Consider the following 138,514-nt stretch of genomic DNA (forward strand, 5'->3'; position numbering starts at 1 on the left):
TATTCGGAAATCTGTACATGCTAGGTAAAGGTTTGAAATAAGAACTGATTCCCGGACGGACACCAATTCTCAAGACTTAATTAGGTCCTGCGAAAAGGGAATGTGAATTTTAAGGCGAAGGGCATATCTTCAGCAACTTAATCAAACAGATATAGTACTACTTCTTTCCGAGTAAAGGGCTACAATCATTACTGATTCCCGTACACTAATTCTCAAAAATTAATCGGTGCCCCCCTAAAAGATAGAGGAGGTTTTTACTTTTTAGGTGTACATTCAGCAACATAATCACACAGATATAATCAAATATTTACTCAAGAGCAGCATCAAATACATATAGTTCCACTGAGACTGCTGTATACCAACAAGAATTGAAACAGAAATCCGCGCCGAGTCGGGATTGAAGAAGCCCTTCTTCATGGGCAAGAGGCAAGAGCGAGAGCCAAATCTCTAACTTTGAAAGCGTGGGCTGCTGCATCATGGGAAGGGGCCATTTCCTTTCAACGTAGTTTCAACTAACTATTGTCAGCCCTTTTAATTGCTGCATATTTCCTCTCCACCTTCCTTCCCATCTCTGATTTTCTGAGAGTCTCGAGTTATGTGTTGTTTGTTCCCTTTCCCCAGTACGCAATATGGGGTACCAGGACTAAGAATCCACAAAATGGGGTCGTTGAAGATTTTGCTGGCTGATTATTTTAAACTGGTAATTCGTGAATTAAACCATCTGCTTGCCTTGTGATGCTTGGTAGGGTTTGTTGTAAAACAAGTAAGAATTTTTAAACTAATAGGTGCAATACATGCTACAAGTGCAAAAAAGTGAATTAAAAAAAATTATGTATATTATACATTCATATCTTTTAATCTTAAAAAGAAAAGCCTTTCTGATCGCATGTGCTTCCTCCACAGTTGAGTTGGCTCACCATTTCTGCATTCACTTCCTGCCTGTGCTTCTATTAAATTCCCATCTTCCTTCCTAACAACAACAATCCCTCATTCTATTCTCCTCTTCTGCATGTTCAAAGCTGCATTAGTATTCAGCATAATTCCCCTTATCTCCTTCTTCGTCACCCATTTATCTCCTTCTTTGTCATAATTCCCCTTACTTTCCTCATTGATTCTTCCTTCTTAGTTGCTTCATTGTATTCCAACCACTCTTGCATTGCTTTATTTATAGTCATTCCTGGACAGTTCTCCTCTTACCTGAATTGAATCTGGTTTCCGGATTTCCAAACTTACCACAGGATATTTATTGTTAGATTAATATGATCCATACCTTCGGTCATTTCCTTTCCTTCAATGAGACTGTTTCACCAATGCGAGAAGTTATGCCTATATTTATTTAATTACACACCAATTTTTTTTTATCTCAAGTCAACTACCCTTTTATTTTTATTTCATTCTTTTACTTAATTTCAATAAAAAAAATTGCTTAATTAATTGTTGTAATTTTGTTTTGAAGGCTTGTGCAAGAAAAAAAAATAAGAGAAAGAAAAAGCAGAAAATGGAAATTCAAAGAAAAAAGCAGAAAACTATAGGATATACGTGTTAACTCAACTTCTTGATATGGGTTGCGGCTACCTGGTTGGTTTTGACTCAATTTCTTGACATTGATTACGATTCCATCGCTCTAGGGACCGATTTCTCTACCTTCCTATAGGCTGTAGGAGGACACAAATGACATAGTGGGGACTAAAGTATTTGCATAAAGTGTTCCTGAAAGAAAAAAAAAATTGTTCCTCTCATAAAACAAGAGTTTTGTTCACCATAATTTCTACAACACCGAGAACGAATACTATGAAATATAATATCAAACATATTTTACAAAGCTTTCAAAAAATGACGGTGCAAATTTTGGTTTAATATACAAATTTAGTAAACTTACGCACAAAAATCGTACATTAATAATACGAATATATTTAAAATTATGGAACTAAAATTTTTTAACTATTGCTAAGTTTTGCTAAACATTTTATTCTTTTGTTAATATTGCTTTAGGTACATTGGTCTTGCATAGTCTCCAAAAAAGATTTCTCATTCAACTTTTGTATAGCTCTATAGAAATTTTGTACAATAACTTAATAGTTTGGAGACTTTCATTCATTCCTATGTTTTAGAGGAGATAAATTAGACATACATTAACATGAATTTAACAGGATAGTTAGTAAAATCTCATATTACATGCGTTGTAAGTAGATTAAAAAAATATTCATAATACACATTCATATATTTATCAAACACTCACAATAATTTTTTTGGTATTATACTCCATTTAGGCTATGTTGTAAGAAATGTAAGCATTTTTACACTAAGAGCTTTAGTACTTGTTATAAGTGCAAAATTTGAATTTCAGATTTGAATAATTATCATACTTACATATCCATTTTAATGTTAAAATGAAATCTTTATAATCATGATTAGGCCTCATCTCTTTTGATTGGAATAAAAAAACAAGGAGGACCATGAGTGCTTGGAAAGTGTCGTTGAAGAAGAAGGCAAATATGTTCTGAAGTCCAGAGTCGCCCCCAATCTAGGCCCAAACTGCATGAGGCCTGGCTTTCTGAAGTCCAGAGTCACCACAATTTAGTCCATTGTAGACTAGTACCTATTTACGAATCTCGGCATGATTAAGAATTTGAAGACAAGATGTCTGGAACTTCATACCCAACACATTCGAAACATCTTTCCAGGTGAGTCTTGCAAGACCCAAACCAATTGTTTACAAATCTAACTAATGTCTTAGCTCTTAGAATAACAAACAATTACTTTGCCATTTAACTTTAGTAATGGACAGGTCATTTTAGCATATCTTGCAACATATCTTGTAATGACAAATAACAAAATTTTCAGTTTTTTCTTTCACTTTAGAATCCAAGGAAAATACTTATATGTAATTTCCATCAAAAAGCTTTTCAAAATAGTGAAGATGAAATAGTTGGCCTTAATGTGCAGAAGAATTGGTGGTAGAAGACCTTGAGAATTCTTGGCCTTAAGGAAACTTTCCTCCGGACGTTCCTCGCCTTTGGTTTTTCATCATTGAGAGAACAGTGAGGTAATCCATGATGAGCTGATAAACAAAAGAACTCCGGACGTAAATCAATTGGGCTTGTAATTCTTTGTGCATTTTTTAATTAAAATAAGATGGATATTATCTAAAAATGCACTTACCTAGGGATGGCAATGGGGGCGGGTGCCCGCGGGGGGCTAATGGGGAGGGGGTGGGGGCGGGGGCGGGGGGAATTTTTTTCCCTCCCGCTTAGAAACCGGCGGGGGGCGGGGGGCGGGGGAGTGTACCCCCGACCCGCCACCCGCTTTAAAAAATAAATATATATGTATATAATTATATATAATATATAATTTAATTAGTTACAAACTTATGATAATGATATTATTAGTTATATGTATTATATAATGTCTATTAGTATATATAATATAATATATATTATTAATTATACTAATAATTATATATGTGTACTAATACAAATTATTAATTGATTATACTAAATTTACTAATACATTTATACTAAATCCCTAATTACACTTAATACAATAACATTTTTTTCTTAAAAAAAGCACAAACACAATAATGAATTAGTGATTGTATTTGTGCCAAAAGTGAAAATTTGATTACTTTAGTTATATTTATTTCATCATGTTGGATTGTATTCAAATAATTTTTATTTGATTGTTTTTATAAGTTTCAATTGTAAAATTACAATGAATAATAATTTGATGATGTGTTGATATTTTAGTACTTGATTATTTGCTAAAATTTAACCATAATAAAATTATATAACAAATTTTTATTAGCTCCACGGGGGCATCCGCGAGGAAAATCCCTCCGCCCACCCCAACCTTCGCCTCATCACTTCCCTCAGCAAGGCAAATGTCAAATTGTCATCTTTAGACCAATAAATACATTGTTCTGTCTGAATTAAGTGGCCCCTGTCTGAAGATATTTTACTATTTTTTTTTTATTTTCCTTTGGGGAGGGGGTTGGGGACTTTTGGTCGTCTTGATTATGTAGCAATATTTTGTGTTTCAACTATATTCTTACTTCATCCTCCTGCATGATGTCCAGAGAACAAGTAGTTAATAGAGTGGTGCTATTTATTTACGACATGGGTTCAGAAAAGTGTTAAAGCTGACATTGGTAGTATAGAAATACCTACAATAACTTAACCGACCCTTAGTCTAGAAGAGCGAAGTTGCTTAATTTAATTATACGATAATTGGCTTGTTACCATAATAGAAACTTGCACAAGTGAAGTGAGCTTGATTTCATTCCTCCTCCAAATTTGGACTTGCTAAATAAGAGAAGAAAGGCATTCAGATTTAGAAAGTGTCAATAATGTTAAAAACAAGCCAAAAAGAGCCATTTCTTTACAAACCCCCAAATCTTTTCCACCAGACACAGATAACCAAAATTATACTCTCTCTCAAGTAAGCATTTGTATAGAGCCCAGGCGAACAGACTGATGCTGGCATCCTTTTACCAAGTTAGAATAATCTACAGCTGATGTCGCCATCATCATCGGAATTCCAGCATTATTCAGTGGCCTATTATTTGCAGTTTGCTCCAGGGATTGCACTTGCTTTTTTAAAAACTTAAGGTAATGAGCCGCCTCGTCCAACATAGAAGCCGTGTCCATTTTAGTCCCTCCTGGAACAAGTCTCTGCAGAATTCTGATCTTCTCACTAATCCGTTCCCTCCGGTGCCTAGCTGCCACACTTTGAGGGTCCTTGGACATCTTCACATTCTTTCTTCTCGGTGGCTTTACCGATTCAGGGTCAATGTGAATCGGCTGCATCATTGCTATGCGGAAAATCATTTCTCTCATCGCATCCATGGAGCTTCTTTTCTGCAATGGATTCGACAATGATGATCCATTTGCAGGTGTAAATTCTGGAACTGCTACAGAAGCAATGCTGCCTGAATCTCGAACAGGGTTGCCCGCGAGTGAGATGGACGATGTTGAAGCAACAATATATGGATTTAGAAATATTGGATCAGTACTTGCGGCACTTTTACTAGATGATCCGAGTTCCGGTGGCTCGGAAATACCATACAGATAATTAGTAGTCGCAGAAGATTGGTAGAACTTGCCAAGGTGCATCCCCGTTGTTGGTGATCCTAATTGATTTTGTGAAGCTGATTTGAGGAGCTCTATCTTCATGCCTGTTGCGATCCTCAAGCTCGAGAGGGGGAGAGAAATGTTTGCTTTGGGTTTGGAATCAGGGAAGGAGGCAGGAGGATGGGAAAGCTACATATATAGCCTCGTGTAGACACTAACATGCTAATTACCACACTGGTAAATTACATGAAGCTGGCTGCCCAGCAGTATATATAGCTGGAATGAGCTATGTGGTAGTGTGTATACATTAAAATACATTATCTTTCGATATGATATATTTTGGTGTCACCAAATCTTGATGATATTTATTCTCTCAAGCCTTTGTTTATTCTATCTTCTGACATTCTTTGTATATCATCAGACAACAATAATAAGTTATGGATTTGCAGGTAGAATTGCACTAATTTATATAGCACACATTATTGCTGATATTTCCGGACCTAATGAGCGAAACGTATACATATTTGTACATGCCCTTTTGATTGTGAAGTTCTTTATTAAACAGAAACTCATGATTCATGATTAGATCAGCAGCATTGAAGTAATAATATGATTGATTCAACAGGTCGGCATCCAAAAAAGGAATTAAGTCCGAAATTAAGGTTGATCCACCCTGATGATGGTCTGATTTTGTTCGTTGTAACTTGTAAGAAATCATTGCTGATCATAGGATTTTACATGTTGTGAACTTTGAATTCCATTTTTTTCAATCTGAACTGTTGTTTTTTTTTTCTTTGGGAAATGGAGGTTGTCACAGCAATAAGTACTACTATATATGTTTATCTATTAACAACAACTCTTAGTCAGAAATTTTTTTTTTTTTTTTTTTTTTTTGTGGTCATTTGCTAGAAGAAATTATTTAGAAATCATATCATGGAATGATCGGTGTTCAAATTTTTTTTTTTTTTTTTTAAAAATTTTGCTGACCGAACCTGTCAACATTAATAGAATGTGATAGAACAGTAGGCCCTTCAATGGAGGCATATATTATTGTAATAGTAATATGAGGTTTAGCAATGATAGCATTATCAGACAAAATATCTCTTGTTTCCTAATTCTTTAATACATATTTTAGGTACATCAGCAAATTTCTTTTGCGTATTTGATTCCGATGGGGACTGTGGTGGAGGGAAGAGGCATGGCAATATTATTATGGCAATGGGTCGTTGGACTCAAGGTCAAGGTGCATGAACCAAAACTACTGATTCGAATTTTCATTATTGAGTTTTAATCGTAGCTTGTTGCAGGAAGAGATCTTCCTTCACCTGTTTCATTCCTGATTTGCTTCCAAAAAAAAAAAAAAAATAATGATGATGATAAAGGAAGAGCCCCCATTGTCACATGACATCCGTCAGAAGATAACAGCTCCAAAATTCAGAAGCAGTGGGGGTGCCCGCTGCCCACCCCCAGAAAAATGTAAAAAAAAAAAAATGTTCGTATCACCACGCACCTTTACTTCATCAACTCAAAGAGGATTACTCCACACCACTTGGCATTCGGATCTCATCCCCCTCGTAACAACTAACAACGCAGCAGTATACAAGTACAACCCCACGGGATGACTGCTTCATTGGCACGCGTCGCGAGGAGCTGGATTAGGATTAAGTGTAGCAAGAAAGAAAGAATGAGAGATCAAAGACGGTAGTCGGAGTATGCAGTCACGCTGCCGGCCGGAGCAGTAATGACCGAATGTGCTCATGCACTGCACCAAATGAAATATGTCAGCCGCGGATGATGATAACGTTTTGCACGCTAAAAGTGAAAAAAAAAAACAGAGAAAGAAATCTAATTTGACGATCGAAAGGGTCCGTCTCATGAGACAAAAGTAAGAACGGACAGTAAAAAGGATTGAGCACTCAGTGTTTGATCAACGCTCGTCTGTCAGTCTGCTGAACAGAAACCTTCACTCACACCTCTGAAACAGAAATTTGAGCAACTAGTACTCAAAAGAGTGTTTTCAATTTCGGCCATACTAACAACAGGGTTGGTCCGAGTGGTAAGCGGCTCGGATTTGCTTAAACAGGTCTCGTGTTCGAGTTCTAATGTACGTAGATACTCCTGTTGGAAGATTCACCCACTATAGTCAGGTGCGCTACGCGGGTTGGGTCCGGATTAGTTAGGGCAAAGCTTCGGATACCGGGCAGACAACCAAAAAAAAAATTTCGGCCACCCTCAAAAGAGCAGAAAATAATACTCCATAATAATAATAATAAAGGTCTCTTCACCAAAATGGCCGATCATAAATTCCATCTCATCTTTGGCTGTGCCATGTGATTAGCATTAACTCTTTCGTTTTGCTAAGACATTTATGTGCACTTTGAAAATTTTACTACTACTTAACCCGCTTCCCCACCTTTTTTTTTTTTCTTCTTAGAAAAAGACGAAGCCAACGCTCAAGAATAAGGCTGTAGTGAAACTGAGACTAGTAGCCTCACAACCAGGCTCAAGAGTATATAAAGAATTGTTTGAACTCTGTTTAATTAGTTTTTTAATGCACCAAAAAAGGAAAAAGGGAAGAAGAATTCTTAGCACTGCTCTTTTATCTACTGGGTACTTTCTCCTTCGTCTCAATCTCAAAAGCTCGTAGTAAAGACTATGTTTGGGCCGGTACAAAATGAAGTGGGCTCATCGAAGGCATTCTCTCGTGGACTTGACTGGTTAATCCCAATCTAACATGGACACCGATACATTCGTAATTGTTTATCACTTTCCGCTGCCTATATTTACCTATATCTCCTTTTTTTTAAAAAAAACAATTTTTCCGGATGGACAAACACTGCTCGAGAATCCCCAATGAGCTGCTTGCAAGAATTAAATCCATAGCCTCTGGCTGCCTTTTGCAGTTTTAGCTCTCCCTTTTTCTATCTCACTTTTCTGAAGCAAAATAGGCTAGCCTGTTTATCTGTTTACCCGAAGAGTGGGGGATTTTGCAATTTCAATGTTCAGTAGTTCGAACCAAACATCATACCAAACAAATCACTTAAAAAAAAAAAGGAAAGGAAATTAGACCCAAAATAATCGGGGTAAATACTAGACAATAACAGATAGGACAAAAACAGAATTTCTAATAACAGATAAGATAAAATCTCATTCTTTTCCTGTTAAAAATAAATAATTTTTTTTTAAAAAAAAAGATAAGTAAAGAAAAGTGAAAATGAATAAGCAGTGGACTAAACGCTAAACAAAAAGCACGCCTTTCCGCAGTCCCAGGCTTGTCGGTGAATTTCAGTAATCTTCGAGGGGTAGAAAAGAGGGAAAGCCCCACTCTTACCGACATCCCAAACAAGGCGGCCTGAATTGATGATTGCGTGGTCGTGGACAGGAGTGTGGCCCAAAGAGCAACACTCATTGATGACTTCACAGCTGTATCACAACCCCGCAGCCTGCAGCCTCCCAAGAAAACACACACACACAGTCACATACACCCTTCACCCACTGCTGCACCTGCCTGCATGGCATGTGACTCCTTGTCCCTACACCACCTTCCCCTTTTCTCTGGAATAGCGTAATTTGCTGCTCCTACTTCCCACACAGTGTACTGCCCAAACACAGTCGAATTCACTCTTCCCTCCTAGAAAGAAAATTGTTCGTTCAAAGTTCAACTACCCAACTTTGGCCATGGATAGCTCCAAATGCTGCTACCTTTGGTTTTGGGCTTGCAGTTTTCTCCTCATCCTCACGTCCAAGTCACTCGTACTTCATAGAGTTTTAGCTCAACCTGAGGAAGCTGCCACTTTACAGCTCAAAGCTGATTCCTCGGAATGGCCAGCGGGGATGATGTCCCTCTACGACGCTGCGGATGATGTAGTCGGAGACAATGACGACGACATGGAAATGGACGAGGATGCCGTGTCTAGTTCCAGGAGATCGCTGTTTTGGCGGAGAGTGAGGTACTACATTTCATACGCGGCCCTGTCGGCGAATAGGATCCCCTGTCCCCCTCGCTCCGGCAGGTCCTACTACACCCATCACTGCTATTTCGCCAGCGGCCCAGTCCACCCTTATAACCGAGGTTGCTCCGCCATCACCCGTTGCCGCAGATAAACTATTCCCTTCGCCTTTCATCTTGTGTCTGCGTGGTGGTTTCTTTTTATTTGTGCGTCTGCTTATCGTTTGCTTTCTGGTCTCGAAAACTGTCGTCACACACCCCTGTTTTCTTGAGTGCTTTTATATTTTTCTGATCCGTGCCTTCAATTTAAATTGTTTGTTAATTTAAAACTGGATAGAATTTGCTGAGTCTTGAGAGGGAGAGACGATCATTTTCGAGGTGTAAGCTGCTAATGAATTTATCCTAGCAAGCACTGCTTATTTTTGCATGCATTCTCGAACAAATTCGTTGTTAGTAATTAGACTCTCAGTTATTAGAGAGATATGGTGCCGTCTGTAGGATACAATTTGCCTTCGTGTTAACGTTAATCTTTCGGGGAATCAGGCAATAAACTGGAAATTGCAAGTTCAGGAAATCCGAATGCAGCACACTCGACACAAAGTGAAGAAGTTGCGGTGCAGGCAAACCCATAGTCATGACCATGCCCAATTTCCAAATGACCATCTTGAAAGCTGGGGGGGGGGGGGGGGGGGGGGAACCAATTGACCAAACCTTCCTGGTTCCCTCAGCGACCTCCATTAATTCCTCAGCTACCAATTACGTACTACTCCTCCGTCCGTTCATTTTGATAGTCTTAGTTTTTTTTTCATACGATTTTAAAAAAAGTAGTTAACTTTGTTGAAACAATCAATTTAGGTAACTATTTTCCTAAAATATTCTCACATTAATTAGAGTATAACTTTATGGGAACTTGAATTGATGGTAAAAAATAAATAAACTCTCATTAAATGGAGTAGGTTTATAGTAATAACAACTTACATTAAATAAGGATATTTTAAGAAAATTAAAATATAATTACATTCTTCAATTGGAAAGTGAATTACAATTTGGGACAGATAAAAAAGGAAAACAGGACTATCAAAGTGGTGGGATGGAAGGAGTAGTTACTACCACCGATCAGTAGACTAAATACTTGAAGACCTGGCAAATTGCTATATCTATCGAATAGGAATTTAGTAGTCGTAAATAAGTGGCAAAATATTATTGGGTTTGGTAGTTAGTTACCAATCCAATACTGGTCCTGCTTCCGGGATGGGAATCTGTTTCAACAATCTTTTTTTAACCTACTGGTATATAGTATCTTGGATGGCTAGCACTAACAAAATTGTGAGGATATTGCCTGGCATACGTCTAGCATTTTCAAGCTTCTTCACCGTGTTGACCATTATTCTTCTCTTGCTGAATCTTTTCTGCCCATCTTTCCGCCTTCTTTTTTTTTGTTTTTTTTTTTTGTTTTTAGGCTTCCTTGGTATATTGACCAATGTCCCTTGCAATCCAGTTCATGCTAAAATCTATGCCTATTAGTTGTCTTTCCTGCTGTTCTGGGGTAAAGACTACGAGAGAGTGTTTTTGCTTTCAAGCATGCATATAAATCTTGCCGCTGCCATCGTTAAAGTTAAAAATTAAACCAAACATTTTAAGCTCGACTTAATTACCTAATCATCCCAACAATAGATTTTGTTGACTTCCAGAGTCGTCAGCAATGTAGTATCTACAGTTGATAAATGGCAAACACCGTGCCAGCCCAATATAGGCCTGTATCGACGGGCGGGTTCGAGCCGGAATTAATAAATTAGGATCCGGATCCATCGTACTGTATTAATTTCGGATCCGACCCAAATACCCGACAGATCTCCTAATCTCTCTATCGGACCCGCACTCGACGGTCCCGAATCCGGGTCGGACCTACCCGGAAAAAGGCAAAATACCAGAATGGAGGCTTGCTTGCTTCTATTTCAAAAGGAAGGTTCCCAGCTACAGATCCAGAATATAGCTGAAAATTGAGCAAAAAGAATAAGAAAAATTCTATGAGGTTGTGGCTTCATTATTAAAGCTTGAAGAGCGAAAAGTGGAGGCTCAAATTGGAGTATGACATCAAGACAGGCTAAAACCGCCATGGCTACAAACAACAGTTGCCGCATGAGAGAAATCAGATAAAGAACCCAAAAGGAAAAATGAACCAAAAGTGCCCAGTTTTCCTTTTGAGCCCTCTGCATATCCCTCACAGACCCTCCAGAGTTCACCAAGCCAAGCTACGGAAAAGCTCAAAATCTTGATTTCTATTTAGTTTCGTATTGATAATAAACAAAAAAAAAATCATCACAGCCTTAGATAAGTAGTCGGTTCTTAAATTCACGGTCTTTAACAAAGACAAAATACCATAATGGAGGCTTTCACCTCACCATGCTTTTTACAAACTCTTACGGTATTGAAAAATTAAAAAATATATATATCTATGATTGTGAGAAAGAAAGCTGGGCTGCTAGAAGCCTGGAAGAGTTGGGCTTCTTTGGAGCTGCAACCGTCAGGCATCAGAGATGGAGAGAGCTCGCCGGTTTCACAATGGACTGGCGGAAGCAGAGCAAAAGAGAAGAGAGTGAGACTGGAATTGGAAGAGCTGGAAGGCAACGGGCTTCTCTGGCCACTGGCGAAGGAGGGAGGCAGAGCAAAAGAGAAAAGAGAGTGAGGGGAAAAAGGGATGTGTGGCGGTGGTGGGTATTAGGGTTGGAAATATTTGGGAATGAAAGAAGTAGAGATGTAGTATTGATATGAATAATTATGATAGATTGATATATATTTTGTAAGTATTAATTAATTAAAACTGGTTCAGGTCGAATACGGGTCGAAATGATATATTTCGTATTCGATCCGTAAATTAATTAGATAAAATGGGTCTGGATCCGAATTCGGGTCACGAATCTATACACTTATTCGTACCAAGAAAATGTTGGCGGTCCGATTCGGCCGTTGACAGCCCTAGCCCAATAGACCCTAATATGACTCATTGCTCATAGAAAGAAAGAAAGACAAATGGATTGGAGCAGGAATTGGACCTGATAACCGTTGAAATCACTAGTCCGTTGCATGTTATGGGTCAGAACTCGGATTTCTATTTTTTCTTGTGCTTAGCCTAGAAAATCTGTACTAAATTCTGTTTTTTTTTTTAATTAAAAAAAAGGGTGGGAGTACCTTTCATTTTTTGGGCTGAAATCACAGCCCATATGCCAAATGTACGGTTTTAGAACTCATTTCTGTCAGCCACTGAATAGGAGGAAAGGCCACCAGCCTTTGGGCCTGGTGGCCACTGCCATGTACTTGGTGGGCTCTCACCAAATTGTCAGTGTATGTAGCTGTTTTCAATGGTTTTCTCCAATGAAATTTCTATTCTCATTGCTCCTCCTCCCCCTAGATTAAGATTGATTAGATTATAGAAATATTACCTTTGTGATAAAAAAAAAAAAAGAATAGGAGGAAAGGACTCTTACAAAAAAATAATAATAATAACAAGGATTCTTCTCTCTTTTGTACCCCAAAAAAAGCAAAGGAAAAAAATAATGCCACTGTTAATTGCGTTGTCCCACAGCTTGCGATTTTTGAACATATCACTCAAATCATATAGAAAAGGTAATGTCATTGTTAGCACATGCAATTAAATCTGAACCGAGAATTATGTTGCAATTTGTTTGAAGAATTATGCAGTTTCATGTCTCATATGAAGCCCTCAAGTTGTTTGTCCCAAAAAAAAATATATATATATATATATATCTGACGAGACGCGGCAAGACAACAAGTGTCTTAGAAGGCCTATAGCTCAAGATACAGCCTACAGGAAGGAAGAATTGATGGGTACAGCCTACAGCTTCCCCATAATTGGAGGAGGCCCGTGAACTAACAACACTTGCACCGTGGACCAGAACTTGATGGGCTCACTCACAATCCATGTGAGCTCCTTCTCCGGACCCGCTAATAATATTAAAATCCTTTTCCGTTCCAAGAAACTGACCGGTATGCCATTACTGACCGCACCGTGTTGGTAGACCACGTGCTCCTCACCTCTCGCATATATTTGGAGTTTGGACCGTCCGCCGCACGTGTTATTTATTTATTATTATATACTCATATTTTTTGAATAAGTAACTGGTTTGAATCTCATCTAACCCTTGCGATTGTGAGTAGGTGACACAACATATTATTATTAGGATTGAATTTTTTGTGCACTATTACTGTAGAATTCATTTCCTTTTTTGTTTAAAAAAAAAAATTTAACACTGACTGAGCGTCGATGAATGCCACAAATATAAAAAATAAATTCTAAATTCAATTGAAAATTATGTAGCATGCATCTAATTTTGTTAGAGTAACGAAATTTTTACACCGATAAAACGCAATTTTGGCAAATGGAAGCGATGACTTGTCTCTTTTCTTTTTTTTTTTTTCTCTATCCTGTATTTTATCACTGGAGTCGGTCAGCTGGGCAATAATTATCGCCGGTGAGGAAAGTTTTCCAAAGCATAATAGTTTTTGGTCGGTCTAAATGAGGAAGCTTCAGAGAATCTATAATAGTTCAAACCCAGCACAATACTGCTGTATACACTATACAGCAACAGTGAGGCAGCCGAGGACCGAGGTCATCCAACGTGCAAATTGAGATTTCCTGTTCTCTTTTGGCTGCAGCAATGGAATGAAAGAACGAATATATTATTAAATCTCAAGTGAGAATTTTATAGCGGCACCGTTGTGTTCTATCTCACGTAGATTCAGAATTGGGATTGGAACTGAAATTAGGTTACGTAGATTTTTTACTTTTTTTGGGTAATTAAATCCGGTGAAATTCCTATTTTCTAAAATAAAAGATAAATGTTTTTGGGCATAAATAATAGTAAAACATAAGGGTAGAGCGCTGTAACCCTCGGCTCATAATTTACCAAGTCTTCCCATCACCGAATTTATAGGGTCATTTAGATTGCATTGCTATCTCGCTGATGGATTTGTGACGCCACTTTTAGAGTCGAGATTCAAAGATGAATGAAGCAACCGAAACTGAAAAACTCATGACGGTGTCACACCTTCATCTCATCATCCATCCTCTTTTTTTTTTTTCTCTCTTTCTCTCTCTCTCTGTTTTTTTTTTTTTTTTGGGGAAAGAAAGATCTGATCATCCATCCATCCACTGAAGCTGCAACCCTATCGCTTAAAACGATGACTGCCCGCCCCCTTTCTGTGCCAAAGGTGGATCACTTGGCTAGGCTAGCCTTATATAATTGACTAAAAAAGTTACTTATATATATATATATATATATGTCCGCCAAAAAAGGAAAGAGGAGATGCCGCTTTGGCGGCTGCGGATAATGAATGGATTCGGAGCTTCAGCAATGGCTAATATATTTAATTGCACCATGTAATATATATATATATGTCATCAATTACAGTATGCAATTGCTATGACTTTCACATAAATAGACGATAGTTGCTACTATTTTTAAGTTTTTAGCGTTTGAGTTCTGCAAGTTGCAAAACGGTAGAATAGAAGATCGCAGGTCGGGTGACTTTCGTGAGGCAGGAATCGTTAGGAGCACGCGAGTGGTGCTTTGGTTCTGCAAACTAATTTTAGCGGCTCAAAAACGAGAACGTCCCTCTCCAGTCTCGACAAATTTTTGGCGCAAGTTTGAGTGTCAAAAAACCTGACCACTTGAATAATAAATTCCTTTTCCAAAAAAAAAAAAGAAAAGAAAAAAAAAGAAAGACAGAAATGGTCCGGTCGCGAGGCGTGATACGTGCGTAATAAAGTTGCAAAAGCGGGAATTGGCGCCATCAAAAAACGCGGGTCTCGCGCGCATAAAATATAGGGCAACTAGTTACCAGTTATCAGGTAGAGTGAGTGTGCTATCTCACTTGTCTAGTGACTGGTGAGTAAAAAGTAAGAACGTGCCAACATGTGATGGCTAACATCATTTTACGGACCAAAAGACGTGATTCCCCTGCATCCAACCCCCGCCCTGCCCTGCCCAAAACACTTGCATTTCAGCGCTTCAACTTGCATTTCTAGTTGGGCTATCATTTATTGGCTTGTTATCAGGATTTTGTCTTTCTCATGCACCTTTGTTTCCCCTCTCCTTTTGCACCCAAATAGAACATCTAGCCACTTGATCTTTAAGAATGACAACTATCTAGGTTCGACATTTTTCTAATGAATGGTTGTGAGTTTCGACCAAAATTTAACCCCAAAAAAAAAATAATAATAATAATAGTGATAAATTATGAAATTCTTTGCCTTCATCATCTTAAAGAATCCAATCTTAATTTCCGTGGATTACAGTTAATTTACTTACAGAGTAGTAGTAGTAGTAGTAGTACAGTATATTTTACAGAATTGGCCGCGAAGTAGTCATGAAAAGCATGTATCACATCTGTCCCGGTATGGTGGGATGCAATCAGATGGCGGCTGAGCATATGCAAGGGGCGTATTATGCGGTTATTAAAGTGAAAAAAAAAATTTTAATCTTTTTTGCAGGCAGCTGATTCTGATTCTTGGGAAGGACTCAAAAAGTTTCTTAATTCCTTGCCTTCCGTGCCCATGATGAGCCATCACCGTCCACCGACGCCAAGGAATTCTGTCCCAACATGGTTCAGCTGAAGGCTCAAAGTGGCGGAGAACAAAGGCCAGTATGTTTAGATAAAAGAAACTATGGCCAAAAACAACATCCCATACGAAAGAACAGGTCTCTAAACATGTGGTGGGTCCCGCTCGCCTCACATGATCCATGCTTTGAACCCATCATATGCAACTAGTCAATGAGCATTTCTGGTTAGTAGTACTCAACACTCCATTCCAATGCAGACTATCCAACCAAACTGCCTAAGTAAGCTGTATAGTCTGGTAACAATTTGGCAGCTTTTCTTTTCTTTTCTTTTCCTTCCCTTCACCAGAAGAAGCGGATCAAGGGCTCGCTTTCTTCTGTTTCAGTCAGTTTCCTCGTGGTTTTTTTTCGTATTTAAGCAAAATCACGCGATGATGCTGTCTGTTGTTTTGTGCTTTTTCTTAATTAGCATGCACCGTACCGTTACCCCTTTTCCCTTTTTTGCTTTTTTCTTGGTGACCCGATTTTTCTGCACTCATAACGTGGCCGATAAATTCCATGTACTGGGTACTAGAATAGCAACCAAAACGACAAGAAGGTACCAGCAAATGACCGAACCTATGCTAGGCTAGCTGAAGAGAGGGTGAATAACTCAGTGATACATGGCTGAAGAGACCAAACCTAGTTGAAGGTGCCTATGATTCATTCTCGAATTATAAGGGATGAGCTCTCTAGAGAAATACTTGTTTTACGGGAATTACGTGTAACAATTCGATAATGAAAACAGGTTATCTGATCAACCATTATTCCTATATGGGACGAAGGAGATAAAGTTCCACGCTCTATCACCTATCCCTTAAACCGTATAACAGGTAAATACCCTCGAACGTCGAATGTGCATCATCTATTGCCCGCTCCACTACTTGTCTCTTATAACAGAGTGACCTCAAGAATAACCCAAAAAACTGATTTGACCGTTGGAGTTAGAGCTGCAAACGAACCAAACTGATCGCGATCGAGTCGAGCTGATCAAGTTCGAAAATACTAAATTCGTTAACTCGTGAACCGGCACGAGCTCAATTATATATATAATTATTTTAATAGTGAAATTACATATATATTTCTAATATTTTATTATTTGTTAATAAAAATTATTATTTTATTCAATTTTTAAAAATAAAATAATTTTTTTTAAAAAGCTCAAGTTTGACTCGAATTTGAGTTGAGGTCAAGCTTGACATTTTGAGTTTGTTGAATTCGAACTCGAGTTCGAGTTTTTGTAAAATTATATTGAGACTCGATTCGATTAGATTGAAACTCGATTCGACTCGTCTCATTTGCAACCCTAATTAGAGTGACCTCCAGAAATTAAACCTGGCCCTCTGTTAGTTCATTAGTTCATGCTTGGAGGTTTCTTGTGAGTGCAGTCCATCTTGAGTCTGTTAGTTCATCCTGATCCTTGCAGGTTTCTTATGAGTGCAGTCCATCCTAAGTCAGTTCGCCCATACTTTTTTGTGCTTCTACACTAGCTATCCTAATATCCATGAATTAAATTAGAAAAGAAATGTATTGCACCAATCTGTGACCTGAGTTGGAAGAAAATACGTAAATCAATTCAATCAAATCACTATATATGTTGTAGCATTTATTTGCATCAAATGACCAACCAATCCTTCAATAAAATTTGGCGTAACAAGTATTTTCAGCCCAACTTAGACATAATTATAAACACCTTTCAGGTGCCCTTTTGCCATTTAGACATTTAAGAAGTTCCTTGAATTCTAAGAGAGTAGGATTTTCACTATTAGACTCGAAGACATTCACCAGCTAGTTTGAACTTAACAAACACTCGTCCAGCTTAGCCATCAAGCACGCAACTAACGAAAGTCAGCTCCAGATTTATCAAATGTGAATGCAATTCCCAGCTGACCTTATTCAAGTGCTTCTCAAGGAAAGGCACTGGTTTAATGTGGAATTAATCAAATCTACAATGCGGCCTACTTACTTTATTCCGTTGGTATCAAAATTAGTTATGCCATCGTTGAATTGCCGATTTATTTCCATCTCACTGGTGGATACTATTCTCCGGCAATATCAAAAAGATACATAGTGCTTACAAAACGATCGGGAGGATATTGACAGCTGAACAGTTTAGGTAGGAATTTTTTTTTTTGAAGAAAATTTTGTATAAGCAAAGGAAAATTAATTAGGTGAGCAATGATATTTAGAGTCGGCGCCTCTCTAAATTTATGAAACGATTTGCAGGTGTCGGTTAGGAAGGAGATAGAGATGAAGGAAGGTGTTTTTTTTTTTCCAGGTGTCGGTTGGGAAGGTGAGAGATGAAGGAAGTTTGTTGCCGAGGCGCATACGAAATTAAGCACGTGCAAATTCTTCCAAAATTTAAACGATTTTAGTGGGAATACTGAACAATTCCATTCCTCAGTCTAATTGCTATTTTCAAGATAAGCAACCTATCCCATTCTCAGAATTAAAACAAAAACAAAAAACAAAAAGACAAAAATCATAAATATTGCCCAAATCAGCAGAGAGCTATGAAGAGGTGAATTCTGACCGGTTGGAGTGAACCGAGAGCTGGATGTGCTACAGCTGAAAAGGTCACAGCGATCTTGGTCACCTGCTTAGGTTACAAGAGGGGCTGAATCCCCCGGTATAACTCCGAAACTTAAGTCAGTTCGGGATTGGAAAAACAGTTTAATAGTAGAGGAAATCAGTGTATGGTGTTTTACCAGAAAAATGGTCATCGCCTTTTTCAGTAGAAGTGTTGAGTATTTATAGAGGATGGACAGGAAAGAGGGATTGCTGGCACGGATCCCTAAAGATTTGGCATGGGCAGTGCATCAAGTTGATTTTATGGGCTCCTGCGAAAAGGCGCGCCGGAACAATTGTCAGAGTCAGGCGGCGCATGTGTCAGAGCAGCTTTGTCAGGTGTCAGAGGTCATATCCCACCTCTCCGGCGGTCAGACTTTTAGACGTCACTTCGGCTTTATGACAGAAAATCTTAGCCGAGGTGGTATCGGGGCCGAAGTCACGACTCGAGGGGGATTGCCGAGGCGGTGGTTCCAGAAGTATCACAGGGTGAGGCCCCCGGACTATCCGAGCTGGAACGACCATCCTCAAGCTACAAAAAGTTTGCAACGCAAATTGAAGTGGTATAATGTAGAATATCTCATGTCATGTTTGCAATGCAAATTTTTTCAAAAAAAAAAAAATTTACATATTTTTCAATCACTATTTTATCTGACATATATCAAATCAGCATAATTAATGCATCTTTCTACAACAACTTCAAAAAAAAAAAACAATTTTCTACTAATACCTTTCACCTAAACTATACAAAAAACTGTTCTTCTTGTCAATTCATTCTTGGATAAACGTTTCATTGTACTTTTATAAACAAGAACAAGCCATCACACTCACCAGTCACCACTACGTAAGAAATAAAGAAATAATCTTCAGAAATCCTATAAATGAAAGCAAATCAGTAATTCACTACTGAATTAAATACATACAACACCCTATGGCGTGCGCATTTATGTCAAGGTCAATTTCTTCCTGCCTTCCTTCTCTCTGTTTACTTTTCACGCTTTTGTAAAAAATAATAAATAATTAAAAGCAACATAGTAGTGCTTCAGTTGTACTTAAATTTGTGAGCCAACCTGGACGACTAATCGTGTTTAGCTAGCTAGCAGTCGTCAAACTTCAACTTTCTTTTTGTTTCTTGCTGGCCCCGTTTTCTCCGGTGAGCTGTGAACGCTGAACCTTTGAGGTTAGGGAGAGGTCAAATACCAAATTCAAATCATCTGGACATCATTACGGAACTTTAACCAAGAGCAGCGTAAGGGCAAGACGTCAAGTAACTAACGGAATGGTCAAATCATTTTCTTTCACTCAAAAAAAATCAAGTAGTAGTAATCTTTTTAAGCAAAGGCGGAAAAACAAATGGAGTGATAGACCAATGATATTGTAGTGATTGGCAAGTGGCGGGTGCCAAAATCAAGTTGTGGTACCCATCTACCTGACGAAGACTGGTAAAAACTCGAAACCTTTTCTGCGCTGTTTAGACCCGATCAGCCGCCATTCATCTGCCCCTCTCCTCAACATGCCATGCTCCACCACGAGTAAATCGTGACGACATCGCTTATGTCTTTACTTACTTTTTTGTTATATTTTGGCTCCCCAGTTAGTCCCTCGCCTTCAATCAAATGAATATTCCACCTTCGGAATATTCTTCTCTTCTAAACCTACTAATTCGTTACAAAACAATTTCTCTCCCTTTTTAATCCTTAAACAAGTTTAAGTTCACGAATACCGGACGAAAACAAGGATGCAAGAGCATAATCGTCGTGATCATTGCCAAAATGTTCTTACTTAACTCTCTTATCTCTTTTTAATTGGCGAATTGCAAAGTTTTATTGAGTCTGAAATGGAGGAGAGTAATTTGAATTAAAGAATTACCTCAAAAAAAAAAAAATAGCACAATTGAAGCCGGAATTGACGTATGCTATAGCACATGATCCGTGCTGCATTAATCATAACAAAAATGAAGCGGTGATGGACTAATAATTTGGGTAGTTATGTTAATGGCAGGTTAACCGGTCATTGGGAATGAGGCTAAACCGTCACAATCGAACCGGTGTGGGCTATGGTTAAATGAGAACGATCCCAGTGATTTCTTTCCCTTTGCCCATCTCAACCACGTTTCTCAAATTTCAGCAGAGCTGGGGCCGGCGGTACGCTGCTTCTGCTTATTCTGTGGAGAGAAATATCCTCGACTATCACGTGCATTTTATATATAATCCATCAACTAACGAGTCTTGCAAGAAAAATAAAAGAGCTCATGCGTCACCAAATATGTCAAAATTAATTCAACCACCACTTCAACTGTGTTGTACTAGTGGGATATTCCTTCCTATATATACGAGTCCCCTGTTTAAGGCTGCTTGTTGCATCCTCTTCACTTCTCTGTTTTCCCTCCTACTTCCGCATCCCAAACTACAAACGCAAATTCTAACGACTAAGCTAAAAATTTTCAGCTTGAATTCAACCTCGCATCTGACGCTCCAAAATGGAGTGGGTTCGCGGAGATATTCTTGGTCATGGGAGCTTTGGTACTGTGAGTTTAGCAAAACCCGGAAGCAGCCGGAGCAGCTGTCATAACATTCCCGAACTGATGGCCGTGAAGTCCTGCGGAGTTTCATCCTCTGCTTCATTGCTGAACGAGAAGGAAGTTCTCGACGGATTCAAGGATTGCCCTGAGATAATCCAGTGCTATGGGGATGGTCACAGTTTTGAAAATGGCGAAAAATTGTATAATGTGTTCTTGGAGTATGCTTCTGGAGGGACTTTAGCAGATAAGCTTAACAATTCATGTGATCATCGGTTGCCGGAAGATGAAGTCCGGCGATATACAAGGGGTATATTAAGAGGGCTAAGACGTGTTCACGAGAATGGTTTTGTTCATTGCGATATTAAGCTTCAAAATATTCTTTTAGGCCAGGACGGGGCAGTAAAGATTGGTGATTTTGGGCTAGCGAAGAAAGATGCAGAGGAAAAGGTGGGGTGTGAATTGAGGGGTACACCTCTGTATATGTCGCCGGAGATGGTAGCGGGAGGTGACCAGTCGTCGCCGGCGGACATATGGGCACTTGGCTGTTTGGTGGCAGAGATGTTTACCGGAGTTCCGGCTTGGAGGTGCTCAGACGTTGCGGCGCTATTGATGAGAATTGGGGTTGGTGATGAGGTGCCTGAGATTCCCGGGAAATTATCGGAGGAGGGAAAAGATTTTGTTGGAAAGTGCTTCGTGAAGGACCCGAAGGAGAGATGGACGGCTGAGATGCTTTTGGATCATCCGTTTGTATGTGATCATGATGATCGGGGTACTGTTACATTCAAAGAAGTTCCTTCAACCTCTCCTAGAAGCGCGTTCGATTTCCCCGATTGGGTGTCGCAACAGTCGTCGCTCACATTCTCAATTACCTCCTTATCCGCGCCGGAATCTCAGTCTTGGGTCGACGGCCCAGAGTTGAATACATTTGACGGGTCATGGTCCAATTCGCCGGCGAAGCGGCTCCAGGGACTAGTTAATGACCACCAACTTGAGTGGTTCGGTTCCGATGATTGGATCACCGTCAGGTGATGCAAATATTCTGACCGAAGCCAGATTCAGAGTCCTGAAGATTTTTTTTTTTTTTTTTTGGAGCTCTGATTTTATTTTTTTTTGGGTAAATCTTATTTTTGGCCATTTCTAACTTTCTTGGGTTAGTTTTTTTCCAGTTATCTTGATGTACATAAAATTGGTAGAAAGGTTCATGTACAGCAGGCAAGTTGCCTGGAGCCATGACCTCATTTAACGGTTGTGATTGGAGAGTCAGTCGTCTGAGTGTACAGTGATTAAAACTCGAAATCATTTATAAAAATTTCTTTATTTATTTGAATCAATATTCTTGCGGCTACAAACTTCTCTTTTCTTGTTGCGGCTACAAACGTCTGAGTTGCAGTTGTGTCTGGACTCTGGATTTATTGGGCTAAAGTGATATTTTGCCCAGAATCTGCGTAGCTTCGCAATCACTCTGCCTCCCTCTCTCGCAAGTTGCAACTTTTATTAATCCTGGCCACTAGGCGGACGCAGACCCCAACAAATGATATGCTCTTCCATAATGGCTCGTGCTAGGTTAAAATAGTTACTTCTTGCTATTAATTGCATCGGCAAATTGAGATGTCTTTTGTTCTTCCCCCGTTGATGGTGGGAAACACTACTAGGTTGGTTCCTAAACTTCATCAAACCAACCTTTTTTTGGTCAAGCACTCCATCAGACTAACAGCACTAAAAAGTTTGGTGCCAGCAAAAATGGCTTCCGCTTACATCCACAAGGGCAGTGTGTTGCGTGTTATTCTACACTGTATGATTGGGGGTTAAAGATATTCGCATCAATTGCTGATAGGAATAGTTGAAATTATAAGCTTAATCACCTGGAGTTGTAGGTGAATGTATTATTGGAGCCCACCGCGTGTCAAGGTTCAACTACTAAATCATGCAGTGTAGGACATCAAAAAACAGCAGGGGAAAAGTGATGATATATATATATATATATATATATATATATATAGGACTGTCAATGGAGTCGAGGATCGATCTAATCTTAATTTCAACCCAATCGACACTATAATTAATTAACCGGTTGAGCTAGCGTCGTATATGGATTTGACTGGGTATGAGCTCAAAAATAGGGTCAATATTAAAATGGGTTGAACGTGAACAACACTAAGTTTAACCATCTTTCAATATGTTTAATGGAAAAAAAAAATATGCAAATGTTTACTCATTGTTTCAAAATTTACTACTATTTAAGAAATGTGTACAAGTAATTATAATAAATCTTGTTCTTAATATATTGAGCTTTGATTTTATTTAATTAATGTTTTGTATTTTATGAAAAAAGAAAATTTCTAAATAGGAAATTGTTGAACTTAGGCCAGCCCCTTTACAAGGGCCAGTCTTGGGCTGTAAACTTTGAAACACAAATGGATTAAACCCAACATTTTGTTAAATTTTTTATCTGGCCCGGAGCTTGGACATTGCAGAACCCGATCCATTACATCCATTTGACAGGCCTAGACAAATAGTATAATTCTAGGATGCTCATTCAAAATGATATACGGTCATTGCCAAGGAAAATATGAAAGTGGAAAGTTTTGAAATTATAATAGGTCTATCGATAAACATTACCGCTCATATAGTTATTTACCATTGTGGTGGTGTTCACTTTATTTATGCAAATCGACATTGACAATTGCTGAGTGGCAGAATGATTTTTATCGAAATTAGATCAACTGCCATGGATTTACTATATGCGCAACAAGTACCATTCACCCGTACGTTGCACAATTACTAATTACCCTTGGACAGTTGTTTAACTTGAGGGCATATTCTCGACCGTTTATAACAAGCTAAAGCAGATCATGCTAAAATTAAAAAGAAAATGTTGTAGAAAAACAGGCACCACTGGATTGCTCATTAATCTTTCCAATACACTAACAGGTGAATGACAACTACGCAAAATTTAAATTTGAAATTCAATTTTTACATATGTGTCATGAATCCAATGGTGACAGTGTATGTACTATCAGTATATATGAGATTTACTCTTATTTTTAAAACCTGCGACACTATCAAATAGTTACTTTTTAACTTTTCATGACCAGTCGAGAACAAGCTTTTTTTGTCATCCTCCAGTCTCTCTCTTCATTGTCATTTTGCATCTATTATTATTATTATTCATAGCTTTGTTATTCAGTCTTTTGCCACGAAAACTCCGTAAGCGAGAGGAGAAAGAGATCATAGTCCCATATCCACCACAACCACAACCGAAAGAAAAAATGCAAGTTATCGAAATGCACCCAAGTCGATTAACCAAAGAAAAGGAGAAGACAAGACAGCTTCGAGCGTAACGGCAGAATGAAAATCAACAAATTAACGACACTTCATAAAGCCCATAACTCATCAGAAACCTCAGCTTCAGAAGAAGTGCTCAGCTCTTGATTTCCAGCATCTTGTCTGTATCTGCAGTATACCCTCATTTCCTCCAAAAAAACAAAATTAAACCAATTAGTAATTCATGGATGCATGCATCAAAGTTTTTGTGGAAATTCGCTTTGTTTGGTTCCGTATACGCCAAACTCCTCCTCGTCACTTTATTGGTAAGTGCACGAGGTTTTTAAGGAAATAGCAACCCCCATTTTCTTAGGGTCCATAACCATTGAACACTGGATCCTTCTGCTGAATTTTGGCTTCACCAATTTGCCCAATACATAAGCTCTTGCACGAACGGTAAAATTCAAGTTGAGTGGCACCGGCGACGTGGGTTTCCCATCTTTACTGCTCAAATCCGCACCCCCTCCATACAGCGGAATGTTACTTCCTTGTAACATTGCTGTAACGGTTCTCTGACTCCTCCTTGACTGATAAAATTTCTTTATCTGCACCACCCATATAAATAAAATTGAACAATTTCGTTTCTAACTTACACGCAATACAAGAAGTGAAGATAGATAAACCGCCACAAAAAAAAAAAAAACTTACTGTTCCGGTGCCCACAGCGAGTTGAGAAAAAGAGAGATCTAGAGGTGTAGATGTTACGTGCACCCCAAAGAATGTACCCTTGTTGCGGAAAATTAGCTTTAGTGTAGAATTCGTGGTCACCATCTCGGTGGCTACTCCGGAGCCATCTGAGCCAGCTTGAACTATAAATTGATCGAATGAAATACTCTGAAGATCCAGTTTGAAAACAAAAAAAGAAAACTCTGAAGATCCAATAAATTAAATCGTTTATAACAACAACAACAGTAATAAAATGATACTGAACAAGAAAAAGAAAAAAACTCCTTGTATATCGAAATACTTATAGGTTGCACAATTTTCAAAAATATATATATTATTTAAGAGTATAAATAGATGTAGTCGGACATCATGATCATACGAGTTAAAGCATCTAAATATGATTGGCCAGCTCATGTACATTTAGCTGACTCAACGTAAATGGCAGTTGTCCCATCAAAATTCACTAACTCGTTCAGTATTCTTATATTAGTCGAAACTTGTGGAAGAAGACGACGAAAAGAAAAAGACGAGAAGAGGATAAGATTAGATGCTTCAAGTTACTGAGATTAAATTCTGACCTTCATTGTAACGATTGGCTTCTGATTTCGGCTGGCACCCCATAAGATCAAAGAAAAAAAGGTAAACAGCACAAAGAATCCGACGACGAAAGCAAGAACGTAGCAGCGGCGAGGGATGCCCCTACGTCCACCTTCTTCATCAAGAAGTCCCTCCTCTTCAATGGCATCAAACTCTTTCCACTGCTTCTCTTCCCCCTTGAGGCGATGATGGTGTCTCCTTGGCCCATTACTCGACTTCTGCGAGCCGGGTTTCAGCGAACCAGAGAACCTAGTGGAGGAGGAGTCACGAGAATGGCGGCCCGGCGAGCCCACTGGGCTGAGGGCGGCCGGCGTGGAATGGAAAGAATTGGTAGTCTTCTCCCCGTCATGGGAGTCCCGTGATGGGCTCTGAACATAGTAGACCGGCCGGTTTGGCGACGATGTCGCGAGACTCGTCACCTCTGAATCTGTTTTAGCATGCATTGACACGCGTGGTTTTGTGATCGGTACTTTTAGCTGAGGGAAAAAGTTCTAGGTTTTGTTTCAATTGCTCTTCGGTTTATCTTCAGAATTTAGAGAATCAAGGACCGGGAAGAAGGAGGAAAGAACAGAGAACAGATCTCACCGCTCTCTCACAAGCCACAGCTCACTCATTCCCCATGTCTAGAAAGTCCAACACCACGTTATGTTTTGTTTGTTTATTGCCATATTTTAGCCCTTGCGTGTAAGGACAATTAATTGGGGTGCTAGGGCTATAGAGGGTATCGAACCCACAAGAAAACAAAATGCCAGTTGTAATTTTGTATTCTATACGGTCGTCGGTAGGTCGCTACTGCCACTCTCAATTTTTTTAATTTCTTCTCAGGAATTTCTTTGATAGAAAAGGACCAGTTTGTTTTGCCCTGAACAAGATTGAACATTGTACAACTCCCCCAAACAGAAAAGTGAAGGATCTATCTTGAAAACTGAAAATTTCGCCCCTAGATGACTTCTTTCGCTTGCCCTACCTTTTGAGGCTATCTGGTTACCGAGTCAATTCAGTAGATTGAGTGATGTTAATCAATCATCTTACCAAGAAACAGGCTGTATTACTGTAGATCAAGAAAGACGAGATGCCAATACACGACTCGAGTAGAGACTTTGGGAGGCATGACGTTTCAACGGAGTCTTTATCAAAGGTAAATGATGTGGTTTCATATTAGACAGCGAACTAAACTTCAGACACGGTACTTGGACAGACGATCCGGAGAACTAATTAATAAAATCTCAGTGGACAATTCTTTTTGACCGAAAAAGACATCAATATTTATAAATATTTTTGGTGTTCCAACTGCTCTTCGCATGCTCCCCACTGCAAATTTTTTTTTTTTTTAGATAAGAGATTATTTGAAATATTATTTAGAATAATTATTGCATCACTTTTTTATGATGTGATACACGTGAGATAAAAGGATCATTGAAAAGATAAAAAAGTATGTTAAAAATTGCGTTTGTGATGCAAGCAAATAATTTTTTGACTATTCAAACATACTAAAAAGTTTGGATGGATTCAATTTCTGCTATCACTATGAGTTAGAGCATGCATTGAGAATCATAATTGTAAGCTCTTACATCGACAATAAGATTCAACCACACCGCTTTTAATAAAAAAAAATGGTCAAAAGTGATTCTCAAAAATAGTTATATTTGACTTACATCCAGCCTATGTAATTTGTTTGGTTTGTCTTGCGGCGGAAAGTTTTCAAGTCCCATATAACAATGGAACACGCTGCTGCTTACATTCTGTTCTTTCTTTTCTTCTTTTACTTCTCGTTTTAGAAATTGCCTTGGCCCTTTCGAAGGATGAGCTCATGATCCCAAGTCTCTTCCAGAGTTCAATGATCGGAAGTACTAATAGTTTAGGACAGGTAACCGATCAATTAAAGTAAGATTAATCTGGAATGTACTACTTATTCTTTGCCCAAGCAAAAAAGGAGCATAAAACATACTAAAAGAGAAAAAAAGAAGCGTCTTCATGTGACGGCCCCGCTTCTCCCAAGGGCGAACCAGAGGGTTCGGCGGGCCGCCTGCCCAGCTCTCGCCGGGACTCAGTCGTTCACTACAATCCTCAATGGAATTTCAAGATATTTATATCAAATATACATCAAAGGTTCCCAAACTTTACATATCAAAAGCGAAGCGTCCACGCTTCCACTGCGCCACTCTGATCCTTGATACCAACCATTCACACGGAGAACTTTAATACAAACGTTTCCTTCGCCACGAGCCCTGTGGAGGGGAATAAAATATTTTTGGGGTGAGCTAGAATCTCAGCGAGTAACCAGTAAAATCATTAAACAAATATATTTCACAATGTTGCATTTCGATCATTTCGATGATGTCATGATTCAGAGATCAAATGTTCGTTTAGTGCTCTCGTGAGCCAGGGAAATCATAGCACTTGAACACCCAACGCTCAAATAGACCATTTAACATTAACATTAACATTAAGAGGGAGCCCCTTTTTGAGCTCCAGATGAACATGAACATAAACAAACGGAGGAGACGTTGGTGTTCAGCACAAGACTCCCCAAGTACTCATTTCAAGCCAAAACATGTCATGAACTCACATGCAAGCACGCATGATATGCAGTCGAGTAAATAATGCAAGAAACATTTCATAAGAAGCTTTAACAATAGTTTGGGGTCACTCACCTCCACGGCTCTGAAACCATCCATCATATTGCATTACTTCACTCAAGTCCAAGCCCTAAAGCACAAACGCAAAGCAATCAAGCCCATTCCAAATTCGGACAGCATTTCCCCTAAATTTTCTTACTTTTCCAGCCACCACGGCTTCATTATATCCTCAGCCAGTCCCAAAGGTACACACACAACAACAAGTTCATCCAATAGCCATTCAGCAAGCTCCAAGTAGTACTCGTACAAGTCAAGCTAGGGAAAAGTCCGGAAATGAAAGTTAAGCTCAAAACTAGAAAAACAGTTTTGACGTCCTTTTGCGGTAATGGCACAAAAGGTACTATGAGTATCGGATGGAGGTCCAAGACCCACCGTTTCGAAGCTAAGAACCAGGGTTACAACAATGTAGAAGGTCACTCAGTCCAAATCCCAACACAACTAAGTCATATATGCCAAATACCAAACCAGAATCGTAATTGCAGGTTCCCAAATCACACAATGCTGTAATTCGTCCAACTCAGTCTACACAGGTCCAAATGCATTGATCCCAAAGGCATATGATAGCTAAGACATCAAGATACATTTCATCAGAAGACACCAACATCCAAATCCAAAGCAATTCCAGTCAAAACAGACGATTATAATCACAGTTCGCACATTCTGTTCACCAAAAACAGCAACAGTAAAAACGGCATAACTCACTCTACACTAATCTAAATGCCCTGAAATTTTGCATGCACTTCAACCTCATCAATACCTACAACTTTCATGTTTTGAGGAAAGTCCAATTCGGCCTCCATCTAGGACCTAAAATTTCGGACAGAATGTAGCTTCAAGAACCCTAATTTTCCAGAATTTCTTCCAAACCCAAAATTGGTTGCTATTATCACCAATTCACACCCACATGAGTCATTTCCACTCATTAACAGCCATCATAGATGACCACAACATCTCATTCATATTAAACCAGAAAATTCCTCATAAATATAAAAACTTCACCAAATCACTTCAAATCAAGAAATAATTCACATAATCCATCACTTTAGCTACTACTAAGCATCACTTAAGCATCATTAGGTGTAGTAGGATGTTCAACCATCACTTACCTAGGAAACAAGAGAAGAGGAGTTATAGACCACCTTAACTCTTCCAAAAACTTCACCAAACTCACCATTAACACAAAAAGGCAAGATTGTATGGAGTAAAAACTAATTTATGTGATTGATTTTGGAAGATTAAGCTAGTTGGAAGCTTGAAATGTTGAAGAAACTTTCTTCCTTCTTGAGCTAAGTGGGCCGGCCATCCAAGGGTAAGAAATGGTGAAATTTTAGTGATTTTTGAAAATATTTAACTCAAATGGGTCAAAAGTCAAAAAAAGTGAATAGTAACTCTTAAGTCAAAACCAATGTAGTTGTCACCTTTAGGTTTAAAACTTATCTTTTTGTCTCTCCAAGACAAATATCTTAACACATTGTAAACTAATATCACTTAATACAAAATTCCAACAAGTTGTCAAAAATATAATGCATTTACCGCACTTGCGGGTCCTACGTCCAAAATACGCTTTTAATTTCTCAAAGACTAACCGATACTAGAAAAATCATTTGAAAACTATATTTGCTCATAAACTTGATCTGGGGAATTTTTCTAATCAAGAAAATGTAGAAAAAGCGGGTTTTGTTTTAAACAAAATAAACCCTAGAAAATTAGAAAATTTCCGGGTTCTCAAACTCATTTTTTTCGGGGCGTCACAATTCACTCTTTACTTATTTTAGCTGACTAGTTGGAAAGTGTATTATAGTGCTGTCTTTGTGTCGTCATTGCTACCATTCGAGCAAAGCTACATGTTAAGTATTTTTTTTTCAAAACATTGAAAGAATTCCTTCATTTCATTAATAGTAAGAACTCTTTACAATAACGAGCAAAGACTCCTTGAGCTGCATAACTTGTGTTCTTCAAAGACGCTGAGGAGTTATCCATTGCTCATCCAAAAGAATGTCTAAAATATTGGAGTTAATTCGCTCACTAATATCATTTTTATCTCTCATGACTAAGCAAAAAGAACATATTTGAAACAACCTCTTTAAGCTCTGTATATCCTCAATTACAGTTGCCATCTTACCGTCCAAAGTCGCTGAGATTTTATTTGTCTCGAAATTCCTGAACTTGAATCTTGAGTCTACTCTACTGTTGTTTATAACGCGGCATTTCGCGTGCCACGTAAATGCATACGGCATAAATTTCCTGTTTTCCAGAAGAAAGACTAGTTTACGGTCCATTTGTAAATGCTACTTTGTTGTATGGTCAATTCTCAATTATATTTTTGGGCAAGAAGCGAAACTAGTCAAAATCCACGAAAAATATTCACCAGATCTCTATTTGGGATTAGGTGGTAACTAATCCCAATTAGTACAATATTTGGTACGCAGTATTAAAAAAAAAAATCATAAATAGAGAGAGTCGTCAAAACATAGACTCCGTAACGAGGGACCCCTGCCTTCTCCCAATCTAACAACAAAGCTTGCCAGAAATGCAGGCATGCAAAATCTTCAATCTCCAAAACTTTTTCTTCCGTAGAATAAAATTTCCATAAACCCGTACAATAGTTCCTCGTTACAGCATATTTATTGTTTGAATCTTTTTTGGTCTCTGCAGGGTCTCTTCTCCAAGCTTCTATTCATCGCCCTCTGTCTCCTCCTCCCCCTCGCTTCATGTCTCAAGGTCCATATGCATTTTCTGTTCTTTCCTTTCCTGTATCATCAAATATAACAAGTACTTGCGAAGTGCCCCACACTTTTAACATCTCAAATGTTTGTTTTCCGTTTCTTGGACTGATTTTTCTCCGGAATCTGTGAATGTAACAGATTGGCGAAACATGTTCGAACTCATCGTCTTCAAGCAATACCTGCGATGCCGGATTAATTTGTGGGTCCTGTCCTGTTAACGGAAACACTCGACCGAGATGTACCCGCATTCAACCGCTGAATCCCACTTCCAAGGTACAATTACTTGTCTATCTATCCACGTAACCTGAATGCTTGAATGGATTTTTCAATTTTGCCTGGTTCTTTATTCATAGTACATATATGTTGACTGTTGCTTATTGGGTTGAACGGAAATAGGTGAAAGGTTTGCCGTTCAATCGGTATTCATGGCTAACGACCCACAATTCATATGCTTTGTCCGGGTCCAAGTCGGCAACAGGCTCTGTTATTTTGGCGCCCACCAATCAGGAAGATACCGTCACCAATCAGCTTCAGGTAAGCAAGATTATACCACCTTATTACTCTGCGCTTCGCCTGAGAAATCTGGTTTAGACCCGCCGGAGCATCTTGACTTTATTAACAGCTTTTCAAATAGAGGTGGGCTGGACTTTTTTTCCTTTATTCTTTTTTTTTTTCAACAAGGAGATTTTTTTTTTTTTGTTTGAAGATAGTTACTTTAAAGTTTGGCTGGTGTGGCAGCTAAACGTTGACGTACTGAACAGGTTTGTCACCCGTACCTGATGTTGTATCTTTGTCCTGAAATCATTTTAAACAAAAAGGAAGTTTGCTTGATGAATTATAGTACTTGTTTTAGCTAGCTTCTCGCGCTTTGAAGGAACAGGTGTTAGGGGTTTTCTTTGCAATAATTGCCATTCCTCTTTGCTTGGATCTAAAATAAGCATCCCCATCTCACCTAACCCACCTGAATGCTGTCCACAGCAATTGTGCTGTGATTAGGTGATTAGACTTTTCCCAAATCAACCATTATGTTGATCATATAGCTAATTATGATCCGATTTCCTTGCCGTCAAATTCTCCTGAGTTTCCTATATTTATTCATCTAGTGATAGGTTAGAGACTAATAACTAATAAGGACTACTTGGGACATGTTTTCTGTATTTATTTTTTGCACATGCCGGTAATAATCTATAGCTGGTGAAGTGTCCAACTAGTGCCCCGTTTACAACTTCAACAGAGACTTTTTTCGCCTCAATTCACAAGCTTTTCTCCAAGTACTGAGCCTGCCATTATTTAAGGTCCTTTGAAACTCCTTCATATCGATGTCTTTCCTTCAATCTCCCTTTTCCTAGTTAAGTCAAATAACGGAAGTTTCACACTTTTCAAGTAGTTGTTCAAACTATGCTAATAATTTGTGATTTGAACCAACAATTTTGCCAGTGAAGTTTTTGGTTCAAAGTTGATCAATTCTTGAGGGCACAAGCAAATGCATATTCTGAGAAATATCCGTTTTTGCAGAATGGAGTTCGAGGTCTTATGCTTGACATGTATGACTTCAACAATGACATCTGGTTGTGTCACTCGTTTGGTGGAAAATGCTACAATTTTACTGCATTTGTAAGTGCGCTTGTGCCTTTCAAGTGCATTGCTATATCGTCCAGTCATGCTTCATACATATTTCAATTGTTCTAATAGCAGGTCTTGTTTGACGAATGTTTTTTTTACCCTTCCAGCAACCTGCCATCAATGTGCTGAAGGAAATTCAAGTGTTTCTTGAAGAAAATCCAACTGAAATTGTTACCATCTTCATTGAGGACTATGTACATTCTCCACAGGGTTTGACAAAGGTTTTCAATGCATCTGGCCTCAGCAAATACTGGTTCCCAGTGTCTCGAATGCCTAAAGGTGGTCAAGACTGGCCTACAGTTGATGATATGGTCCAGCAGAATCAGCGTCTTGTGGTTTTTACATCCATTTCATCTAAAGAAGCTACCGAGGGGATCGCTTATGAGTGGAAATATGTGGTTGAGAACCAATGTGAGTCTTTACATTCACACTGATTTTGATCATTTTTGAGATGCCTCAGAAGACAAAAGTCTTGATTCAAAAATGAAAAGAAGCTTATGCCTTTTGGCAATGCAAACATTCTAGTACTAGCTTAGCCATGTAACTAGGCTGTGCAATTTTCTTCTCCTCGAGAAAATTGACAATTGATTCCTTGGCTCTTTGCATCCCTAATTTGGGTCCTCAAGATGTTTGCTTTCTTCCCTTTTACCAGTTTGAAAAGTTGTTTAGTATGCTATTTTGAATCAACCTTTCTATATTCCTCCATGAATGATAGAGACTGACTGTGCTAGGATTGATGATCACTTGCATACTATGGTTAAACTGCAGATGGTGATGGTGGGATGATAAATGGATCCTGTCCTAGTCGTTCAGAATCATCTCCTATGGACACAAAAACAATCTCACTGGTTCTTGAGAATTTCTTTCCCACTAATCCGAATATTAATATAGCAGAAGCTTGTGCTAACAATTCTGCTCCATTGGTTAGTATGACACGAACCTGTTACAAAGCAGCTGGAAATAGATGGCCGAATTTCATCGCTGTTGATTTTTACCAGGTAGCAATCAAATTTATATGCTTCACATGCTATTTTCTCTTTCCTAAAGATGATAACGTATAGTTAGACGATTTTATTGATCAAAAGGACTCTGGGGGTTTTGCTTGAATCATTTGCTTGTTGGTACAGAGGAGTGATGGTGGAGGTGCCCCAGAAGCCGTTGATGAAGCAAACGGTCATTTGACCTGTGGTTGTGACAGTATTGCATATTGCAAGGTTCGTTTGAGTGTTGCAGTTAATCAAATTCTTGACTAAGTCTCCAACCCCCAAAATTGTTCCCATTTACTCAAGTTCTCCAGTTCCTCCGGCCCAAGTTTCTTTGAACCCCTTACATTTTCTGGAAAATTAAGAAAGAATTTTTTCTAGGTCATATGGAATATAGGAGGGTTAGCCAGTCATTATGATAATACGAGTATCATTTAGACGAGAAGTATCGTGCATTGATCTTAAATTACATTCGAAAGAGTGCATTTTTTGTAAATTATTAAGGGATGATGCCCATAAACAAAAAATCATATTGAACCATCAGCTATGGCAGTCACAATGACCGATTTTATCACCTGAGTATTAATTTTGATCCCTTTCTCTCACGAGTTTCTTCTGATGATACGGAATGAAACTATTATTGTCTTTTTCCCTTGCATGTAGTCAAGTTAGTAGAAAGGATATCTCCTAGCCATCAAATTTTAATGTGATGGCCATTTGATTGCGATGGCGTAGTTGCTAACTGGATTTCAAACATGAGCAGGCAAATGCAACGTGTGACGTGCCAGTACTCTCTCCTCCGCCACCGGCACAGTTGACGTCCACCAGCACAGGTCCATCAGAAAGTCCAGGCAACAACTCTCATATAAGTCGTCAAGTCCACCTCCTTTGGTTGATTGGGCAAATGATCACTGTAATTCTCTTGCTGAGGCTATAAGATGGGAATCTCAGCGTTCAGACGCGCGCGAGGAATTCATCACAAGAGAGTACTGTTGTACAAGGAAGAAACTAACGGCAATTTTTTGATAGATTTTGTGGTTCATGAGTAAATGATTTGTATCGTGATCTCGACTTGTATTTGTATTCATTCATGAATGGATATGAATTGCCCGTATTCTTTTTTACTTGCTTGGCATTGCTCTCCATTGGGCAATTCGACTTCCCTCGCTCCTGGATGCTCTAATTGTTACTTTATACATTTCATTCTTTGCAGTTTCTACTTTCTACCATGTTGAGACGACAAACTTTTCTTTAAATAAAAAGATATTTATTGCACTCTGGCATAGTGCTAATGACAAACCACAGGAACTTATTATTATCAGGGATCTCCATCGAAGCAGACGCCCCCGTAACACAGGAATGAATGAGGAATCAGGATCAATTAGTTCAGGAGCATAATAATCCCTTTTAAGTCAGGAATCTCTTTTTGACTTCAATAGGTGAAGGCTGGTCTCAAGTTTTGCATATTAAGGCTTTTGATGTTGTTCTTCTCTAAAACACCTTCACAGGCTTTTTCCCGTTTCTAAAGAGTAGCAGTAACCCAAAGCTTTCCCCCTGTTGCATTTTGCTAGTTGTATGATCAGATCAAACGCCTTGGTTGGTTTTCTTTGGAATTTACCATTTTTAAGTTATGAATTATGGACAACGAAACGACTCCGTGTAGTTTCCAATTTACAAATTGTCATCTCAATCTTTCTTTAATGAGAACGATTTTTGGCCTGAAACAAAATTAAGCACTATGCAATTCAAATCCGTAGGAAAAGTTCATCTACCAATATGCTTCTTTTTTTTTTTATTTCCCGTCACATGCGTTCCTTTCCATCATAATGATTTGACCATTAGGCGATTTACTTCCTTCTTCATTTCACTTTCTCTCGACAGCATGAACACATTCGGAAATTTATGTCAACTTGTTTGGCTATATAGATTCCAGAATCAATCTATTTTTTTTAATAGAAGCAATCAAATAATCATAGTACATCAAAACATTCCAAGAGATAAGATAATGGTTTGATATTTCATTAATTAGATGATGGTCTGATATTCCATTAATAAGATTCTTGTTACGTGTCAACTAGGGTTGCAAACGAATTCAACCGCTTGCGAGCGATTTGAATCAAATTCGATCAATATCGAGCTCGGGTCAAACTTGAGCTGATTGAGTCGAACTCGAGTTCAAAATATTAAACTCGACTCGCGAGCTCGAGTATATATATATATATAATATAATTTTTTTTATTTTTTATTTTAATAGTAAAATTATATATATTTTTAATATTTTATTATTTTATGAAGAAATATATTATTTTATTTTTGTTTTTTTAAAAATATTTTTTTTTTATTTTTTGAAGCGAAAGAGAGCTCGAGCTTCAAAATTATTAATTCGTCGAGTTCGAGCTCAATAAAATTAAATTAATACTCGACTCGCTTATGTCAAAATTCGATTCGATGTGATTCGTTTGCAGCGTAGTGCCGACTTCAACTTTGAGGAATACGACTAGCATATAGTAATTCTACTCTCTTACAGGATCAGCTAAGGTGGTCAGTAACGTGGGCCAGTCCACCCTGGTCCTACAAAAAATGAACAAATAAAATAGGAGTACCTTAATTGAATTGGAAGATTGTGAAAGTAAAAGAAAACACTCGTATTTTGGCGCCAAACGCAGATTTCCCGCCATTTTTTTTATACTGATGAAGAACTGGTTAGCACTAACCACAGATCCCATTTTTCCCAGATTCCCAGGCGGAGATCCAGAAGTCCGGGAAAAACTGTAGGGGCGTGATCTAGGGCAAGGAAGAAGAGAAATGTCGGACGAGGAGCCTAGGGTTGCTGGAAGGAGAAGGAGCAGGGGAGCTCAGGCCACGGCGCGTGCGGACGCGCTCCAGCGTCTCAAAGCTCTCCGCAGCGGCTGCCGTCGACCCACCGAGGGCGGCGCCACGTTTAACATCAAAATGGAAGATCCCATCTACGACACCGTCGATGAGGAAGAGTACAAGGAACTCGTCGCCACACGTCGTGAGGAAGCCAAAGATTTCATCGTCGATGACGACGGCCTAGGGTACGTTGACGAAGGTCAAGAAGAGGATTGGTCTCGCGCTGGTGTTCCTCTCTCTTCGGAAGAGTCGGACGGGGAATTGGAGCGCCCGAAGAGAAAGAAAAATAACAAAAGTAACACTACTGCGGAGAAGGAGCAGCAATCGACGAAAAAACCCTCGGCTCTCTCTGCTGCTGCGGCGTTGATGGGCAAGCAGAGGATATCGAATATGTTTACGTCTTCAGTGTTTAAGAAAAATAGGGATGATAATAAGGGGAAGAACACTTTGTCGTGCGAGAGTATCGTAGATGATGTTATTGCTGAATTTGCGCCTGATGAGGCTGATAGGGAGAGGAGGAAGAAGGCAACCTCCCGTTTATTGTCAAATTCAATAAGTTCTGTTCCTCTTAATTCTAATTTTATGTCCGTTAAATTTGACAAGGCCGTTAATGATTGTGTTGATTCGAGTGTTAGGCACGAGGACAATGGATTTAGGAATTCGAATAGTGAGTTTTTGGTGAATAATTTGCAGAAAAGCCACGTGGATGAGGAAAAAAATGTGATGCTGGAAAATGGAAAGGAAAATGAAGGAATTGTTGAATTGAAAGATGATAAATTAGTTGCAGGACTGGGAGATTCTTCAGGTAATGGGGATGGGGAGGGCTTGTTGAATGGATTCGAAGTGAAAGAGCAGCAAGAGGTGAAGTTGGACGAGAGGGTTTTTACTCTCAATGCAAAGATTAAAGAAGAGACAGATTCAGCATTAAGTGCAACTGCCGGGTGGCAGGCAGTGAAAACTGCAGGAAATGAAGCTGTGAGTTCCAATGGCTCTGGAGTTAATCAGAGTCTGAATAATGAAGACAAATCAGATTTTGAATTGAATTCTGATGGGTCACTGCCTTTCTACATACTGGATGCTCACGAGGAGTTTTATGGTGCCAATGCTGGCAATCTTTATCTCTTTGGGAAGGTACTTTTGGCATACTGATTTCTTTTTTATGCTTTCTTATCTCTCAATTTCTACTAATTTTCTAATTTCCTCTGCCATACAGAACCTTAGGCTGGTTAGGATCCTCTGTACTTCATTGACTTATTCTAGAAGCATGTTTCAGTGTCACTAGTCTATGCAGTATTTATAAACCTTTTAGTCTTAAAAAGTGATGCTTAAATAACCTAGCCTTGAATAGACTTTAGGACCTGGGATATGCTTTTCTATATCATTCTGGTGCACAGGTTTTGGCAAATTCATGCCGTACTTTGTTGCTTAAATGCTCATCTGGTGTATGTTCCATGCAAAGTATCCTTGTTATTATCAATATCTGACTTCTATCCCTTGATTTAAGGTCAAATCTGGAGATACATACTACAGCTGCTGCGTGGTTGTGAAGAACATGCTGAGATGCGTTTATGCAGTCCCAAATGTCTCTGTATTTCACGGTGACATATTAATGAAGTTAGAACAGGATGTGGAAGAGTCTCGAATATCTTCCACAGAATTTCGTACTCAGCTGCATGTAATTTTATCTACTGAAATTCCTGTATTAGTAGTCAGGTATTTGGTTCACTGCTCACGTCAGTTTCAACTTTTCATTGTTAGGAGATGGCATCGGGATTAAAGACTGAAATGAGTAACCACTTGCTGGAACGTAATGTTTCATGTTTTAGTATGACACCTGTTAAGGTTTGAGATTTATTTATTCAATGCATCAAAATAGTCAAGCCAATCTTTGTTTGTTTTGCCAAAAATTATCTAGTTTTTCGTGTTACATACTAGTGCCAGTTTCCTAGTCAGCCTGATATTTTACTGTCTTTGCAGAGGAATTATGCATTCGAGCGATCTGACATACCTCGAGGCAAGAACTATGTATTAAAGATCAGCTATCCATATAAGGTATTTAGCTTGTGTTAATTTAGCCACTTAGAACAGTACCTTTCTTAAATTTACTGTATTTGGAATTTTGGTGCCCATAGATGCAGCCTTTATTATGCTTAATATTGGTCATTATTACTGGATGTTGGATATATGCTTACAGGACCCACCACTTCCATCAGATATTAGGGGAGAAAATTTCTGTGCTTTACTTGGAACTCATTCGAGGTAATGCTGCAAATAGGTCTCATGTGCTTCTCTTAGTCTTGTTCAATCTACTTCAAGAAAGGCCACACTCTGGATTTTTGAGTCTCAATGTCTGTCATTCACTTTGTTCTGTGAGACATCAACCTAAGAGTGCATACCATTTCTCTGTGTAAAAGATTCGCTTATCACCATCTTCTTTCTGCAGTGCCTTGGAAACTTTTCTTGTTAAAAGGAAAATAAAAGGACCTTCATGGCTATCGATTTCAAAATTTTCTAGCCGTCCAGTGCCCCAACGAGTGAGCTGGTGCAAGTTTGAGGTTTTTGTTGACTCTCCGAAGGATATTCAAGTCTTAACATCTTCAAAGAATATTGTTGAGATTCCTCCTGTAGTAGTCACGGCAATAAATCTGAAAACAATCACCAATGAGAAACAAAATCTCAATGAAATTGTTTCTGCATCTGTCATCTGCTGTCACAAGGCAAAGGTACATTCAGAAGGAGCTTATTTTTTGATATTACAGCATTATTGGAATTGGAGGTTGATCCATCTTGTTACTGGAATGAATAATAATGTGGTATACTTTAGCATAGACAGGTGGTGCTCAACCAATTGGTGAACTCTCTCTCCACCCTATGCCTGCAACTAGTGGAGCTCATAGTTGCATGTTCATTCTTTCCAAGTTGATGTCTTAGTCTTTTTCCACATTTAGTTTATGAAATATGACAGCAGGAAATATGTTTTACTGAGCATTGTTTCCTGTAGGCCAGTGTCTAGTCTGATATTAAAGACACATACCAATTGCATGATGAACTTTTCAGATAGATGCTCCAATGTTAGCGTCAGAATGGGCCAGGCCAGGCATGCTTAGTCATTTTACTGTTATCCGTAAAATTGAGGGGGCCATATTTCCAATGGGATTCACCAAAGAGGCAGCTGAAAGAAATATAAAAGCTGGATTCAATGTCATCAGTTGTGAGAGCAGGCATGTTCTGATCTACTTGTGTTTACTATTAAACATTAATCATTTCCTCTTTAAGCTTTCATTTCTTGGTAATCTTACTATATCTTTCTGCTGCTATTTCTATGTTCAATATTTCAGTGAAAGAGCTCTATTAAATCGTCTGATGATTGAGTTACACAAATTGGATAGTGATGTTCTTGTCGGGCACAACATCTCTGGGTTTGACCTGGATGTTCTTCTTCACAGATTTCAGGTCCTTGTCATTCACCTATCTTTTCATGTTTACTGGCTTTTACCAATCATTTGATTCTTCTTATGCTGTGAGCAAAGAAAGGCACTAACAACCATAAGACGTACACATAATGTTATATGCAGGCTTGCAAAGTACCCAGCAGTATGTGGTCTAAAGTTGGCCGTCTCAAGCGTTCAGTCATGCCTAAACTCAGCAAAGGAAATAATATTTTTGGCTCAGGAGCAAGTACTGGAATGATGTCCTGTATTGCAGGGCGGCTCTTGTGTGACACCTATCTTAGTTCGCGTGATTTACTAAAGGAGGTAAGGTGGTATGCTGCAATATTATACTGTCAATGCACTTGATGATGCTGATACTGTTAAATTACATGTGGATTTTGCTTCTCCAGGTTAGTTATTCCTTGACACAACTTGCAAAGACTCAGCTTAACAAAGACCGCAAGGAGATTGCTCCGCAGGATATTCCTCAAATGTTTCAGAATTCAGAATCGCTCATGGAACTTGTAGGTTCTTTATTTAAATGCATCCGTTTTGTTAGTCATCGTTCTTGGTCAGTATAACAGTGTGAAGATACATCTTTTCATGCTATTTTAGACCTTTAGCCCAAGACAAAGAAAATGAAGAAATGCAAATCTACTAACTGATATTGGGTCACTATTGACCCAGTTCTCCACTTTATAACCCAAAGCAATCATGTCTCATTTGGATCCTCTGATGAAAGAGATCATGACTCTTAAGTCACTTACGATGATTGATTAAGCATTTGAGATATAGCCATCATTGCAGCTGTTTTTAGTTCTTTTATTCCTGTCACTGGTCTTTTTTCTGGTAAAAGTAGTCAAATACTTAAAAATTTCTGTCACGTTAACAAAGACTATTTTTCTGTTTAACAAGTACACATGATATCTCTCTGAAGATGAACTATTTTCTTCAGATAGAATATGGTGAAACAGATTCATGGTTGTCGATGGAGCTCATGTTTCATCTGAGTGTTCTTCCCTTAACCCGTCAACTGACTAATATAAGTGGCAACCTTTGGGGAAAAACTCTGCAGGTGATTACTTTTCTTATGTTTTTGGCAATTAACTTTTCCACATGATCAGCTTTTGTATTTCTAGTATAACATTGTGTGTGCTTGCTTTCAGGGTGCTAGGGCCCAAAGAGTAGAATATTTATTGTTACATGCATTCCATGCAAAGAAGTTCATTCTTCCGGATAAGTTATCCTATCAGGCTAAGGAAACAAAAATGACAAAGCGGAAAATTGACCAAGATGTTGACAGCAAAGAAAATGATTATACGTTTGATGAGATAAATTTTGATGAAATTCCCAGGAATGATAATGGGAAAACCAAAAAAGGACCCGCTTATGCTGGTGGTTTGGTTTTGGAGCCAAAAAAAGGTCTATATGACAAGTATATATTGCTCCTGGACTTCAATAGTCTCTATCCGTCAATTATTCAGGTAATCTATATGCCTACTGCTCTCTTCTTGCTACTTCTAGTATCTTATTCTGTGTCTAGATTGCCATCCCATTCCTGTTTTCTTCTTGGTCATCTTGTAGTTGGACTAATTTCATTTTGGGCATATCTCACATAACATGCTGTGCTGATCACTCTTTTGCAGGAGTACAATATCTGTTTCACAACTGTTGACAGATTTTCAGATGGATCAGTATCCCATTTACCATCTAGTAGAAGGACTGGAGTTCTACCAGAGGTAAGCTTAAACTTAATTTGTGAAGTTTTTCTTTTGTATGGTTGAATTTAATTGGTCGAATTAAGTTTGTTTATTGTTGGTTTTGTTTTGAGTTTCATTGAGCAGTATAAGAAAATTGCTTTCTGAAAACCCATTCCTGTTTGCCATTGTCCTTGTGAAAAGGAAAATCATGGTTTCAGCTCGATGAATAGCCTCTCTGTGCATATACTTATCTATTGGAGCTTTGTGCACTATGATTTCCCTCTTTATGATTCCATATATTGGATTTATCTCTTTACATTCATAGATATCAATGCATACCTCAGTATGCTGCATTAAGTTACTTGTTCCCTATATACTGGCATGCTACTTATAATGATATTGACATATGTTCTGTAGTTGCTAAAAAATCTGGTGGAAAGACGAAGAATGGTGAAATCATGGTTGAAAGCAGCCTCAGGTCTGAAGGCCCAGCAACTTGACATACAGCAACAAGCACTGAAGCTAACAGCAAACAGGTTTTCTATTCAGACATCTTGTTTTCCTTAGCAACCTTAACTTTTTTACTAATTTTTTTTTTCAATTTTAAAACTGATGTGCTGTTCTGTCCATTGGTTGGATGGCTATTAGCATGTATGGATGCCTCGGATTCTCAAATTCCAGGTTTTATGCAAAGCCACTTGCTGAGCTTATAACCTTGCAGGTCAGTAGTTTCTTTCTGGATGCAAGTTAAAAGAATGCAATTCTCATTAAATGATAGTCTGGATGTATTTTTGACAAAATTTTCATTGTTGTGAAGGGAAGGGAGATTTTACAGAGTACGGTTGACCTTGTTCAGAATATTTTAAACTTGGAGGTCGCATCTTTCATTTCATTTTGGACTAGTGAATGGAGTGTCCGTATGTCTGCAGATTTTCCATGTTTAAGATGTTACATTGACTGGTACGGTGTTCTTTTTGTCTGGCAGGTCATTTATGGGGACACAGATTCCATTATGATTTATACTGGGCTTGATGATATTGGAAAAGCAAAAGCAATCGCAGGAAAGGTGATTCAAGAGGTAGGGTTGATTGTTTGCTCATTCTTTTGGTAAATCATCTAAAGAATTTCACTGACCTACTGAGGCTAAATTTTTGCCTCTTTTTGCCTTTTGTTGCATTTCATTTAAATTAATCACTTAGTACATTTTGACAATAGTTCAACCAGAAAAGAATGCTGTTTTTGGCATCAGAAAATGGTAGGCGACTCAGAAAAATTAGAAAGCTAGGACATCAGAAAATGGTATGCGGCTCAGAAAAATTAGAAAGCTAGAAAATTTGATATGTTTTTTTTTTCCTCCTAGCACAATACAAGTTTGGGTTTATCTTCAGGGATTGAGAAGTGCATGTCTCTGTTGTAATACAGATATTTAAAATTACTAATGGTTTCTTTTCATAGGTCAACAAGAAGTATAGATGCTTAGAAATTGATCTTGATGGTCTGTACAAAAAAATGTTGCTGCTTAAGAAAAAGAAGTATGCAGCAATTAAAGTGCAGTTTAAAGATGGAATGCCTAATGAGGTACATTTTGGAAATGTATTTTGCTGGACGACATAGGACTCTGCAATAGTTGCATATCAATGAATCTATCCACTTTATTGAAGGTCATCGAACGGAAAGGTCTTGATATGGTTCGGAGAGACTGGAGCTTACTCTCGAAGGAATTGGGAGATTTCTGTCTGAGTCAAATATTATCTGGCGGGTATACTCTTTGTACTGATTGTCATTGTGCTATATAATCTTTATCGTTGTTAGATGTGATCTGAGACTGTCAAACTTACGGGGTGAGCTTTGTTAGGTCTTGTGAGGATGTTGTTGAATCAATACACGACTCCCTTGTTAAGGTAATATTCTGAAACCCACAGAAAGCTCATCAGTGTATGTAGATGGTCCTGGTTACAAAGCAGTAACAGATAATCAATATTACAGTTGCTACATGCTAACAAGATTTTGAGTGGACAAGCTCAACTTAGCTAGAATATGTTGAAATTTCATTGGCAGCTAAAAGCAGACTTTGTAAAGGAGGCAGTCTCTTTTCAAAATTTTGTTACTAATGTCATTGCACATTACTCATGCTTCATCCTACTATCACTTGTGTTTTTGTCTTTTGACATTTGATTTCAACTTTTAACGACTTTGAATCAGCTTGAAGTTAACTCAATTAATTGGCATTGATAATGTGGTAAACTGTTAATTGACCTCGTGTGGAAAAATGCCTAATGGTCTGAAAATCCTTTTTGATGGAGCTTATATATTTTTCTGCAGATTCAAGATGATATGAGAAGGGGACAAATAGAACTCGAAAAATACATTATCACAAAGACATTGACAAAAGCACCAGAAGCTTACCCTGATGCAAAAAGTCAACCCCATGTTGAAGTTCGTTCATAGACCCACTTTTTGTCTTGTCTTCTACAAAACAAAAACCTTTTCATTCTAAACCATCTCAAAGTTTCATTTTGGAGTTTGTTGAATTAATTGCACTAATTATTCATGCATGGATGTGGTTGTCTGTTTTCCAGGTTGCCCTTAGATTGAGGAGAAATGGTTATGTGACTGGTTGCTCTGCTGGAGATACGGTACCTTATATCATCTGCTGTGAGCAGGTCCGTGTTTTGCTTATATATTTATCATTCTTTATCTGATGTTTTCCTTCAACTCCAACTACTTCCATCCCAATTCCTTGTGTTAAAATCTCCCCTTCATATGGTGTGGTAGGGGATTAGCTCAAGTGGCTCGGGGATTGCTCAGCGAGCAAGGCATCCTGATGAGGTGAAGAAAGGCAACGGGAAATGGATAATTGACATTGATTATTATTTGGCGCAACAGGTTTTTCATCAACTTTATATGACCAGTGACAACTAGTGCTGTTGATTATAAATAAAAAAGTACATGGTTCAGGTTTTCTAATTGCTTAAGTGTGTTCGTTGACATTGCAGATTCATCCTGTGGTTTCACGTCTTTGTGCTCCAATTCAGGGTACGAGTCCAGCACGTTTGGCTGATTGTTTAGGGCTTGACTCATCTAAGGTAAAGTAACATTTGCTTTGAACTTTTAATGTAGGTTTTTTTTTTTGTGTTGTAGAATCTGCAACTGGAACTAAAACAATCTGATTCTTTCAGTTCCAAAGTAAAACAAATGAAGCTGGTAGCAGCGATTCTTCAAGCCTGCTTTTATGTGTAGGTGACGACGAGGAGAGGTAATCATTCTGTCAGCCACGAAGTGTTGATAATACTCTTAAATTTTGATTTAGATGGAGAATTGCCCTGTCTAAGGAAAGGCATTTCCTAACTTATGAGGAAATGTACTCTAGACTTAAATTCTTGTTGACTTGCCGACTCCCAAGGAGCCATATTTCCCAATATGGATTGTTAGCATTTTAATCTGAGTTTTCTTAGAAGCTAATTTTTTCCAGTTTTATTTACTAGTGTTATTATGTATATAAGTGGAATTACCTTGAGATGGACCACCAAAAATACACCAAATGTGTGCCTTTGATAATTGCAGATATCGAGGTTGTGAGCCATTAGTTTTGTCATGTCCAAGCTGTTCCAGTTCCTTTGACTGCCCACCTCTATTCAGTTCCCTATGTTCGTTAATTAGTCAGAAGCCAGCAGATTCGCAAGCACCCGGGAATTTCTGGCTCAAATTACGTTGTCAATTGTGCTCTGTAGAAGGTGATCAGGGGAGAATATCTCCTGCAATGATAGCAAATCAGGTAATTCTCTGTAGTTTTTCAATTTTGGAGCTTCTCTTGTTCAATTTACATGGTTTGAATTTGAGCCTTTAACTGGTTTCTGGTTGCTCTACGGTCTAAAGAATAAAAGTGCTCGAAGGGAAAAAAATACAAAAGTATGGTTGCAGTAAAACAACACGGTTGGGTGTGGTGGCTTTATGTTATCATATGTAGATCAGTGACGTACCCTGCCTGATATTTGACAGGTTAAAAAGCAAGCGGAAGGTTTCATCTTGGCATACTATCAGAGCTGGATGATGGTATGTATTCCCATAACAGTCCTAATATAATTGGATTATGGTCTACTTATAGTTAGAATTGTTTAACAGAAATGTGTGATGAAAATGATTTTCAGTGTGATGATGAAACTTGCAAGTACACTACTCGTAGTTTGAATCTGCGGCTAATTGGTGACTGCGACCGGGGAACTGTTTGTCCTAATTATCCTCGCTGTAATGGGCGTCTCCTAAGAAAGGTTCTTCTCCCCTCCTTCCCGCTCTATTTCTCTTGAAACAAAATCTTGCAGTAAACTCACCAATGAGAACTTTTTATTCGTTTATTTATTTATTTTTCCTAGTACTCGGAAGCTGATCTATACAAGCAGCTTGCCTATTTCTGCCACATTCTGGATACTGTTCGTTGCGTTGATAAGGTTATTGTCCTTCTCAGTTCACTCCTTTCTCTATTAGTATATACCACGTATTGAGGAACAAATTCTTGTTTTTTTTTTTTGAGTACTGTTTGCTCATGGTAGTAAAAGAAATAGGATAAGTTACCTTTAACCCTCTTGAATGGGTTAGTGATTTGCTACTTAACTTCTTTATGGTTTAAAAATTTATATATAACCTCGTCATAGTTTGATTAAAACCAATGATCAATATTAAAATGTCAAAATCAAATTAATAAATTGACAAGTTCTCCTCTTCACTATTGCTTTTTCTTTTTTTTCCCTTTTCTTTCTCTTTTTGTTTAAAAACCTATATTGATATTTATAACCTTTAAAGATGATGTTTTCTAACTTTTGGTATCTATTTTTTATTTTTATTTTTTGGTCTTTTGCATTTAGGAAAAAAAGTAGTCAAAAGATAAATTTATCAATTTTTTAAATTGAATTTGACTTTTTAATATTAACTATTACTTTAATAGAAAAATTGACAATGATACTGTAAGATTCGTTCAAAGAAATAACTAAGCGTTCTCGTTTTGAAATTGTAGATTGAAGCTGGTATGAAAAACCAACTTGAAAAAGAGCTTGCTGTAGTGCGGCCTTTAGTTGAATTGGCAGCGTCAACGGCGCAGAGCCTCCGTGACAGGTGTGCCTATGGGTGGGTACAGATGGAAAGCTTAGCTGTATCAATATGATGCATGTTTGCACTATCGAGTTATAAATGCTTAATAGTATCTTTATGGTTTGGGGCTTGCACGAGCGTAATTCCCTCGATCCAACCTATGTATATAGTCAATCTGAAAATTCAAATGGACAAAAGTTTGGGAGTGAAGAAATAGTGTCGTGTAATCTCGGGTACTTTAATATCAACTGGTCTCAGTATTGCCACATGCTGTCAGTGGAGCAGTCGGGCAACGATGTCCCAAGACAGCCAAGTAGGACTATAATACTTTGTTTGCCGATTGGCAGGAAAAAAAAAAGAAGAGGATCTTGATGCTTTTTGCTGCAATGTCTTTGGAAAGATATCGGGAAAATCTTTCTCAGATGATAACACAGTATTAGCAAATCAAAAGTTGCTGATTTTAACAAGGGCTAACGGCATCAAGCTTGCTAAGAATGCATATCTAGCTTGTCTGCCTGGTACATTTACCACTCCCAATTTTGTTTTCCCAATTAACCTTGTATATGTTACCTATAAATGTTTTGTACAAATTACAAGTGATCAAATTGAACTACCATGTGAAGCTGGGTACAGAGGGGGAGGGTGTATGCGTGTTAAATCCTAAAACCAACAGGTGCCTTGCAATTAACCACGTAAAAATCTCTGATACACGGTTGGGGAACCGAACAGCCTATAAGGGTGGCAAGGTTTGGCTCTCATTGCAATTCTCCAACGGGTGCTTCATTGAGCCAGAGAAAATGAATGAAGTCATATAACTTTGCACTTACACTAACCTGCCAAGTAAATATCATTAACGATAATAATATTAGATTATCAAATTTCATTTTTACCAATCACAAAAGCCCATATGATAATAAATAAACATAGTCTGTCAGGGTGTAAATATAGCTTTATATGATACCTTGTAAGGTGTTGGGTTCAACCTTCTCATGTGATCAGGACGCATCCGGTCCAGTTGGTCAATACAGCGGTCCCTTATCTCTTTGATGGGTGGTAACTCCTCTCTTCTTCTATCTACAGGAATTGCAAATCCATGAAAATAGCGAATAAGTTTCACATATAATTAAATTATCCAAGGGAGCATTCGAACAGACTATGACTATAGTCAAAAGTAGCTCGACAACAGCAAATCGAAGGATAATATTCAGAAAGGAATAAATGGTGCTTTAAATATCCTCTCATTTCCATTCTATGTGCTCTTTATCCTTATTAACCGGGATATGAAAATTTATTATGACGTGCTCTCATTTTATAAAATCCAAAACAGGTAGCCATACGCCTAAAGCTTCCAAATACCTTGTAGTCCCCCAAGCATGAGAGAACAGAGGCTACGTACATTCCACTTTCCCGAAAATACACAAGTTTGAGCACGTGATAGCCAGGTTACATGCAATTGAATATAACCAGTTAACTGCTAATTGGGCTTCATTCCTAAATATTCAATTCTAGTTAGGCTTCTGCAATCTGTCACCCACTTAATGCAGGTAGTGCACTAAATCTACCAAAACCAAAGCCATGATATAACTAACCATTACTTGGAAAAAGTACGATGCACAAATGACTTTATGCCACCCCCCCAAAGGAAGAGCAAAAAATAGATACTCATGCATTCACATACTTTTCCTGATCTCTCACAGATTGCAGTTACTAAGATATGCACTCAACCATGACCGGAAATTCAGATTTTGCAAACTAAGAGATCACAATTCACCTGAACTACCCGACCAATAGCACTTTAGAAGTTCCTCAACCTTCTGCGGAACCACATATGCTCGTTTTGACTCATTAAATGGATGGCGACACAAAATCCGCTCACCTACCTGAGAATGGCATCAGTAAATCAGCATAAAAGATCAAAGAGTACTGTCATACACAAGGAATTCAGCAATCCACAGGCAGCATGAACACGCACAGGATAAATCCATTGCTTATTTCCATATATTGGCTTGTGTCTCTATTATCCTTTCTCCATAAACAAACTTTTTTATTGGACTAAGGTTGACACCATAACTCTGATAAAAGCCAGCCTCTTCATTTACTTCTAATTCAATACAGCCAGAAAAAATCTTAATCCCTGGGAAGAAATGCAATACACTGAATGATTTAAGTTGCCCGTTACGACTTGCAAGTTCAAGATAAAATCTATACCAAGACCTAGTTAATCACTTGATTCGATATAGAAGCCTAGATGACCATGTATATAGCGAAAGTCAGTTCGCTTTGTCTTAATCAGAAACTAATAAAGTTATCATCAGATTATAATTCTCTCTCTAAAACCAATAAAAAACAACTATATTTGCTTAAACAGTCGATAACAGGACGAACAACTAGGTTACATCAATAAGGGGGGAGGGCCTAGTCTTGTGTAACTAGATAAACAACATAGCAGATAAGTAGAGGAAACTAATATGCAAGAAAGCTTATGAAGGACTATCTGTTAGTAATATGTTAGAACATCCAAAAGAAGCACCAAAAAGAAGTCCTTAAATACATACATACCTTTGGAGACGGCTCATTTTCCCCAGTCATTATATCTACAAGAGGATAACCTTCTTTCCCATACAATCTGTAACACCGTTTTTTACACGGAATAGAGACCTAAAGCCAAAATTCATAAGCTTCCAAAGTGTAGAACAAAAATACCCAAAAAACTAGGAAACAACCAGATCAACCTTTGAAACATCTTCAGAAAGTTTAATACGGGGCTGGTTATTTATTTCAACAAGCTTGAAGACAACACCTAGGGCAGGTTGAGCATAGCATGTAACCAAATGAGTTCCAATTCCAAAAGCATCAACCTCATGACCCTGTGCAAGAAAAAATCAATTAATGCAACCAAATTTTCCTTAAATGAAATAAAACTCAGTGCTCTTGGTAACTGAGACCAGAGAAGTCACATAGGACTCAACTGACAATCAATTGATTTTCATCTTCCATCATAAATGCACATCGCATAATATGGTAACAGAATAATTTGGTTGTAAAACTGCACATCATGCATTCGCATAACTGCAAATTTTCTCATTACAGGCCAAAATTGATTTCAAACCTAATCCTCATACACAACAAACAAAGACAAATAAATTATGTATTTAATCACATATTGCCACCTCTACAAGGCCAGCAGTTGGCCCCTTTTAATGGGGGTAAACAAGCCAAAGATACTCTTCCACATATCTATAATCAGATGGAAAACCAGCTTAGCACCAGAGTGTCATTCTAATGCATTCCACAAGACAATGCAATATTGATCAGAAGGCAGAGAGAAAATTAAAGCTGATGTGTTGAGTTAACCAAAACATGACCAGGAGTTCCATGAATACATCATAAACATCTAATTTCTAAAGAACTCACCTGCTTGTTCAAATCATCTAATGTTTCCTCATTGAGATCATTACTGGCTGTGATGCTCGTCCTTCCAAAATCAGGGACTCCAAATTCCGTTTCAATAGAATGAAAGAACTTTCTAGCCTCACACGACAGGTATGCAAGATCACCGGAGTCTAATCTAATCCCTTGTGCCTTATACCTGCAAAATATCATTTTAGTAAACCAAGAACATAATATCACCATAAAATATAACGAAGTCCTGGCAGAAAAACCCAATGCAAAGTGGATCTATCAAGTAAAATCAACAAATCAACACTTCAGCTAAGCTTGCAAATGTTATTCTTTGGATAATTGAAGGTTTCGATAGTGAATTAGCTTATATTGTTCAGCACATAAATCCAGTTTCTTGTAATTTTATTCTACTATGGTATTTTATAGTTTGTTTTATTTATTTAGTAGGGCAACCTATTTGATACAAAATAACTTCCTGAATTACATCAGATACAAATCAAAGATCAAATTACCCAATTCCTTGTACCTCTTGTACAAATGCAACTAATTAAAATGAAAAGAAAGCATGTCTACCCAGGAAAAGTTAGAATTAAGCCGAGACATCCCTTTGACCTCATCATCCATTGGATACCCTCAGCTATGTATTTTCCATAAGAGCATTTACGTTATCTTCACTGGCCACAGAACCATAGAGTAAACCTTGTGAACTTTTGTTTCACCATTGCATATATATTTCATAAGAGCATTTCTCATTTAGTTTAAATACAGAATTAGAAGCTTGGCCTCACAATATTGTAAAATAAATATTTCATCCCTAGCAACCGCAAAATAAACTGGTCCAATCATGGTTGTTCCCAAAATTCCACGCCATTCTTAAAATAAACAGCAGTTCTCATCATAAGAGGACAGTGTTAATAACCCTTTAGGACGTACCCCAGATCATTTAGGGCCAGAGCAACTGCACAAAAATTGGGAATGCCACTTCTGACTACCTGAAAAACATGGATATACTGATTAGAAATTTAAAAAAAAATGAATAGATAAGAGACCACTGATTTGAAGCTAGACAAATAATCCACAAACTATAGCACCTTAGAAGCCCATAAATTTGCAGTATAATAGCTTTAAGTAATCCAAACTGTGCTCAATAACCGGCCCTAGGACTAGTGAAATATATTCCTAGAAAAATCAGAGTTATGCATATATGTAAACTAGAACACATGCAACAAGAAGCGTAGAAGTTAGACCCAAAATATCAGGTTTGAAAAATACAGTAGATTATGCATACATAAGAAATGGCACGACCCACGATGAGCAACTCTGTGCACTGAGAGAAAGAGAGAGAGAGAGAGATAGCAAGAAGAAACTAAAAAATGCCACTTACATCATATGTGTCAACTAAGGCCAGAAAGTTGTTGGGAAATGCCAAAGCATATGACATGAATGCAGCTAGTTCACTTTGATTGGTTTCACCAAAAATACCAGCTAATAGTTTTGACCGCTGAAAAAAGAATATGAGCAGAATCAGTATACATAGATCCAACATAAAATTGTCTTCGACAATGCAGTTCTGCAATTCATTGGTCTCCATTAGCATTTAAACAAGGGGGCGCCTAAAGGTGAAACCATGAACTAACAAAAAGAGTTTACAGTTGTAACATAAATTTGTGCATTTGAAATTAACAAAACTCACTCCACTATACATTAAAACACAAGAAATTGCTGGATTGTATTCTTCCCATACAAATGTCATACAGAGTTCTACCAAATAAAGTAAAAATCTGATACATGATGGGATGGATTTCCTTACTTTTTGTACTCAACTAATTGCAGCAATTAATATTCAATATTACTGAATATGAAAAATTGCATTGCTGTGTGTGATGCCTATCAGATGTCCCATGGCCTGCCTGGGATTTTGCTAGAAGTTGAGAAGTATGGCAGTCTACAGATCCGTGCAAACAAAAATAATCAGTATGAAAAAGATCTAGACAAAACACATAGCAGATTATTCAATAGTTCAATATGGATGGCTCAAACAACCGTATTCTGATGCATAGTTATCCTTGTTAAAAGTAAACGTTAAATTAAGAGCAAACTGATAGAAAACTAGAGTACTTATAAAGAAGAGTAAAACACTTAGAAGCGTTTCAGTGAACCACATGACACCTTTAATTTGCTCAACCATGTCTGCACCCAACTAACGAAATCCTCACAAACAGTTGAACCATCACAGCTACAGAGTGACTTCTCTAATATTTCATCAGGACTCTGCAAATTTCAAGGTCAATAAAATAAGGATGAATTTGCAAGTAAGATAGAGATACCTAAAATTCAACTACATAACCAGATTGACATGGAACAATCATTAATAGCACAATGATCTTTCTTCTTTTTTTTTCTAGTACTATGATATTGATATAAATTATCCACTTAAGAATGTGCAAGGAAAACCAAACAGACTGAAATGGCCATGGAAGATAAGAAAAAACTGACTAGTTACCAAGAAAACACATTATTTTAATAACTTCACTAATCCTAGTAGTATAAAACTTCCAAGTAGGACGCATCCATCATATGTTACAAAGTTTGTGCTGTATTTCAACACATCAAAAATATGCTACATAACCATTAAGTTTAGGTTGCATTCTCACCTTGCCCAATGACATGCAAGCCCCAGCATCCACGAAACTTATTTTGGACGTTCATGGTTACCAAAATGGATGTCCCAAGTTACACATAGATGTAACAATTCTAAAGTTCATCATACAACATGGAGATGCAATGTCCCTATCAAAATCCTTCAAAACATGTACAAACAAGTACTGTAGCACTAAGTTTATAATAGTTCTAAGGCATTGCTTAATACAGTCCTTCCAAATCTCAAGCTTATGGATAAATGACTACACATGCAAGCAGTCACTGACATTTGAAAACAAGATAGCAATGAAATCTTTACAGAAAAGGAAAGTTCACCTACCAAAAATGAGCTAACAAAAGCATGAGAATGAGTTCCACGAAGTGGGATCCCAAACAATCTACCAGCTGCTACATTGCTGTTATGACATAATACCAAAAAAATATGAGCTTATTCATTAAACACAAGAAAACAGGTCCACATACAAAGAACTCTGCATTTTTTTTTTATATTCTTTTCTAGCAAGAGAGGGGAGGGGTTTTAAGAGCGGGGAGGTGGTAGGGGGATTAGAGAACTCTGCATCTTGTTTTCTGATTTGTCTGCAGTTTGTCCATATTTTCCTTTTTTTGTTGGTTTGGGTTTGGGGGGGGCAGAGGGGAGGGGGGAAGGCTTTGGTAATAGCCACATCATCCGTAAGTCATATAAACCACTTATGATTTTCTCTTTTTTTTTTTTATTTTTGAAACAAAACATTGGCAAAATTAGTGAGAGAGATTGAAATCATCTTAGAACCAAAAAAGCTGTCTCTACTTTATGCATTTGACCAACCAAAAAGGCATGTTGAATTACTTTAACTAGAGATGCTTCCATTAAATCTGGTCATTTCAACAATTGAATGACAAAACTCCAAGTCTAGATTGTGTTCATAACCAGGAAAAACAGCAAAAACTGTTCAAGAGAAGCATCAGACCACCTTGTCTGAACTGAAAAACTATATCAATAGCAATCACCTTGTTGCGTCAAATCCTCCCATGTAGCAATATTTGGATGCTGATATGCCACCATCAGGGCCCTAATTATAAAGCAATTTTTACAATAAATAACTACCAAAAATTCTACAGAGGATAAATTTTAGAGAGAGAGAGAGAGAGAGGGAAACCAACCTGTGCCCTTCTGAGTCCAAATTCAAGAAGCAGTTTAGATTTTCCAGCAACAAAACGATGCCTGGCAGCATTAGTAGCAACCAACGATGCATAGTTAATAAGATTCACAAATGGAGTTTCGAGCAGCTGGACCACCTTTAAGAACAATTAGAACCACTCAGGACGCATTCATAATAGTGGGACACATTTCAAGAAAAATAACCATCATTGCACACTTTGAAAACATTTATCCAGAGAAGATGCTTTAACAATATGATCTTGACCATACTTAGTTCAACTACTTACCGCAACTGGTCCTTCAACCCTCAACAAAGGAACTTTAGGGAAGACTACGGATCCTTCAGAGATAGAATATATTTCAATATCTGAACAATCAAGTCCTCGGAGGTAATCAAAGAAACTATCCTGCATATTATTCAAGGACAAAGCACTTGGCAAGTCAAATCATAGATGAAAATGAAACATTTACCAATATCCTTAAGTTCCTCTTTAGTGCATAAAATGCATGATTATATGATCCAATGACACTTTTAAAAACTTTTATGTAGATCACACTTTTAAAATTCTTATCTCAATGACACTTTGGTACTTCTATCATTACCTACATTAACCATTATTCGATTTTCAAACTCACGCCGAGTTCAATCGTGCTTCTTCAAACTGCAGGTATGCATATATAGGAACCAGTTGCATATTAAACTAGATATCCTGAGAATATTGAGAGTTTTTCTTTTCCCCTCCAGATTGTATGCACAGGCAGCAGCTGATTCGAGAGGAGCCATTGAGGCAACTCAAGGTAGTGAATGCCATGCATCCCTGGAGAAGGGGGAGGGTGAAGCAAGCCCTCAATTTCTTTGCCAACATTGCTTTGAAATTGTTTCAAACACTTAAACCTTGAGAGAGACTCTTTTCCATGATCTCCAGGTAGTCATAAATCCTTACTCTACAAGCAGTAATTCTCACGGTACAAGCATTGAGTAATTTTACCTCGCATGATGGAGGTAATGTTGCCCGCACAAAAGCTATCTCATCCTCTGTAAAATTAAAATGAGCAACAAATCTTATGCAATCTTCTAAACCAGCAAATATTGTATATTCACCACCAAAGGGGTTCTTCCGGAAATACAAGTCAAACCTGAAACATTTTCAAGAACAGAATCTAAGCTATGAAAGACAAATTGGTTAGAACTTAGAAATTCAGTAATACATTAGAGAAAAAGCAAGAGTTGATTTGTCAAGTTGAGATGCAACTACGCTGAACTGCAGAAATTCGAATAGTACACAAATGATGGGACAAGAATTATAAAATATAACCAAAATCTCAAATTCTGAGATGACATGTTTTCTTTCAAGATCTGCTTCAAAACTAGGAAGAATTGACCAGGCTTAACATATAAATTTCAGTCTCTTGAAGTTCGCATGCATCCACAGCTATGTAATTTGAAGCAAAAGCAGAAAAGAACTGGCTTAAACCCACAGCAAATTATTCTGGAACAAAATGCACAATCATGTATCTGTCAGTTAGATAGTCAATAAATTGATCTAGATTCCGGAAACAGCGTAGTAAAAAAAAAACGAGTGAACTTTGCAGCACACTTAATTGACAATAAATTTGCAATTTATCAGAAGAAAATTTTCCAAATTAAACAGCCATGAATAAACTAATAACCTTCACTTATAACATTATCTAATTATCTAATGCACAAACAACAAGATATTTGTTTCTCAAAAAAATAACAAAATTTCTAATTACTTCTAAACAACAAGTTGGAGGTAACTCACTTCAGATATATCAAAAGGCATCAACCCTACGAATTAATTGACCACCACGAACACCTAATTTACATATTTGTTAGCCGTGAAGAAACCCAACGAGTCGAGAAAACGCATTAACGAAGGAGATAATTAATTATTTACATATTTTGTTAGCCGTGAAAAAACCTAACGAGTCGAGAAAATGCATTAACGAAGCAGATGATTAATTAAAAGCAGAAGGAAATATTGGAAAGGAGTTATTGCAGCAAGTTTTAACGAAAGAACCGAAACTAATGAGTTTAGATGAATTTTTTTCTATAAAAAAAAAAAAGGCAACAAAAGTCTCACACGGCTCGTTCGTCGTGCTTGCCAGCTTTCCAGTATGCATAGGCCATAGTGAACTGATAGAGATCAGTAAGCAAAGGCGTCACCATTGGATTAGTCGGTCCATCAATCACACCCCCGTTCCGTTTATCATCAACCTTTTTCGGACCGTTCGCTACGGCTGCTTCCATCTCTAGGGTTTCGTTCTCAAATCTATTCGGCTTTGTATATATATATTTTTTGCGGGAAGGAGAGACGAGAGAATGGAGAAGCTTGGAGAACAAGGTTAGAAGACGATGAAGAGGGGATAGAAAGAACCGTGAGGCTGTTGAAACCGTTAAAAACGAAGGGAAGGGGTGACAGAGGACGACAAAATGACTATGTCAGCTGCGTATATATATACTACCACTCCCTCCTTCATTTAATGTTGGAGTATTTATTTGTCTGGATATTATATAAATTAAACGAAAACGGGACAGGAAAAAGAGCAACCGACCGTGACCCGAGACCGCGAATTAGTGAGCTCGACCGGGAGGGAAAAAGGCTGCGGGGTCGTGGCGGTTGTCAAATATAAAATATATAAATATGCTGACAAAAACTTGAGCCAACAGTGCACTGTAGATCCCGCTTAAACTTCTGCTCCTCTTGGACCCGGGCGGCACGCTTGACAACTAATAAGAAACTTCGTATCTGGACGTAATGAAGTACGATGATTTCGACCGTGTTTGGATCGTAAATTATTATACCTTATTTACATACACTAATTTATTTATATCATTGATGTGTATCATGAATTGTATCATTCATATACATCAAATAAAAAAAGTGTTACAATATATTTTTCGCAAAATTATCTTAAATAATTACTATCCAAACACACATAGTTAATTATAGTTATATTAGAATATAATCAAACAATCTAAAATATATGGGTATGAAATAGAAATTAATAGGTTAGAAGATTAAACAAAGCAGTTTAGTTATATTAGAATACAATGAACCGTCAAAATTCCGACAGATATGAGAACTTGCTATTTTCGATTTAAGTTATTGTTTACGATTAGTATTAAACTCAAAATTATTTTTTTGATTTTTTTAAAAAAAATTTAAAGAGAGAATTTAAATCATACAAAGAAGAATGAGAATAGAGAGTTGAATCAGACAAGATTTCCGATTAATATCAATAGTTTGTGAATCTAAATGTGACAAATGTCTTTTCGGTGTTTTCTCTTGCAAGTTAGCGTTCTAAACTAAAAGCATAGCCAATCAACTAGTATGATCGATTAGTTGGTCAAAATACAAGGAAATCTAGACAGCAGTTGGTTAGATTTGTAGAAATTACTCCTATGTTGAGCTGCACGTCTGGGGTTATAGAATAAAGGACTTAGTCATTTATAATATTGAGCTATATATCTAAAGATGGAATGGTAATCTTATGAATAATTCTTGACGTGACAACGAAGATACGTGGCTTAGTCATCCGCTTAGTTTTAGAAAAATTGGAACGCCTCTTAACACACTAGAATATGGATAAACATTTGGATAGAGTGTTATTTGAAATATTATTTGGAATAATTACTGTAACACTTTTTATAATGTAATATATACAGGATAAAAGGTGATTGAAAATATAAAAAAAAAATCGGTTAAAAAATGTATTTATGATCCAAACGAAATATTATTTGAAAAAATGAGATATCCAAACAAGGGCATTTTACTAAAGCAATGTAATAACGATACTAAACTTGGTTCGGATTTGGATTGCATTTTTCTGGATTTTTTATAGAAAAATTACTGTAACGATTTGATATATGTGAGGTAAAAAGGTGATAGAAAAATGTGTTCACGGAAAACGTAACAATTTTTCTGAGAAAAATCACAATCCAAACGGGGCCTAAGTGCATATAAGCAACTAGTGCCTAATTTTCCTCTTTAATGTTTGTTTGTAGGGCCTTTTTGGTCCTAAGTTTGACATGACAATCTGAAGAATCAAACTTTCGTTGGACTTTCTGAAGCGACAAGGAAATGTAGTAAACCACAGCTGGAGAAGATGTCGTGTTCAACAATGCCCGCCCCTTAAGCAAACGCCAACGTTTGGTTGTCTTCCGTAATCAAGTTGAATTTGAAAGTCGAAACGCAAAAATCCTGCAACAAGTTTGCAAATGTTACATGCTCTCTTATCCTGTCAGCCTCTTGTTTTTTTCTTTTTTTCCCTCTTTCTCTTTCAATCAAGTGCTTATTGGAAACTAGACACTGTACAAATTTTCCTGTGCTTATTAGAACCCAAGACTAACGCGTTTAATCTTTTCTTGGTGTCCTGGAGCCGTGTCCAACACTCAAAGCTGGAAAGCATCCTTCGTTTCGTCTAAATTTTTATGCACTGCCGGTCAGTCCTGACATCAAGAACAGTTCCACCGAATATATTACTGAGATAGAACATTTATAGAACATTTGTTTCCTTGTTTTGATTAGCCAAATTGGAATCCAATACCCCATCATCCCAGTGAGGAAGGAGTATACCATCAACCCTAAGACTTGAAGCTTGGCGTTGCTAAGACGCTAACGAGTTCTCATAGCAAAAGGCGAACAATTTTCATGAGACAGGGAGACTAAAGCAAAATAGGGGCTGTGTCCCTGTGGAGTTGGTGGATTGCGTAATACATTCATCAGTCCTAAACTAGTGACTTCGATCCTCCCTGAAACACACGTGAAAACTGATTACGCTGTTCATATTTTCTCCAACAGACGAAGGATTACATTCTAGCTGCAGAATGAATGTATAAAGACCACCAAGCTTATCCAATTCAACAGATTGTGTGATCGCAATAGCTTCGTAAGCGCCAAGAAATGGTACTATTAGATTAGACATAGTGAGCAGCCATACGCTTTCTGCAACAGTAGAGAATCTAGAGTTCACTTGTAGACGTCCAATTCTAACATAAACAACAGTAAATCAGCTAATCCTCGAGTCAGTAAAACTCGTACTCCCAGGCATCACACGAGCAGATGTAATTGTCGCGAGAGTGTTCTGGTGTTACCAAATGCCACAGGAGTCGCTGATTCCCCGTTTTTGAGATTCTCAAAAGTCGCATCTTTCTGCTTTGATACTATCGTCAACCAATGGACTCGGTCCGGTCTGTGTGCTGGTTAAAGAAAAGGATAAAATCGAAGATTAGAGTTACCGAGTACAACTGATGGATTAAAGAAACGCCTCTCTTGACTGAAATTACCCATCTACTTGTGACAAAAGAAGATTTTTGCACTCCATATTTTTAAGCAGCCTTCCTCCCGATTGATCCCTTCCAAGGACCCATGCTTCCAGAATATTTTGCTCCAAACCAGATGGTAGTGCATTGAGAGCAGCTGATCCTGTTGCTTCAGCTCCTATATGCTTCGCTGTTCATGCGCATTAGATTAGAGCAGGATAAAGCAAGTGCATCTGCACTCCAGTTGCTAATTTCGGGCCCTTTTATTTGGAAAAAAGAAATTGCTATAATCTTACTTCAAGACAAGGTACCAAAAATCTTATTCAGAATATGCCAAAACAGTTGATCAAGTATAGAGTTTACATGCAGGTGAGTCACAACCCACCTACTGATTTTCTTCTAGAAAGATCCTGGTTTGCTTGTTGATTGGGTGATTTCTGCCCCATGCAAGTTCCCTTCTAAGAAACAAAGTTCAGTGTCAGACTACTAGGACTTCTATTGCACAACAGCAGAATATACTAGAGTTACCTTAGAAGTTCCAGGTAGCGGGAACTGAATTGGTCTGTGATTACCATGAATAATTGATGCTGGTGCAAATGCATCTTCTGAATCACTTAGCTTGGATTGATTAACATCTGATGCCTGCTTAGCTTTCTTAAAATTGTCAGGTAGATTGAACAGGATATTAGTAGGGGTAACCGGCTTCAGGGGAAGTGCACTCGCCAAGCTCATGTCCAAGGATCTGTTACCCTCGTAGCCCGTTCTTGTTTCAGAAACTTGATTCGATGGCAACACTCCAGGAAGACACATGGGATATAGGCTTAAACCATTTCTCACTGTCAACAACTGGAGAAGCATAATTTTCCAAGATGAATAAGCATTAAGTGATGAACACAAAAACAACTGGCAAAGAGGAATATTAATTGGGGAAAGAATGCTCATAAAAACACCTTAGACACATGGAATGTAACAAGTTCTACAGAAACCTCGAGTTTAAAAGTGAAAATGATAACCTTTCACATCTACAAGTCGAAGAAGGAAAGCTGCAGGATGCCAAAGAGATATGACAATATCATAACAGCAACTGGGGGGAAAAAGGAAAAAAAGTATAAGAAAAAAGGTGGGGGGGGCAGGGAGAGAAGCCTCTGAAGTTAACTAATTTTGGCTTAAATTGTCAAGGACATAATTTAACACAGTTCTAACAACCAACAAACCTGAAAATAATTGTAAAACAAATTTGTTTCTCAGAAAGCTAGATTCATCGTAAGTAGCTAAATTCTTCTACAAAATGAAAGCACCACTATAAAGTCAAAAGGCACATGCTTACAATTTGACAAATGCCCAACTAGACTGCAAAGACCTCAAATCAAATGGATGAACAGAATAGCTATTAGCTGTTATGTACATTTCTAATCCTGAGATTTTCGGACTTTATTTTGTTTTTGAGTCCATAAGCAGCACACAAGAACAGGGTCATCCAATGTCTGGGGGCATATGCTCAGAGAAATGATCCAGTGGTAGAATAAACCTGGGCCAGCAACACGATCTGAAGACTCAGCAGCTATAACATGTACTTCTATTTTGAAATTTTCCATCTTGTGCAGTTTTGGCGGCCAAGTTGTTGTGGTCTTAATTACAGTTAACGCACTACAGAAACAAGCATTCTAGGTGTAATTTATTTCCTCTGAGACTCAGACATGCATTTCAAGCTTCATCAGTTTTTCTACACCATAGATACCTTTGATCAGAAGGACACGACGAGAAAGTGATAATGGAAGGATGTTGGACTTTGGTCCGCCAAAGCCATGGACCTACGAATTGGAGTTTGGGATGACAAATTAACCTTATGTAATCATGTAGCTGAATTTCTTCTTACGTTTATAGGCATCAAATCATTGTCTACCTCATGCACCTAAGGTCATGAGGAAGGATTAAAAACTCAGAATCTAAAAGCTGTTGCTGTATGCTTGATCAACAAGAAAGACATGCCAGTTAAAACTCGAGCAAAGGCAGAAGAAATAGCAAAGCTCAATTGACTAGTCATCCTAGTTGATAAAGTTGCAATTGACTAGTAATCCTACAGAAGAAAGACGCGCACTTGCTGGAAAAGCTACTGAAACTATTGCTACAGCTATAGGGTACTTTTCAAAACCGCACAACCTGTCAGGATTAATGTGTATTTCAAGTTCATGGCCTGCTTCAACGTTTGATGTAAAAAGAAGAATACATAAATAAAACTAAATCTGGAGGCTCACAGAAAACCACATACTGCGAAAATTAGTATAATGGGCAACGCACCTGTACTTGTAGCTGAAGTTGCTTGAGGTACTCAATGGCTTCATCAAGCATTGAAGCCTTATCGGTCTAATGCAGACACACAAAACAAACATAGATTAACACCAAACAGCATTCAACTTAACCAACTAAAATTCCACCAAATTGCTCCTCTGGAATCTGGATGATCTTACCAGTATTAATCAACTATCATTCTACTTGCTGAGCAACAGAATAAGTCAAATTTACCTTGTTCGAATTGGGTATCAGATTTTGTAGCGCTTTCATTTTCTCATTTATCCTGCTCCTCCTCCTCTGTCCAATATACCAAACTCATGAAAACCAACGACATGCAGGCGTTATTACAAAATACACACATACACTTACAGTACATCAAAATTTCAAAAAAGAAATCAACGTGAAATTTGTTCACCATATTAATTAGTTAACTTAGAGCGACCTTTTCAGATAAGTTATGAACTTCAGCTGCTCTACTCCTCTTGGACGCGTTGTAGGGTGCAGTTGGCTTAACCATAGCCTCCTCCAGCACTTCCAAACCCTGCAACATGATTCCATCAGCTAAATAAGCAAAACATAGACATGCATCTCTCGAAAGTAATTGGATATGGGGCATGCAAAAATTGCATGAGGAACTGAAAATACAGAATACTTGTTTATCTGAGTTCATAATACAATACCTCACTTTCACAATCATAGTCATTGAGATCATTATCCATCGTTGCAACAGAAACCGAAGAAGATGACACATTCACTCCACTCTCCTGGCAAAAAGACCCCAACCCCGGAGAAGTAAAACCCCCACCGTAAGACCAGTGCTGCAGTCCAGCTGAAGGGGCCTCCGGTATAGAGATCCGCTCAGTACCGGAAACCAAATGCAACCCACAACCTTGATTTCCAGGATAAGACTGCACCTCGTTACCCTTCTGAGCCATAAAACTTGTGGAAGAAGAAGTACGTGATCGAAGCATAATTTGATGCAAGAAAAGAGAAAAATCGTCCGGGTCATCTGGGGATGAAGAAGAGCAGTTTGCTGTATCGTACAAGTTCGCCATTAAGCAAAAATATCAGTTTGACTTGAGTATGTTTTGAGTTCTTGAGCTTCGTTATGGGTTGTCTGAAACAGCTGAAAGTGTTAGCATTACTTCAGTGCGCAGGACTGCTAGAATTATTTTAGGCTTTGGATGCAAGTTGAGAAAAAGCAAAAGGGTAGGGTGGAGAACTGAGAAGTTCCGCGGCGGGGGTCCAGAGGATTTAAATAGTATATTAAAATTGTCGGAATGGAAATGAATATGAAGAAGAAGAAGAAGAAAGAAGAAGGGCAGAATTGAGGTTTGACCAGTCTACTTTTGTTCTGGGAACTGTAACAAACGGCAACGGCGAACAGTGAACAGTCTTTCACGACTGGCCCAGACTGACCATAGTATGGAGGGAGGGTATGGCGCGGTTTTCCTTAGAAAGCGGTGAAAAGAAAGTTGACAATGGGAGTTGGGAGTTCAGGTCTGGTGTAAGCAACTTTAAGCCGCACCCGCACGTGAGACACACTAGTAGTATTCTGCCTGCTTGCTTGCTCGCAGATCCAGAGGGCTGGCTGTCTAGCACCGTCCTCCTCCTCTTTTTTTTTTTTTTTTTGTGGCAAATATTTGATGCAGCTTGGATTTTAATGCTAGAATAATTTTATAAAAATAACAAAATTGTCCCTTCAAATTCCAAATTTTCAGTTCTCACATTAACCAGCAGCCTTTCTTTTCATTGTTGAAACGTAACTCCGTTTGGGTAAAATGCAGCCTCGAGAGCTTCTTTGTTGCAGCTGCCTCTTCAACCGATTTATATGAAAAAAAACTATGCGGCAATTGCATTTAAATAAACTATCTCTATATATTCAAGATATAAACAAAACTTAAAAACACGTTTAAATTCTTACGTATACATCTATCTAATTTTGAAATACTCTACCATACAAACCGCAACGGATCCTCTGTACCACAACTCTGTCTCACACCCTATCCCACCCCTCCTAAACTTGCCAAGTGTCCTTTTATTAACCCAATCCTGAAACAACCCAACTCGAACCATGTTTATTTAATTAACCGATTAATCGGGCTGAGAAGCTTAATCTCTATAACCAAAATCAATTAAAATAAAAACCCAAAAAACAAAATTAGAGATTAAACAAGGCACAAAAAAAAAACCCCACAAGGCCATGAAATCGGTTTCCCATCAGATTTCACTCCTCCTCAAAAGCTTCATCACAAAATTCGGGCAGGACAACAAAGTGCAATTCAACGCAGCAGGCCACGATTCTGGTTTCCCATCAGATTGGTATCCTTCTCAAAACCTTCATCACAAAGTGCATATGAAGCGCCACATGAATAACGCAATTCGTTGCATATGAAGAGTACTTATTTGAAGGAAAATTCACCTACGTACCTTGCTCCGTTGAAGACTAGCTTTAGTTTAGGAGAAAAGGCTTTAGTTCTCAGACCACAAAAGTGTTAATCTCTGGAGGGATGCGTTGCGATGAAGCTTTTGAAGATGAATGGTGAAGATGATGAACTCGGACAGCCCTGCTGCGTTGCGATTCTGGTTTTGAGAAGGATACCAATCTGATGGGAAACCAGAATCGTGGCCTCCTGCCCGAATTTTGTGATGAAGCTTTTGAGGAGGAGTGAAATCTGATGGGATACCGATTTCGTGGCCTTGTGGGGTTTTTTTTTTGTGCCTTGTTTAATCTCTAATTTTGTTTTTTGGGTTTTTATTTTAATTGATTTTGGTTATAGAGATTAAGCTTCTCAGCCCGATTAATCGGTTAATTAAATAAACATGGTTCGAGTTGGGTTGTTTCAGGATTGGGTTAATAAAAGGACACTTAGCAAGTTTAGGAAGGGTGGGATAGGGTGTGAGACAGGGTTATGGTACAGAGGATCCGTTGCCCATTTTACCTTGATCCGCGAACGGGCTCCAAGCCGCACGGACTTATCCGCGGATCACCGTCACCATCTGAGCATGGGTCTGATCAAGATCCCCGCAAAAATTCGTCCATAAATGCAGCCTATGGATCAAATTTTTTGTTACTGCTAATTTGGATCTACGGAGGGAATCCGCGTCTTGCCAAAACTGTACGCGAAAACCGATTCATTTTCGATTTAGTATAGTTGCAGCGTATAAGTAGGCATTCTTTTCGGTTTAAAATACTTGTAACCTATAAATAGACTTCCCTAGAGTTTATTTTGAGTGCATTTCACAATTTTAATCAAAATTTAACACAATTATTTTGGGTTTATACCTGAAAATAATGAAATTCTTATTAAATCCTGATTTTTTTAGGATTAATTTTTTTAAAATAAGTATGAAAATTTGAACTCGAGACCTCTTATTTAAAATTCCTTCTATTTTACCATTTAATCCAACCCTCCTCTTTTATGGTTGATCGTAAATCACTCTTCATTCTTTATTTTTGAATTTATTCATGTAACTTTTTGTGTATAAATCTTTTCATTGTCGTGTCAAATTTGGTCCTCAGTGCACCAATCTGCGTTAGATCCTTTATGGCGGCCAATACAAGAATTCAGTAGTTTTTTTTTTTTTTTCATTATTCTGCTTCTTTTTCTATCCTAGTTGTTTTGGGAGTTTTATATTACTTAAGTAGTTTTCCCTATTTTATTATTTTCTAATGTGTTTTTAATACCTCTGTCCCTATTTTATAAACACTTTGTTTGGATAGAGTATTAATTGAAATATTACTTGGAATAATTACCGTAATATTTTTTGTAACGTGATATATGTGAGATAAAAAGATAGTTGAGAATATAAAAAAGTGGGTTGAAAAATGTGTTTATGATGTAAGCGTAATATTATTTGAAAAAATTTGCTATCCAAATAATTTTTTGTGTCGATTGCTTTTTCAACATTAAGATTTTAGGGTTTTTTTTAATCTTTTTTTTTTTTAGGAGTTGATTGGTCATGCATCACTCTTGGATGTTCTCCTTTTGGAATTACTTCGTTTAATTTTTTTTTCTATTAACATGCTTTCGCTTCTATGTCAAAATTACAGAATTGTTTCCTTGTTTGGAAAGCAATTTTTCAAAATATTTTCCGTAAACACATTTTTCAATCATTTTTTTATCTCACATATATCAAATCGCTACAGTACTTTTTCTACAAAAAATCTATAAAAATGCAATCCAAACATCACCTCACGTCATTCTTAATCTAAAATGCACGCATAGTTTGAGAATTGAAAATGTCTATCATGACGCTGCAACTGTTATGCTATGGCGATTAACAAACACAGCTGATGGTATCCTTTCCCTGTCAAACTCGTTATGGAACGCAGATCACTAAATAAACATGTTTGTGTAAAACTAAGATACGAGGAGCTTCATCTTATAGTCGTAATATTAAAGGCGGTTGGCGAAAAGTTGAAGAGCGTTCACGACATTTTGATTTCAATGTCCATCTTTCATTTGGTACGCAAGACTTCTAAGCTTACTCAATAGTCAACGTCCACGTGTCGTCAGAGTTTTACCTCAAAGAAGATGTAGCGTGAGCTCATTGTTACCATTTTGGAGTGGACAAAAGCAAAAGAGAAGAGATATGTATTTGACTCGTTACTTCTGTTGACAAGTCATGTTCGAACGCACTATTTAAATATCTCGATGCATTTGGAAAAGGAAAATATTGGGAAGTGTCATTACGCTCCAAAGAAATAGTATAGCTAGTTAGGGATGACCCTAACATCTGGACCCCATTTTCTCCTGGACCTCGTCTTGACCTATTTAATTGCAAACTTCTAATGTAGATCTAAAATTTACTAATTAACTTTTGTTTGGTCGACCTTGAAAATGTTTGTTAAGGGGGATAAATATTTTTTTGGTTAAGCTACTTGGAGTTTGTTCAACATAGAATAGAAGCAGGTGTTGACGAGTTGTTTTCGGTCAAGTTGGCACCTGGCAGCACGACTGTAGGGGTGCAAACGAGTCGAGTTCGAATCGAGTTTTGGCTAATCGAACCAAGCTCGAGTTAATTTTATGAAACTCGAACTCGAGCTCGAACTCGACGAACTCAAAATATCAAGCTCGAGCTCGACTCAAATTCGAGTCGAGCTCGAGCTTAAAAAATTAAAAAATAATTATTTTTATTTTTATTTTTAAAAAATAAAAAATAATTATTTATTTTTAAAAATGAATAAAATAATAATTTTTTTAACAAATAATAAAATATTAAGGATATATATATGTAATTTTACTATTAAAATAAAAAATAAAAAATATATATATAATTGAGCTCGCGAGCTAACGAGTTTAATGTTTTTGAACTCGAGATCGACTTAATTAGCTCGAACTCAACTCGAGTTCGTATTCGCGAAACACCCCTAAGCACGAGTGATGGAATGAGTATTAATTAGACTATTTAATTTAGCAATACTTTATTCTTAGGACCGGCTGGTGATACTACTGAATTACTGACAATCGATGGAAATTGCTCGTACAAAGGGTGCAGTAGGTGGATAAAACCTTATAGCCTTTTGCTCGACTGCGACGATTCTTTGTTGTTCCCGTGTCTAGCATGATTCATCTGTTGATCAGCGGATTGGACCATTTTGGCCCCTTGGGAGTGGCTCGACTGGTGTTGGAGTTGCCTAGTTAGGTCCTAATACCGTGTGATGGGGTTCAACTCCTTTTACTGTTTTGTGTATTCTTGGAAGACAGGGTGCACAAGCGCAGGAAGATTAATCTGGCCGAAGGTTGGAATACTCTCTGTGTTAAAAAAAACAAAGAATTGGACCATTTTGTACCGAGACAGTACAATCACTCTGGTATATATACTGTAAAGTGGTTACAACACACATGTTTTGCTAATTACACACGAAAATGTTGTACATAACCATTAAAATTTGAGCTAATCTTTGTTGTTAAATTAATATGGAGCGAAGTTCGTGCCCTTTCTTTATCTCTATCAATTACCACCCTCATAACTTATAATGTGATTACAATTTCTATTTTTTTATAAGACTAAAATCTTATTGCCGTCTAAACTTTTTAATTTGATAAATCAAATATCCATAATTAGATTTTGGCTAGATAATTGATAATTTGGCATTCTTTTAATTTTAAAAGTAAGCTAAAATATTGTTTTTTTTGTCTCATCATCAAATTAAAAATAAAATAAATTAATTTTCAATAATATATTTATAACAACATAAGTTGTAAATTATGACTTATAACACGAATTATTAGTAGATTACCATATATACAATATAGTGTCAATATATAAAATTTAATAATCTAGCCAATAATTTGAAATAAGAATGATGATTAGATAGTATTGCCAATATCAGATATTCATTTTGATGAATCAACTTGTTTTAGCGCCTGTTTGATAATCCAATTGAATACTTAAATTTAATGAATTCAGATCTTAATATATACACACGCATTTGATGATAAAAAAATAAAATATATGAATTAATTAAATGATGTAGAATTTTCTTAGCATAACTTGCTCATAAACATAAGGGATAAATTATTGACTTATCATTTAATGTGATACATACTAAAAATATATATTAGATTTAGTACTTAACAATTCAGTAATTCAATTGATTCAGGTTTTAGGTTTCAAATTTCTGTTTAATTAAATGCATCCTTAGTCAAGTTAATCACTAGAAGGAATTTAAAACATCTCTTTAGGATATCCAAAAAGTGTGCCAAGACATTCTTCGCTCTAAATGAGGTGCTGTCTTCACTCTTAACACTTCATATAACCTAATTAAGTTCTCCTTCTATCTTCTCTCTAACCCCTTATATAGCCCAATTATGTTTCCCTGAGCGGTAGAATTGAATGGTATAAATATTCAATAGACTTAAAAGAAAAAAAGTACTATTCATTTTGGCGAGATCTGCCGTTTTTTTTTTAAAAAAAAAAGATTTTCCGGAACTTTAAACACCCCAACCCTGCACTATCCCGTCCGATCAAACGTCACCTTAGAGCAACAGCAGCGCGGGTGTAATGGAGGGCCATTACACCACTCCATGACACAGTCTCCCATTGGAGCCGTGTCATGGAGATTACACGCATCATGGATTAGAAGGTGGGACCCATGATTAAATGTAATCCCATTATGTTATGGAATTCAACTAATTACATTCCGAATTATTAATTAAGTATGGATTATTATGATATCTTCACATTTAAGGTATCAAATATTTGTTTAATTTCCTGCATAATTATTTTTGAAAACAAAACAATATATTATTTTTGAAAGATAGAAAAAGATATATTATTCAAACTAAAAAATTAATAATATCATTTTTAGAAAATAAAAAATTCAAAATGTAAAAAATTTAATGAAAGTTAGTACTTTATTTTTTAAAAATAACAAAATTATTTTTAAAAATTACTTTATTTATTTATGGGATATGAGTTATGCATTATTAAAATAAATATTTGATTTGATTGTGGACCCATGCTATTACACCTTATGGAGTATAATCCATTGTGAGTGAAAGTGTAATAAAAGAGGAGAAGGTGGAATACTGATGTGGCATGTGGATTACACTCCACAAGGTGTAATAGCATTGTGGATGTAATAGCATCGTGGATGCTCCGGTAACAATTTGTACGTTCTATTTTAATGAGTATCTTCTTGGCAGCCTTTTGCGACAGAATACCTACGTGGCAGTGTGCCATTGGGTTTCAGGATCTTAAATCCCACCCTACAGTCTGCCCTACAGGCGGGACCATCAGAGTATCTACGTCTCCATCATCAAACGTCATAAATTAATGCCAATTCCTCAACGGTAAGCAGCAGCCATCCAAAGTCGTCAGTATTTGGTAAAAGAATTAAATGACGTGTCGATAGTGTAACACCGCCAGTGCCTCGCGATGTGTGGCCACGGACCACACTATTTGTGATCGGACGGCGTAGGATTGGTTCAAGTCTCGTCTCTGATCTCACAGGTTGATATGATTGGTTCTTTGGTGGAAAGTTTGGAGAAATTGTGCACTTCCGATGGTGGGTTTGGTGGGTGACGTGTCATGTCCCGCTTGTACTTTTGCCTTGGCTTATTGCGGAAACGGTCCATCGAGATTGAATGGTGACGATCTCTAGGAAGATAGGGAAGAAGATCAACGGCTGATTTTATTTGGGTAGATTGTACGCTTTGATTGCTGGATGTACCATCGTCTTCCTCGTGGGCTCTGACTTTCACAGGGAACGCTAGACATATCACGCGACTAGCGAGAGCGTAGAGCAATAGAGTTTGACTGCTCTTACAACCGTGGGGTCCACATCGTACTCAGCAAATCATGGGCTTTAAGGTACTATGCCACCTAGCCACGGATGGAATAAGAATTAGTTCGCAGTAGGCCAGCCCAACTTCAAATCTAGTCCGTAGCTAGCAGGTCCAGGTTAATCTAACTCTCAACAATGGTCAGCTTGATTATTTCAATCTTCCGGAGGAACCAGCCCAAATGATGTTTACCTGAAGAAAAGATTTATCGTTAATTCTATAAACTTACTACTTCTATCTTCATTTAGATGCAGGCGTAACACCGTATATTTAAATCAAAAAAAAAATTGTCTAATAATTAATCCGGCCTTTCGGGAATTCTAAAAAAAAAAATTAATACAAAGGATGATAATTTCCTACACTTTCAATGTATATATTTATCGGTTTGAATATTGAATTCAAAATTTACATTTTTGTTATACATTTAGACACACTAATGCATACACCGTCACTAGGAAAATTTTAATTCTAAAACAAAATTGTGTGTGTTGGGAGTATAATTCTCAAACCTTTTTAAAAAAAAAAACTTAAAAAATTTGATCCCGGCATCCATTTTCAATCCCCACTGAAGATGTACCACAATTTAGTTAAATGGGTTAAAATCTAACTCCGTTGCTAAGTTACCCGAAGTTGAAGTGGTTGGTCTGAAAGGATGTGTGACAAAAAGCTGAACAAAAACCCGAAAACTAAAAACAGGCTGAACATTCGTGGTTTCATCTTAATCGGTTTGTAGCAGCAGATGATCAGAAGAGTTTACTAAGCAAAGAATGGCATTGTAATTTTTTTTCCCTCGAAACGATATTTGATTATATTGCTTTCAAAAGATATACAATTGCGAGCAAAGACTCGAGTTAACTTTACATTCAGTGTACTTGACACCGAAAAAGCAAGAATTCCTCGTCTAGTATGATGCGTAAGGCATAAGTGCTAATCTTAGAACTTAAATGATTCTTATCATTTTTAACTAGTGCTAATCTTAATGCCTAAGGTCTGAAAGAATGGCATTGTAATCATCATTAATGAATTTAGATGACGGAGCTGTCCCGTCCATTGGGATTTCCAATTGTGTTTTGATTATTCTTTGACGCAGCAATTTCATAAAGAAGGGCGTGGAGAAATTGTTAAAAAACAGTACACGTGATATATAGAATATGGATAGAACCCAAATTGAATGGATTTAAGTAGCGATTTGGGGTAGGCTGGTAAGCATTAAATTCGTGGATTAATAGGAAAGTGAAATACTTATTGTGAACCTAAATACAGGAGGAGTCTAGTTCGTGTAGTAATAAATAATAGTAAATGTTTTAGCTAATTTACCAAAACTTTGAACCCGTCATCATGTCGGCACAGATGACATGCATATTACAACACGAAACTATGGAAGAAACTTTTCGAAGGCAGCAAAATGTCGTCATGAGGAAATCCTTGCAGATAAGAATAATATGTTATTGAAACTCTCAAGAAAAGTCTCACCTACTCCATCCTCCGTTCCCTTTGTAATTTTGAAGTAAGGATAGAAAGGATAGTGTTAGAAACATTTTTAAGAGTGCTAATATATCATTTTTCCTAAACAAAACTAAGACTAACTTCATGAACAAACCAGTTCAAACCTCTATTAATGATGCAATGCTGAAATGATAATTGAAAATTACTAATACTAACCAACAGAGGAAAGATATGAAATAAAAAGTCCTTTTTTTTGGACTAATTATAGTTACCTCCCTTGAGGTCTATCCAAATTGCAGATTTAACCTTTAGATTTGACCGAATTATGGTCCATCCCTTTGAATGGATGAACTTTTAACAAATAACCCCCCGATGTTCAAACGCCGATAAAAGTAGTGTTACTGATGCCATCCAAAATTATAGTCAAGTGATCAAAACATTAAGAAAACAGATGCCGTATTTCTCTATTTAATCTATACCAAACTGATTACTACATCATAGTGGTATATTGTTAAATTTTTTTTTTTAAAAAACATAAATTAAAAAATAAACCGACATGATAATAGACAAAAACATGCAAATTTTTAAATTGAACATGTTTTATCATGAATACGAGATAGTTAGAGAAATTTTCTTTTGTCTAAACATGTTTGGTCCGTTGGATCTATTCTATTTCTCTTTTGGGTCTTGCGTAGTTGATCAGAAAAAAGAATGCTTTGCCTTCCAATATGTACTCTGACTTTGTTATGGATTTTTGGAGTTTGATTAGCATTGGAGACATCTTGCAATATTACTAAATCATTTAGGTGCATGTCCAATTTCGTTTCTTGTCACTTGAATTTGCTTTTCTATAAGAATTTCACCTAGTTTCTTATCCATTCTATTTTAGGAGTGTCCTAACATTTTTTTTTTTTTTTGTTTCTCCCCTTGCAGGAGAAGTTGGGACGCATTTGAGCTAGGTAATGATAGAGTTGGTGATGCCACTACTGCTAAGATTTTGGGAAAGTAGTAGAGTTGGATGTGATAACTGATGAGTGATGGTGATAGAATATTGATGCTGAATTTGAATAGATATGTTTTTTTAGGCTGTTTTTAGATTAGGTGTGAAGCAATGCTAAAGCATGAAAATGCAAAAGATCATCACTTTAGGAAACATTTTGCCCATGGATAGAAAGCTTGATGAATTTCTAATTTTTGTGTCCTTTTTTTTTTTCCCAATATTTGTTTGTTGTTCATTCAATTAAGTATCAGGGTGTTTATGTCTTTTAAACACTTCTGTTTACTTCATCCATCTATCCCGTTTGAGAGAAGGGGCTATGTGCTATTTGACCAAACCTCAAGGTTCGAATTGTAGCTTGATCAAACTTAAGGGGAAGGTAAATCTAATTAACCTTTTCTGGTCAAAGAAAGAAGAAAAGTATCAAAGCTACTGCTCTCGCATGGAAAGTAGATGACGGAAACATGACCACACTTTACAGTTTTTCCCTTTCTCTCTCTTCTTTTAATACCTGACGTGTACGTATCTGAACTTGGAAAGTGCCAGCGCCTCCATTTGCTATATTTTTTTTGTAAGATACAGCTGGACAAAACAATTTCCCGGGTTTCTCAATTCTCTCGTCCACGTATTTCAAAACTTGTTAGAATACAGCGTCGCCGTCGTTGGAGGGGATTGGTGGAAATGGAGGTGGAGAAGGAGGGGGAGATTGATCTGCTGCCGATTGACTTGTTGGCTCACATATTTACCCTCATCACTTGCTTCAAAGATTTGGCTCAGTATGTCCTTTCCCCCACGCCCCCCCCCCTTTTTGAATTTTGCTAGTGTAATTTTCTTGGATTCTTTGTTCTTGCATTTTTTCTTTAACTGGGAAAAAAGAAATAAGTAAAAGAAAGGCACTTACTCGTATTTGTTGACTTTATATGTGTGGAATGTGGGGTTGGTTGAGTAGGGCGAGCAGCGTGAGCCGGAAATGGAGGCAGGGGGTGAAGGAATCGCTGGCGAGGAGGGATAAGCTGAGCTTTTCAGGTTGGAAAATGGACGACGATTCCACCACACGCGTCGTTTGCCTTGCTTTCAGTCTCAAGGAGCTTGACATGTAGAGTACATCTTCCTTATCTTCCCCCCCCCCCCCCCCCCCCACCCGCGGGCGGGTAATCTTTGTTGCGTGCAAATTCTCCAGTTGTAAGAAGATTGGAATGGGTAATTCAAGTAGGAACCGTTTTTTCGGGTGATGGAAAGTAGGGACATAAGAGTTGTGCGCTTGCTGACAATGATGATTGCCTGTCCTGGGTTTTTCTTGGATATTTGTTTTTTATTGTGAAAAATTTACTCTCATAAACTGTAATTGGTTTTTTTTTTCTCCTTTAAAACGTAGGTGGGAGGTTCACTTATACTCCTTCCTCCTACCACCCGACCCATCCCTCCTCGCAACTGTAATTGGTTTACTTGTAGTAATTACTACAGTTTGTTGATGTCTGTGTTTACAAATGATGAAGTAAGTTGCTAGCTTGATTTTCATTTAATGGTCTCGCATTAGGCTGCAATTGGTGCTTTAATCCTAGGAACAGACAAGGAAAAAAATTATTCTTGGGTAATGCAATCAAAATTTTATATCATGCAGTAGTATTTGCTTAGAATTCTTGTTTGTACAAACATCTCATTGTTTACCTAAAAAACAATGCAGTTTGACAAAATTTATAATTATTTAATGTCCTCAGTTCTAGGAGCCGATGGGGCTGCCAGATAACCGACCAAGGGCTTTACCAATTAGCTACTGCAAAGTGCATTAGCAACCTATCCTCAATATCTTTGTGGGGTTCAACAGGAATCACAGATAGAGGTGTTATCCAACTGGTGGGTAAATTCTTTCTCATTTATTGGAAGTAGTAGTTATTCTCAGTTGATATGGAATAATCACCATTTTACATGTGATGCTGTATAGAAATCTGCTTCTGTCATCTCAAATATTGTTGCGGTAGTTGTTATTGCTGTTACTAGAAAAAGCTTATTTTCTTGGCCGATTGATCTCCGATTATAGTTTTTGGATTTAAACCGAGTAGGTATAGCAACAAGAAACTGTGAAGTTCTAAATGTTAAATGGAGATTGCGCTTCTGTTGAGTTGTCTTTAAAATCAGCTGGGATTACTGGAGGGATTTCAGCTAGCGTCACTGCAGTAGGGGAAAACAATGCACCTTCCTTTCAGAAGTAGTAATCTAGTCTTCTGAATTACGATGGCTTAGAGAATTAATTATGTGCTTAGCACAGGAGTAGCTGCAGAGAGCGGTGATCCTTATCTTCATCTGGCTTCAAAACTGTGCTTACTGTCCAATGAAACAACAGACAGCAGGTAGGGAAAAATGCTTGGGGAAAAAATCTGATCTGAATGGCGTTAAAGGTGATGCGGGAATAAATTTGACCATTGTCCATATATTACTCTTCAATTGCTTAAAAAATTTGGAATCTCATATGCTGTCAACATTTGCATGTCCAGAGTGGCACCTTGTGTGACATTAGGACATCACCTGGTATGGTGCATTGTCTTGCATTTGACACAACGAGGGTTTCAATTAAAACGTACTGCGCTTATCATTGTCAGACGTCCTTTCCATCTGCTTGACTTCAATACCACTGTGGGACAGACTCAAGTTATGGTTCTCTTTGAGTTAGAAATAATGCATTTCATTTATAATCTCTTATAACTGTGTAATTATATTCGGTGGCTTCCTCACTTTATCTATTGTTTATTCTTCGCCTTTTTCTTATCTGATTCCCTTTGTTGTGTTGATCTGGAGAGTTCTACTAAGTAAAGATAGATAGGCTTTTGATGCCCTTAGATAAACTCTGTAGGCTTTTGCTGTCTGGTTGATTGTGTTTTAGGCTGTCAATGTTTGGATAATGGTGCTAATGGCATTGCAATAGGTGTTTCTATCTTTCTGCATCTCATGTTTGTGCATCAAATTCGATATTTGATCTTCTTTTTGCAGATTTCCAGAGCTACTTCTTTACAACACCTAAACATAGGTGGTACATTTATCACAGATACATCTTTGTTTGCTGTTGCAGATAGCTGTCAAGAATTGAAGGTAAAGCCACAAAATCTGTTCTCATTGACCCGTCCACAATAGGCCTCAGAGACACACTAAAACACACAAACATGCACATAGAAGTGCAGAAAAAGAAAAAAAGTAAAAAAAAAAAAAAAGAAGTAGGTCACCGGCTTGTAAGATTTGTGCTTGTGCCTCGTATGCATTTAGGGCGGAACCATTCTTCAAAGTTAGAAGCTACCTAATGTTATTTTCGTGTCTAAATACTTTTCAGACTATTGTCCTGTGGGGCTGCCGCCATGTGACTGAGGAGGGACTTCTAGTCCTTGTAAATAAATGTCGCAAGCTGGAGTCCATAAATGTTTGGGGTCTGAGGGTTCCATTGGATTGCTTTGTTGGTTTGCTTACCATAAGTCCTGCTCTTCAGATACGACCCAAAGGAATGGTGAACGTCGAGAGAATTTCTATGTGGCCTGTCTTTTAAGGTGAAGCGACTGGATGCGGGGATACAAGTGCGTAATGATTGTTTGTCCTACAATTTATACAATGTTGTACAGATTACCTGTCTTTGTAATCTGTGTTTAATAAACATGGCATTGGCCCGCCAGTGAATTGTATTTAATGATTCTTTGCTCCAGACAAAATTGAAGATTTGGGATGTAATTAGTATCTTCTAATTTTATGCATTATGATATGTGCGAGGAATGAGCGCCGAAAGGAATCAGGTATGGAGAGTCTCCTAGTACGGGAATCCTTAAATTCCTTGGGGACTGTTCTTTTGCTTTGAAATACGGGAACGAATGCAATTTTCATGCCATTGCATATTCTTTGACATCTGGCAAATGGTGCAAATACACGGACGCTAACTGCTTCTCAGTTAACTATACATTGATGGGACCTGTTCCTTTTTGTTTTTTTTTTTGTAGGGTGGGTGGGCTGCTATCTGGTCACACCTCTCTGATTGGGCCCAACTTTTTTTCCTTTTTCCCTTCTTAGCCCACAATGTGATGTAGTTATAACATAGAACCAATTACTTACTGATTTACTTCATGCCATCGAATTATGGATGGAATATCAATTTGTTTAGATCCACAATAAACTGGATCGCAGCAACATTGGGATGAAATCGGATGCACTACGGCAAATTGAATGGAGGAATCCCACCTTTTGGAGTAATTGCTGAATGTAAAACCCAGAGACGGCTTGTAATAAACAGGTAAACTATCTCATGAGTTATGAGCTCCATAGTACGCTAACCCATGAATTTATGACCAAACTTACAGCCCAAGGCCCTATAAGAACTAGCTTACGGCATTAAAGTTACTATCTGTGTATTTTTTTTTTTTAAATTTAAATGTTAATGATCTCAATTGATACAGACATTCAGGAGCCGAGCAAACTTTGATTCAAGGTTGAGATCCTAACGATTATAGAGATCTTGAGTTTAAATTTGATTGCCCTCCACCTGCCGGAGCGCGGTCGTGCTGGTCCCTTGGAAGTTTTATTGTGTGATTTTAAAAAACCCTACCAAATATTAAACACAGATTACACGACTTACTTGTCTCGTCCCTCTCACCGCTATGAGGTTGGAGTCACCATACGACACCTACTATGCGAAATCAAAGAATCCGGTGGCGACTGGAAACCGATGTATACTAAATAAAATCTTCCCGTACAAGGACTAAATAAGAGGGAACTCAAAGATTAAAATTCAGATAGATTTGTAAAACTTGTTTGCATATATAGTTGATGATGAACTTCAGATCCCCCGTCATCGCGCGTAGAAAAGAAATTCGTACGAAGGAAGTCAGCGTTCACTGTTACGTTGTCCTTTTCCACTGACTCAAAACAATGTCATATGCAGTTCTCCAGAAGAAGTTTTCAAGTGGACAGACAAGACAATAAAAGTGCAGGCAATCCTCCATGTTTTACGACAAGCATGCCCGAAGCGAAGTGATTATGTTGAAATGCACCACCGTATTAAAGAGGGGAAAAAAGAAGAAGAAGAATAATAAGAAAAAACGCGCAAAATAATCACCCAAGCTGAGAAAATGGTTGCAGGCTAGGAGATCTATAGACAGCGGAAATCCTATCACTGGAAAAGAACTCAGCAGATAAGAGGTTCCATTAAATTCACGTCCTATCAAATTCTGCAACTACATCGGGACTGCCCCAAACAAAAGCCTGAAAATGAAAAGAATTGATTCAGGGGAGATATTCTCCAGAAAATACGGCATTCCATGCAAATATACTTGATATTTTATGAAAAGAAAAAAATGCATCGTAAAAACATGCGAGTGATGTACAATGACAGAGAAGACCGTTCTTAAGGTTGCAGTACGAGAAAAGTTTACAAATTATAAACAAAAGTGCTTTCGCGGGATAGATTAAGCAATAAGTTCCACCTATAGTAAAAGAATGAAGCATATATCTAGAAATGAACCCGAATTTTGTTTATATTAGTCGCTAAAGGTCAGAGACAAGAAAGGACCACAATTTGCTGAATTTATAAGGAAATGACCTGATTAACTCAACCATTTTATGTTGCTTAATGCGCTAAGAAGAGCATGAACTAGATGAACGGGCTTGACCCTGTTGGTGTATCAATCCAAGGTTAACATGAAAAGATGTTCTACATTTGTCCTCCAAAACTGGCTCCAGTGGACAAGCATAACAAGTTTCAGAGCATGTCAGGACCACAAGTTGAACCAAAAATAGAAGGATTAAAAGACTTCAAGAAAGATATACGCAAGAGAATTTTAGAATTTCAGAGTATGCCAGGAATCAAAATCTCCTCCTCATATAGTAAAATGTCCTTTCACTGTAGTTCCTTTGATATTCAAAGGTCAACTTGCTGCCCTGGGCCCTAAGTTTTTGGCCATAGGCCATCTTCTGGAAGTTAAGGATCTAAAATCTTAAGCACACATGAATTATGTTTTCCTGTACACAGTATTTTCTGTCCATTGCTGCAAGTTGGCAGTGTTTTATGCATGAGATCTTTAAAGATTGAAGAATACAGGAATTTGATATGATGAACACATCAATTCATAATCATACTTTACATTCAAATCAAACTATTATGTAAGCAAGCAGAGTCAAACAGAGAATGAAAACAACGTAATTAAGTGAAACAAACACTTAAGCAAACTTCGGTTATCCAAAACATACCACAATCGAAAGCTGCAGAGTCCAGTCAATGATCCACAAGATATTAATGGAAAAGCCTCAGTTGAAATATTTTGAGGTCAAGTAATAATAAACATACCAGGATTCTCTGCTGTTCTTTCTAAAGCTGACTCCTTGGTTCTTTAAAATATTTTCTTGAAAGAGTTCCTGTGGTCTTCCCCTCTATAATACAACTTGCAGTATACTCCTATTTTAAGTCAAAGGCTTCACAAGCTAGTAAAGTAGAAGCCAATGCCCCTGCATTAGCTAATACACCAAACAAATGTTCTGTCTGGTCATAATAGCAACAACAAGATGGACATGGCATAGATGCACGTAGACATAACACGGGAAGGCTGGATTGCTGCAACAGCTCCTGTTAACTGCACAGACCCAGAAAAACTTCCAGCAGGACTGGTAGTAGCTGGAGTTGTATTAGAGGCGGGAACATTCTTGCAACTTCCAAAAGATGCCCCTGCCTGCAAGGGGTTTGCAATTTTCAGATCTTTCAGTTTCAGAGCTATAGGGGTAGCAGAATTAAAGATGCTACATTAGCAACTGAGTGCACATGATAAATTGTAATGTCTTGTTGAAATTTCCCTATCTCAGCATCACCAAAAATTCAAAACCATGGTTTTAAACTCTGGTCATGTTGAATTAAAATATTTGGTCTCTGAAGTGTTTGTCAAGGGATAAAATAAGTCTCCTAATATTTTTGACAGCCCAATTATCAATATAATTGATTTGCAAGTCTGATAACCAAATCAATACTTGAACGAGTGAAATGTGTGTTTTCCCTGAACTTATTACTGTTTTCATAAAGGAAACAATGACCTTCTGCCGAAATTATGATATCAAACCTGACAAGCAGTGATAACAGTGCATCCACATAATGCTTGGCCATTCATCCTATCCACAGCATCGAAAACACCTCCGCCATCACTCCTCTGCAGCAGCTCCAGTTAGAATGTTTAGTTCTCTATCAGAATTAAAAAAATTCCCTAAATTAAATATTCTGTACCATGTAAAAGTTGACAGCCAAAAAATTTGGTATGACATTGCCGGCTGCTTTGTAACAGGTGTTAATCATATCAATAAGGGCAACTGAATGCTCTTTACAAGCCTGATTTTGGTCTGGAATAGTAGGGAAGTAATTTTGTAGAAAAAGGGATGCACTTTTCGAGTTGAGTGGCTTTGATTCCTTTCTGTTTGGGCATGAACCAGGCACCACACCAGGATCTCCAGCTGAAACCATGACGAATTAGTAAATTGCTGGTACACGGAGCAAGTGCAAACAGCATTCACAAGGAATCAGAAGTGAAAGCCACATGCAACATCATACCTTCATTTTCCACCATGTGCTTCCACTGATAAGCAATTCCTTCAGTAGCTTCTTTGGAGGAATCAGAAGTGAAAACTAGCAACCGGTGATTGTCTTTTATCATGTCAGTAACAGTGGGCCAGTCCTCACCCTTCTTGGGCATCTTGGAAAGCGGAAACCAATATTTGTCCAACCCAGCATTCGAGAATACCTTTGTCAAGCCTTTGGGGGCATGGACATAGTCCTCAATTATGATGGTAACGATTTCAGTTGGGTTCTCATTCAAGAATGCTTCCACTTCCTTTAAGGTGTCAATCGCGGGCTCCTAAAACAAATAAAAGAGATCCCATTACAAGATATATAATCAACACTAAACAAAACCATTCAAATCATGAACAGAGTATCCACAGATTTACAAAGGCAGTGAAGTTATAACACTGGCCACGAAACGAGTGGCAGAGCCAGATGTCATCCTCGAAATCGTACATGTCCAACATCAATCCCCTCACTCCATTCTAAAGAACAGCAGGAAAAAACACAAGACCCACAAATTAAAATCCAGATGCAGTAATAACAATCTGATTTTTAATCCAAGTGAAGAATGAGCAAGAAATAAGATAAGAGCATACTCTGAGTTGATTAGTAACTGTATCCTCTTGATTGTAAAATGTGATCCTTTGAGCACCCGTTAAAGATGGGGCATCCACAATTGAGAATGAATTGTGGGTCACCAGCCATGTGTATTTATTAAATGGCAGCCCATTGATCTAATCAGATTGTACAAGATAACAGGTAATGTTAAATTAGAAAACATAATTGCTAGAGTCTTGAAAAGAGAGAAACAAAGGGATAAGGCATTGGATCATTACAATTGAAGTAGGGATGGTAGCTTGTCCTCTGGTGCAGAAAGGTTGAGTCTTTCCCACTGCTGGACAGTTTCCACAATATAAGCCAGGCCCACAATCAGTTGCAGAGGTACAAGAGTCCAGGAGCTGTCAAATTTTGCAAAATTCAGCTAAAATTCTGAAAGGCAAAGCTGAACTTGTACGGATCTGTACAGTCACACTTCTATATAGTGAAGAAAACAAAAGCAGGGACTAACTAAACCTGGCAATTGCCGGTGGAGCAAGCAGTAGCGGGGATAAAGGCGACAGGGACAAGTAGTATCAGCAGTAGAAGATAAAACGGATGGTTTTGGGTTCCCGTAACAGCGAAGGAATTAAGAGCTCTCCTGCTGCCGCTGATGAAGTTGATGTTGCTGCATCTCTTCCTCATACTGATACTGTGACAGTAGAATTACTCCGAAACATGCCAGCATGCGACGCTGACAGAGATTCTTTACATACATAAAAAAGATTAAAAGCTACAGTCAAGGTACCGGCAAAGCTATAGCCTATAGTTGATTTTACCATCCAGTAGTTGTTTGGTATTTCACGTGTGATGTGCCATATTTTGCATTCAGGTGGCAGGCTTGGGTTTCATCATTGTCCAATGTCTAATTTCTACTTTCTAGGATTCCCTTTCTTTTTCTTTCTTTCTTTCTTTTTCTTTTTTTTTTTGGGATATAATAATATGTCAAAAAATATTTGCTACCGTACTTATTTTACTGCAATTGCAAGTTTTTATGTTTGCAAATGGCAATTATACTGGGTTGCTTCGAAGAGGGTTAATTTATTATCTTAATAAAACTAGTTTTGGCATTAAAACAAGTAAAGTGGAATTATGGCCAGCCTGGTACCGTAGAATAGTTTACTTTCTAGGAATTGATTTACCTCATACAGCTAATGATCGGATCGGATAGCACAAGACCGAAGTCCCTATCACAAAGTCTCCATATATTGCATTTAGTCACTATAACATTTTTATGGTTATCATAGAATTGTACAGCGGGAAATGCTCAAATCTACATGATTTCACTCTAAATTGACGAATTTCAGTACTAATATTACAAGTCATTAATGCAACGAAACTATGAATTTAGCTCTTCCCTTGTGCACTACTTCAGAAATTGTTAAATAATCAACTGCCAAAATCCTGTGTTTAGTAGTCCACTTCTAGCTTCTACGTTGAATCCTTCATTAGTTAGAAATTCTATTTTCGATCGGTTCTTTAGATGAACTACAAAATATCAGACCCAGCGAAGATTGAAGAAAGAAGACACCGAATAGGCTTATATAGCTGATAAAGAAAATGAAAATGTTGGCTGCCAAGTTTTACAAAGGACAGGTGGAGAGGAGAACGATCATCTCCAACCCTTTCCCTCTCTGAGAACTTGGCAAAGGAAAGAAACCATTAAATGGAAAAGATATAGCATCACGCCGTCGCGAGGGTCCGTCACCACCAATCACCTGCCTTGTTACTGCTTTTCAAGCAGTGGGACACGTTATCACAGTTACGGGGCCGCTTCTCGTTACGACCGTAAATTAAATGAAATGATGCCACCTTCATAACAACAACTGAAACCTAAACGTTGACATTGTGCATGTACTGCCATCGAACATTTGTCATTGTGTTGAACGAAAGTTCGCTGCATCTGAAACCTAAACGTTGTCAAAACTCAGCCCACCGCAAAGCATGCCGCATGGAAAACATTACCAGCACAACATGGCAGCAACCAAAAGCACCAAAACCACGGAGCAACCAAAAACTAGAAATTACTTTATCAGCTGTCAAGTCCTGATGCCGAAATTACTATAACAAAGTCTGCAATTGCACAAGGATTCCTGCTTTTGAAATTTCTTTCCCTTTTGCCCAAGAACATCCTCAAATATGAGGAAAAAAAAATACATCAAATGAGTTGCATAGAGCATTTGCTCTCTACACAAAAACCTAATCTAACAAGAAGAGACGGACTGATTCAGTAAGCCTATACTCTCTCTCATTAGGGTAGTCATGTTCAAAAAATGATCTGTTAAGGTAATCCAGCAGATGCCAGTCAAAAGTCTCGCCAGCAAAGATCAGAAGTTGCACCTAGGCCTGCTCCGGATATGATGTTTCTGTCAGGAAAAGAATGACAAAAATCCCAATTTGCACAAGTTAAACGAATGCTTTACTATGTATGTTTCTTAGCACGGCCACTTGAAGGACCGCCATCCTCTTTTTTAAAACCAGATGTCTCGGGCTTTTTTGCCCATGCAGGAGCTCTGTCTGGCTCATAACGATAGTCATAAAAGAGTTCCTCTCCGGCACTGATCCGTTCTTTGGCAAATATACCAACTCTGTGATCTCCAGCCACCATAATGACCTGCCAAAGAATTAACAAATCAATAGAGCAGGATATATACAATACATCACAACTCAGTCACTCCCTCTGCCCTCAAGCATTTACTTTTCACCCTTACTTTTGCATAACAATTAGGATCGGGAGAATGATTGGCAAACTTCAACTTGTCACCTTTCCTAAAAGCATCAAGCACAAACTGAAAACAAACAATATTAGTTTATGCTCTTTCCAGAAAGGAAACGATTTACTGATAGAATCCTTCCACAAAAATTTTAGATTTGAAGGGGACACCAGAAGTCATGCCTGATCATTGAGATTGAAAAGAAAAGATGAGTTTTCACGATCATATATCTTCCCGCGCTTATCAGCTTCCCGATGTGAAATTAATTCACCAGTGTATTCCCCAAGGTATTCATGTTTTGCAACATTGTTCTGAAATGCAAATGATGGTAAGTCCAATAAAAATAAGATGACAAACAAGTCATATGCCAAGATAGTACCTTCAGGAATGCTCCCCAGCCAGATACATCAGATCTTCCAAGTAAAACCTATAATAATCAACAAAATGGTACCAGTTATACTGATTAATGAGTCAAGCAAACTTGATGGTGCAATATGTCCCATATCCCCAAGAAGTCTAGATATATCTGAGACGACAATAAAATATATATCTTTGAAAACTATTTTGGGTGAACGTACTCTGGTTCAAGTTTATCATAATGCTTCACAATAAATGAACTAATGACAGATTATTCAATTCAATAATTTTTCCTAGGCAGCAGATTACTATTGGTGAATAACATCCTTCAGACTCGCCACCAAAATAAGCAATAAATAGATCTGCAACCAGAACTCTAAAGCAGTCAGTGAAGAACAACTCAGAAGAAGAAAAAGGAGAAACCAATAGTAAGTACGATTGACACCTCTAGTAGTAGCAAGTCTATGGGAACCATGTACTCCCTCAATCAGGACACTAAGATGATAACTAGGAAAGAATTTAAAAGTAGTAGCTGCAAGTCTAATGACAGCAACATTAATAATAGACATGTCCGAAAAGATTAGTTTTCTAGACTTAGCACCCCCTAAATCATGATTGACGTGGAATAAGAATAAGGTAAGATTGAGTGGAAGCTTCATCAACGGCCGTAGGAGAGAATAATTGTTTCAAGCATCATGTTTGAAATGTTTCTCCCTCAACAATTTCTGGTAAAAAGTCAGATAAAATGACAACCACGTATATTGTGTGTGCTCATTACACATACGTACACACATGAAAATGAAATTTAAGTCATAATTACCCTTTGTTGTTGTTTCAGCAGAAGTTTCATATTCCTGCATTCATAATTATCACCCCTTTGGGAAGGAACCCCAAGAGTACCGTCACCACAACTGCAAGGCAAACTGAAGTGACTTAGATAGGAGTCAAATGTGGAATGGTGACTAAAGATATCACTTCACACCCACAAACTGGATACATCGAAGAGAAACTTGTAGTTGTGACAAATCACAGAAATTTAATTGGTAATACAGAATTCAGAAGGAAGGGAGCTTAAAGTCATTCTATCAATCCAAATAAGTCATTTTGTCATCCCCACTTCAGTATCTACCCATAAATTACTGAATAAATATTTACCATTTAGAGGTACAGCAGTATTTCCATGGTAATGAGTCAGTGACAATGGCTGCTGAAAAGATGTCAATGTTGATCACTGCTTAACAAACAGATCAGGAAGAAACGAGTCTTCCACACACTGATGCAAAAGTTAAATATGGCACTAGCAACTGAACTTTCAGGGGGCAGCACATTATTAAAATGACACTTCATTTTTGTACAATACTTGCTCTCATACAAAAAATGCAAGTTTCTTAGCGGTTGTCCTGGTATTTACATCATCCATGAGGTGCATCATGTGATGTTGTCCACAATAGTTAGATTTTGAGCTTCTAATAAGCCAAACAAAAATCGTTGTCCCAATAACCAATTACCAGCAAAACTAACATACAAAAGACAAGCACCCACCATATGTCCATTTTGTGCCACTTTAGTGGACAGATGAAGTTCTATGCAATAATTATATTTGACATTAGTCAAAGCATAATCACCCAACAATCAGATGCTAACCTGATCCAGCAATTTCGGCAGACATCAGGATCACATTCCCTATCTGCAGCAAAACAAGGACATTGACGACTTCGGCACTGACTTTTAGCACAATGACACCCTCTGAATCGGTTTTTACAACTCTTTGGGCATCTGGAATAGAAAATAATTGTATATCATCCACAGGATTCATTGTAATGTGAAATATATCAGCAAGAATAATGTTACCTGGAATTAAACCTTGCACTACATAGGATAGAACAAGGTAAATCTCATTTCCTAAATATCTGTACTGTCTGATAAGAATCTAACCCAAATATTTTATGCCATATAATCTATTGCCTTGCATTCTCCACAAGTTGATAAATTTTAATAAGTCAAGCAAAAAAGCCTACTATAATGCACAGCATCCACACTTGACAAGGACATCTACCCTAGCGGGGTAGCTCACCAACAGCTCATGCTGAGGAGGAAGAAGTTGGGCATGTTTTCTTCTTTTTTGTAATTTATCTGTTTGTTGACAGGTATGAATAAGAATTGACTTGCCCATTCATCCTTAACAGAGTGCTTAAGAATTTTGCAGAGGAAAAACAACTCACCCGCAGTATTTTTCACAACATGTTCCATTTACAAGGCAGGGACACTCTTTTCCACAGGGAGATTGACATCCACATGGGTTGTACTGACGACAAGGTTGATCCTTCCTCTCAGAAATTCGCTTCCTAATTGAATGGTATCCAGCAGATTTCCAAGTATACTTTAAGCGTCGAACTCTACCTCTCCTACGCAAGAATTTTGACCTTCTCCGAACTCCATTACCCTATTTCATTTTCCAGACTCAATATGGTAAACATTTTATGATAGGCTGGAGAATGTTATACAACATTGAGATGAGCAAAAGGGAAAGTACTAACCATGGTTTCTTTGCCATCAACCTTGTAATAACCATCAATTAGAGCATTTGCTCCATCACCAGATTGAGAGATTAGCTTATTATCATAGCTATTCATATACAGGAAAACTTCAGAACACGTCTTCAAACCATTCATCAGATTTCTAGCAATCAAACAACTGTGACAAATCAAAGATGCATCAGAGAATTAACAAAATAAAGAGTGCAATCTCCTAGACATACATAAACCGTTAGAAGCTAAAAGATAAACTCCACAACAAACAAATGAATGACCTCAAAGTATTCTAATTTGACAACTACAGATAAACATATTGAATTTCAAGAACCCGCCACAAGAAAGATTCATCATTCACTTACCGCATAGTGGGTGGAGTAAAACATACAGATTAGCTATTATTTACTGCAACTAGCTCCATTTGGTAAAAAAATCATTTCCTTCAAGACACTTGACTATTCACCATAAGACACGCTGCAGAAATGTCTTGCTAGTTTAAAGATTCTCAGTATCCCCAGAATAAAAGGAGCACAAAAGATTTGAATTATACTTTCTTATGCCATATAAGTCCAGGAAATAGAGTCCCACACAAGAAAATACAAGAACACAAGAAACTTTCCAAGTTTAGCTTGAGAAAAGATACGCAAGAGGTAGAAAATAGATATTAAAAAATATCAAATACTTGAGTTGAATTTACCAACCTGTTCCGGCCAAAGATCTCTAGACCCTTCTCATACAAGGCCTTTTCAATTGGTTTCCAGGATTTATCATCGTTAACTTCATGTTGATACAAGCCCAAAGCAAGCAAGTCATTTTTCCTGGAGGTATCATCCTTTCTTATGACAGGCTGGTTATCCATAACCAAATTTGGTGGGCAACCAGAAGTCTCAATCTGCAGAGGTTTGCAGTTGTCCAAAGCCGGAGATATCCGGCGAGGCCTTCTTGCATTTGGAGATTTCAACTTCAGGGAAGATGAACTTTCATCTCCATTTTCCTTCCGCGAATTAGATTGAAGGCTTAAATCTTTAAAACCCAGAGTTCCACTTTCAAGAGGATCAGAATCAGAAGCTAACATTTTCTTCTGCCTCTTCCTCATGGAAACTAGCATGTGCTCAGCTATCCGCTTGCTATTCCTTTTCTGTGTACCACCTCTCTTGACAAGCTTATTCTTCGGTGGCGATGAAGAAGGCTGAGCATCTGCAACCTCAATTGGAGGTCTAATCTCAGAGTCACTGCTTTCACATATATTTTTTGCATTTGATGAAGTACCATCACTTTGTGATGATTTTGTTCTCATTTTCACAGATAGGCCCAAATTCTTCCTCCTAGGCATCTGAGCACTGGCATCAGATGGCGGGAACAGATGTTCTTCAGAAGTTCCCTGTCCTGGAGATCTTATAGATGCATCACTTTCCAATTTTAAAACCTGAAGCGAATAAAAATTACTGGTAACAAATGGTAACAGACATGTTGTAAAGATTAACTACAGGATAACATACGTGCCTAGACAAAATTTAAGGGAACTGAGAGAGAGAGAGAGAGAGAGAGAGAGAGAATAACCAGCCGATAGCAGTTTGCACCACAGGGATCCTTTTCTGCATCTGGACAGCATGATGGAGGTGGTTTCTCAGCCTAATTACAGGAGTAAGCAATGAGATAATTATGTTGGTATTGGAAGGGTTACAAAAATCAGATGTAGGTGGTTCTCAGCCTAATTACAGGAGTAAGCAATGAGATAATTATGTTGGTATTGGAAGGGTCACAAAAATGAGATGTTGATATATTCACTTACAGGAAATATTAGATCCTGTGAACATCCATGCAATCTACAATCAAAGACCTGAAGGTAGAAAAAGAACAAGAAGAAATCACATTTAGTAGCCTAATTAAGGAGTAGGCAATCCAATGATTAGTTAAAGAGCCATTATTTGAGAACAGTTAAACAAGATGCATACAAGACATCGACGACAAAATAGATTGTCAAAGGAATCCAAAGCAGCATCAAGATTCTTGTCGAGATATGAACTTATAGACCCATCGACATTCACATTGCTAGTAAAACCCATATCATTCCCTTCTTTAACAAGATCTTCATGTCTTGCCTGTACAAGATGTTTGATGGTGGTTTATCTCTGTAAAAAGCAAGCAGAAAACAAATGGGAAACAGCTGGACCAAAGTTTGCACTATGACCAGTTTCAGTTAGACAATTGGATCTTAAAGAAGCCCAATTAAACTAGGACTAAGAACCCATCTCGCACGTCCAGCACATACCTTTATTTCATCAGGCTTCCTAGAAAAGCACTGAGCCAGCAAATCCAAGATAACATCGGAAAATCCAAATTGTTTGACAGTCATTCTGGTAAAGCGTGGGAAAAAAGACATATCAGCACCTCTTATAATATCTATCATAAAAACAGCAAGATAGATTTCACAACAATGCATTTTGTCAGTAAGAAACGACTTCAGAGCTGCAGTTTGACAGGAAATAACTCCAGGTTGGAAATCAACTACTCTAAGCAGGTTCCAAAAAGGGCAGCTTAAACTATTCATGAGCTCAGCTTTCTTTCCCCAAATTCTGCACCTAATTAAGAAAGTGTAGAGCTCAACAGAAAATTTAAAGACGCAGATTCTTTTTAAAATTGAAACGGTTAATCTTTTCCAAACCTTTCTCCTTCTAGGACCTGTTAACGAGGCGAGATGGATTCCATTTCATAAAAACAGCTAAAAAGCTGCAAATATTTCCATAAAGTACACAATGAAAAGCAGTGTGAGATTTTATTACTGCAGAAATTGGGCCTTCCGTCCTGCCCTGCTGTCTAAGTGCATTGGAAGAAGGATAATTGGAATTAAAAGATTACACTATTAGCAGTTAAATGGAAAACAATTTTCAGCTTGTCCCCAGTAAAAGTCAAAACCATGGCTAATGCATATTAAAATGAAATGTAAGCAATATATTTGATGTAAGTTACAATCACAAAGTCTATAACAGCATATTGAGATTGTGCAATTAATATCAGATAATTCATAAAAACCAACCGCAAAATATAATCTTCAGACTCCGTGAACTCTTTCTTTTCATCTTCTTCCTCGATAGCATCTTCCTCACTATCACTGCAAATTAGGGCTTCGCCACCATTCTGGTCATAGTAAATTCTCCTTCTACCAACTACAGACTGATCCTCTGTCATTCTCTGATTTCTACATCAAATTTTAGCACAGAAGTTCAAAGAAGAAGAAGCAACATTCAGAACATAAAAAAGATAATTGTGCAACAATAGAGTGGCACCCTAAACTACAAAAAAAAAAAATTTACACAATGATGAAAGATAATATCAGAAAGTACAACCCTTTCACAGTCTGCATCCACAATCATACACAGACAGAGACGCATAGACAGCCAAATAATCGAACCAATGGCTGACAGGAAATAAAAGCATTGCATGCCCAGCCATTTGTTGCATGACAGTGGAGAAGGCATATAAGATGACAATGTTTTAATCCCATATTGTTCATAAATACGCCTAAAAACATGTAAAAATTACAATCTTAATTAAAACAAATGAGGCCTCCTCTATGCTCCATACTAAGATAGTGCAACTTGGACTCAGATCTAACTGTAAGACAGTTAAGTGGCTATGAAGTCATTAAAGGTGAAGGAAAAAAAGGCTGCACCTCAAAAAGCACATGCAGCATGTAACACAATAAGCAGATATCTCTAAGCACAAATCGATCTTGAGAGAGTTCCGAAATCAGAAAAACAGGGCATGTCAGGCACCACAAAATAATTGCATTAACTACAGAAGATCTGGACGTTCTACTTATTGAGTGACATAGAACAGTCAACTCATTTCAACTACTACAGTCATATGGCAAAAAGCACTCAAATATTGTCCAGCAGGAGCTTGGAAAAGCTACAAGTACCAGTTACCACCAAAATCAATGACTTGCAGCAGAATCAAAACAAGATGAGTATGATGAAAAATCCCTAAGTGACTCAAATTATACTTCAAAATTGTTATAGACTGCTTAAAACTTAAAATTTCCCCAAAAAAGAGAAAAGGAAAACAAAAAGAAAAAGAAAAAGTTGTTCATTCTCTGTTACCATCTCGTGAATAACAAGAAAAGAGGAAAAGAACTTCTCTCAATTGAAAGAGTGTTGGAAAACGAAAAGGATTAAGCACAATTATACATGGACACTGCCTCTTTCCTGCAAAAGACAATCTTACCACACCTGTCCAAGAAAATCCAGGTGGTATAAGGAGGTAATCTTTTCACTTCAGGAAGTTTAATAGGACGGACTGCATTCTTGACTGCAATACTTGATCCTAAGAGAATTGCTGAAGAAGCATATCCATCTTCTTGGGGACTGTTACCATCACTATCTCCACTGCTGGTACTGATTCCATTTTGCATATCAATTGCATCTTTCTGCCTCTTGGCCAACAAATCTACAGCTTGATCTGTGCCATTAATCTTAGGATTCCGTTCTGCTGACAGCTTAAATAGATTTTTTGTTACATCGAATAATTTTTGTGTATTTTCTTCCATTCGTCTCTGGAAAAGCACAATTTGACAAGAATGTTTCTCAATCTATTACTCAAAAGACTAAAAAGTTTAATCAATATTTTAAAGTTCAATGTTGCACCTTTACAAAAACAGTGCGTTCAGAGGCTACTTGTTCCTTTAAAACATCAATGATTGCCTGTATTTCCAGAGCAGCTGGAGTCTTTGCATCAACCAGCACAATCTGTTTATTAAACAAAAGATCAGGATTCTTGAAATGATAAATTTCCATGTGCTACACTATGGATATAAAAAATCATTAAAAAAAGATTGCTCATAGGATGATATAAGGAGACATGCAACAAATATATGCAACAGATTAGACAATACTCTTCCATGGCAATAACTCAAAAGAAAAAATGCACACACACAAACACTTAAAGACTAAAAAACTAAGTTTCTAGTTTGGAAAGGAAAACAAAGAAAGTGTGCATGGTAAATCTTGAATGAGGAGTGCAGGAGGAAGGAACTCAAGCATGACTACTTTAGAGGTGATACTCATTGTCAAAAACTGCTGAAACACCATGGACAGTAACAAGTAAAAGATCACATGTGAACAAGTAAAAGCTGCATGCAAAATTATGCCAATTTCATCAAGCAGTAATCAAATGTATTAACAACCAATAGAATACATGCCAACAAATCTTAAGCAATAATCTAAAGTTGAAATAGACTACAATTCCAACACCAGCTGATAATTGTTGATAATTGTTGTTAGCTCCTTAAATTTCAGTGCCTGTGCTCCTAATATTCTATCCCGCAATACAAGAACTATAGAAAAATTGAGAGAGATGGACGGACAGACAGACAGAAGGCAGGGAGCAAAGCAAGAGAAAAAATGTGTAGATGGAAAAAGACACCATGCATAGGTTTACCAAAATAGACATATAAACAATCATGTTGCATATAACCAAAACAAAAGTACATGAAGCATTTACAAAACAAGGTGGTTAGATAAACATTTTGTATTACTGCTAAAGGGTTATCAGGAGGGTCATCATCAGGGTCAGATCGCCAAGCATCTTTGGGAGGGTCATCAGGCAGGTCTGAGGGGTGAACGCCATGGGAAGGGTCATCAGAAGCACCAGATCGTTGAGTCTCATTCAGAGGGTCATTATGATGGCCAGACCCTTGAACGTAATTAGGAAGGTCAGATAGGTGGGCAGAAACAGTGGCAGATGCCATAAAAGCTGGCATTGCCAACGCTGAAGGTTGTGAATCAACCTTCAGATCCGCCTCTAATTGAAACAATTGACAGAGATCTATCTTAGACAATCATCAATCTAAAATCCAACTTAAAATGCATAAAGGATCTGAGCAAGAGAGCCACAGATCTGATTTGGCAAAGATAGACTTCCAATCTTTAGGGCACAGACGGCAAGATGGTGTTGGGGGCTTGCAGGAGGAAGATGCTGCTTTAATATATAATCTTAGCAAGGGCAATTATGACAAAATCCCATTTTGCCTTTTTATTTAATTTTGCGTTACATCAGTTCTAAATCTGACAAGGATTATTTATGTTTGTATCAAAAGAGAGAGAGGACTACCAAGAATGTGCATGTATGTGTAACAGCTAGATGAGGGCAAGGAAAACTTTGAATAAAAATAATCATAAGAATAGGCTCATACAAACATATATCAACTAAAACTCATTTAGTTTTCCTCTTCTTTTTTTTTGAAATTCTTTTCCTTCTTTGGGCAGCCCAAAAAGTGATATTTATATCATCAATATTCGAGAAGGGGTTAAGCGTAGTCAACGATGGCAACACCGTCACTAAATAAATAGCTCAAAAAACATGAGTAGCAAAAATTTTAAACTAAGTGAGAATAAAGAGAACCCGGAACAGAAAGAATCAAAAGGATATTCTCATACAAACATAAAGCTACAATCAAGTGTTTTTCATCTTCTTCTTTCTCTTCTCTCTCTCCCTCACTTTTTCTTTTTGTCTTTTTTTTGACAACTTGAGCAGTGGAAAATATGGTGACCACCGAAACTAGTCAACAATGGCCACATGTAAAATAACAGATTTGAGTTTTTACATGATTAAGATAGTAAAAGAATCTGAATAGGATCCATTCAAGTTTTTATGATAGTTTAAAATAGTACGCATTCTGTTTTTTGAAGCATTGCTCTTGTAACAGATTGCATGGTAACAACAACCTTCAATTGAAAAGAAATGGAGTTAGATCTCAAACATGTTGATGAGAACAGAAGTTAAGTACATCTAAAAGCATGATGAATGAAAAATAATTGCTGTGAGAAACCATTAGGAGGGTCAAACACGATAATAGGAGTACAGAAACATCATGGATACCAAGACTATCAAAATACACTAGTAAACTCACGTTGGCCATCAGCCTAAAACTAGCAAATGGTTACATTAATACATTTGCAACAAAAAGAAAAGGAAATGATGGACTTAAGTTCTATGTGCTAACTTAGCTTTGAGGCATTATTTGAACCTTTAATGTCTAACCCTTCTTTTCTGTCTAAAAGTTGACAGATAACAATGAAAGGAAAGAGAGACTAACGAACCTCTTAATAGTTTAACTACCCTTACCAACTTTGCCTTTCTATACTCTCCCTTTTTGAAAATAAAGATTTGGCCTTCTTTTAAGGTTTGTAGTGCCTCTACCAAGGTTTCTTGCACAGAAATAAGCATATTTTCAAGGTTTCTAAATTACAGTGACCAACCTTCCAGTTTCATATCATGAATAACGTTACACACACCTCACTTTTTCCTTTTTCTTTTTAGACCTTTAGATAAGTTACATACACTTCCCGTACATTATGAAATCAACATAATTAACACTTGCTATTCTAAATCTATTTTTGTAGAATAGTAGAGAGACATATATGATGGAGAGTAAAACATAAGCGGCAGAAAAGCATGGAATAGCTTGAAAAGGATAGCAAGAAAAATCATTTTCAAACACTCAAAGGACACTTTTCTGAAATATAATGACTATCAGGGGAAATCAATGTAAGTTACCCATTTTATCATTTTTATAGTCTATTTCCATCCCAATAAACTGAATGATCACCCTTGTCCTTCCTTTTTTATGGATAACTTATCGTCTCTTTAGTTCTTCTTCAACTTAAACTAGCCTACAGCTCTAAAGAGAGATCTATCTCATGCAAAAGTTGGTAGATCAAATTTTCCGGCGGGAAAAAAATTGAAAGAAAATTTTCTCTTGTTCCAGTTTGGAGTTGAAACTTCAGGTCAGATTGACGAACTTGAAAGACAATTTCATGGGGATTGAGAAATCCAGAATGGAATAAAGAATAAGAATGTATTCATGGTTATTAGCTCGGCTAAGACCGAATGATAGTCTTTAGCAGCCACTTTGCATGTCTTTTATTTTCTGCTAGCAGCAATTCTGGTTGTTTCGCACTCCAAAATTTTTTGTATTACAGGGGGATGATGACAAATTTTATAAAATAATAAACATGCAAGGAAATGCCTAAACCTGAGGTAAAATATAAGAAATGTGACAAGCACTTTAGATGAAAAGGATGGGCTTTGAGACATGGTTTGACGTTTAGATGAGTTCACATTCTGCTCTCACTCTTCCTCCCTTGAGCGAATATAGGTTAAATTCTGAGATGTTGCATGTAATATTTGAACAAGCAATGGAAATTCATCAACAATTCTAAGCTTAGGTTAAGCTGGATTTGAACATAGCTTCAAGCACATTCACCTCTGAATAACTTAACAAAGAAAACATATTAAAACATTTCCAAATTAGCATGCTGTTGGTCGGTGCTTGTAAGTGAGCCTTCCGTATAAATCAATACACGTAGTTAAGTTCAACTCAAACCCTAAAAACGCAGGCGTGGGCATGACACAGAAAAAGGAAAAAGTAAACAGCTTGTAATTTTTATTAAGTAACACTAGAAGTTAACCAATATACATCACATTTAAGATAACAACCTAATTACAAATGCTAACAATTTTACTTGTTCAACACACCTGATCAACATTAATCATGAATGATCACAATCCAACCTTATGCCGAAGAAAAACAGAAAGGAAAAATCGATTAGCAAACCTTCCCAGATTGCAAAAATGCACGCACACCTTTAGAAAATATATAACGATAAATATCTAATATCTCATTGGCGATAATGAGAACTTTAATGCGGTATGAGAAGGAAATTATCTACGATGGGACGAAGCATTACGGAAGGATGTTCGGTGAGAGAGTCGGATCCGGAGGGGGAAGAGGAGGTGGATGCCTTGGATGCCGACATTGCCGGTGGCAAAGTTGTCCGCCGACGTTGAGCAGGATCCTGCAATGGAGCTCCAAACAAAGATCCGATTCATTCAACGCCAAGACCAATGCGGCAGGAAATTTTTGGATTTGGTGGGCTGAAAGTTAAACTTAAAACCCTAGGCCATGCTGAATTTTAAGAGAGGGATGTCGGGGGACCATAAAGGAAGAATTCTGGTTATCTTTTTCGCTCTTTTTTCGTCTTTTACTAATATTGTCAACTATTCTATTCCCAGCGGCCGTTTTCTGAATGCGATGATTAGGATTTCATTTTTTTTCACTCAATTAAAATTCCAATCAGGAAGGGCTGAAGACGTAAGGATAATGAATTTAAAACTGAGGGTAGGTGATATTGACAGGACAAACTTAATCCTGCCAGAACAATTTGTTTGCGGAAATACAACATTGCCCTTTTGAAAACTTCCCGTCTGTATTTAGTTGTCCATCAAAGAAAAGACATGCAACTGGATTGGATATATTTGGATTGTATGGAAACCGTAGTCCTATTTCTAATAAGATCTAGAAAGATAACAATTCTTCTAACCCTTTCTCTTATTTTTTTTCCTTTTTATAAAAATTAAAGAATTCTAAAGGCACACGTTTTGCAAGTAGATCCAATCATATCTTACATATGCTTCTTAAACTTTATATATATATGTAATTTTTTTTGATTTATCGAGTTAAGTTATCAATACTTTTATTTTTCTTTTTTCAATAAGCACTTCATATTTTTCTTCATTTTGTGCTAATGGACAAGATTAACCATTCCATCATGTTTATGTAATCTATATAATATGAGCTGTATTATGTGTCTGTGTCGTTAACTGTTCTACATGTGATTCATTTCTTATACAATTATAATTTTTTAGTTCTTTATCTCTTAAACTTACTTTTTTAATTATTGTTACGATTGAATGGAGCGAAAACTGAATCCTCAAGTCATCTTACCAAAGACTGTCTATTCAAATTGATTTCCAAATCATTGGCACACCAAAAATTCTTATAAAAGGGTTAGTGGAGACAAATTTTGATAGGACACTTCCATTTGAGCATGAAAAACAATCGCGCTTATTGGGTTTCCAAGGGTAATGTTGTCGTTCGAGGAACGGAAATTTGTGCAGTTAGCAATAAAACCGGAGGGTGAGACCGGCTTCTCTTCCCTTTTTTATTAGTATTTTTTTTTTTTTCATCTTGTTCGGTGCGAACTTCGGTAGGTTGGGTCAAGGAAAGAGTAATTTTGGGGGGAAAACCTGATGCTTGGCCCAAGATTTTGAATTATTCCCGACGTGTCGCTGTTTGCTTTGGGAGCAAAAGAAAATGGTCCAAGTTCCGGACACGACACGTTCTCGTTTTCCCTTTTGTTTTCGTTCCTTTATTTTTTTTGGGTAAATTTTCATTTAAATCCACGATACACTAGTGACTGTGGTCTTAATAGAAAAAACGTGATAAATTTCTTGTAGATGTAACTTTTTTTTGGCTGCCAATCCCAAGGACCTGAGGATTCTCTAAACTTTTGCGCGTTTTATGGTTTAACAAATATGTTTGCTAGATTTAACATATTTCACTTTATAAATTTTACTTTTTAAAAAATTCCCTAACATAGGCACAGTGAGATAGTAAGATAATGTAAGACAAATGATCGTAAATGAAATACTCATGTATAAAGATATAAAATTAAAATGATTAATCTTTTCTATGCCGACAGTGTATAAGCATTTGATGAATGATAATTTTTTAACTTTTGCACATATATCATGAATCCAATAATAATAGTGTATACATTGTCAATGTATATGAGATTTATTCAAATTAAAATACACACGACAAATATACACATACAGACACTAACCCCCTCCCACCCCCCCCCCCCCCCCCCCAAACCCAAATATTAGGAATTTATAGCCCAAAACTACAAATTATTTGCCGTAGTTTTTTTTTGGGTTTTCTCAAGAGTTGTGCTAGGTCATTTTAAAGTTGTCCAAATAAATCTCAGCGGCAAAGATTAAACTAAAATGGACAAAGAACCACGCAATTGGATTGGAGCAACAGCGTGTTGAAATTAGCCTTTTTTTAAAAAAAAAAAGCAGGCGGATTGATGAGTGCGTTGGTTCAATTTTTGCATAGCAGTAAGCGGCTGGAATGAATCAGAACGAGTTAAAAATATTGCTAAGGTACAATGGATTGGAAATAAAAGATTAATGCGTCATCTAGTAAAATGTGTGGGGTGGACTGTGGAGGAAAAATATGAATGGGTTCTCATTGAATATGCAAAATCCTCAATATTGTGGCGTTATTGATATAAAATATCGATATAATAAGACATACAATCACTTACTACTATAACATAAGAAATATTATCGCAAAAAAAAAAAACAATAGTAAGGGTAAAAAAGAATACATTTAACCTTTTTTTTAATCATTTGATATAAATAGTACGCTATTCTCTATGTTGTCTAGTGCAACTGTGCAGCAAAAATGTCAGACATAAGGAACCAGAACAGCGATCACATCCGAAGAGAAATTGGGCCACCCGTGTAGAAGTTAAAAATCAATATCCGGCCCAGAAGATGTTAGCCTTATCCAAAACTACAGGGAATAACGGATTGGAAGCTCAAGAGCAGAAACACGACCCAGCGATATTCCGTCGTGGCCGGAGGAGGGATATGAAGGCCAGCGGCGGATTGCCTTTCGGAGGTCCACGCGCCGCCGCAATTGGACCTATACTCGTTGATCGCTGCAGGCCCACATATCGGTGCTACACCTCTTCCTCTCCCGGTACAGTTACAGAAAACCAAAACAAAAAAAGAAAGGCTTTGGTTAATACACAGTTCGTAGTTGTAGTGCTATGATTAAGCAGCTTAAATAGTTTTTTATTTGCTTTCTACTGCAGACCATGTTTCATTTATTAAAGAAGTAGCAGCCACTCAACCTCCACAGCATTTGAGTAATCTACTCAGAATGCTTAAGGTTAGAGGTAAGGTAATATTTTCATCAGACACTTTTTTCATGCTTAAATGGGGCCATCAGGATAAAATTTTGGCTTGTGAATCATAGTTTTTGGTAATCCGTGATTTAATGGATTGCGGATACTTTTCACTAAGAAATTTTCAGGCTGATGTATTGACTGGTAGCAGGCGATTCAATAATCTCTCCGGGAGCCAAGCGAGGGTTGATTCCTCTTGCTATACCTCTGTCTGAAAACACCTCAGGTGTGAATAAGGCTTGTGTTTGAGTTAAAAAGAAAAAAATAAACCAAATATATTGATTTGAGACCAATGTTCTATCTTTACACGTTGCTGCTTGTGTATAGGTTCTGTAACTGCTTTGCTGCGATGGCCTACTGCCCCGACTGGGTAAAGTAACTCTAATCTTCTTTGCTGAGATGTTCTTCTTAGATTACTTGATCTCAATTTGTAGCATCCTTAGGATGGAGATGCCTGTGATACAAGTACAGAAGTATGGGGTATGGCTTCTAGCCAAGAATGTAAGTCTGAGATGTTACACATCCTCAATTGGGGACAGTATGTTGCTTTACATGTTATTGTCGTATTCATTAGCTTTAGGTCTTCAAGATTGCATTATTGTGCTTCCCTTCATTTGCTTTGTTATCTGTCCAAATACAGGTGGATCAATACATTCACAGACTCTTGGCAGAAGAAGACATTAAAGGTCCCCAAGAAAGGAATGATGAGTTATTTCATGTCTCTGTTGGTGCTGAAGAGAAACTCTACCAGAAGGGTGACTTTGCTGCATCTGGGCTTTCGAGTGTGGATACATATCTTATCAAGAAGGTAGCACCAGGCATCTGTCATGCTACAAGAATGGTAGACTTGACAAAGGGTGCTAACTGGATATTCTTTTCCAGGTTGGCTTGTTTCCAGACATTTTAGAACGCAAAATCAAGCATCATTTCCAGAAGGGGGACCATGTAAGAAAATCGTTTTTGCTGCTCAGTCTCACTGCATGTTTCTTTGACATACTTGCTGATGTGAATATGATGGTGGAAGGTTTCAGCATTGGTGACTGGGGAATTCTATACCAAAAGGGAGCATTTTCCAGGATTTGGACGGCCCTTTGTTGTCAATTCTGAAGTGCTGTTGAAGTCTGTATATTTCTTTCATGCCTTGCTTCTTTCAGCGCATTATTCTTTCTGTGTAAGGGACTTGCATTCATATCGCAGGGTTGGACGGAACCTAGAAGCTAAAGATTCTGCAAGGGTGGCTTTGAAATCACCATGGTGGACTCTAGGCTGCAACTACCATGTAAGTATCAGTTATACTTGTATCTTAATATTTGACTATTCTATCTTCTATATGGCATATACTGCTGATATGTTTTGACATTTGATTGAAACTCTACGAGCATGTTTGCCTACTTTCACCCTATTCAGGAAGTTGCGAGCATTGCCCAGTGGGATGATGAACAAATTGAGTACATTAAAGAGAGAGTGACCAAAGAGGGAAGACAAGAAGATATAAAAAGGGGAAAGGAACCCGCTCAGGTAAAACCTGAAACGGTTCTAGATCCATATTGTGTTGTTTTAGTTCACATATCTCTTTCACCTTTTGGCTGTGTGTGCTTCAGTGTGTGTATACACCTTCCGTCGTTTACAGGTTGCTCTGGATGAAGCAGCTTTCTTGTTGGATTTGGCTTCTGTGGAAGGCACCTGGGATGACAATTTGGAGCGGATTGCTGAATGTTATCAGGAAGCTGGGCTCCATGAAATTGCCAAATTTGTGCTATACAGAAATTGAACTGAAGTTGATTTTGGCATATGCATATCTTGCTTTCATGTACATTTCCAATTTTGTAATCTGCCGTCGCCTACAATTCCGGAATTACATCCGAAGATGATATTTTGGATTTATGCTATGACGTTGATTATAACATTCAATTGAATTCAAGACCAAGTTTCTGTGTCTTCCCAAGTCAACTGCACAAGCAGGCCTTTGGCTCTGAGTTCTGCAAAAGTCCTAAAACCACTTATAGAGAGCAAACTCTCTCTTTCTCCGATGACCAACTTAAGATTTGAATACTCTCTTCGGTGAATGCTCTATCCTTGCAAGTTCTTGTGTTGAACATAGATGATCTGAATTATTCCTCCTCTCAAAATTGCTGTATTCTTGGTAAAATAAAAAAATTTAATTCTAATTCAATTGAAATGTATTCTTTTGAATTTATATACAACAGAAGTAACAAAGATACACCCACCATCTCTCTCACACACAGATATGCAAGGCAAAAATCACACTGTAGTATTCTAGCCAAAAAAATTAAACCAATTTTCACTGTTACTGGATTCCGCCCCTTCAGTTTCAGCATTAGTCCAGCTTATGAAACTATTTTCTTGCAACTGCCGTTTCTCCCTCTCCTTAACAGCTTCTTTAGCAATCCTCCACTTCCCCTTTTCTTACTGGGAACAATAGCCAAAGAACCAATCTCAGCTTCATTATTTGAATAATTAACACCATTTGAACTTGCCACTTTCTCTGGAGGTTCTATTGTCCAATTCGGGCCAAAGACAGAATAGCTATTACCCTCTAGAATAATTTCCTTGGTTTTAGGAGACTTGAGATCCTCGGTCTCATATTTGTCTTCAGCTAGCATTTTATCTAGGAGAGATGACCGCTGGCGAGTATTCTTCTTAGGAGTTGTCATGGTCGCAACAACAGGATTAGAAGGGCTAGAGACGACCTTATCAAAAAGGGCAGCCTCCATGGGTGAAGCCAATGCCTTTAACTGCTTCCCCAAGTTTAAGATAGTTTCTTGGCATTCCGCCAGCTTTTCTGAAGCTGCTACAATCTCCCAATCCTACAAATTCAAAGCAACAAAGGAAATTCATGAATCACGATATTTTCCAGTTTATTACTAGGAGAGAAATGACTGAGTAAAGATTATGCCACCATCTATGAATTACGGAAAGATCTCAAAACAGTTCAACAAGCTAACTTAATCTTACTCCTATTTACTGCTGTTGCGTTGGACAGAATAAGAGCTCTCATAATGTTTACGAGGTTGCCAAGCTCAACCCAATTATGAGAAGGAAAACCAGAAAGAGAACTAAACATAGAAATCTGTTATTCTCAATGAGATTGCTGCAAGAACACTTATAATTTATTTTTCTTTTTGAAATTCTAGTAACTCTGGACATGCTTTTGATTTTCATCTTTTCTGCTTCTATAATACTGGTCCAAGAAGTTACAGGGTCTCACCATTTTGACTACAGTTATCCGAAAAGATGACATCAAAAGACTCCTTAAAACTTACACACACACACACACACACACTTGATGACCTTTCCAACTTGTTAACTTGCAATAACTTATCTATCAGTGCAGAAGTCCTAAATACTTTCAGAGAAAGCTCATGTAAGTTAAGATAATTACAAGACACAATCATCATTTCTGAGGGTAGGAACTTACAGTTCGAAGTTCTCTTCCATGGTTGGCAATACCATCAACAGTTCCCTTTTCAACCATGCTGCAAATTGCACATTTCACAACTCTGAGAGGCCCTACAAGTAATAATTTCTCACATTAAAGGAAAAAAAATGTTGTACCTTTCCATGGGAAGCTCTTGATCGTCATATGTCCCATTCAATTTTTGACAAGAACTTTTTTGGTTTGGCAGCTCCTTCTCTGTATACATGAGGTTTTCGCAAGCTTCCTTCAATTCATTTTTGGTCTCCATGAGCTGTCTCTCAAGCGCTTCCTTTACCTGCTTATGCTTTTGGTTTTGATGACTTGTTTTTTCCTTCATGGGCTTAGGAGATTCTACCTCCACCTGCAAAGTCTTGCTTGTTTTATTTGATTCCTGAAGTTGATTAATCAGGGATTCATTCTTAATAGCCTCTAATTGGAGTCTCCCTTCGAAATCATTCTCTGCTGATTCTTTATTCGGCAATTCATCTTTCAACCTTCTAAATTCTTTTCTAAAATTAGGCAGAACTTCTTCAACTTGAAAATGACTGTGCTCATCGTTTGAAGCAGAAACAAGGGGCAAGGTGCACTTCTCTCCATTTTGGATGTTCAATTTGTTGGACTCTGAGACATGATTAGTTGCTCCACTATCAGCTTCACTTTCGCTTCTTGATTCATCCCAATCAAAATAACTTCTGATTGCATCCTTCATGCTTGAAACATCTTGAAGAGAAAAGCAATGGTTCATGATCCATTCCAAAGTACATGCTAATTGTTCCGCAAATGTTTCAAGACCAGACTTTCCATTTAACAAATCACTGCAAGTCTGAACAAACTGCTTTAAAGTGGTTGAGAGTTCAGAAGCTTTCCACTGAAACACACGACCAATATAGCCTGTAGGAGTCTCTGTATCCTTAAAATGTAATAAATTGTCATAGTTTCTTGACAACACCTCTGTGTTACCATTATCCAGGGGTGGAATACTGATCCCTTCAATGAGTTCAATGATCTTATGTAACGATTTGTTTAAATTAAGCTGCACTTTCTGGCTGCTCTTTGTTGCTGTAGTATTGCAAGTTCCTTTGTCAGAAGAATCTTCCTCTAGAACATTACTAGATCTCTCAGACATGTCTTTTGTGACACATAAAGCATCATCTTGATTTGAGCTTTCCTTTTTGTCAGTGAGCTGAAAATTTGGATGACAGAATTGTGGCAAACCAGCTTTGATCTCATCAAGTATTTCATTTGGTTTTCTCTTCAACACTTGGCTTTGCTCCAAAACAATTTGTATTATGCTTTCGAACAAAATATGAGCTTTATTCGGTGATACATTTTGAGACAGGATTTGGTGGCTGGGCACTGATAGGTTAGACAGATGACATACTGGAATCATTGCACCATTAGGCTGAGTTCTCAAGGGACTCTGGGTTGCATCATTTTCCGCTAGACGATTACTAGCTCCAGGTGGATCATCTGCTGATACAACAGCTAACTTTTCCATCTCAACAAAATCATCCATCAAACTCATGTCAGAAGCTCCAACTGTTCTGCTGGATGGTGTGCCCATTTGTTTTCCACTTCTTAATTGCTCCAGCTCCAATATGAAAGCAGAAGCCGAAGATTCAGTACAGCTGGTTTTGTCATCACTGCCCATATCAGACATGGACGCCACAGAGAAAGTGTGTAGGTAACGCTTGTTCTTCTCTGGTTCTGCTGTCTCGTGTCCTTCAAGCTGTTCCGGTGATTCAAGTTCACTCAATCTTTTGTTAAGGGCTTCTTTCAGAGTCCTATTTTCTTCTTCCATAAAACACAATTGCTCAGTCAAGAAACTGATCCTTTGCCTGAGGGTATCAGAAGCCATATCTGCCGAAATATCCATTGGACTGACTGGAGAAGGGTTGGACTTTCTTCTCCTTGTTTCAGCTTGATTCCTGCCCAACATTTCCACTTCATTCTTCATTTTTGCCAAGGCAGCAGGGCCTGGCAACCTCTTACGGACAAGGATGCGTAGGCTTTGGCATTCTGATTCCAACTTTGCAATTTTCTTCACACTTTCAAGATGTTGCTTGTGTGCAACCTCAGCAGTTCGGCGATTAAATTCTCTCTCCTCATTTCGAATCTCAAGTTCCTTCTCAAGCACACGAACCTCATATTTCAGAGAAACATTTTCTTTTTCTGTGGATTCTAGTCTGGTCACGAGGGAACTAAAGTCTACCTCCATCTGTGTTGTATGTTTATGTAATTCTTCAATCACTTTTTCCTTAGCCAAGAGTGCCTTGCTGAGCTGACCATTTTCACCATCCACTTTGGCAAGTCTTTTATTGGCCTCCGCTAACTTTTGATCCAGTACAAATCTTGTACTTTCGAATTCTTTTGATGTTTTCATAACAGCATCATGAATTCTTTTCTCCTGCTCTTCTCGAACAAAACGTAACTGCAGCATACATTCCTTCAGAGCTGCATCCAGATGAAGTAACCTTTCTTCAGAAACTGATCTTTGCTGTAAAGCTTTCTCAAGTTCTTGCTTCAAAGATAATGCTTCTGTCTCTGTCTTCTCCCAGCCTAAATGACTCTTTTATCAGTGAGCTAGAAAAATTGCAGTGAAGTATACAATACCCAGACTTGTATGACTGAAGAATGTACACAGTTGGAAATCCAATGGCTATTATGAGTGAGCTCACCTGCAATGGCCTCCTGAGCAATTTTTGCCTGTTGCTTTGCAAAATCATCTTTGTTGTTGCACTCAGAGATGGCAGAAGAAAGCTTGTGATTCAAAATTTTCAGATCTAGTTCAAGTTGTGCTTTGTCACTCAAAAGTGTCTGCATAAGCAAAAACTACGTGATCAGCAAACAGTTTCTTCTTAAAAGAATAGCTACAGTCCAGGCCCCCAACCATTCTCTTCTGGAAAGGCATTAGATAGGAAAGGTGGGATAGTCCGCTAAAATGACTTCATAGTTCAGATGCAACACTTATGATCAGCAACTGATTGAGCATGGGTAACTAATTGAATAAGGCAAGTGGATACTTGCAAAATACTGTAGCATCCAGGCCAAGTTCTATCTACGAATTTTCCGGTTTGACATTTTCTCCTGGATTTAATCTACATTATGCAAGTTAGTTAGTCAAATATTATCACATGATCCCCCTAAAATCTTGCTGAACTACCTGAACTCCCATGAGACAGAGCTTCTTCTTTTTTTTTTTTCTTTTCCAGCCTAATATTATTGACGACGACTACTATGAATAAAGCCTTGACTTTTCAGGCAAATCTTGATAGAACATAAAAGAGGATAAGTTTTGCAAAAAGTATAATCGTTTCTCTCCAACTGTCCCAAGTACAAAATTAGATCTTTTGGTCAAACATATGCATTTTGTTAAGCATCTCGAGGTCGAATATAAGCATTTTGGTAAGCTGCTTGTCCGTCTAGGAGACTAATGGCGGATACTTTTATCAACCATGAATTATTAGGGATGCTATAAAAAATAATTGAACAGTAAGTCTCAACCTGCTAGTCACCTCTGGCATGTATGTATAAGAGGGGTAGCTACATCCTAAGGTCATGAAATCAATGTTTTTCTACGAAAAACTTAGAAACTTCATAGGGCTCTAAAGATCCAGCTCCCATTGCACCCCAGAGAAAAAGGAAATTGTGCCTGGTATTGTTCTTAATCAGCAAATTGAAAGTTAGCATACAAAGAATTCCACCAAAGATTACAGTCACAAGCTTCTTTATAGGCTAAGGAGGGTTCTTTCCATATCTGCCAATGCTTTGTCTAGCACTTACGTATTTTAATACTGCATAAATATAATGATCAGAATGGCTTATGTGTTTGTTCAATATCATTTGGATATACTGATATAGGTGATAGACAATGACATGAGATAGAAGCAAACTAATCGAAGAAATCATGACACATTTACCTCCTCTTCACCTCTGCTCAAAGAAAGGTTTGTCTTGTCATCGGAAATTATGGTCTTCTCAGTAGATCTTCTCTTCCAAAGCCATGATTTATGATCCATAGTACTTGATAAAGCGTTCAGCACTGCTATGGCATAAGAAAATGTATCAAATTCTGCCCAAAATGGAGCCTACAACCTCCATGGTCCAGCATTACACAATCAGTTCAAGTTTCAGCTTGTTAAATAATTACCTTTCCCAGCATAATGAAAGGGTTGAGCACTTGAGTTGAGTTAACTTCCTGGACTATATAGACCTGGAATAAAAATCTCTAATCTGCACGAGCAGTAAAACATTATAAAGGGGGCGACTGAGAAAATACAATCCACATATAGTCCTTATGAACGTTAAATTTAAAGGTCTACAGATATAAGCAAACGAATAAATAAAATGTTGCTCCTTCTATCAGAATTGAAGGACATAAAATAAAAGGCCGTAGTCACAAATTATTGAAGGTCTTCTAGTAACTTTTACTCGTATCTAAAAGAGGGTAATTACTAGAATTCAATCTTATTTAGATGCTAGCAGCTTCATGTTGTTCTGACCAGAAACAGTTTTCCAACATTATTTTCTCTCAAGTATAAGCATACGAACCATTCCAGAAAGCGTAATTTCCGCGCGGATGCAAAAATGTAAGAACAATTAAAACTCAACAAAGCGCATTTCATTATTTAAAGCAAGTCAGAATATCAAACCCCACCACCCCCCCCCCCCCCAAAATTATAGCACACATGCATCACCCAGCGAAGCATCACCTTCGCGAAATAAAATGTTGCAGAAGCAGTTTTCGTCCAGACTAATTAAGCACACGTCAAGAAGATATAAACTAAACAAGTACCTGAAAACATGACGCCAACAACAAAAAAAAAAAAAAAACGTAGTAGTTGAAAATAACAAGACGCAGATCAAATCAAGCTAAGATTAGAAGAAAAAGGAAAGGTAATGCCCGAGGCAAAAGACAAAAGTTCCTATTTTTATGAATTTAAGGAACAAAAAATAAGTGAGAAGCTGCCTATTTCATCAAGCACCATAGATAGACAATGTAGATACTCACGATTCGTAGCAATGCGATCATCTTAACCAACAACAGTTTCGGAAGAGGAAAGCATTCGCGAAGATTGTCAACCAAACTGAAGAAAGTAAAGTAAGTACAAGTGGTTGAGACTTGAGACTTGAGAGAAAGGGAGCAATGGAGTAAATAAATGCACACTTCACTACTTTATGTAGAGAGAGAGAGAGAGAGAGTACAAGTAAAGCTTGGCGTTTATTGGTGGCGGTGAGAGGGACAGTCCAGTCCTCTTTAGCTTAGGATTGAACCGGAAATGATGCGGGTCGGTCCGAGGTACCTGGATGAAGGGTCCATTTTTATTTTATTCTATTTTTAGCCAACCAACAGTTGTTATTGTCCTCGACGAAAGAGTTGTAATTTGACCCTTCAAACGACAAAATGCCTCCAAACTAGGGTCCAATTTAGGTAAGTAGAGTACACAACAAAAATAGCCCATTTATCCTACCCGATTGAATTACATAATAAGAAAAGAGTAGAGAAAGAAAACCATTTAAACTGAAAAAGGGTGTAGTACATGTATATATTGGAGAAAGGACTTGTATTAACTATCAAAATAAACGACAGGTCTGCTTTAAACCAAAAAAAAAAAAAAAAATTTGGCCCGGAGATGAGATTAGCCTTTCCACTTTTCAGGGGTGAAGTGGGATATTTGGCTACGTTGGGGCGCCAAAAACGAAATTAACCCAAAGAAGAAGGGCTGTTTTCCGAGGGTTGCTTTGGTCTAACGGACACCGAGAGGGGGAGTCCATGTCCTTGTCAATTCTGACATGATTCATGTGTACTGTATCTGTCCTGATCAAACCACCAAACTAGTATTTGAGTAATTCATAAAAAGAGAATACTTTCTCACGTGTAATTATTTAATCAGATGCTACTAGTTCTAGAGCCACCTTTTCTTTTCTTTTCTTTTTTTCTCGCAACGGGCACATGTCTAACCTACTCCTATTCCTAGGGGACGGGGAAGGGGAATCTAGTCAATCTACTCTATGAGAAGACTCAATTGAGTCGGGAGAACCTGACGGGGACTGAACCACCATCAAACCAGACAAGTGCACGTACGGATTTAGAATAAACCTCATATTGAAACACCTTGATGGGAGACAAGGTTTGAACCCTTGAACTCTGGAGCAATCTTTAACTACTAGTATTCTTTGTCAAAATTTATTTGCCTTGCATCATCAAACATTTTTTAATTAACTTTTTATTTCATATGTATCATATTAAAAAATTATTATTATTTTTTAAAAATTATTTCAAATAATTTACTATTCAAACACACTCATTATCCCACGCCTCAAGGATTTGGGGCAGAGAAGATTGTCAAATTAGTCGTTCTTAAACAAAATGTAACTTTATCGAATAATTTGTAATTCTACTTGAATTACTTATAAAATTTCACAACAAACATGCAATGATTATATAGAAAATTCACATTAACAGTAACAGAATATCGTACCTTTTACTATAAATATGTACGAGTAGTTAGAAGGAATTACAATTTGTACAGAGGGAGTTATACTGCTCTGGGACATCAACCGACAACCGTCCTGCCAAGTCCAAGTTTTTAGTTTTGTAACAAAAAAGAGAGCATTAAGTTGGTGAAAATATCCTGTGTCGGTACTGTCACGGTTACCGAAAGACTTTAGATAAAATAATAGAGAAGTGGCGGTTATGCAAATATCTGCATATGCGCGTACTTTTATTGCAAACTGCTTTATGTATTCTGAGCTAAATACTTGCAAACCAGTCTCGTTTTGATTGGTTAAGCTGTATAGACTCATTCTCTTTTTTTTTTTTTAACCCAATAATGTAGTAAATTGTAGTCTAATTCTTTGATAGATACATAAAGTCGTAAATTATATTTTTCCAAAAAAAAAAGAGTCATAAATTACGTACAACTCACACATGGAAGGTGGGCAATACTTATGGTTAAAACATTGCAGCATACACTGTCAGTGTATTAAATTTAACTCTTACACATATGTCATGAATCCAACGGTGATAGTGTATACACTGTCAGTGTATATAAGATTTACTCTTAAACTAAAGCTTACAGTGTTTCTTATTTTTTTCCTTTAATTCATGCTCTGTTTGGATTGGCCATTTTTTGAAAAACAAATTTTTCATATATATTATTATTGTAATATACAAACAAAAACAATCTAAAAAACACCAAAAATAACTTTAAAACTGTAAAAAACACAAAAAAATCTCAAAAACACAAAAAACAACTTTAAAAACACCAAAAACATAAAAAAACAACCTCAAAAAACACCAAAAACACAAAAATAACCTAAAAATAACCTCATCTATAGTAAAAGTTTTTCACCTACATTGCTTACAATAAAATATTTTAAAAACACCCTTAAAAACAGCCAAATCCAAACGGAGGGCATAATTTTTGTTAACCAATCAATCGTAGCTTCTCCTAATTAATTAAAAAAAATAGAATATGGGTTTAGTCGTCTAGAAGTGCAATGCGTACACTTGATAAAGACAAAAAAACAAAGTGCTCACATTACCAAATAAAATAAGTAAATTGTCTAGTCGGCCACTAAATTATTACTTTTGTACACTTTTCACCCTTAAACTATATTACTCTATATTGTTTATCCTATTAAACAAGTTAATACGTAAGTTTTTAGAGTTTTTTTACCAATTTTTGCTATTCGAACTAACTGAGTGGAGGGACAAACCTTCGTGGGAGAAGTATGGGTTGAATGGTATATGAGAACAGATATAAGTGAAGGGTTATGGATTCAAGACCTCCTATTTGCTATTTAAAGAAATTATATATATATAAATATAAAAGAATGGAGGGACAAACCTTTAAAAAAAAGACAGAGAAAGGACAGACTAGCTATTGCCTCTTCTTCCTCTCTCCCTCCATTCACTTAGCTCAAATAGCAAAAATTAACAGAAAGGCCAAAAACTTACATATTAATTTGTTTATGGATTTAAATGATGCATGATATAGTTTAAGGGTTAAAAACGTATAAAATAATAGTTTGGGGATCGTTGGGCAATTTACTCCATAAAAAAATGAACCTTTTTCTTTAATTGTTTTTTTTAAAGGATTGTTGGGGTTTCTTTAAAAGCATTTATTTCCCAGCACATGTGTTACATCAAGTAACGTTACATCCGATTTCATGATAGCTTCAACAAACTTGGATGAGTGTGGCGATTGAAATGCTAGGGCCTACTGATGTGAAATTCCGCAATACATATCCATGGTTTGAGAGTTTTTTTTTTTTTTTTTTTTTGAGCAATGATTTGAAAACTTAAAACAGGCTGTGCAGCTGAGCTTTTAATTATCATCATTAGGCCTCAAGGTTTAGGTCCAAGTAAAAGTTATGCCATCAATTCGACTTTGCTGTTGGTGGTTTGACAATTGATTGCCTTTTCGACAGATGCTTACAACCTTAATCCATTGTCAATGTTTGTTCGCTTCGTTCGTTCTGCTTTTGGAGTCTTCCTTAACCTTTTTTATCAATCGCAATGGTAGTTGACTTTGCAGACGGCCGGGGCCCCTTTTTCTTCCCTTCTTTTGGTGACTCAAAACTTTATGTGACAATCTTTTCGCATGCTTCTGTTCCACTCTTCCGCGATCCAACGTACCATTTAGGCATCTCTCTTTGTAGAATTTTCTACTTAAGGATTGTTCTACCACCTTAGTTGATTATCAAATAAGAACCACCTCTGTATATAAGTAGTCCAGTCGATATTTGTCGAATATTGGTACAAAAATTTATATACGTAATCAATGATGCAGTTTATTGATGTTGTTCGTATACGCTGCTCGACTTTAAAAAAAAAAATAAAAATTAAGAACCACATTATTAGCAAAATTCAGAACCGATGTTGTAAAGTAACTTTTCTTCTCTCGTCTGACTGATTCCTTTCGACATTTTGTGAGGTAAATGATGGAAAAAAAACGTTGCGCGGTAATTTTCACTGTCACAGGCGAAAAGAACTCAATGCTTAGCCAACAAAGACCTTGCTGGCAGGGCGGTTGAGTGGCTGGCTGTCTCTCTTGGATCAACTACTGGGGTTAAAAATTTTACTGCAATTCCGGTGAGTTTAGCAAGGAAACAGTAGTATCTTTTATTTTCTTTTTTTTTTTTTATCAGCAACGATAATAGTTTGTATAATTTATTCTAGATTAATCTAAGAGGAGAAGAGGAGAAAGTCACAAATAGTGATCGGTGGGATGCAATGATTGAACCCATTACCCTTTCCCCGTCCAAAAAAAAAAAAAAAAGTTAGACGGTGAATTAGTGTGTAATTAAATTAGTAGTTGTTGTAGTGTCAGTTCAAAATGACTCAATGAGCATCATAAAATATCTAGAGAATGTAAGGGTTTTTTGGCACAGAAGACAGGCCAGTGTCTTGCAAAATTGGAGGACCGCTACAAGAGAGGAAAGCAAACTAAAATGGATAAATCACATGAAAGCGCTGCAGCCACCGTTTAGTTTTGGGAAAACGACAGTCTAACCATTCCAAACTGCTATTTAACTGATGAAGTAGCAAGCTCTAAGTTACCATACTTTTTATTTTCAATGAAATCCTACTCTAAACATGATTTTCCAATTCAAGTACGAATATTAATCAGAAATCAAGAAACCTGAATAGAGAACCTACCGAGGCATACAATAGACAAATTTGTTGCAGATAGTTGGGGAATGTGTTACCTAGTACCCATCATCAACCACCTCCCATTACTCTAGTCATTTGTTTCATTCATTACTCTTACGTTCCCAATTATACTTAACATGTCTTTCCATATATAAAGTACGAGCATTGCCTTTCCTTTGGTGTTTAAATTTTTGTTGTCATTATTTGTTATTTCAGTTTTACATCCAAATAAGTAAAAATTTATAGTGCATAAAATCACCACAAACAAACTAATAGTACTTATCCAATTTCAACAACTTCTTGTAACTTCTTTTATTCTAACTTCTAATAACCTCCTTTCAAAAAAAATTCCAATAACTTGCCTCTCTCTCTCTCTCTCTCTCTGCAAATTAAACTCTGTATTAATTACTTCTATATTTACCCAAAAAAAAAAATCCTACCATTTTATTGTGAAAAAGAAACTCTGTTTTCAATTTGCTCACCCCCTAAAGTGTGCCTCTTCTGCTAGTACATAATTAATTCACTATTAGTAGACGGGCTGGACTTCGAAGGGGCAAAACCTATATTTTTGCTTAACTCAGCCCAATCTTATTTACTAATCGGGCTTGTTGAACAGGCCCATTTGCAGCTCCCTTAAGAAATTTAATATATTGTACTATTTAGATATATTTAGATTCACGCATCCTTTGAATATACACTATATTTTTCTTTCTCCTTTTTCCCCTTTTTTAAGTTCAAGGAAGATTTTAAATTGTGTATAAGGCAAGAAGAAAAGGAAAAGGAGAAGCGTTTAAAAGTCCAATTATAGTCATATAATAATATGTTCTTATCGATGGACTTGGGTTATGGGAGACTCTTGCAAAAGTATACGCAATAGGTTAATTTACTAAAATTTTAAAACTGTGTGCCAAGTTTTTTTTATTATATTTGGGAAAATTGCATCATAAACGCGCCAATTTTTTTTTAGTTAAGAAAGTATGGTTAAAACAAAGCACCAAAAATCTAAACCAACCGCCAAATCTGCCCACGTAAGTGAAAAGTCCCCCGGTATTTCGTATAACCAGTCTAATTTGAACCTTGATTGAAATGCTCTGATTAAAACCCTAATGCTCTTTAGTTTTCTAATTCCATATTTTTTTTTTGTTTTTTCTCCTAATTTGTGGGAACAGATAAAAAAGGCTGGAAAGCAAGCTGATATATCTGAATTTAAGCAGCAGCTGGATGCTTTGGGCCTAAAAATAATTCAAGTCACTGCAGATGGTAATTGTTTCTTCAGGTGTGCGATAATTTGATAATCTTCTTGGTATTCTATTTTTTCCCCTTGTCAGTATTCCTTTATTGGTAATTGTAATTGTGGTAACTTGAGAAAGTAGTTGCTGTTTGGGCAGAGCATTAGCGGATCAATTGGAAGGCAATGAGGAAGAGCATGAGAAATATCGGAATATGGTAGTCCGTTTTATAATGGTATAGTATTTTACCGATGCTTTTAATTTCTTAATATCCATCGCTTAAAGAAACAAAATTAATACTTGAGCGTTGAGTTAGGGCTTGAAAAATTGCTGGACCTGTTGCTCGATTGCTTGTTTAGTCTTGTCTTGCTTTTAAAATTGGACTGAGAACATTATGCTTTGACTGCTTTTTTAAACGGTATCTAAATGTTTCTCATCCTAATCAAGTAGGTCATTTGGAGAAATTACACTAAAGAATTGTTCCATTTATGGTTACTTAGGATACACAATTTATGTTTTTGTCATATATTTCGTTCTCAACAGCTCAAACTCAGCTGGTTATATTTTTTATAAGCTAGTAGTTGTATTAGGCGTTCTCAATTGCTTTGAAATTTTCCTTTAAATGATTTTAAGCTGAGACTAACTGAATCTTACGTCGATAAGGATGTCAATATAATTTTTTTCAATTTGTGAGACTCTTTGTTTTTATAATGATGTCAAATATCACACTTATTTTGTGTATGTTTTGTAGATTTGGGTTGTTAGTTAGGTAGCATTCTGTTTATTTGATGTTTGAGTAAACCTGCTTTCATGTTCTTTGGGCATCTTTATTGTAGGCTTTTCTTGCTCTGCCTGGTCCACTGTTACATTCCATAGGCTCTGAACCTAGAAGTTATTGTACCTAACTGACTAGTGGAGCTATATTTAACAGAAAAATCGAGAAATGTTCGAGCCTTTTATTGAGGATGAGGTACCATTTGATGAATATTGTCAGTCAATGGAAAAGGATGGGACTTGGGCAGGACATATGGAATTGCAAGCTGCTTCGCTTGTCACTCATTGTAATATATGCATTCACCGAGTAAACTCTCTTCTTCTTCCACAGATTGTTAAAGTTTTTCCATGACCACAGGCAATGAAAAAAGTTTACCTACCTTCACTTGATCTGCATTTGAGTGGTGCCTTGGGTCAAAGTTGTCACAAGTTATTTCCTAGTACTTTATGAGCAGACTTCTGATTAACCTTCATGTGTTTTGCAGCATATTTCTCCTCGCTGGTACATACAGAATTTTGACAATTGTGAAGCCAAAATGATCCATCTGTAAGCACATGCATGATTTTCAGATGCTACCTTTGCCCAATCTATGCAGGACCTTCAAGACATTGTTAGCAAAAGTATTTCTTCGTTTTTTTTTTTTTTTGGTGAGGACTCAAAGGTACTGCTTGTCAATGTTTCTTGAATTGGGGAATAAATTTATAGACAAGCCAATCTCTATTATCAATGCAAACCTGCAATGTAGAGTGCCTGGGGTTGGAATTGGTTTTGTTGGGTTTTTATGCAAAAAGTATTTTGTTGGTTATATATTCTTCACTTTTCGAAATAGTCTATATCCAGTGCTGAATATACTTGGATTGCGAGGATGTGCTTTTCTTTACTTTCTGGTTGCACGCATGATTGTTGTTCAAGTCTAGATTAGTATCTACTCAATAAGTTTTATTCAAAGATTAATATATTTATTACTATGCCAAAAAAATAATGATTAATATTGACTTGAGTTCCATCCAAAAAAAAAAAAAATCTTTTGCCGCCGGACAGTTAATTTTAACATATTAAATTCAATCATGCCAGAAGCAAGTGGCAGGTGACATGCATGACAAGTTAATGATAATTAGATGGATTCATAAAGCGCCACAATCAACAAGTCTTACCAGAGCAAAAATGTAAGGAGAGAAGAAGTAACTCCTTCGTTACTTAATCACATTATCTGTTATAAATTGGTTGGATGAAAGTTGTTTCTGACATTAATCTGTTTAATTTCTTTGTTGGGGCTTTTACATTCTGGTAGAAGAAATTAAGGTCTCTAACTTTTGTGTTTCCTTGCCTTTCTTTCACATCCTGATCTCCATTTGGCTGGCAGCAGTGTGTAATCCCAACTCTGACCTTGAAGATTCCAAAAAGCCACTAGTTAGGATTGTTTTCGTTTTAATTGTTCCATTAGGCATATCTTCATTTACTTATTCCATGAGATAACAGAAAACATGCTTTATCCATGTTGATTGTTGAGAGATACTTGGTATCGGCAGCATAACTTGTGTATCTGTTTGCAGTTCTTATCATGATGGAGAGCATTACAACAGTGTCAGATCAAAGGATGACACTTGTGCTGGACCAGCAAGGCCAATTGTAATCAAGGTTTCTGTCATTATCATCTTTAGTTTCATTGTTTTTCCTCTGTTATGAAAATTCATAATTTGATCCATATGACCTGGATGCCCTTTTTGCTCTGTCTCTTTGACATCTTTCCTAGAAGTCTGATAACCTCTAGTATATGAAAGGCTGATGCTGATCTTTCAGCGACATCTCATCACGCAAAAAGTGCCACCACGAAGTCAATGGGAGACATTGCTGGTAATAATGTTCAGCCAAGGTGTCTTAAAATGGTCATGACAGGAAGTGGATGTGAAGATGTTGAAAAGGTTAAAAAGGTAATAATTGGGAAGAAGTTCTACCTTGTAGCTTTGCGTACTTCATAAGCATGCATTGCCGCTCCTATCTTGCTTCTACTAATTACTTTTTAAGTTCATGGAGCTTCAGGGAAATCTTTCCCTCCTTCTAATATCAGCTAAAACCCAGGTTTTACAAGAAGTAGGTGGCGATGCTGATGCTGCAATTGAGTATCTAATAGCTCAACAAAATTCTGAAGAGAGTTTACAAGAAAATGTTCAGCTTTATATTTCAGAAAACACTGTTCATGGTAATGGCCAGTTAGTTCCTTTTTAATGTAACCCTTCTGATCATATCTTGTATCCAGCCCAGTAGGCCTCGCATTTCCGAAATCCTTTTGTTGTTCTTCTTTTATTCAGTGTCTGGTCTAAAGCTATTGCAGCCTTACTTTTAGCATTAGCTAGTATTATTGGGACAGACTTCTGTTTGGCGTATTGCATTGAAGTTTTCAATATTATTCATCCTAATTTTTACTACTGCACTGCCAAACAGTTCCTCTGTTTGTTGAATTCACTTGACCTTCCTTCCCTGCCCAAACTTACAAATACTAAAAGGGAAAAAGGAAGAAGAAAATGGATTTAGAAACTTACACAGATATCCATTTTTAACAAGTCATCTCTCTCCCTTATACTTTTTCTTTTTCAGTTGGTTTGTCTTATTAGCTAAGAACCTCCTTTTGTGCTGCACTATTACATTTTCACATGGCCAGGTGAGCATGACAGTGAAATACTTGAGCAGCAAAGCATGCAAAATGAAAAAAAGACAGGAAATACACAAATGACTCAGATTGAGAATAGCTTATCGTTGGATGACAAGGTTTCATTACTTTTTGGTTATAAGAATTGGGATTCTTAATGCTCTCCCTTCTCCTTCTTATGCTATATTTGAAGGGTACATTTCTTTCCATTGATATTTTTGTAGAAAATTCCAAGAAACAAGGCATGCCCTTGTGGTTCAAAAAAGAAATACAAGTCTTGCTGTGGATCAGTTGCTGGAAAATCTTCTGCTAGATTTTCGGGGTATGCTTCCTGAATACCGCTTAATTAGTTTTTCTGGATTTTCCTACAAAATCAAAATTTTGGGTACTTAAAAGCCAAAAGCCATAAATTGGTTCGTGTTATGAGTTTGGTCAAAGTTGCTTCTTCGAGTTCTAGGATACTATGGAGTGCAATGGCTGCCATTCTTCCTTTGGAAGTAAATCATCAGGCAACTTGGCTCTAGAGGGGAATCTTGTTACAATCTAGTTTGGATGGTTTATTGCAACATTATCATTACGGAACACTTCAGCAGTCCTGCAATGTACCTATTCTGTTTCAGCTGGACTACGTGCACCATGTTCGTTCTGTTGCATGCCATCTTTCATACTTGAACTTTGACCTTTGGATGAGTATTCATCCCACAACTCTCCAAAAATTAATGGATTTATGTATGGTGGTACTATGTTTGCAGGTAAATGCGTCATATTTGAGATTGATATATATGGAATTCATTTCATAGAAGTAATCGGTATTTAAAGTTGAAATAGAAGTCAGTTTATTAGAGCAAGGCAGAAGGTTTAGTAGAAGTGGAAGTGCATATGTGAAATTTTAGTCTGCCCAGAAATACACAAGGGAAGATGCAAGGGGTCTATAAACTTAAATCAGGATGATTTGAAAACTCAGGCTTAATCTTTCGCAGGAATGCTAGACTTGTTGATTAAAGCATGTTTAGGCTAGTGAAGAATGACATTGGTTTCTTCTGTGATATTCATATACTTTAAGAACTAAAGAGAAGATTTTGAAGGACAGCCATTTCATTGTGGAGAACACAGCTGGCCATTGCTTAACTGTTGGGTATATAAAGCTTAATGGACGAAGAGTATTCATGAACTCATAAGTATAAAATTGAGCTGAGGACGTGCAACCGGGTGTAAATATATCTAAACTCAGATGTCATCCGAAACATAATTACAGTATTTCAAAATCCAAGGAAATGAGGAGTGAAATATATTCTTTCCAGGAACTCTTCTTCACCCCTCTCCATGCAGCATAAACCTGCCTTTCCTTTCCTAATGCTGATCACATATTATCTTTTCAGAAAACAATCAGTTGATGATGGCAATGATAGAAAAGACAAAAAGCAACGCAAGAAAGCACCAAAAAATGTTTTGAATCATGATCGATCTGAAGGAGGGCTGCCTGATATGGGTGCACTTTGCATATGAGCTTCTTTTTTCAGGTATTTTGCCACTGCATTATTTCTGTATGATGTAATAGTGTCCGGTAACCTGTGTTGTATAATTCAAAATATATTTTGAATCATGATCAATCTGAAGGAGGGCTACCTGATACGCGTGCACTTTGCATATGAGTTTCTTTTTCAGGTATTTTGCCACTGCACTATTTCTGTATGATTTAATAGTGTCCAGTAACCTGTGTTGAATAATTCGAAGCGTTAGAGCTAAGCATGCTGCTCATGAAAAGAGTCCGTGTGCATCCAGTTCCAAATTTTTTGGAGTGTTGATATTTCTGAATGTTATTGAAGGATGATAATTCCTGAGAGTATCATTTGTTCTATCCAAGGTATTCCAGCTGCCAGTTTATTAGATATTGCCGACCTTAAAGTTCCATACAATCATTGTAAGAACTCACATGGGAATTTGAAATTTTGTTGATTTTGGCTGGATCAGTTTCAGAGGCAGCTTGTAAAATATTGCCATATGGCCGCGTTCTTTTAATACCTTCAGCCGTCCCTCGTTTTTAAGCCTTAAACGGTCTGCTATTGAAATAACAAATTTGCTGATTTTATTTACTTTTTCGTATCCAGGTTCATGATGCGCTAATTAATTGGAATAACTTGTAATGCTTTGGGACCTCAGGACCAGTGATAATAAAGACTGAATCTGGATCACAAGTACCTTCGCTGGACAACAACGTAAGAAAGAGATTGCTTAGCTGATAGCGAGATGTCTATAGCATTCCAGCCTTCAGAGGAAAATGAATCTATCCCGCCATTTGGCCCAAATTCTGTTTTATCCTGATCTAGCCTTCTTCCCAATGCCAATATCGCATGATTTTTTATTTTTATTTTTTTTGTGGATTATCTCACCTGGTAGATTTCTTATATTCGTGAAACGACCTTCCCTCATCGTTTCATTTTCCAGGGGTAACAGATGGTGTTGAAATCTGATGCACGGAGTTGAGGTGTACACTTCCTTTTGAGAAATTTATTAAACGCTTCTCTTTGCCCATCTAGATGGATTTTAGCAATTTAGTAGGGAAGATTACGTGTTGGTTGGTTAAATTGCTCAAAACCATCCTTATAATGAATAATGCCTTTTACATTGCCCAAATTCTTTTTCAAAAAACATTTCTTAGGAAATTATTGCGCCCATATTATTAGTTAAGGGATAGCTTTTGTAGAAATGGAAAAGGATAGGAAAAAAGAAGTCAGAACAAGGAAGACTAAAATTAAAATTCTTTTTATACGACAAAAAAAAAAAAACTCTTGCTATTAAAATGGCAATGACAAAGGGATTCCCTAATTAAGAAAGTCTTGGAGTTAATTTCCGCTACTGGAGTCAATCGCAGAGATTTCCGCGGAAGAGAGGAGAATTGCAAATTGACAGATTTAAGAGCCAAAAGAAAGAGAGCGAAAAATGTCGGGATTGGAAGACCAAAACGTGCGCAATTCTAGAAAACCACGTTGTTGTCTGCTCTTATTTATGCGGGGTTGAATAGGTAGCTGACGTTTTCAGTCCAGTGTCGAACTCCAGGGGCAGTAGGCACAAAACATTGAAGATTCCTCCAGGCTTTGTCGCAATCATTAGACAATAAAGCATCGTCCGGTTTCCTTAACTGGAAATTCGCGGTCATCTCTGGTTGTTGAAAACTGTTAACATATTTGCAAAAGCAGCAAAGACCCAAAGAGATTAAGAAAGGTAACGAAGCAGTATACATTAATGGAAATGTTAGTGGACAAGTTGGTTTTTAGGAATGTGATAAATCATCAGAGATCTACACCTACCGGAATGTGTTTTTTTCCTTTTTTTTTTTTTGTGGGCTTGGGGTTTTTTTTTGGGGGGGGGGGGGGGGGGGGGGGGGGGGGTGGGGTTTGCCATTATGAGCATGGAGGTGGAGCAGGTGGTGGAGGCCGAGCAAAAGAAAGTCATGAAGACGGGGCGTAGTATCAATAGTTGTATATGAGAAGGCTAAAACAACCCTAAAAACTCTTGAAATAATTATATGATTTTTCTTCTCTTAAACTTCTTCATTAGCCATTTAATCCTTGCCAAAGTGATAGATATTGGTTGAAAGATATATGTTCTAATCTTTTCTTTGACCTTTTCATTTTTTTCCTTAGAGCGTACCAGGAGAGGGAAAAAGGGTAAACCCCATAACCCAAAAAAAAAATAAAAAATAAAAAATAGAGAATAAGCAAGAGAAATGGGAATAATAAAAAGAAAAGGCCAATATATTAGGGGCATTTTTCTCAATAAAGATTCGCATTGCACTCAAAAGAAGATTGTGACAATGTATCCCAATTCAAATGGTAAGATAGTTCACCTGGAATTGCATGACAAGAGTGAGGAAGACCTTCTTGATTAAGAAAATCAGCCCTTCACTTCACGGCTAGAAAAGTGAAAGATGTAGTATTTGGTACTGTTAACTATGAAAGGCGGTTTGTTTGGATTGCCCTTTATTTCCCAAAATATATTTGTTTACATCATCATTACAGTTTCCAATACACCTTTTTACCTTCCCAATTACCTTTTCATCTCACATACATCACATCACAAAAAGTGCTACAGTAAAAATATTTCAAATAACTTACAATCCAAACAAAGTCGATTTTTCCTTTTTTTTGGGGGGTGCGCCTTTGTTGCCTTATTGTACGTAACAAATTTATTAGCAAAAAAGAAAAGAAAATACATGAGTGTCATTCCTTTTACATATATTAGTCAATAAGGGAAACCTATTTTACAATTGTCATTAAGTTTCTATTTGCTACATAAATTCAAAAAAAAAAAAAAAAAAAAGAACTGCTCCACATATTACTGAAGCTTGAATCTACAACCTCTCCGCTTGCCTCGACAACCTCATCTTTGCGAAACATTTGATCAAGTGTAACACATGCTACGTAAACCACTAAGTTGATAATGCAGCTATGCATATTTGTTTTTTTTTTCTTCCCTAAAGAAAGGAAGATGTAGAATTTAAAAAATTAAATTTCTGGAGTTTTAATCTTAAACACTAGACTGAAACTTTTTCAACAATAATCATGTTATAAATTATTGTGGGAAAAAAAAAAACCCCCCATGAAATGGGGACCATGTATGGGGGCATATATGATAATGAAGGTGAAGGAAATCGACAGAGAAGGAAGGAGGCGAGGGTTTACCTAACGGGGACAGTATGGATCTTATCGTCAGCTGCCTTTCTCGTTTCTACCATCTAACATTAACACCACGACCACGCAAAGGGAAGGAATGGTTAGAATGATAAGCATCGTCGTGGCCACTCAAAAACCCCATAGATATAATTTTATATACATCAATTGTCGTCAATCTTTCCAAACATGGAAAGTCCAGGAAACAAACGTCGGATGGGAACGAATACTAGCTACGACAAAACAAGAATACCTCCCCAGTCCTTTCCCACCTCCCATCTTTTTCCTTGATTATTTTCCCCATTTATATTCGCTCTCATGACTCATCTCATCTGTCCTCCATTTTCTAAAAGTTAAGCTTTTCAGTCACAATCAAGCTTATGAGCACATCCATCCTTCTCTCTCCCAAAAAAAGAAAGAAAGAAACAAACGTAAATAAATAAATAAACCACATCTATCCTCATCGCCTCGATTTGTAGCTCTCCACACAGTTAGCATTATCAAACAACCATTACTTGAGCAGAGCCACCCTTTCATTCTCTTTTGTCTTCCAGTAATAATTATATGGCACTGCTGTTGATTAAAATCGCAGCACTACGTGAATACGAAGAACAAACGTGCCATGTATAGGCCGTAACAGCCTTTGCCAGCTCAACGGATTGCTACATTTCAAAGTAAAATTTTACGTTGTACACGTTTCTAAATCACATTTTAATCTTATATATATATATATATATATATATATATATATATATATATATACATATTAAAATTCTTAGAAACAGCCATCTAAACAGGACTTTGAAGTTTGTTGTTACGCGAGGCTTGTACCTTTTTTAACTGTTTAAGAATTAATACTACGTATACAATGTAATATTGGTCCGAATTCAGAAATCCTGGGCTCATTCATGATTCACCTCTAGCTCTTTTAAGTTTTAACTGGTATCGGTTAGCAGCACCAATACGTGAGTTTCAAGTTTCTTGTCTCCTCGTCCTCGGGAATCTTGATTCATTCATTCAGAGGTTTCGAGTTCGAGTTTAGCTTTGAAAAGTGATAGCACTATTCAGTGTAATTGCAAATTTAGAAAAGGTCACGTTTTAATTACTTGAGCAATAGACTCGATAGCGTGAGAGTTTTGAGTTTTCGAACTTTGCACTAAATAAATACTACCAGAAACTCACCCCCGTCTTAGAATAGACGCCATCTCTCGGGACCCTTGAGATGCTATGTGAATGTGATTTCTGTAAATCAAAAGATGTACTTACTAGTAGTAATGAAAATCAACACAAAGAACGAAACTAGTAGTACTTTTTTTACACGTGTCGGATAAGCTGCAGGCTGAGAAAGACAGCGAGTACGTAGATGTAAATGTAATCAGGTTTCGGGCCGGGTTAACCTGTTCATTTTCCGTCTGTGTCGATCTCCATGTTCAATAGTATGAAGATGAGCAGAAACTAGCTAGCTTAGCTTTGTATATAATTGGATTAGGGACATTTTTATTAAACGAATATTTACTGCACAAGTGCTTGAAGACGCGCGCACTGCTTTCCCGCTGCACCAGAAGAATCGTTCCATTATATACTTATTCTGATTCTCAGCACTTCGTCGGCTAAACCGACAGAACAGCAAGCTTTTCCCGGTGAATCGAAACGTGGACTGTGTCTTTAAAGTTTCAACCTAGCGGTAAAGGGAAATGGCCAAGAATCTACGACCTCTCGAATTTTGTCGAGAGGGAAAGTCCAAGGTTTAACCATGTTCTTGCTAAGGATGAGGTTAAAAAGTATCCTATTCCTGCACATGCATATGCTATTCCAACTTTCTTTTGCTATGTTAAAAAGAGTGGTAATTTGCACCACCAGAGACAAACATTATTGCGAAAGCTTACTGTATGTCACATCGTACATGCATATATATATATATATATAATATTGTAATTGTGTGTGGTTATTTCTTTCGAAATTTGCTTTCTTAATCCTACGAGACCTGACAAATTTTCTAAGCCGTGCATTAGTTGCATTCTTACGAAAGTCTCAACAGCCTTTTTAACTCATTCCTACGACGTAATAATCCTGCAGCACTACCAAATTTACTCCCAACAAATTAATCGTGCGCACACTAAGTCAATCCTCCCCCCTGTGTGTCCTCCACTAAATACAAGGGACTCGTGTTGTTCCTCAATCTATTTATAGATTATTAATTATGTAGGCACTTGAAAAGGGTTGGATTGGATGAAAAAAAAAAAAAAAAAGAAAGAACTATAACTAAATAAGACCGTCGTCCCGAGTTCAAGCCATCTCACTTACCTAAAACAAATAAACTCAATAATATAAATAAATATACATATGTCGGCATCTAAGTTTTGAAAAAATGAAAACACGGAACAAATAGGCAGTTGGCACGGGTGGTGGAGGCCTATGCTTTGTTCCTTCATCTAGCTGTAAGCTTGGGCCGGATGGACGGGTGGAGTGCTGTGGATAGAAAAGAAAAGCCTAGGGACCAGCAGAAAGTGGCAACTGGTAGCTTTTAAACTCTGTGACGTCCGGAGCTGGGAGACATGACAAATTGCGTCGTAGTAGCCGGTGTGGCGAGTTGAGTGGGGAATTGGGGACGGCAGGCGCAGTAAACACGAGAATAGACCCAATCACAGGTTACCACAAAAAAGCATGCAACATCACGGTGTTGTATGCACTTTGAATGCGTTTCGGGCCAAATAACAAGTATCTGTAGTAAGCGAATCGTTTTCTTTTTTTGAGAGTGCAAAATTATTCCTCCGGTTATGGTCCTCTACCAAACTTAAAACTAAGACGTGTCCTAGGACAAATATATAATTCTTTTCATCCATGGCCACGTTCCAGAATATTTTCACCCACAAAATCAACCCTCCGTCTAAAAAAATTTCAATCCTGCTATCTCAGCCGTCTAAACAAAATTTCAATCCTGCCAGAAGAAGATGGGAAGATACTCTAAATTAGGGATGTTAATTATGATTAAATCTGCACATGACAGTTCCCTTCCATTCTTTAATTCTTCGAAACTGTTTCTTCTGATAGTGCAATTGAGAACAAATGAAAACATACAAAGGACCACCTTCGGTGAATAGGGACTTGTCTTACACTTATGCATATGCTCTGCTCCCATGATTCCATTGAAATGGTTGGTTCTTTATCAAAAGAAAAAAAAAATTTGAAAATGAGATTATATTCAGCTGCCATGGCATTGTTACACTGGAAACAGTTTTCAACCGTTAAAAAAGAACTTCTAAATTGGGAAACAGCCATCTTAAATGTGCGCAAAGAAATCTAGACAACGCATGCCACCTTGCCTTATTTGATTGATTCCTTCGCTTTCATACATCTGTCTTTCTTTATTGTTTTCCACCAACTCCAAACCGGGCCTCCACATGTGACTTGTGACCCATACAATGATGCAATCGCGAATTAAACAAAACGATGACCATGGAAATTAATCGCGGGATGTTTCGTTAAGAATCTAAGGAAGGAAGCTGGTCCTGAGCCTCACCGACCCTGTTGCATACAATCTCGAAAACTCTCTGCAGTGCGAGTCTGCTGTCTTCATACGTTGGCCTATAGTAATAGCAGCATTAATTGTTGTGTTCCCAGACACGAGCCACGGTTTTGAGTTTCTTGGACTACTTAACCTTTTAAGGCGCGCGGTATATACTTGGGGAATACACAGATTTTGGACCGCCCGGGATGATAAAGCTTTTCTTCTTCTTTCTCTTGATTGTTTCAAGAGGAGATGGAGGAAGAGGAAGAAGAGGTTAATGCAAGTTAGATACAGTGAATGAGCCTTTTATGTTTTTAACCCCGAGCTTGCTGGGATTTAATTTCAGTTATCGGCCAACAAATACGTACAGACAGGGATCATGGCACGGGTCATGAAACTATGACGGTCCATAAACAAGCTGCGTTGCAAAATATTTGAAGAGGATGCGGTATCCAACTGTTTCTTTTAGGACTAATTCCATTTTGCACCTTAGAACTTGTACCACTTTTCGCTTTGCATTCTAAATTTCAATTTTGAACACTTTGTACCCTAAATATCACGTGATTAAGGGCTGTGTAAATTGATTTGATGACAGTGTACAATTTTGTTTTGGTTGCGGTCCCTCAGCTCCTTTTGACACTTTCAATATATCGTTCTTGATTTGTATATTTTAAATCATTAATGTTGTTAGAAAAATTAACAAAACAAAAGGATAGTGTAAATTAATGATAATGTATTATTTCTTCTAATTGTAATACATTGACTCCTTTGATATGAATGGCAACGCCGATGGGGTGCCTGTGGGAGGAGTCAATTTTTATAATTTGTATAATCAAAATGATTATTTGGTTATTTTTAGTTTACGTCAATTTTTTTTTTTACATGTTGTAAGTTGGTTAAACAAATATGATGATTATGAGTTTAGATTTGTTATTAAAAATAGAGAAATGAATTAAAAGTGATTTTTATCCTTGATTTCACATTAGATATTTAGTTAAGAATCTAAAAAAGTGATTTATAATGTTGTTGTTGTTGTTATATATATATATATAAAACAATAATGTCAAAACAAAAAAATATAATTACACAACCTTAGGGCACTCCAAGGGGTTATGGAGCGGGGCAGGGGCAGAAAAAACGGAGGATGAGGCGAGAGTGGAGAGAGATTTTAGAGCACAGGGCGGAGAAGAGGGGAGGGATCCCTCGCTTTACTCCTGACCCCATTGTTATCCCTATCCTATGATCACTTTTTAACACATTATCATTGATTTGTATGATCCTTTACGCCGTTAATTTTATCAACACGGTAATTGATTAGATTTAAATTGAAAAACTTTGAGAGTTTAGAATGTAAAGTGTCGAAAATTAACAGTTTAAGATGTGAAGCATCCAAAATTGCAGTTTATGGCATAAAGTGATACAAGTTTGATGGTATAAAATAGAACTAGTCCCTTCTTCGGTGATACGGCCGTTTTATTTTTATTTGTACGATAGAAATGAAATTTTAAGTACGGGGTGTGTACGTGGAAGGGGAGTACCCTATAATATAGTGCCAGTCCCGTGTACCTAACATTTGGAAGGAAGCCTTTGCCCTTTGTCTCGGCGGTGGACACCTTATTGGTTTTGTGCGCTCAAAAAGCAATGGACAAAAGCAGATTCATACAACAGAATGGTTTATATATATATATATAATAAAAAATAAAAAACTTCAAACCAAAACAAAACAAAAGGTATGATTCTTTTGACTCTTCCGCTGCGCTCCACAAATCATCTGTCTTAATCTTCGCAAACTTCAAAAATTTCAAAACCAGATTGCGTATCACAAAATTAAAACCATAGTTTAATTGAATGATTGGTGTTGGAAAGGTCTAATGGTGTCGTAGCAGTACTATTGTAATACCCGTGTCTCATAAATGTTAGCACAAGCGCCCACATAAACATAATGCTGCAACAGAAGTAGGAATAAAATATTGGGAATGCAAAAGGCCGAATAAACAAAAACGGAAGGGTGTGCCCGCGGTACTATTATAATCGATGCTGACGCCCCAGATGATGAAATCTCACCCCTAATATTAAATTCACATTCACCCCCCTTACCTTCCCACCCCTCCCCCCCCCCCCCCCCACAACTACAATATAGTATAGTATCATATTGGATTGATTATCAGCTCCACAAAATCCCCCCCCTCTCTGTCTCTTTGTGTGTTTAATCCTGACTTTAAACACATGATGCAGTACGTACTAATGAGGATAAAGTAATACTAATAATATAATAGTTTTCTTACAGGATCAGAGAAAACAATAATAAAATATTTGTTGCCAAGAAAAAAGAAGAAAAAGAAAAAGAAAAAAGTCAGCCATCGGCCTCCACTGTTTTGTTCTCTCCCCAAACGCCCTTGGTTGAGAAAGCTTTTGGAAACAGTTTTCGGTTTTGGTCAAGTCCCTCTCGTCATAATAGCCATGCCTGTCCGACTGCTTTTAGTCATGAGAAGAGAACTGATTCAAAGGACACCGACGATTGTGACAATTCATCACTATACGGTGTTATTTCCCGTAAAAATCCCATTTTCTACCTCTCACAGTTGATCTCTTTTCACCTCCCCCAAGAAGAAAACAAAAAAACCCTACGTTCTCTGTCTCTGCTGTACGTTAAATAAGGTAGTAAAACTAAGCCATAGGGAAAAAAAAACATCCCCATGCCCTTCCACACCCTCGTTACAAACGCTTTGCTGAAACTCGATCAGATCAGAGTTTGCGAGAGAACACAAGAACAGCTTTTCTTGCATGCTCGAGAGAGATTAATTAAATAGTAGAAGAACAAGAAACGCTACTGATCAGTAGACGATGCAGCCAAAAATCACTTGAACTTGGAAATTATAACAAAGAAGATTAATTCAGCATGTATTAGTAGCGCAACCACCACAGGGACTTGACTTGAGAAGAGAGAGTCTCGACAACCATTTTGATTTTCTACATAATACATAATGAGGACAAGAAGACATGTTTTCTTGCGACACATTTGAAGTTAGAATCTAAGCTACAACATCGGAGTTTGTTAGTCATGACTAGACTAGTACTAATACAACATTTAACCACAGTAGAAAATCTCAAATATCCCTTTCTACTTCTTTCGTGGTTCCAATCAGAACCTCAGGTTAGGTACCGGCAAATGTACTATATGCGTGTCTGGACAGTCCCCCCGGGAGAAGGGGAGCGGGGGTTGGCCTTGGTAGAGATTAAAGAACCTCTCAAAGCATTTTGATCTCTTTACAAGCTTACAAAACATTAGGAGCTTTGAGGGCAGATCAGCAGAAAATCAAAATATGATATTATGGTAGGGTAGGGGGGGGGGGGGAATAATAAAGGAAAGGGGGGGTCACGAGGGTCTCATGAGATGGTGGTGAAACCCATTTTTCTGAGTCCAATCTTGAGGTCTTACTATCTGCTGTGGGAATCCTGATGATGCTGCAGCAGTGCCGTAAAAATGAGGAGGGTTGTATTGCCAGTGTGGATCGCTCGTGGAAAGAGAAAGGTCTCCATTAGCTCCAATTAGGCCTCCATTGCTGCTGCTTGGAAACTGAAACTGCAACAACATTCATTCACACCAGTGGCAGTTTGATTAAGTAACGCAAGTAGGCTTTAGAAGAGTAAAATTAAGGGAGTGCCGTAGTTTCCATGACATACATGATAATTTGATGAATTGAACTGCGGTGGCAACATTTGGAAGATGTGGGATTCACCGCCTCTCCTGAATTGCCCATAGTTTTGGATTTCCTTAGGCTTCATCGAGCCGGGAGAATGCAGGTGTGTTTGACTGAGGAGTTGCACCGTTTCTGCCTCACTGTACCCATCCCGTCTCAAGGATTCGACATCATTTGGATTCTCCTGCTGGAGATCAATAAAGAACTTGAGCCATAAGATAGATATTCACAAGGCAGATTCAAAATTGGGCTTTGGTAAAAAAATATATAATTACAGTATCCGTTAAATATATAATAATTACCTTGGACCTGAATCCGTGGTGTCGCCAATCAACTTGGAAATGCATCGAGGCAGAATGTTGGTCCTTAGAACGATCAACATTCGGAGCCATCCCTCCATGGCTGCTTAACTTTGAAGCCGAATTGCCCAAGCTCAAATCGAGATTGTGGTCTGCGGCACCACCACCAGATTCTGGGACGATTTAAACATTTCTTGAATTATTTTGATGCCAATATATGTTGTATGAAAGGGAAACAATACTAGTTGCAGCCCACTTTTGACATAAATGCGAAAATTTTTAGCAGAATTGTCGTGTTGCTGATTTACCACTAGAGTTGAGTTCATCTTCATAAATGCTGGGATCAAAGTTGGTAACAGCATCCTTCCCGTTACACTTTATGGCAGCTTTATCGTAAGCCCTAGCAGCATGGAACCAGGAAATTTTTTTTTAATTTTATTTTTAGCCCTCTTCAGTAAAACAATTAACATTAAATATGCAACTTGTTACTTCGAATGCTTGATCCTTTATAAGGCAACAAAATCTAACCGAAAACTAAAAACAACATACCTGGCAGCTTCAATTTCAGTATCGAACAGCCCCAAATAAACATACCTGTATCATTCAATTAGATACCAAAAAGAACCATGAATATTAAATGGCAAAATCACAATTATGTCACCATGAGATCATATATGTTTATGTTTAGTACCCACTAGTGTTTGCTAGGTAATAAACTAAAATGAAACCGAAAGACTGAAAATGAGGAATGGCAACGGCAGCAGCAGCAGTACAAGTAGGGATGGAAGTATTTACTTTTTGCCTAAAAATTGGCCCATCCTAGCTTCCCATCTACCGCATTTGTGCAAAGTTACACCTCTATATTTGGAACTTCCTCGAGGGAAACCAGTGCTTTGTCTCCGAAGTACATGAACAAATTCTTCTTTGGTTAGATTGCTCATCTGTTGCAACACAAATTGAATCATATTACTTACATACATATATATATATATATACCACTCTCCTTTTTTCCCCATTGTGTAGAGGACGCATGGAGCAACAATTTAAGATAAGGAAGCACCAAAGCTAGAAGATGAGGTCATCATGAACTGGGTAAAAGTTCAATAACATGTCTCTCCATTCCTTTCTTTTAGTCTCTGACTCTCTCTCTCTCTCTCTCTCTCTCTCTTTAGAAGAGATGGATGACCTACCTGTTTCAAGTCATCTTCATAATCCGCTAGACTAAAGTTGATGTCTGCCTCAACTCCTCGAAACTTAATGGCTGCCCTATCATACGCACTGTAAAACACACATTTCCAAATTTGAGGTCGCTTGGTAAATATTGCAAGATTGTACTGTTTGGAAGTAATTAATCTCCAGTAGCGTAATTCCTTGACTGAGCTATGATGAATACTAGTACTAGAAGAATGGTAGAAGTAGCAGTGAAAGTTTCAGTAACTCACCGTGCTGCGGCATGTGCCGTGTCAAATCCACCTATATCCCATATTCAAGAAAACCCCATTTGACCATTAAATGTCAAGTAAACGGAAGCATAAAAGGAAATTGAACACAAAACTAAGCTGGCAGCAGCAATAGTAACAATTGAGCAAAGCAACAATATTTTGGTAGCACCCACTTACCAAGATAAACTTGCTTTCCGCAATCCCTGGATCATGAAATGCGAGAATAAGGTAAGAAAGACGACGATTGATGAGTGAGAGGAGGTTGAAGAAAAGGAAAGAAAAATGAAGGTTTAAAAAGAGGGAGGGAAAAAAAAATAATCAAAAGAACTGATCTATGCAGAAAAAATGAGCTTACCATATGTGGGATTCCCACCGGCCAGTCCTCCGGTAAAAGGTAACCCCACGATATTGGGAACTTCTAGACCTTGGTCCCCGGCGACTCTTTTTCAGAGGCTGAGAAACCTCCGTGGACTTCCCTAAGACGCCGCCGCCAAGTGGCTCCGACTGGCAGAATTTTACTCCAACCCAGGGAGCCCTGGGCAAATCAGGCACTCCAGAACCACTACTCGCACCTTCGTTGCAGCCGCCGGATGAGGTGCCAACTCCCATGTCCGACTCATCCACCGGAAAGAACTGACGCGTCACCGGTGGTTGGTCGCTCTCCGACGAGCAGTTGTCGTCGTTATGAGCCGACACAGCGAACCCAAAGATTCTACTGGTGGAAGTACCTCTCTTTCTGCTACCTCCTCGTAATTCTCCAACTTCTTCATCCGAGTAACCATCCTCGATTACTACAGCAGACGAGCTCGAATTTGACACCGATCCGACCCGCTTTCCCTTATCATCGTCGCCGTCAACCGGCGAGGAACAGCCTTCTGATTCATCATCCCATCTTTGATCCGGTGAATCATTTAGATCCCACATTTCTCCCTGCTGGGTTCGGCTCCTAAATAACCCCGAAGGAGTATTGAATGATCAGCTTTGAAGCTAGGTACCAAGATTATCAGAAGGAGCCGAAATTTCGGGAGGGCAGCAAGCAACAGTATTGTGCAGCTGGCTTTATTCGGCCCTTCTTCTTTCTTCTTTGTCTTTCTTGTTGTATATGATTCTTTGTGTACTAGGATATATATTTGTTGAGGAGGCCTTCTAAGGTTGGTGGTGGAGGAATAGAATAATAAAAAAAATGGGCAAGTGTGAGCTTTGCAAGTTGCTGGCTGACTTGCCCAGAAATAAAGAACATTGAAACCTACGACTTAAAAGGGGAGGGGGGGGGGGGGCGGGGAGGGGACGAAAGAGCGGAGGAGAGATTTTTTGTTGTGGTTGTTGTTGTTGCTGCTGGCTGTTGTTTGTTGTTTGTTGTTGAGGAAGGAAAAAGGCTCTGGTACTAGTACTTGGTATATAGGGAAGGGAGAAGAGATAAAAAGATTTTAAGAGGAGAGATGCTGTTATTGTTGTTATTGTTAATGTTAGTTTGCACTATATTTCACTAGATCTCGCGTATCCCCATCTAGCTGCCCAATACAGCATAGACGAGGGCAGTTTGAGAAGACTAGGCCGAAAGCAGCCACCACTCCTTATTAATTTCTCCATCCATCTATATGTATCTATCTATCTCGTCTCAGCCTATAGTAAATACCAGTTGCAAGTGCTGGTTGTTTTCTCATTCTAAAACTCCCTCTACTCATTCATTTTCATTCCAAGTGGCACTCTTTAGTTTCAATGACTTCATAAATGTTAAGGAAACCACACAAAACCCCCTCGCCCTAGTCCCTCCCATCCCCAGCCCCACAAAAAAAAAAAAAAAAAACCCTTCGTCTATATATCTCCATGTGTGTTGTATGATGTTTTGTTTCAATCATTCATAAATGAGGTTTGACAGTTTCTAACTCTGTTTCCATTTATACATGCCTGCCCTAGCTTCTCCATTTAGCTTCTCTTTTTCTTTAAAAATGTACTACAACTATTACTACAACCATACTGTTGCTATGCTCGTACTACTACTTTACTGATCTCAAAATCTATCTATTTATCTCTCTCTCTCTCTCTCTCTCTCTCTCTCTCAGCTTTGGTGTTGGGCCTTCCCTCTCCATACATTTTCCCTTTTTTCTCTTTTCTTATTGACGATTTGTTCAAAGAGGGAAATGGTAAACAAAGAACATCTCTTTCTTACGCAACTTTCCGACGTTAACCAAATCGAAAAGCATTCTCTCTCCTCTCTCTCTCCCACTCCCTCTCTACTTTCCCACCAATGGAAATGGACAGCTCCTAGCCTACAAGGATGACTTCTTTACTCAACTGCCTTTATTAGTAACTCTAATTATCGTTTCCCTTTCGTTCATTCACTCTCACGTCACCGTTAATCTCTCTCTCCCTCTCTCTCTCTCTCTCTCACACACACACACACACACACTACTAACTATTCAACACGTCGAAGCACACGAGAGGGAGAGACATATTATGGCTGGAAGGGGAAAGAAAAGGATAGTAATAAATTGAAGACAGAAAATTTACTGCAACAAATGTACTAGTCTGGTACCACCTGGCTCACATTTCACGCTCACATTCACCTTTTATTTCACCTTGCTTTTACCATTTGGACAAAAGTTAAAGGAGTACGAGTGAATAGGAACAAGACAGGAGGGCATTTTGGGGATAATGTTGTGAGGAATTATTATGAGTCAGGGCCACGGCAGAGGGGCAGGAGGGTTTGGTCTCAGAAAAGGAAATGGGAATAATAGCAATAAAAGGAAAAACTTTCCAGAAAAGTCCAATCCAAGAGTACGGGAAGAGGGCCACCATTTGCCTCTTTTGTTCTCCCAGCGACCAATGGCCTTCTGAACATGTACCTCGTATTTATTTAACTCCCCCTTTGCACCACTCTCACTTGCACAGCGCGTGGACAACCCTGACAGATTTTTAGTACCATCCTGTCGTAATTTTAGGTGATTATGGTCAAAAAAAAAAAATTTGTTGGAAAACAAGAGAAAATTAGGTTTACAAGCTAAGCTAAAGTTAAGTATTATTGGTTTAGGGTTACATCTTTAATCTAGTTATTCAACTAGGTCTTCTCCCTTTGTCCCAAATTTACGCACGCCTCCTCATGCGCACCCTTTGTCCCTTTCTCACCCCTTTTTCTGCTTTTATTAATACTACTACTACTACTACTACTACCTCTGCACTCGGTTGTAATTCTTGTCTCTCTCTTTGAACATATTACTTCGCTGTTAACGTTAGTGTTAGTTTGTTGCATATAGAATTTTTACGAAGTTGGATAGTTTTTCAAAGCTATATTTTGAAGAGTTCTTCAAGGGTATAATATTAACTTGGGCATTATTTTGGTCGTTTATATCATGAACATAAACCTTTTCGTTTTTAGGTAGAAGAGTATGCAAATGTGTACCTTAATCTTCTTAAATTTCATTTCGCCTAGCTATCTAGAAAGCCATTAAACTTTTTTAATCTTAAAGGATTTGACAACATAATTATTAAATATATCAAATAACTCACTCAATTTTAAAATTTCTTAAATTATGTCATTATATCAATATTTGCAGATTAATACTTTTGATTCTATTAAGCTTAGGGACTTTTACGTATATAAATAATGATTTACAAAATAAAAAAGAAAAAAAACCTACCATTTATCCTAGAGCAATGCTTTTTTTTTAAAGTGAGAAGTTTTGAATCCAAGTGGACCTCCTATTTACAATTTTTCTTATCTTACCATCCAACCTAATACTTCCCTCATAGCAATGCTTAAGAAATAATGAAAATAAATAACAATACAATAATTAATACCACAAGGTTGCTCTTTCTTTTATTTTTTGTTTTCTTAAAACATTAAGTATGGACATAAAAAGTCACTTAACCACATTGAAGAAACTTAATGGGTAAAATGAAAAAAATGACCATGAGTTCATTCATTTATAAAGTTAGTGGACTCTTTAAAACATTTTATACTATTTGTATAATCAAAATTTAATGATAAGAATAGTTTAATAGCTTCCTATATTTTTTTAACCATTATTTGAAATTGTAGTTAAAACAACATAATGGCTACGTAAGTATGTCTTTCGTGGCCCAGAAAGAGTATGTTGTTAATGTGTCAGATGTTAATATAAAATACTAGAAATTCTTAATTTTAGACAAAAATCTTATATGAGTAACGTCTATGTCTAGAAGTGAATATGGTAAAAAAAATGTTGGAAAACAAAAAGAAAATTATGTTTACAAAAATAGTTGGCTAATAAAAGTTAAGTATCATTGGTTTAGGGTTATATCTTTAATCCAGTTATTCAACTAGGTCTTTTTGTGTTTTGTAGAAAAAACCAAGTTAAGTTAATACTTAATTAGTTATGATGTAATATCAAAACACAATAAAAAAATAGTTGAATTATCAACAAATACTTATAAAATTGAAAATTTTAGTTACTATAAGTTAATGTTTACTATATCCATACGGAAGAAAAAGATAATCTTCATGAATGGAAGTTATCTTCCGCTTTTAATGCTCCTTGGTATTTTGTTTTACTAAAAAAACATTGCAAGTTTAGCAATTTTACCTCTTATAGATGTTGTCTTTCACTTGAGCTTCGTTAGTCAATTGCATATAAAGTAAAATGGGTCCAATAAATGTTCAGTAGGCACTCGTTGAGATGGAGTTTATGTATTAATTTTTGGAATGACAAAGTTAAATTATAAAATTACATGATGGAACACGAAGTAATAATTGTGAGTCTACACATTTACATAGTATATTGTATGATTTAGTTGTAATAATAAATGTTCACTGACTACCTATCGGAGAAACCCTTATATCACTTCACAATGAAAGCCATTAATAGCCAATTAATATTAGAAAATTGTAAAAATATGAGTTAATCCACTTTTTATCAACAAACTATTAGATTTTTCATGGCTACAACAAAAGAATCAAATAAGTAAATTTAGTTACTATTTGGACATTTAATAACCAATTAAACGTAGGGGACTAGTTGTTTATATGAAAATCTTTCATAAACTATTCTTGTTTTCAAGGGGGACTAGTTGTTATAAACACAGTAGGAGTTCATTGAGTTATATTGCCATATAGATGTAAATTTTAGAGGTTAAAAAGTTTATTAGGCCACTTATTTCTAGTATGTATTATTGATGATATTTAGTGTACATGTGTAGGAAAAGAAAATTAAAAAAATGAGTAAATCTTATATACACTAACGTATATATATTATCACGGTTAAATATACGGCACATATATAAAATTTGAGTTTCAAATTCAAATTCGAATTATGTGTCATACATCTAATAATAAAAGTGTATACACTGTGAGTATATAGAAGATTAATCAAAAGAATATATAATAAGAGTACGATTTAAATATTTTTTTTTAAAGCACTGTTCTGTGCCTGTGGTCGTTGGGCTATTTCGACTGGAGCGGATGCCCGATGAACCAAGCAATGCGCTTGGGGTTGGGGCGCTCGTGTTAAACAAAGCGAGATGGAGAGCGTGGAACGGACTGTTGGGTAAAAACTAGAGAAGCCAACTGGAGCAGAGGATAGATTGATAGCTAGATTCGTAGATTAACGTATCATCATGCTTGACATCATTCGCACCATAGGAATAATTTAGAATTACCACTATTAAAATTTCAAAAAAAAAAATTACCCAATAAAGAAGCTGGAGGCGGAGAGGTCGTGTCAGAACCAAATACACATAAAAGGACATCGTCGGAAAAAAAAGAAATAAATAAATAAAGTGGAGCCCAGTGACTTTAAGGGTTATTAAGGGAAAATCAAGGTAGAGAAAAAAACTGGCCACGTCACAACGCACCAGACAAAATTCCAAACAGTTCCCTCAACTCAACTCCATTGCGTCCATTCACCATCTGATCTCTGATCTACTACTATATATTTCGGGATAATTTCATAAACCTCCCCTAAGATTTCTTATTATTTCACTGATTTTTCATTAAGTTTTAAAAATTACATGAATATCTTTTGAAATTTATTATTTTATGACATTTAGATTCAATAAACAATTAAAAAGTGATATTAAAAGAGATAAAATAATACAATTTCACTATTGCCCCTTATCCATTACATTATTTATTTAATTTAATACCAACCTACACATTAAAGAAAAACACTGAAATTTACTATTTATTATCAGAGATCAAATCACACGAGGTACCAAAAAATAGTTTATCATTCTATTTATTTCACTTAATGAAAGATCTAAATTACTCGTTTCAATTACAGACCTATTGTCAAACATAATCAACAACAAATAATCAAAAAAATCTGCAACCAAAACATTACATAGAGTGAACTTTAATACCATAAAAATCTCAACGACTAATCTTAATATGTTGGTAAAGATATTTATGATGTTAAAGTTCACTTTCTGTTACAAATTTTTTTGATTATTTGTTGCTGGTTATGCTTAATAATGGGTATATAACTGAAAAGAATAATTTAAATTTTGCATTAATTGAAGAATATAAAATGATATACTATTTTTTTGATATTATATATGATTTGATTTCTAATGATAAACAACAAATTTTAGTAATTTTCTTTAATGAGTGAGTTAGTATTAAATTAACTAAATAATTTAGTAGATGAGGGATAATAGTGAAATTATGCTATTTTCTCTCTCATAATATCACTTTTTAATTGTTGGTTGAATTTTAATATTATAAGATAATTAATCTCAAAGAGATTAGTACAATTTTTTATATCTAGAGGGATCGGTGAAATAGTTAGAAAATTCAAGGAAGGTTTATGAAATTATCTCATATATTTCAACCCTTTTCTTTTTTTTTTCTTGAGTTAGAGTTGTTTTTTGTTTTTCTCGACAAATTTTTTATATTCCAAATACTATCATCAATATTTTCCGGTAGGATGTTCCTAAGACAAACCTTCCAATAATGGAAGTGTGACGAGGGTGTGGTTCAAGTGGTGGTTTACTAGCCACTGGCCATTTGGTCCAGTGGTCATCACCATTAAAGGTGATGCTGGAGGTCAGGGGTTCAATCCCTGCCTCCCACATATTTGCCACATTTTGTGGCGGTCTTTATTGACTTTCATCGATGGAGTCTGTACTCACATCGAACCCCCTCCCCTTCCCCTTAGACTAGGTTAGATTAGGTTATAGGACATCTATCGTTGCGACAAAAAAAAAAAAGTGGTGGTTTACTACATGTGGAAACAGTCCTGAAAAGTGGGCCATTATACCTCACACTCCCCACCGATTATAAATTCATTCAAAGTCCAGGCCCGCCTTTCTCTAACTTGCGTTCAATTCGCTCGTTGACAGTAATTATGTTCCATGTACCGATACGATGTTCTCTCGCCTTTTAGTCAAGAAGGTTAAATTTTGTATTTACTGCCAGCCACCCTTTGTGGGTATGGGTGCCTTATTCACACATAGTTGCGTACGATGTTATACACGTGGTACCCTAGTTTCAAACCTCAGGTAGCTAGGCACAGTGGCACCCTTAATTTATTACCATCTAATTTTGCCCATCTGTCATGCTTTAGTAGTCTAATACAATCCCTTCACGACAAAACTGATCAGTTGATCGTAGTTCAACATTCAGGTGTTAAAAGTTCCACAATCAATTCTATCAACAAGTAACTGCACCAAGCTGAGAAAAAAATGGTTGATTATGATGAGCACTAGGTTGTATTGGTACGTACATAACAACAGGATTAATAGTTTTACCGTCAATGCAAAAATAACAACAAAATTAGATGTGTTAATCACAACACAATTATGTTAATCCACTCAAATTCATCATTAATTTTGAATGAGTTTAAATGGGTACCAAATTAAACCCATTTAATTGATGAATAGTTGGCTGACTCGAACAACATATTTATACTCAATTAAAAATAATTATACATTTAAACTCAATTTTTAGCGGGTATTAAGCAAATAAATTTAAATTTCTTAACAATCTAATAACAATAAAGTATCGTTATTTCTTGTTAAATAACATGCAAAAAAAAAAGTAGAATTTTAAGTGAGTCATAAATGGCAACGTATCCATACCCATTTAAATAAATTGGTATAAATGAATACTAATTTATGCTCATTTATTTAAATGAGTATAAATCAGTTGATCCAATTATGACCCATCCAAACCTATCAAACACACTCATTTTGATACCCCTAAACAGAGTTAAGAATAAAATGCATAAGAATTAAGAACCTTGAGATACACCCATTTCTTGAATAAAAAAAAAATCCTATTTTGGGCACAAATCTTGCCGTACCAAGTTTGCATGCATTTTGCTGTACCTCCACGTGCCCCTTACATGATGCCTTTACTTTTTTTTTTTTAATGGGTACCTAAAAGTTTTCTTTTTAAACGAAAAAAATTCCATAGCGATGGAAACGTGCTTGAAGTCAACAATTATTAGCAGCAAGCGTGGTTAGATTACTTGATTTTTAGGAGATAAAGAACTTTATGTGTCAAGCAACCACCATCCATGACAAATATAAAAAGGCCAAGAAAGAACGGTTAAATGGCACTCATAAAATTGACAACTCAAGACAACAAGAACCGAAAATTGGACATAAGATTACACTAATATACCAACAAATAAATATGTAATGACATTTGGTACACAGATTTAGCGGAATATGCTGAATAAAATGCTTTTTTTTAAGCACCTATACTTGATTTAGGTATGTTGGGCAAAAACCAAAACACAACAAGTAAAATGTATCTCTTTGGATTGTAAATTATTTGAGATAATTTTGTGAAAAAGTATTTTAGCACTTTTTTGATATGATATATGTGAGATAAAAAGGTGATTGAAAAATGTGTTGATGATGCAAGCAATTCAGTGTGCGTAAATAAAGTATAAATAAAGTGAAATAGAAGACAATCCAAACGCAATATAAAAGGTTGTTCTAAACAGCTCAAGTACCAACTTCGACATATGAAAGCCACATTATTCTCATTATTCTCTGTGTTTGGATTGCATTTTTCATGATTTTTCATGAAAAAATTACTGTAGCGAGTTGATGTATGTGAGGGAAAAAGGTAATAGGGAAATATGATCACGGAAAACGACGTAATTTTCCGACGGAAAATCGCAATCCAAACAAGCAGATTTATTAGTTTTTAATCATGAATATTATTGTTGACTTCCGAAATGAAAGCCACATTTTTTTTAACCTATGAATGTAAAATGTGAAAAACAAACAGCCAATTAATTAAAACTGTAAAGTAGTTAAAGGTATTGGATGGGATGGCGTAAAAAAGTGGTTGGGTACAGGCACAGGCGGTTTGTTTTTTTGCAGACAAATTACGTCTAATATATGCAAACACCTTACTGGCTGAATACTTGATAAAGTATGTCTGATTTGTTATCGTTGAATCTGACTTGGAAAGGTATGCCTAATTTGTGAATGAGGAGATTTAGGCAAACTCCGCGCGATTAGCTTTCATTTGCAGTTGCTATAAATGGGAACTGCAATTTCACTTTGGATTCTTCGTCCTCTTTATCAATAATAATAAATAATATAAGCAGCCGGCCGGTAAAATCTTCCTTGGGAATCCTTTTACATCTTTCATCCTACTACAATTTCACACTCTACCGTACTACGATTGCACCGCTTCCTTTTCAATTCCTGGAATCATTTTATACTCTACTTACC

General features: G+C 37.3%; 15 protein-coding genes across 39 annotated transcripts; 7 read left to right on the forward strand and 8 right to left on the reverse strand.

Moving 5' to 3' along the window:
• Positions 1 to 4,258: 4,258 nt before the first annotated feature.
• On the reverse strand, positions 4,259 to 5,293 carry LOC113702277 (uncharacterized). The gene has a single exon (XM_027223401.2). It carries the CDS (start codon positions 5,169 to 5,171, stop codon positions 4,434 to 4,436), a length of 738 nt encoding a protein of 245 aa, XP_027079202.1. The 5' UTR covers positions 5,172 to 5,293; the 3' UTR covers positions 4,259 to 4,433.
• Positions 5,294 to 8,747: 3,454 nt separating this feature from the next.
• Positions 8,748 to 9,173, forward strand: LOC113701216 (protein RALF-like 34). The gene has a single exon (XM_027221755.2). It carries the CDS (start codon positions 8,748 to 8,750, stop codon positions 9,171 to 9,173), a length of 426 nt encoding a protein of 141 aa, XP_027077556.1.
• An 11,379-nt stretch (positions 9,174 to 20,552) lies between these two features.
• LOC113701843 (mitogen-activated protein kinase kinase kinase 20-like) lies at positions 20,553 to 21,893 on the forward strand. The gene has a single exon (XM_027222689.2). It carries the CDS (start codon positions 20,683 to 20,685, stop codon positions 21,751 to 21,753), a length of 1,071 nt encoding a protein of 356 aa, XP_027078490.1. The 5' UTR covers positions 20,553 to 20,682; the 3' UTR covers positions 21,754 to 21,893.
• A 2,107-nt stretch (positions 21,894 to 24,000) lies between these two features.
• LOC113701844 (uncharacterized) lies at positions 24,001 to 25,944 on the reverse strand. The gene is made up of 3 exons (XM_027222690.2): positions 25,293 to 25,944; positions 24,697 to 24,882; positions 24,001 to 24,593 (listed from the first exon to the last, which is right to left on the reverse strand). The coding sequence occupies exons 1-3, from the start codon at positions 25,752 to 25,754 to the stop codon at positions 24,309 to 24,311; spliced, it is 933 nt and encodes a 310-aa protein (XP_027078491.1). The 5' UTR covers positions 25,755 to 25,944; the 3' UTR covers positions 24,001 to 24,308.
• A 4,418-nt stretch (positions 25,945 to 30,362) lies between these two features.
• LOC113701842 (PI-PLC X domain-containing protein At5g67130-like) lies at positions 30,363 to 34,406 on the forward strand. The gene is made up of 9 exons (XM_027222688.2): positions 30,363 to 30,486; positions 30,606 to 30,671; positions 30,815 to 30,949; positions 31,073 to 31,210; positions 32,192 to 32,290; positions 32,407 to 32,710; positions 33,068 to 33,297; positions 33,427 to 33,513; positions 34,046 to 34,406. The coding sequence occupies exons 1-9, from the start codon at positions 30,481 to 30,483 to the stop codon at positions 34,217 to 34,219; spliced, it is 1,239 nt and encodes a 412-aa protein (XP_027078489.1). The 5' UTR covers positions 30,363 to 30,480; the 3' UTR covers positions 34,220 to 34,406.
• A 1,554-nt stretch (positions 34,407 to 35,960) lies between these two features.
• Positions 35,961 to 46,637, forward strand: LOC113701759 (DNA polymerase alpha catalytic subunit). The gene is made up of 30 exons (XM_027222537.2): positions 35,961 to 37,287; positions 37,661 to 37,831; positions 37,915 to 37,998; positions 38,134 to 38,208; positions 38,351 to 38,415; positions 38,600 to 38,879; positions 39,214 to 39,377; positions 39,495 to 39,609; positions 39,732 to 39,911; positions 39,998 to 40,111; positions 40,543 to 40,662; positions 40,754 to 41,071; positions 41,234 to 41,326; positions 41,705 to 41,823; positions 41,936 to 42,008; positions 42,105 to 42,161; positions 42,273 to 42,365; positions 42,743 to 42,865; positions 42,949 to 43,046; positions 43,143 to 43,188; positions 43,610 to 43,723; positions 43,867 to 43,950; positions 44,063 to 44,173; positions 44,284 to 44,373; positions 44,467 to 44,543; positions 44,852 to 45,062; positions 45,287 to 45,340; positions 45,436 to 45,555; positions 45,658 to 45,732; positions 46,296 to 46,637. The coding sequence occupies exons 1-30, from the start codon at positions 36,088 to 36,090 to the stop codon at positions 46,440 to 46,442; spliced, it is 4,671 nt and encodes a 1,556-aa protein (XP_027078338.2). The 5' UTR covers positions 35,961 to 36,087; the 3' UTR covers positions 46,443 to 46,637.
• Positions 46,638 to 46,772: 135 nt separating this feature from the next.
• Positions 46,773 to 56,069, reverse strand: LOC113701760 (nicotinate phosphoribosyltransferase 1-like). 2 transcript variants are annotated; one of them, XM_027222538.2, is made up of 15 exons: positions 55,676 to 56,068; positions 54,560 to 54,707; positions 53,858 to 53,977; positions 53,573 to 53,707; positions 53,420 to 53,481; positions 52,752 to 52,827; positions 51,941 to 52,042; positions 51,156 to 51,272; positions 50,705 to 50,763; positions 49,784 to 49,958; positions 49,102 to 49,236; positions 48,929 to 49,027; positions 48,141 to 48,249; positions 47,331 to 47,443; positions 46,773 to 47,202 (listed from the first exon to the last, which is right to left on the reverse strand). In XM_027222538.2, the coding sequence occupies exons 1-15, from the start codon at positions 55,840 to 55,842 to the stop codon at positions 47,125 to 47,127; spliced, it is 1,695 nt and encodes a 564-aa protein (XP_027078339.1). In that variant the 5' UTR covers positions 55,843 to 56,068; the 3' UTR covers positions 46,773 to 47,124. The 2 variants fall into 2 exon arrangements, with proteins under 2 accessions (XP_027078339.1, XP_071914834.1); XM_072058733.1 differs by lacking the exon at positions 51,156 to 51,272 and having other exon boundaries at positions 55,676 to 56,069.
• Positions 56,070 to 58,261: 2,192 nt separating this feature from the next.
• On the reverse strand, positions 58,262 to 63,774 carry LOC113701631 (uncharacterized). Of its 2 annotated transcripts, none has more exons than XM_072058527.1 (9): positions 63,580 to 63,774; positions 61,830 to 63,487; positions 61,592 to 61,690; positions 61,381 to 61,446; positions 61,156 to 61,221; positions 59,386 to 59,703; positions 59,243 to 59,312; positions 58,882 to 59,047; positions 58,262 to 58,794 (listed from the first exon to the last, which is right to left on the reverse strand). In XM_072058527.1, exons 2-9 carry the CDS (start codon positions 62,202 to 62,204, stop codon positions 58,731 to 58,733), a joined length of 1,224 nt encoding a protein of 407 aa, XP_071914628.1. In that variant the 5' UTR covers positions 62,205 to 63,487; positions 63,580 to 63,774; the 3' UTR covers positions 58,262 to 58,730. The 2 variants fall into 2 exon arrangements, with proteins under 2 accessions (XP_071914628.1, XP_027078181.1); XM_027222380.2 differs by having other exon boundaries at positions 59,243 to 59,315.
• Positions 63,775 to 72,346: 8,572 nt separating this feature from the next.
• On the forward strand, positions 72,347 to 75,594 carry LOC113701949 (F-box protein At5g67140). The gene is made up of 5 exons (XM_027222864.2): positions 72,347 to 72,662; positions 72,836 to 72,982; positions 73,605 to 73,740; positions 74,872 to 74,970; positions 75,206 to 75,594. Exons 1-5 carry the CDS (start codon positions 72,568 to 72,570, stop codon positions 75,413 to 75,415), a joined length of 687 nt encoding a protein of 228 aa, XP_027078665.2. The 5' UTR covers positions 72,347 to 72,567; the 3' UTR covers positions 75,416 to 75,594.
• Positions 75,595 to 76,619: 1,025 nt separating this feature from the next.
• LOC113701659 (PI-PLC X domain-containing protein At5g67130) lies at positions 76,620 to 80,883 on the reverse strand. 2 transcript variants are annotated; one of them, XR_003450955.2, is made up of 9 exons: positions 80,525 to 80,883; positions 80,287 to 80,409; positions 80,047 to 80,184; positions 79,834 to 79,932; positions 79,439 to 79,742; positions 79,118 to 79,341; positions 78,957 to 79,043; positions 78,197 to 78,575; positions 76,620 to 77,115 (listed from the first exon to the last, which is right to left on the reverse strand). XR_003450955.2 is itself a non-coding variant. In XM_027222414.2 (8 exons), exons 1-8 carry the CDS (start codon positions 80,690 to 80,692, stop codon positions 78,393 to 78,395), a joined length of 1,326 nt encoding a protein of 441 aa, XP_027078215.1. In that variant the 5' UTR covers positions 80,693 to 80,883; the 3' UTR covers positions 78,070 to 78,392. The 2 variants fall into 2 exon arrangements, 1 of the variants encoding a protein (XP_027078215.1); XM_027222414.2 differs by lacking the exon at positions 76,620 to 77,115 and having other exon boundaries at positions 78,070 to 78,575.
• A 1,172-nt stretch (positions 80,884 to 82,055) lies between these two features.
• Positions 82,056 to 94,836, reverse strand: LOC113701850 (histone-lysine N-methyltransferase CLF). 3 transcript variants are annotated; one of them, XM_072059306.1, is made up of 17 exons: positions 94,400 to 94,836; positions 90,296 to 90,397; positions 89,882 to 90,204; positions 88,687 to 88,848; positions 87,922 to 88,006; positions 87,605 to 87,751; positions 87,442 to 87,489; positions 87,210 to 87,281; positions 86,351 to 87,075; positions 85,656 to 85,812; positions 85,341 to 85,561; positions 84,763 to 84,894; positions 83,939 to 84,041; positions 83,141 to 83,188; positions 82,944 to 83,072; positions 82,759 to 82,836; positions 82,056 to 82,661 (listed from the first exon to the last, which is right to left on the reverse strand). In XM_072059306.1, the coding sequence occupies exons 1-17, from the start codon at positions 94,466 to 94,468 to the stop codon at positions 82,470 to 82,472; spliced, it is 2,793 nt and encodes a 930-aa protein (XP_071915407.1). In that variant the 5' UTR covers positions 94,469 to 94,836; the 3' UTR covers positions 82,056 to 82,469. The 3 variants fall into 3 exon arrangements, with proteins under 3 accessions (XP_071915407.1, XP_071915405.1, XP_071915406.1); XM_072059304.1 differs by lacking the exon at positions 94,400 to 94,836 and adding an exon at positions 91,186 to 91,618; XM_072059305.1 differs by lacking the exon at positions 94,400 to 94,836 and adding an exon at positions 91,186 to 91,617 and having other exon boundaries at positions 83,939 to 84,029.
• Positions 94,837 to 96,935: 2,099 nt separating this feature from the next.
• LOC113701323 (protein IN CHLOROPLAST ATPASE BIOGENESIS, chloroplastic-like) lies at positions 96,936 to 99,409 on the forward strand. Of its 3 annotated transcripts, none has more exons than XM_072058955.1 (11): positions 96,936 to 97,263; positions 97,379 to 97,462; positions 97,623 to 97,697; positions 97,799 to 97,841; positions 97,915 to 97,972; positions 98,112 to 98,279; positions 98,354 to 98,416; positions 98,496 to 98,590; positions 98,648 to 98,750; positions 98,879 to 98,989; positions 99,102 to 99,409. In XM_072058955.1, the coding sequence occupies exons 1-11, from the start codon at positions 97,056 to 97,058 to the stop codon at positions 99,240 to 99,242; spliced, it is 1,149 nt and encodes a 382-aa protein (XP_071915056.1). In that variant the 5' UTR covers positions 96,936 to 97,055; the 3' UTR covers positions 99,243 to 99,409. The 3 variants fall into 3 exon arrangements, with proteins under 3 accessions (XP_071915056.1, XP_027077710.2, XP_027077711.2); XM_027221910.2 differs by having other exon boundaries at positions 96,937 to 97,263; positions 98,669 to 98,750; XM_027221909.2 differs by having other exon boundaries at positions 98,496 to 98,750.
• A 199-nt stretch (positions 99,410 to 99,608) lies between these two features.
• Positions 99,609 to 106,072, reverse strand: LOC113701322 (filament-like plant protein 7). The gene is made up of 7 exons (XM_027221908.2): positions 105,922 to 106,072; positions 105,061 to 105,143; positions 104,831 to 104,952; positions 103,589 to 103,727; positions 101,048 to 103,469; positions 100,911 to 100,968; positions 99,609 to 100,299 (listed from the first exon to the last, which is right to left on the reverse strand). The coding sequence occupies exons 3-7, from the start codon at positions 104,927 to 104,929 to the stop codon at positions 99,820 to 99,822; spliced, it is 3,198 nt and encodes a 1,065-aa protein (XP_027077709.1). The 5' UTR covers positions 104,930 to 104,952; positions 105,061 to 105,143; positions 105,922 to 106,072; the 3' UTR covers positions 99,609 to 99,819.
• Positions 106,073 to 111,259: 5,187 nt separating this feature from the next.
• Positions 111,260 to 117,754, forward strand: LOC113702465 (OVARIAN TUMOR DOMAIN-containing deubiquitinating enzyme 7-like). 17 transcript variants are annotated; one of them, XM_072059684.1, is made up of 12 exons: positions 111,260 to 111,448; positions 111,741 to 111,874; positions 111,960 to 112,035; positions 112,732 to 112,881; positions 113,060 to 113,121; positions 114,129 to 114,213; positions 114,357 to 114,506; positions 114,655 to 114,775; positions 115,235 to 115,341; positions 115,447 to 115,544; positions 116,602 to 116,742; positions 116,840 to 117,315. In XM_072059684.1, the coding sequence occupies exons 3-11, from the start codon at positions 112,015 to 112,017 to the stop codon at positions 116,726 to 116,728; spliced, it is 921 nt and encodes a 306-aa protein (XP_071915785.1). In that variant the 5' UTR covers positions 111,260 to 111,448; positions 111,741 to 111,874; positions 111,960 to 112,014; the 3' UTR covers positions 116,729 to 116,742; positions 116,840 to 117,315. The 17 variants fall into 17 exon arrangements, 15 of the variants coding, with proteins under 15 accessions (XP_071915785.1, XP_071915784.1, XP_027079501.2 ...); XM_072059683.1 differs by having other exon boundaries at positions 111,741 to 111,847; positions 111,945 to 112,035; XM_027223700.2 differs by having other exon boundaries at positions 111,741 to 111,847.
• An 8,520-nt stretch (positions 117,755 to 126,274) lies between these two features.
• LOC113701900 (floral homeotic protein APETALA 2-like) lies at positions 126,275 to 130,563 on the reverse strand. Of its 2 annotated transcripts, none has more exons than XM_072059576.1 (10): positions 129,198 to 130,563; positions 129,020 to 129,045; positions 128,843 to 128,873; positions 128,591 to 128,678; positions 128,196 to 128,341; positions 127,950 to 127,994; positions 127,709 to 127,800; positions 127,404 to 127,573; positions 127,085 to 127,288; positions 126,275 to 126,983 (listed from the first exon to the last, which is right to left on the reverse strand). In XM_072059576.1, the coding sequence occupies exons 1-10, from the start codon at positions 129,764 to 129,766 to the stop codon at positions 126,777 to 126,779; spliced, it is 1,578 nt and encodes a 525-aa protein (XP_071915677.1). In that variant the 5' UTR covers positions 129,767 to 130,563; the 3' UTR covers positions 126,275 to 126,776. The 2 variants fall into 2 exon arrangements, with proteins under 2 accessions (XP_071915677.1, XP_027078593.1); XM_027222792.2 differs by having other exon boundaries at positions 126,691 to 126,983; positions 127,085 to 127,285; positions 129,198 to 129,906.
• Between the last annotated feature and the right edge of the window lie 7,951 nt (positions 130,564 to 138,514).

This window comes from Coffea arabica, chromosome 7e (assembly GCF_036785885.1).
Source record: "Coffea arabica cultivar ET-39 chromosome 7e, Coffea Arabica ET-39 HiFi, whole genome shotgun sequence".
Classification (NCBI taxonomy): domain Eukaryota; kingdom Viridiplantae; phylum Streptophyta; class Magnoliopsida; order Gentianales; family Rubiaceae; genus Coffea; species Coffea arabica.

What these genes read in the sequence shown, in the direction of transcription:
- LOC113702277 (XM_027223401.2), bottom strand. Translation starts at nt 5,171, where the DNA reads ATGAAGATAGAGCTCCTCAAATCAGCTTCACAAAATCAATTAGGATCA.
- LOC113701216 (XM_027221755.2), top strand. Translation starts at nt 8,748, where the DNA reads ATGGATAGCTCCAAATGCTGCTACCTTTGGTTTTGGGCTTGCAGTTTT.
- LOC113701843 (XM_027222689.2), top strand. Translation starts at nt 20,683, where the DNA reads ATGGAGTGGGTTCGCGGAGATATTCTTGGTCATGGGAGCTTTGGTACT.
- LOC113701844 (XM_027222690.2), bottom strand. Translation starts at nt 25,754, where the DNA reads ATGCATGCTAAAACAGATTCAGAGGTGACGAGTCTCGCGACATCGTCG. An exon ending in AGCCAATCGTTACAATGAAG is followed by an intron (nt 24,883 to 25,292) that starts GTCAGAATTTAA and finishes CTGGATCTTCAG; the next exon opens with AGTATTTCATTCGATCAATT. An exon ending in TCGCTGTGGGCACCGGAACA is followed by an intron (nt 24,594 to 24,696) that starts GTAAGTTTTTTT and finishes TGGGTGGTGCAG; the next exon opens with ATAAAGAAATTTTATCAGTC.
- LOC113701842 (XM_027222688.2), top strand. An exon ending in CGCTGAATCCCACTTCCAAG is followed by an intron (nt 30,950 to 31,072) that starts GTACAATTACTT and finishes GAACGGAAATAG; the next exon opens with GTGAAAGGTTTGCCGTTCAA. An exon ending in ATATGTGGTTGAGAACCAAT is followed by an intron (nt 32,711 to 33,067) that starts GTGAGTCTTTAC and finishes GTTAAACTGCAG; the next exon opens with ATGGTGATGGTGGGATGATA.
- LOC113701759 (XM_027222537.2), top strand. Translation starts at nt 36,088, where the DNA reads ATGTCGGACGAGGAGCCTAGGGTTGCTGGAAGGAGAAGGAGCAGGGGA. An exon ending in AATTTCGTACTCAGCTGCAT is followed by an intron (nt 37,832 to 37,914) that starts GTAATTTTATCT and finishes TTTCATTGTTAG; the next exon opens with GAGATGGCATCGGGATTAAA. An exon ending in TTAGTATGACACCTGTTAAG is followed by an intron (nt 37,999 to 38,133) that starts GTTTGAGATTTA and finishes CTGTCTTTGCAG; the next exon opens with AGGAATTATGCATTCGAGCG.
- LOC113701760 (XM_027222538.2), bottom strand. Translation starts at nt 55,842, where the DNA reads ATGGAAGCAGCCGTAGCGAACGGTCCGAAAAAGGTTGATGATAAACGG. An exon ending in TAGATGATTTGAACAAGCAG is followed by an intron (nt 49,237 to 49,783) that starts GTGAGTTCTTTA and finishes TTTCTTGCACAG; the next exon opens with GGTCATGAGGTTGATGCTTT. An exon ending in AAAATGAGCCGTCTCCAAAG is followed by an intron (nt 48,250 to 48,928) that starts GTATGTATGTAT and finishes TGCCATTCTCAG; the next exon opens with GTAGGTGAGCGGATTTTGTG.
- LOC113701631 (XM_027222380.2), bottom strand. Translation starts at nt 62,204, where the DNA reads ATGGCGAACTTGTACGATACAGCAAACTGCTCTTCTTCATCCCCAGAT. An exon ending in AACTTCAGCTACAAGTACAG is followed by an intron (nt 59,704 to 61,155) that starts GTGCGTTGCCCA and finishes ATGCTTCTCCAG; the next exon opens with TTGTTGACAGTGAGAAATGG. An exon ending in CGCTACCTGGAACTTCTAAG is followed by an intron (nt 59,316 to 59,385) that starts GTAACTCTAGTA and finishes TTTGTTTCTTAG; the next exon opens with AAGGGAACTTGCATGGGGCA.
- LOC113701949 (XM_027222864.2), top strand. Translation starts at nt 72,568, where the DNA reads ATGGAGGTGGAGAAGGAGGGGGAGATTGATCTGCTGCCGATTGACTTG. An exon ending in ATAGAGGTGTTATCCAACTG is followed by an intron (nt 73,741 to 74,871) that starts GTGGGTAAATTC and finishes TTCTTTTTGCAG; the next exon opens with ATTTCCAGAGCTACTTCTTT. An exon ending in ATAGCTGTCAAGAATTGAAG is followed by an intron (nt 74,971 to 75,205) that starts GTAAAGCCACAA and finishes AATACTTTTCAG; the next exon opens with ACTATTGTCCTGTGGGGCTG.
- LOC113701659 (XM_027222414.2), bottom strand. Translation starts at nt 80,692, where the DNA reads ATGAGGAAGAGATGCAGCAACATCAACTTCATCAGCGGCAGCAGGAGA. An exon ending in GCTCCACCGGCAATTGCCAG is followed by an intron (nt 80,410 to 80,524) that starts GTTTAGTTAGTC and finishes AAAATTTGACAG; the next exon opens with CTCCTGGACTCTTGTACCTC. An exon ending in TGGCTGTCAACTTTTACATG is followed by an intron (nt 79,044 to 79,117) that starts GTACAGAATATT and finishes GAGCTGCTGCAG; the next exon opens with AGGAGTGATGGCGGAGGTGT.
- LOC113701850 (XM_072059304.1), bottom strand. Translation starts at nt 91,410, where the DNA reads ATGCCAGCTTTTATGGCATCTGCCACTGTTTCTGCCCACCTATCTGAC. An exon ending in TCTGAAGATTATATTTTGCG is followed by an intron (nt 88,007 to 88,686) that starts GTTGGTTTTTAT and finishes ACGCTTTACCAG; the next exon opens with AATGACTGTCAAACAATTTG. An exon ending in TGCCGAAATTGCTGGATCAG is followed by an intron (nt 84,042 to 84,762) that starts GTTAGCATCTGA and finishes AAGTCACTTCAG; the next exon opens with TTTGCCTTGCAGTTGTGGTG.
- LOC113701323 (XM_027221909.2), top strand. Translation starts at nt 97,056, where the DNA reads ATGTTAGCCTTATCCAAAACTACAGGGAATAACGGATTGGAAGCTCAA. An exon ending in TCTGTCTGAAAACACCTCAG is followed by an intron (nt 97,698 to 97,798) that starts GTGTGAATAAGG and finishes GCTTGTGTATAG; the next exon opens with GTTCTGTAACTGCTTTGCTG. An exon ending in GGGGAAAGGAACCCGCTCAG is followed by an intron (nt 98,990 to 99,101) that starts GTAAAACCTGAA and finishes CGTCGTTTACAG; the next exon opens with GTTGCTCTGGATGAAGCAGC.
- LOC113701322 (XM_027221908.2), bottom strand. Translation starts at nt 104,929, where the DNA reads ATGGATCATAAATCATGGCTTTGGAAGAGAAGATCTACTGAGAAGACC. An exon ending in TGAGCAGAGGTGAAGAGGAG is followed by an intron (nt 103,728 to 104,830) that starts GTAAATGTGTCA and finishes TTGCTTATGCAG; the next exon opens with ACACTTTTGAGTGACAAAGC. An exon ending in CAAGAGCTTCCCATGGAAAG is followed by an intron (nt 100,969 to 101,047) that starts GTACAACATTTT and finishes TGCAATTTGCAG; the next exon opens with CATGGTTGAAAAGGGAACTG.
- LOC113702465 (XM_027223696.2), top strand. Translation starts at nt 111,678, where the DNA reads ATGCTCTTTAGTTTTCTAATTCCATATTTTTTTTTTGTTTTTTCTCCT. An exon ending in TGGTAGTCCGTTTTATAATG is followed by an intron (nt 112,036 to 112,731) that starts GTATAGTATTTT and finishes TATATTTAACAG; the next exon opens with AAAAATCGAGAAATGTTCGA. An exon ending in GTAATATATGCATTCACCGA is followed by an intron (nt 112,882 to 113,059) that starts GTAAACTCTCTT and finishes TGTGTTTTGCAG; the next exon opens with CATATTTCTCCTCGCTGGTA.
- LOC113701900 (XM_072059576.1), bottom strand. Translation starts at nt 129,766, where the DNA reads ATGTGGGATCTAAATGATTCACCGGATCAAAGATGGGATGATGAATCA. An exon ending in ATGAAGATGACTTGAAACAG is followed by an intron (nt 128,342 to 128,590) that starts GTAGGTCATCCA and finishes GTGTTGCAACAG; the next exon opens with ATGAGCAATCTAACCAAAGA. An exon ending in ACTGAAATTGAAGCTGCCAG is followed by an intron (nt 127,801 to 127,949) that starts GTATGTTGTTTT and finishes CCATGCTGCTAG; the next exon opens with GGCTTACGATAAAGCTGCCA.